A 140,654-nucleotide genomic window follows, 5' to 3' on the forward strand; every position below is an offset into this window, starting at 1 on the left:
TTGATCTCATCGACTGACGGTATCAGCAGAATATGCGGATTTATTAAGTCCGTCTTTTTCTTTAACTGTTTGGCATGGCAGAGGCCACCAGCTTTGTCTGCTACTCGTAGCAGAGCATCGCACCTTTTATCCCGTCTCTTTGCCCTGTGAGGACCATTCCACGGATCATGGATGGGCTGGGGAGGCGTGTGTACTTTTAACGGTACCTAGCTAGGCCCATGGCGAAGTGCTGGGACTATTTGTCTATTTGGCATGGTTCTGAGCTATGTTCTGGTGGCGTTTAGGCAGCCAAGCTTTCATGCCATCATGTGATGTGGGCCATTTGGTCGGTGCTCTATGTACAGGCGCTTATATCTTTGTATGGTTCCAAATGCTTTAACATTCCTGGTTTCTCGCAACAGAAATATTGTTCCAATTGCTTATTCCGTACTTATCACATTGTGTCCGAGGAGTATATACTTATTGCTTATTCCATAGTTTTTACTTTTTACATTCTTGAAATATCGTTGAATGCAGAGGAGCTTGAAGGACATTGCTGCGTTGTACAACTGTGAAGCCTCACTTGAGAAGGTGGAGGAGTTCAGACGGGCCGAAGGGTTGTCATCGATCAGTTCAAAATGCTTCCAAGCTGCCAATATATCTGCAATCCTCATGGATGATGGCATAGTATTTGACAAAATGCTTGAACTGGAGTCCCACAAGGATTTTGTTCCCACGGTTGGCAGAGTTCTGAGAATCGAATGGCTGGCTGAAACGATTATTAATGACGTGAGTATTTCTTTCGGTGGTCAATAATAAAGGTCTTTTTGCCCTGCCCTCGCATGACTAGATTCCAGTAAACATTAAATGGCATTTGGGAATCTTTTATGTACAAGATTAGCTGTCCAGGTTTTATTTTATTTCAAAAAGACCAGTTGTCAGATTATCATAATGATTGACTTACATGACATTTTTAGCCTCAAATAAAAGATTAACTATAGTTAATATCAACATTCACTGCATTTGCCTGTTAAGTATTTCCACTATATTTCTTAACTTATTTAATACTATCAAAATTTTTATTATTGACTAGTGATCAAATTGATTACTGCTTTCAGGATTCATTCAGTGGATCAACCTGGACATTGGACTCGTTCACTGAAACTTTTGTGTCCAAGCTCAAATCATATCCTCCTGAATTTCTTTGGACAGACTGGTGATTTTTCTTTTTGTTCTTTCAATGGATATCCTTAACTAGTTTCTCACAGTTGCCAACAAAATTGTTGGGTTGAAAAGCATAGCTGCATACAGAAGTGGCTTAGAGATCGATCCATGTGTTAGCAAGACAGATGCGGAGGATGGTCTTCGTAAGGAGCTGACAGGTGAACATTTTTTTTATTGGGATGGAGAAATGTCCAAATGGATGAATAAAACATGTTTCCACCAAGGATTGTATGATCAGCTGTATGCTTCTATTTCTCTGTACTTTTCAGGTCAAAGACCTCTTCGGATTACAAATAAGAGCCTGATTGACTATCTATTTACGTGTAGTCTTGAAATTGCGGTGCTGTTTCACTTACCAATGCAGATTCACACAGGGTGATGACTGAATTTTAGCTTTTACGGAAGCACCTTTTGTTTTGTTCATTTCAGTATATCTCAAGTATATACATATTCCACTCAATTTCAGCTTTGGAGATAAAGACCTAGACTTGAGAAAGTGCAACCCTCTGCATCTGCGTGCTGTTCTTGACGACGAAAGATTTGCTAAGTGCCAACTAGTTCTTTTACATGCTTCTTATCCATTTTCGAAGGAAGCCTCCTATCTTGCATCTGTTTACTCCCAGGTTGGAGCCTCATCTTTGTACAATTATTTATTTATTCTTTTGATTTATTTTAAGCATCATAAACAAATCACTACCAGGTCTATCTTGATTTTGGCTTGGCAATTCCAAAACTTAGCGTTCAAGGAATGACATCATCACTTAAAGAGCTTCTGGAGCTAGCTCCCATAAAGAAGGTAAAATATCTTTCTTCTGAATAATTGTTTCTGGAAAAGTTGAAGGCTTAGTAATTATTAGGAACACACATGTTGCTTAATGTTCCGTGGGGCTGAAAAAGGGGACTACTAATTAATATCATGTACATATTTTCGGCGATACCCCCTCTGGTGACAAAAAGATTGTCATTGTGGGCATTTTTGCCGTCTTCATAACTCAACTTTGACTGCTGCCATATATTTATAGAACTTAGTAAGTTATAATAAAGTGAAAATACTTCTAGATGAATCTACTCCTATTGTTTTTGTATGTTCATTTGAGATTCTCAGTACTCATATAGAGATAATGATACTTCGATAGCTAGTTTAGAAAGTTTGTCTGCACACATAATGATACTTTGTTCTATTGGAGGGAGACTAATAATCGTAGAGATAACTACGGTAGACATGTATGGTCCCATTCCAGGTCCCAGTAGCATTTATTGCTTAGTAGGCTACTGTCGACCTTTGGAATTAGAGGTTTGAGAATCTCTCTTTCCTGTCTTGCTCATACAATATGCATTTATTCTGGTCTTGTCTGTAATATAATATAATAATATCCACTCTTAAGTTGCCTTTGTAAGAAAACCCCATTTGATTCACTCCGCAAATATCTTGGTGCATGTCTTGTTGTCACTTATGTCTGTTCAATCTAATTTTTTTTGCCACTTCTCGAGATACCATGTTAAGATACCCCATCTAGCCATCTATCCCAAAAGACCAATCTGATAGGAAGAGGAGACATGATACACTTAACAACTATGTCCATGGTAATTTTATATTTTTTAACCATTTGCAGGTCATGTTCAGTACAGATGGATATGCTTTTCCGGAGACATATTATCTAGGTATAATCAGCAGTCCCTTTAGTTTTTCTTTTTTGACGGGCACCCTTTAGTTATTTCATAAGGTGATCAAAGATCATTATGTGTCCAGTATAAGTGTTAGATATCTTATCAGAAACTAAGATGTCTGAATAGTATCTTCTCATGGTAGGGAGAAAACTTTTTGACCGCTACAAATGGAAAAGCAAATAAAATTTTGGTGCCAGACCTTATATGTATACACTAAACTTGTAGTGAAAACATGGAAAGTTATGCCGAAGCACACAAGAGTGTTCATGTAGTTCTTGTGTTCATGTGTTAATTTATAGTTTGTGCTGATTTACAGGTGCGAGAAGGGCACGCGATGTTGTTTACCATGTCCTATCAGCAGCATGTGAAGATGGTGATCTTAGCATTCAGGAAGCTATTGAAGCAGTTGATGACATCTTTAGAAGAAATGCATTGGATCTTTACAAGATGAATGTTGCCAATGGAACAATCCATCAGAAAACTACCATATCTAACAGTAGGATATCATCATCTTCCGTTGAGAAAGATGTGCTCTTCGTTCGAATTGTCTGGAATGATGCTTCAGGTCAACATAGATGCCGTGTAAGAACATCTTTCCAAGCAAATTCTACATGGTTAACACCATGCAATGTTGTTTTGCCGTCGATCATTTCTTGTTGTTTTATGGACTAAAAGTTATCTGTTATGAAATTGTCCTGGCTACACACATAGACAATGGTTAGCATGAACTTTTTTTTTTGGATGAAGTTTAGCATGAACTTTGTTTGAAGATCACCTACAAGCTGTTCTGTTCCAATAGACAGTCCGTAGATTTCTTAAACTACTTAATACTGCATACTGTTCTGTGTGCGTGTGTGTCGACGGTCTGGTTACCCCCTGAGCATGGAATTATTTCTTAGATTAGAATTTCTAATACTCACAAAAAGACTTGAGAAAATAAAACTTCACTTTCAGGTCGTGCCAGCAGGAAGATTTTACGAGATTGCAAGGAACAAGGGTGTTGGTCTGACTTTTGCATCAATGGGAATGACTTCCTTTTGTGATGGCCCAGCTGATGGGACGAACCTGACTGGTGTAGGCGAGATCAGGCTTGTGCCAGATATGTCAACACTTTTGAGGCTCCCATGGTAAATTTGCAATGCTTTGCCGGTACTTCTTTCAACTGCATCATCCATTATGACTTTAGTTTTCTTTTCTTCACTACTCATTGGTCTTGGAGTCTTTGTTCCCCTCGCACCATTCACTACCAGGTCATATGTCAAATAACTTTATTTTTTATATACTGACTAAAAAAAATACTACGGTGTGCTGCAACTAGTACTCATCATTAAATTGAAACCTAATTTCTGGCAACCTCAAAAGTTATAGAACAATTTGAATAGCTTCTTGTTTGGTGACAACAGTTGGGTGACAAGAGGTCAATTCTGCAAACTTAGTACTCCCTCCGATCCATAAAAAGTGTCTCCCATTTTGTACTAAGTTAGTACAAATTTTGTACGAAGTGGGCGACACCTTTTATGGATCAGAGGGAGTAAATCATTATTTATGGAAAAGCATGAACCTGTGGTTAAATAAATGGTAGTTTACTCCTGTTTGAAGGTCAAGACGCGAGCAAATGGTGATGGCTGACATGCAAATAAGGCCTGGAGAACCCTGGGAATATTGTCCTAGAAATGTCTTGAGAAAAGTCACGAAAGTTCTGCTAGATGAATTCAATGTGGTAAGAATAACCCACAATTTTGCCAACATAACTTTTGAAGGCCATTTTTTTCTCTTGAGTTCAATAGGTGCACTTCTTTTGGTATTTATGCTCAGTTATTTGTTCTTTGTAGACAATGAAGGCAGGTTTTGAGAATGAGTTTTATCTCCGCAAAAAATTAGTAAGGTAGCTTTGCCTAACTCAGTATAAATAAAATATATTGACAGATGCGTATTCTTTATGTGATCGAAATAAAAAAATTCTGCAGTGAGGGACACGAGCAATGGGTTCCATATGATAATAGCAGTTACTGCTCAACTTCATCATTTGATGGTGCCTCTTCTATACTACAAGAAGTATATTCTTCTCTTAAGGCGGCAGACATTGTGGTTGAGCAGGTAAGAAGTGAATATACCCCAAAAGGTCAACAAAAAATATTATAGGCACACAAAGTTTGAGATCAATTGTTAACCTTGTGAGTATATGTAACGTAATGATTTAGCGATTGAGTTTTTTCTGTGTTCACATATACTTGTTTCTTCTGAAAAGCTGCATGCTGAAGCTGGGAAAGGGCAGTTTGAGGTAGCCTTGAAGTATGTGCTGTGCACTCTTGCTGCTGACAATCTGATATATGCTCGTGAGATTATTAAATCAGTTGCTCGAAAGCACGGATTGATAGCAACGTTTCTTCCAAAGTAAGTTCGCAGATCAACATAGCATATTCATATACCATCTGGTTTCGACTTTCTATTTTCCGCACATACACAAGTCATCTTCTTGGAGACTGGAGACCAACAAGTTTCACAATTTTGTAATCGTAAGTGAAATAACTGTGAAGGGGGCGCAAGGTATCTGTCTATATTGGTTGTAAAGGAATCCAGTTGTTTTTAATAGAGGAAGAGAACTGAAAAGAGCTACTCCCTCTGATCCAAATTTGTCGCAGCTTTGTCTAGATACGCATGACGCGTCTAGATACATGCGTATCTAGACAAAGCTGCGACAATTAATTTGGATCGGAGGGGGTACTTTTTATCAAATAATGCTTTCGTGTATCGAAACTATAAATAGCATCAATCATCTGTCACTTGCCTTTCTTGTCTCTGATGCTTTATTCTACTTGACAATTTTCAGACCTGACATGAATGATATCGGATCTGGTTCTCATGTGCATCTTAGTTTATGGAAGAATGATCAAAATGTTTTTATGGGATCAAATGAATACAATTTCTATGGAATGTCTAATGTTGGAGAACAATTCCTTGCTGGAGTATATCATCATCTTTCATCAATCTTGGCGTTTACCGCTCCTCACCCTAACAGGTAATTTCTTCCTGCAAAGGTTGTAAGAATCCACCTTAACTCGATAATGATTTCGATGACGCAATTTACTACTCCCTCCGTCCCATATTAAGTGACTCAAATTTGTCCAGATTTGGATGTATCTATGCCCAAAAAGTGTCTAGATATATGGGACGGAGGGAGTATTTGTTTTTGCATAAGCTTAGTGATACATTAAAGATGGCAAAGCATATATTTCTCTAGAATATGGATAGAGCAGTTTGCTACTTGTTGAAAAAAATATCTGAATCTGGAAACAGCCATTTCGATAATATGGTCATTGGCTTCTCTGTATGTAGCTACGATCGAATCCAGCCAAATACATGGAGTGGAGCTTATCTATGCTGGGGGAAAGAAAACCGGGAGGCTCCACTGAGAACCGCATGCCCACCTGGTGTGCCTCTCGATTTGGTCAGCAATTTCGAAATTAAATCATTTGATGGGTGCGCAAATCCACACTTGGGTCTTGCTGCTATTGTTGCTGCTGGGATTGATGGGCTCAGGAGAGGCCTTAAGTTGCCTGAACCAATTGGTATGGACATTTTAGTTACCTTGCTACCATTTGCGGAAAAATGCCCCTACAAATATTTTCAGCCTGTGATGTGATCCTTGCAGGAACTTGTACATATATCTCTCGAATTATATATTTATTTATGTCCGGAATTAGTTTTCTTTTATATCTGATGTGTCTTGTGTCTCTTGCAGAATCAAATCCTGCAGATTATGCTTCGAAGCTCAAAAGGCTGCCACAGGACCTGCTGGAATCTGTAGAATCACTTGCTACAGACAAAACTTTACATGAACTTATTGGTGATAAACTTATTACGGCTGTTATAGCTGTGCGAAAGGTTAGTTCTCCAAGTTTTATTTCCTTCACTTCTTGTTTGTTTTTTGGCGCTTCTGCCATGTTTTTAATTATAATTCTATAATTATCAAAAATAAATGACACTTATATTGGCTTGCTTTCTTTTCGTGGAATAATTTGGGTGCATGCCTCACTATTTTGACTTCTTCGATATATTTTTTCCAGGCTGAGATTGATCACTACTCGAAGAACCCAGGGGCATTCAGCGATCTCATTCACCGCTACTAAGCTGAGTTAACTTTGTTTCAAGATCACTTTTGGTGTCGCTGAAGGGTTACGTCAACAAACAATGTTGTTGCCCTTCAAATTGCTTATTCTCATGACTGAACTTGTAGTTCTCAGTATTTTGCAGTTCATAATAAAGGGATTTTAAAATTAAATATCTGTTTTTTCTAGAATACGCCTAGACAGGCGTATCATAAATATAAGAAGAATTACTGCGACGCGGTTACATGCCCGGAGGCCTTAGCATTAGGGATTACTCGTTTACATTCCATGACTCACGCACCCTTACAAAGGTGTTAGGGTCTTATCCTTAAACAAGCCCGCACTCTCCCAAGCGGCGCCTTCTTGCTCAATAGAGTGAGCCACCATCGACACGCACGAACGAACCCCCTCGAAAACAATCGCATTCCGGTGTCGCCAAAGGCACCTGAGGATGATTCTCGCAGCGAAGTCCTTGCGAGTTCTTCGGTTGCCAAAATGCAGACCGGACCACCACTGCATCAAGCCAATCTGACCATCCGGCACCAGATCCAGTCGCCTCCATCTCCTGAGGAAGATGTCCCAAATCTGTCTGGCGAAGAAACACCCGACCATAAGGTGGGAAATGGTCTTAGGTTCCTGGTCGCAGAAGGGACAATGTGCCGGGTGCGGCATACCACGACGACTCAAACGGTCAGCCGTCCAACAACGGCCTCTAAGAGCAAGCCAAATGAATACCTTGCAACGGCTCGGTGTCCTAAAACTCCAAAGATCGTCGGCACATGGGGCAGCCTCTCTCCCGGAGAAGAAAGCGCCATAGGCCGAGGACGCCGTGTATAAACCGGATCGGTCCAAGTTCCACCTGAAGACGTCTTCATCCGGTGACAGTTCCACCGCCCGAACCAGCTCCCAAACTGCAAAGAACTTGCCAAATTCCTGGTCAGCAAGAGAGGCACCCACGCCATGCACCCAAGCATTGTTGGTCAAGGCATGAGCAACCGAGATCTTCCTTGCGCTAGGAGTCAAACGGGCAGACAAGGTTGGAACAATCAGATCGAGGCTCACACCATCCAACCAACGGTCGATCCAGAACAGTGTGCGCTGCCCATTGCCACCGAGAGACTGTGACAGCCGCATGAAACAGGTCAAGCGACTGATCCGAGACTTGCAGATTAAGGTCAGCCCACGGTCTCGCACTGTCCGTCCTTTGGAGCCAGCACCATCTAGCTCTCAACGCCACATTTAGTAGCCGTAGGTTTTGAAGACCTAGGCCACCCATCAATTTCGAAGAGCAGACCGAGTCGCACGCAACCAAGCAATGTCCACCATGAACGTCGCGACGACCCTTCCAAAGGAAACCACGGCAAATCTTTTGAATGTTCTCAATGAGTTTCATCGGAAGGTCCAGGGATACATTGGCATAGACCGGCATGGCTATGTCTCCATTTTTCGAGGGAAACTTAAACATCCTTTGGCTATGTCTCCTGTAAGCATATATTACAATATAATAAACCAAAAAAAGGTCAGTGTTAAACTTAATCGGCTTAAAACAGAAGTACTGGTTTTACTGAATCCTTCATTTTCAAATAATCAGATAAATGTGCCAGCTCTTTTAAAAGATCCAAGAGATACCTATTCCCTCCGATCCATATAAATGTCTCAAATTTATAATGAGACAATAAGTGTCTCAGAACAACTTTGTACTAAATTATGGATTAGAAGGAGTACTCAAAGAAACTGTCCGTATATGCCGAGAAATTTACAGGACTCACGAAAGAAAATCCTGATGTTAATTTGCTTCCTCTGAACGTCTGCGGTGTGACTGACGAACCAATTAAAACCTTGTTGACGAGCTTTCCCATCCCTCACGGAAGAAAAAAACCAAATAATTCTTCCATTTTCATTGCCAACTGAACTCATTACAAGTGTGACCATGAAACCTCTACAGAGAGAGAGAGAGAGAGAGATAGTGGACATGACGTTCCCTCTGTCCTTTGTACAAACCAATTTTAATCACTCTCCAAAACCCCAACGACTGCTTCTTTCCCCACCCTTTTTACTCACAGACTGTCTAGATATACAACTCATGTACAATGAGCACGCAACAGTAGCTACAGTTGCCTGCGATGGAAGAGATAGCGAGCTCTGTCATGCGGCACGGATCTATTGACAGCATCTACCACCATACTTTGCATGACTTTCCTGCTGCTGTTTCAGGATGTTCCTCTTGACGACCGACGAACAGCCTTCCTCCAAGAGACTTGGAACCTCGAGAATCTGCATGATGGCAAAACCGATAGTTTTATGATGCATATGAGCTGGCTTACTAGAAGAAAAAACAACCAGCAAACTGAAAATGCAGCCAAATTCTTCAGCTGTGTTCCCATGTTCCACATCTGCTTAATTGTATAAAAAAAAAAATAACTCCACCTGCAAAGGGGTAAGCCAACCCCCAGGCATTTGCATTAAGAAGAAGAACTTCTCACGCATAAAAAATTTTAACCCCAGGCTGAAATTCACTCCCACAAGGAGTGGGACTCTGGACCTGAGGAGTGCTACTAGAGTTGTTCCTTAACCATTACGCCAAGGGCTCATTGGCATTAATTAATTGTATACCAGATTTAAGAATTTAACAAGTTTATGGATCATAATATCTCTGGAGTCCTTACCTTCAGTGTGAGTTGTTCAAAGCAGTTCTCGACATTTTCTCGTGTTTTTGCACTGCTTTCAAGAAACAGACATCCAGATTCTTCTGCAAAGGCAAGACCTTCTTCTCTTGTGACTGTTCTTTCATCGTCCTGCAAGATGGAACCATCAAAACTAAAAGTAAAAAAATAAATAAGAAAGAATGAGATCGCAACATATTCAGAAAAATAATAGTTCATGTTTTGGGAAAAAATGATACCTTGTCAACTTTGTTTCCAACAAGCATTTTTATGCAGTCTTTGTTTGATGAGTTCGAGTCTATTTCCTTAGTCCATACATCAGCCAAATTTGTGAAGCTCTCTCTCTTCGCGACATCATATACTAGGAGTGAAACACAAGAACGATTTTAGATCTTAACCGGCTTTTGAGCATGAAAAGAAAAATACAAGGGGCAAGATAAAAGAGAAATTCAAGTTAATTTACCACCAAAAAGTTATTATGGATCGGAGGCCTCCATTTCAAAATATAAGAAGTCAAAACTTTGTCCTAAGTCAAACTTCTTCAAGCTTGACCAAGTTTATAGAAAAAACTACTAAGATCTACAATATCAAATGAGTATACTATGAAAATATATATAATGACATATTATTTAATAAAACTAAACTGGAGTTCAAGATGTTGGTAGATTTTTTTATAAACTTGGTCAAATTTGAAGAAGTTTGACTTAGGACAAAGATAAGACTTCTTATATTTAGGAACAGAGGTAGAAGTTGTCAACCTAGGCTCATGTTTTCATACTCACCATGACCTGATTAGTAGGTACTCCCACCGATCCATATAAGTGTCGGGGATTTAGTACAAACTTGTACTAACTTTGTACTAAATCCCCGACATTTATTATGGATCACAGGTAGTAGTTTGTGCTCATTAACTTCTGATAATTTCAGGCATTTCAAGTAACACAGTTGATTTAGGTCATCGAAAGAGAAATCATCAATACAAATAAAAATACAAGAGAATGTTAGTACTACAGGAAATAACCATCTACATATTTCAGCACTGAGTATCAGACAATAGATCAACCCACATAATTTTATGGCATATTTAAAATTGACATCAGGTTAGCACAGTAATATTTGTACGAAGTCAAGAACAACTAAGAATTATTATTACCTAGAATAATGCCTTGAGCACCTCTGTAGTAGGAACCAGTGATTGTCCTAAACCTCTCTTGGCCAGCTGCAAAGCAACAGAAAATGACTTTCCAGGAGATTTAAAATATCATAGATGCCATGACATAATTCATGTTCTCTGCAGATAACTAAGACACCTTCTAGTAGCACTGCAATCCTAAGAGGTGGGTAATATGGTGAAGCAAAGAATTGTTTAGGACAGAGAACTGGAGTGGGGTTACACACTTGAAAAGTTGAAATATTGGAACCTCTGATGTCAATAAGGCAAGGGGTAACATGGACGATACCAAAAAATTTAAGCATAAAGCACAAAGTGGGATCACAAATCTGTGAATTTGAGCATCCAGCAGCAATGATGATGTTAGGGTAGGGTAGGGGCAACATGGTGGAAAAACTCCCAGACAAATTATGTGCAAAGAAAACTATGCAAATGCTGGTGGCAATGATGGCAGAGAAGGATGTGAGGTCAAAATGACTACAAAGCAAAGTCTAGGTGATTTCCTTTCTTGGTTCATCTTAATCTGCACTTGTAGTTTCGCATGTTCAAACATTGTTGCACCACTATGAGGAAATTCAAACAACTTGTTCTTGTGCCAGGTAAGTTTTGCATACATAACCATTTTCTCGGAGACTGGAGTTATGCATGCTAGTGCCAGCTGCCAAAGACCATAATTGAACCATTGAACAACGAGAGGCAATTGTGAACTCACCAGTATCCCATATAGTCAGCTTCAGTTTCTTTCCACCAACAGTAAGGAACTTAATTTTAAAATCAACTCCTAGCAATCAGTGTGAAACAAAAGTTAGAACACAAGTGAAGTATACATTTAAAACAAAAACTGCATGCACAAACCACGCAACATACTCATACTTCAACACTTCTCATAACCTCTAGGCTGCTTCAGGCCTAAGAGCCTAAGAGGTAGACTAGAGTGGGCAACAATATACTATTTTTTTACAGTTGTGCAAGCCAGGTCTTGAATTGCTCAGGATATTTTGTCTCCGCAAAATCTTGAGTTGCATAAAGTTCACCCATAAGACTAATCTGGGAGGAAAGGTGGATAACATACTCATTGTAGCGGGAAGGAAATACATAAGATCATGTTTGGAGTTGGGACCATTCCCGAAGATAACAGACAAGTTAAAATAACGGTAGCTTGAGATAGGAAACAAGGTAGTACTAGTACTTTTTGTTTAGTGGGTAATCAGGTTTTCTTGCACAAGCGTAAATCACTTTGCTATCGTCCCAAATAGTTTCACAATCTCAGTATTTCTTATAAACGGGTCGATGGGGACCAACTTATTAGCTGCAAATAAGACCAACTGTAAAGTCCATAAGGGTAGCATCATTGGAAAATAAATTCCAGCCCAGGCCAACCAACAACAAGAAAGTCGGGACAATTCAGCACAATCTAAAGCAGCGAACAGCTCGGACATTAAAAAGGGAAAAAAGGTTTGTTCACCAAAATGGGCGGAGAATCGCCCATGTCTACCAACTACGCTGTACTCGTCGTCCGCGGGAAGCAGACAACGGAAGGATCGCCCCATGGATACCGGTCGTGGTATTAATTGGGCAGACTTTGAAGCAGAGACAAGCTGAAGCGATACGCGAGCGTACAACAGAACGAGCCCTCTGGCGGGTTAGTACTTCTGCCAAATACAGCGAGACAGCGATCGGCTTCCATGTTCCATGACCTTCGGAACTTGGCGTGGCGTGGCGTAGGGAAACGTGCGGAAGGGACGTACCGATGGTGGGCGTGATGTCGTCGTCGAGGGTGGCGGCGGCGACGAAGCTGACGAGGAGGCTGCTCTTGCCGACGCCCGAGTCCCCGATGAGCAGGATCTTGAAGGAGCACTCGTAGGCGCTGCTTCCCCCCGCCGTACCCGGCGACAGCCCCATCCCTCCCCAGATTCGGCTCCCGCTCGGCCCGAGACTGAGTCGGCGAGGGCGGAAGCAGCGACGAATGCGAGGCCGGCGAGTTAAAGGGGCGGAGGGCAGGAAGAGAGGCCCGCGGCGGCAGAGGAGACAGGCAGCCAGACTGGCTTTGACTGGGCGAGGGAGGTGGGGTTGCGAAACGGCGACGGCTTGTTTTGTTTGCTGTGTACTTGTTGTGGGGGGTGAGTCCAAGTGGCGCGGCAGCAAGGCGCGCACGCGGACGCGGCCCGCGGTCGAGGTGGGGTTCGCCGGCCGCGCGCGCAGGCGTCTGGTTTGGGGCGGAGGAAATGATGCGAGCAGCGTGCGACACAGGACCGTGCGGTGCGCGGAGGAACGTGCTGGGTTCCGGAACTTGGGATCGTCGTCGCGTCGCGGTGCCTGCAGCGGTTTCAGGCGCTTCGGGAGGTCGCGGCAGGCCCCCGTGCGTGTGCACAGTGCGCCCGTCCGCCGCAAGGGTTAGGCAAAAGGTTTCAAAGGAAAAACATAAAAAAAAATGGAAGTTTTATTTAGAAGGATATTTTTCATGCGTAGCTTTTTTTTCCGAAATGTGTGGAAACCCCGGCTTCTGCATCAATCGACACACACATTTTGATTGCAAAGTTATAACGGTAGGTCATACAATTCATCGACAAGCAACCATGGATACAGGACTAAATCAGCTAAGAACATCAATAATAACGCAATTGAAAGCGTCTAGTACACCGCCAACCAGCTCGGTTGAAAACATCCTGAGGTATTGTCTCCAGCCGGTTGAATCCAATATCCATAAGCTCTCGAAGGTGCGTAGGAAGCAAGGACTAGGGTTTAAAACAAACCATACGATTTTTTTCCTATGGGTCATTTTTCATGCAATTTCAACAGAAAAAAATCCATGAGGCCTAGTCTCCCCCAAACAATTTTTTGTTTCTTTGATACTCCGATTTTGACTAGTAAGTTCTTGCATTTTTCTTGTGCTTTACCTTTAATCAGACATCTTCTGCGACATAACTATGAATCAAAATGATATGACATTGTGTTTCTACATTTTTCCTCCTTTTGAAATCCTGAATCAGATTGGCCATAAGCTTTTAAGAATGAGTTTTTCAAGGTCCACGCTCTGAATTTTTGTCCATTCGTAGTTTTTTTTTAAGAAACAGGAGAAACATGAAACATAATTTTGCAGTACGGGAACAAAAAAATTCCTAGAAAACATATAAATTAAATGGTGTTCTTTCGTAGAACACTTGCGGATGTAGAATTTTGCTTGCTAATACGTGCAATATTTTCATCATCTCACTACATCCTCCGCTTGAGTTTATAAGGTTCCTATTGAAGTTCATGCCATGCTTTGACAAATAATTATTCAATTATATTTAGTGTATATATATATAAGTTATACCATTACAAAGAGTTTTTTCAATAAGAATCCGACAATATATCTTTTGTGCCGCAATAACATCATATTGTCGATGTATTTTTTGATCAAAGTTTGACATAAAATTCCGCGCGTGTCTTATACACCCAAACGGAGGGAGTATTTTCTATGTAGCAAAGTCTGCTTTGATTGAATCCAAGTCCATAATCAAACCGACACGGTAAACATAAATACTAATCACTTTATTCCAAAATACACCTCATATAGAGTTTTGCACTTGAATCAAGGCAGTTCTTGTTTTTAGTGACTAACCACTCATATTGGGTTAATAATAAATAGATGCGACTACTTATTGGCCGGGTGCGGATAACAAGAGAAAAATGAGGTGTATTATGGAGCAAATAAAAAAAAGTTATACACGTTGTATCGTGGAATGGAGAGAGTACCTAGTACCTCGTCAGCCCTTTCTATGACATCTCGCGATCCCACCTCATCCGTTCCTCTACGAGTATGTTCATATTGTATTTGTTTTCGACAGTATTTGTGCATGTTCGAATTTTGTGTATGTGTTTTTGCTTCCACTAGAATACGAAGCAGTTCCATCAATGTGCGTCCTGCTTTCGGCCATTTCATATTATTTTTCTCTCACAGTCTCGTGCCGGCGTTGTGCGTTTGCTCTGGACCTCAGACCACGAGGTCACGGTATTTTCGGTGTGTCGCGGTCTACACGAGGTGTTCGTTTGGTGACTTCTTTTCGCCGCGATAACGGGGTGAAGGATGGCCGGGCGAAGCAGATAACGGATTTTTTTTTTCTAGAAATAGAGGGCCTCCCCTCTGTTCCATTTATCATAGACAAGTGAAACAAACTCAGATAACGGATTTGGACTCGGAGGTTCCTTCATGCTCTTGACTCCGAAACCGGTATTATATGGCAACCAAGAACCAACGTACGGTACGTAGAGTGCGTGGCACCTGTTGATGAGTTGATCGATGTTAATGGGAATACGGCCGGATACTTAGATACTGCAAACACATCGCAATCAAAAGAGACTAGAGAGTACACCTTGGTGACGCGTGCGTCAGTCCGCCCGGTACGTAGTTCAGTTGCGTGTGTGACTACGACGTTGACGTGTCCGGCCAAGGGTTCCTCAGGTTCAGGTGTACGTATTACTATATACTTATCGCTTGTTATCTGGACAGCGTAGCTTTCACAACCGCGTGTACGCAACGCCAGTGACGTGCGGGGCTTGTTTTTTCTCGCCAAACCACACACAGTGCCACTCCTTTTGCAACACACACGTTCCCTCTTTCATTTAATATTTTTTTTAATTATGTCTTCTCTAACTAACTAAGAAAAAGAAGCGAGAGAGAAAACCATGGCTACGAAGGGAGTGCAAATACTTAGGTGACTGCCACCCGCGTTATTTTTTCTCTCGTGGCTTTGTGTACGATCGCCAGCTGAGCATGTAACGGTTAAATTATCATGGCCAGCCCCAGGTCTTAAAGGAGATCTATGATAAATGGCGGGCGGCCAGGCCCCGTATGGCTCGGTCGTGGCGATGTGCCAAAGCGGCGCTAACTGCTAGGAAGATGCGATCTACTGTTTGCTTATATCAGCGGAGGACTGCAACTGGCATCGGGTCCGTCAGACGCGAATTGAAGTTCTCGTCCAAGTACTTCGTCCGTTTGCGTGTACCGTCGCCGGGAATGCGGTCGACCAAGCGTTTGGCTACTCATGTGTCCGAGAAAACGTAGCTGCCTTAGATTCAGTTCGTTGCATGATGCATCTGGATTGTCGATACGGACGAGGACATGTCCCGGCCTCTTGACCCGGCCATGGCAAGGACCGTCTAATTTAAGCCACTGATTTTATTTGGTTGACATGTAGACCAAATTGTCGTGCATGCATATATCAATCATCCCAAAACTAGGCGATTTGCCACACAACAAGACAGAGCAAAACATTGGAAAGATATTCACCCTGACCTCTACTATCTTCTAGAAAACCTATCTATGGTTCCACCTTCGTTGTCACCCCTCTTCTATGGGTAGATCGTGAGCCTTCTCCTCCTCTACCGGGAGAGGGGTATGTAATAAGGCCGTGATCTACCGGTGGAAGTTGTAATTTTTCTCGTATGAAAGTTTGTTAGTAGGTTTTTGTTTGTCAAGAATTGTCGGCGGCGAAACGATGAAGGCTGTCAGCTTGGAATAAGATCTCCCCGTCTCGACCTCGTTCCGGTGGTGCTTCGTAATGTCGGGAGGCGTATGGAAATGTAGTGGTTCTCATGGAGGCGACGCTCGGCGGATGTCAGCGCTTCTTCATCGAGACGGTATTCCTAGTTTCTAGTCCCTCGGGTTCGACCAAGCTTGGCAACACGAAATAATGTTCAGGCTTTAGCAAAAGAACAACAATTAAATTGAAAAGGAAACATCGCCACTCCTATCTCCGGATGGCAACGGGTACGAAGCCCGCCGGGTAGTGCCCGCCCCGCCCCATCACCGCAACCCTGATCGCAGCCCCGTCCCCGCTAACGGGTTTCATTTTTTCCCGTCCCTGTCGAGAACCCGAACCCATGAGCATACACAACACATCCAGGAAAAAAAGCAGCACAACGACACAAAAACATTCTCTTTTAACAGCACAATGATGGTAAAACAATATAATGATGACGTGGAGCGGAGGGAGTGGGCGCGCCGCGCCATGGAGAAAGCGACTGAGCGAGAGCGCGTAGGAACGGAGGGAGTGGGCGGCTCGGGAAGTTGATAGAATGGGGACTAGGGAGGGCCGAGTAGTGAATTAGGGTTAGAAACATGTTATATACCTAAGGTTTTCGCAAGAATGGGCTGAACTGGGCCATGTATATGAGCTATATCATATTTTTCATGACCCATCGGGTATCGGAAAGTGCCGGACTGGGTTTGAACCCGTTCACTTTTGACTCACGAACAAACCCGCGGGATTTAGATTTGACTCAAACCCGTTTCGTAATGGGGTAAAACCCTGCGGGGTTACGTGTTTCGGGGCCCCATTGCCATCTTGACTCGTATCCCTACAAGAATTTGACTACCACCAAATGTTTTAAAAAACCCAGTTCAGCCCATCTAAAGAGATGGGAAGTCATGAACGCTGAACGTACTTGGGCTGATGATATCCTAAAGATGGGAAGCCATGGAGCATTGAACGTATATATTTGGGCCAGTATGATCCCCTAAAAGTGCAGACTGTCAAACCACATGATCTTCACCATAACGTTAGAGAAGGACTCCAAAGCCACAAAAAATTAGACCAATAAAAGCACCCTGAGGCCCCGTTTGGAACAAAGGATGTTCATAGGAATTTCACAGGAAATGTTTCTATGATGCCATTTGGATTGTAGGATTGGCATTGAGAATTCAAATAGGAATGTTTCCTTTCCTTTGAGAACTCCAATGCAACATGTGTCTTTATCTCTCTTCTTTTCTCTCTTTTGAAACACCGTTTTCTGTGAAATTCCCGTTGAGGCGTTGTCGAGGTACACCTCGGACGATGGCGGTGACGTCCTCGGACGTCTCTCCCCTTCCATGAGGCGTTTTCGAGGTACTACACCACCACCGCTCTAGGTTCTCGAGTGAAAACCTAAAGTCCTCGGATTGGGCGGCAGCGGCGCTCGCAGCGTCACGCTCTCCCTTGGGGGTGCCGTTGGGGGAATGCTAGATCTGCTGACGAGGGATCTTGGTCGGCGGCTCGGTGTTTTTAATTAGGGTTGAATCTTGCTGTTTATGTTTAGTTAGGGTTTAAATATTGTTGTTTATGTTTAGTTCTATAGTTAATTAGGGTTGAATCTTGCTGTTTATATTTAATTAGGGTTTAAATATTGGTGTTTATGTTTAGTTCTAGCTATTTAGGATTTATATTGCTGTTTATGGTTAAGTATTAATGTTATTGTTGTTTATGGTTAAATGATACATGCATGTGATCCTGACCATCGTGTCGGTTGATATGAGCAATGTGGGCCCGACCATCGTGCCAGGTCGTTGAGAAGGGTCCGGCCATTGTGCCGATGGGGTATATGTAGGTGGGAATTTTTTTATGCAGGTATAAAATTCGGGTAGACTCATTTGTTGTTTTACAGCAATGGTCATGCCGAAATTTTCTGTTTTTTTTAAATTACTTTTATAAGTGTTCGATAGGAACCTCAGACTCGTGTTGAAGAGGTGCATGAGCAGCCACCGGTTGTGGAGGGAGAAATCCGAGAAGAAGCGGGGGCATTTACCTCGGGGGCATCTTCCTCGGGTTCGGAAATTGCCATGAGCGATGGCTTTGAGCACGGCGAAGGAGCCGAGGAGCAACTATTCCTTGAAGGAGCCGAGGAGTAGCTGCTCCTTGAAGGAGCAGCTAACGAGAAAGAAGCCCAGGGTGCGACGTCACAGGCTACGGCGTCGACTACTCAGTCGGAGTCCAAGCGGGGGGCGAACAAGGTGCCGTCGGAGTCGTGGGTCGTCATCTAGCTCAATAAAGAAAGCTACCCGGAGGAACCGGTGGAGGCTGCAAAAAAATTCGCCAACACATGCAACGCCATCGTACGGGGACGTGCTCGGATCTATCAAAGATGGAGCGACGTTCCTGAAGCTGTGAAGCAAGACTGTTACGAGGCGGCATGGAAGCGGTTCGTGCCTGCCAATGATGAGATCCGCTCACAGTTGGAGTGGCGGATGCACCAAGTCATGAGGAAGGGCCAGAGCACGTGGCAATATAACTACAGGAAGCTCATCGGCAAAGACTGGAAGATAGTGGTTAACAAGCACTGGAAGGGGATCTCGAAGGACTGGGAGAGGTTCAAGGTGTGGGTCAGGTCCCCTGAATTCAAGGCCAGCCAAAAATGGTACAAGGAGCTTCGTGAGAAAAGGCCCTTCGCCCACCGCCTCGGCAGTCGTGGACGCCTCGAAAAGGAGAAGGTGTGGGGGAAGGAGGACGCCCAATTGGACAAAGCCGGGATACAGCCGAGGGTCCCAACTTTGCTTCGCAGTGAGTACTCCAGCAAATGGCTGCGGTTGTCCATGACCGCAAATCAGTGGGCGGGTCTGGAGCATAAGTCAGAGAAGCAAGATGCTGCACTCGTAAGGCATCGTCCTGTCATCTTCTTTTATCGGTTGGGCTTCTTATACTCACATATAAGATTAACACCAGGCATGTTGTTTTTTGTATACATGGTGCAATTGCAGAGTGAGGGTCGGATGGCTCCCACTCGTTTTATCAACCAACAGTGGGATGATGCCATCAGCTACGCTCTGCAATGAAATAAGCACGGGGGCCATATGCGAGGTGTCGGTTCCGGGCCCTTTCGCAGGCAGATGGCGAAAGAGCAAGGTTCCCGGAAACGCAGAAGGGCGGCCAGCAAAGAACAAAACTCAGAGGAATTGGATGAGAAGATCCGGGTGTTGGCGAGGGAGGCACTCAGGAAGCATGCAAGGAACCAGCGTGACGTCGACAACTTCATTCGATCACGGTGTTTTCCTGTCGGCGCCCAACCAACCAACTCCACCCACACCGGATCCTTCCCCGATGGGGAATAAGAGCACCTCATGCTCCGGCACCGAGTGACAGTTTGACCCGCTTGGGCCACTCGACGAGAACCTCACAGTAAGCGTCTTCACGTGGTACGAAAAATAGTGAAATACCACTATCATGCTCCAATCTATTAATGATGTTGCCATGTTTGTCATGCGCAGAAGGGCGTCAAATGCCGGCTACACATGCCGATGGTGGGGAATCCTCTGGGCGCGTGCGGGTTGCTGATGCCGCGTACGGCTGTGGTGCACCACGTGACCCTGCGAGACGACATGGTCAGGGTGCAGGTGGACTCCGTGCTCAAGGGCTGCGAGGACGAACCGGTCCCTTATCCTCCACACGAAGAGCGACGACCCTAAGGGATTGCATCAACTCCTTCGTCATTTGGCCTAGGAGGTTGGCGGTCCTCGCTACGGAGCCTTCTCCGTATCCATCTCCGTCGCCCCGCCTCGGTCCGTCTGCACCCGCCGGGCGCCTGACGTCTCCGTCGCCGCTTGGCGCCTCACCCAGTCCTTTGGACTACGAGCCCGTAGAACGAGACTTCTCACCTGCGGCGGAATGCAGCGACGACAATGTAGGCCAAAATCCTCCGTCGCCGCCCAAACCCGAAGCCATCAATACCAAGACCCGTCCCTCGGAGAGCCACAGCAGCATCGGCCCTGTTGGAGCCCCGTCCAAGTGCCCCATCTAGGATGCACGTCCCCCATAAACCAGACAATTCCGATTTCCTGAGACGCAGGAAAAACAAGAGGGGGACAGGCGGCAAGGCAAGCAAGGGCTCCTCCAAGGATGGGAAAGCGTCGTCTTCTACGGGAAGACAACCAAAGACCGCGTCGCAGATAAAAGGGATTTGGGAAGAGTGACCAGACATTCTAAAGATGCCCACCCACCCCCGTGTTGGAGATAGATTGCTTGATGGATCTTATTTCGTGGATAGGCGATTCTCCCAATTGTTGTTCCACCCAGGACAACCGATGGTGTCCCCGGATGACCTGTATCGCCTGCCACGAGAGATGCAGCCATAAAAAATACATGAATGTGGCATCATCAAGCGCAGACCTAACAAATCTGAAAATTAGGGTTCGAGTGCCAAAACATTATGGCTTCTTCGACTCCAATACGGGGGAAATCCAGAGGGAAAACGACGTTACCTTTGGCATTGACCTCCTCAACTTGTTTCACCTCTTCAACCGCAAGTGTCTCAACAACGCCATATTAAGACTTTGGTGTGTACACTACACGAGGGAGGCCTATAGGGTGAAGCAATATGGCATGGCCGTTGCCGACCCCTTTCTCTTCAACACCACTTTGCTTGGTCCAGACCCATTGTTGGCCGAAAGTAGAAAGTTGACGATTGAATACCTCACTCAATTCATGTTGAAGCACCAAGACCGCTGTTTTATATTGATATTGTACCATCTATAGTAAGTTGTTTTCAATTCGCGTGAATACATACATCTTTTTCCGTCGGAAGACTTGCTTGTTATATTATTTGGCTAATACAATGTGCCTCCTTTTGTGAAACAGCGGCCATTGGGTGATAATCGCCATCTGCCTCGATCTTGGAGGGGTTACATATTTTGATGCACTACGACGCAAGGAGTATGAACCACAACGTGACTGGGACCCGATAAAAAATGTCATCGACTCAGCCTATCGCGACGCGGTGAAATGCTACGCGATGCCTGACTTTAGCCGCAATCCTGACGCTCCCCTCAGGCACACTTTCAGGTTCCCCTGCGAGCAACAGTCTGAAGGATCTGTCTATTGTGGTTACTACTGCGCGCACACTATTCAGCAGTTCATCAACGACTTCCAACCGAAGGAGAAGAAGACCTTCGAAGAAGTGAGGAATTTCTTTCTAGCCAACGGCGAGTTAGGGCACAACTCAGAAATTCTCGTGTATGAGATCCAGAAGGACATCGGCGAAATCCTCAACAAGAAGGTCCTCAAAACGAGCTGGGATTACTACGGCGGCGGGATTGTCGCCAAAAGTGGTTAATTTTGTGGGGAACACTTTTATATGTGGCTCATTCTTTCAAACACTTTGTATACATGCATGTGACTTGAATGTTTAACTCGTGTGGAACTTTGTAATATATTTGCTGCTATTCCGTTTCTGCTATTTTCTGCTATTTTGTAATATATTTCCTGCTATTTTCCGTGCTATGTTGTATTCCTGCTATTTCTGTGCTACAGGAATATTTATTTTTATACATAATTCACTTATTTACTTTCGGGAAAAATAGTACCAGTGACGGTTATAAACCACCGCCACTGAACATATAGCAATGGCGGTTAGGCACCACCGCCACTGGAAACGGTTCGAGTGGCGGTGGCCATAGACCGCCAGTGGAAATGTCCAGTGTCGGGTACTGCGCCCGCCACTGCTGTACTCCACGCACTTTTCGGGTGGTGCCGGAGGGATTTATAGTGGCGGTTTGTAGGTTTTCGGTGGCGGGTATTTTACCCGCCATTGGTGATCTCGGTGCGACAGTGACGGGTATTTTACCCACCACCGATGCTAAAATCTCCAGTGACCCAGAGTTGGTGGCCCGCCACCAACCCCATTTTTTGACCGTCACTGGAGGGGTTTTCTGGAGTAGTGGGTCAGGGGCATACGGCCCTGATATTGGCTACTCCCTTCGCCAGGCTAGTACGTATAATTTGGTGGCTCTAAGTTGTTCGACCGATGCATTCATTTTGCCATGCTTGTTAAATAAATCAATAAAAATGGTTCTGTGCATCATTTTGATTGAGGGAAACGGGGTTTGAGCCTCCTTTTCGAAAAAATATACCATGTCATCTCAACTCTACGTGGCTCGAGGCCCCCCCACCCACCACCCCCACCCCGCGCGTGTCCATCCGTCCGTCCATTGGTTGGCTCTTGGCTCTTCAGCATTGCTCTAAATCCCAGGATACGCATTATCTTCGGTTGGATTGCAAGTAATACCACACCAATATCCCCCTTTTAAGTCAATTTCTAAATGTTAAATGTTAGTTTAACTGAGCCAAAATTTTAAACTAACAAAATCTTAAATGAACTAAAAATGGGGCATGACTGCATAAGTATGATCCCACCCGTATCCCTTGTCCTGTGATCCATCTGGAAGGAACGCGCCGCTTCGACCGACCAGCTGCTTTTGTCGGTGCTCCACGCTTGGAAGTTAATTTGCTGGTTTCAAGGGTGCAAATCTTCTGACATGAGTGTCAGCACACAGGCTGCGCCCCCCTGAAGGAATTCTCTCTTTGCTTACCCTCTGCTCCTGCTCTTGGTCCTTTCTAATTAGTAACTTTTCTCTTCGGCTTGCTTGATCTCAGACGGCATTTTTCTTTTTCAGTTTTGTAAAGACATTAGTTTCCCTTTCGTGATCAATTAATGAATGCATCACTGCTGTGATTTGTCAAAAAGAATTGTTTTACAACTCAAATCATCTAACCAGTTTACGATCCGCTTTTACCATCTCGATGAGTAGAACGAAAATAGGTCTCAATTTTCGACAGGTTTTTTTTCCAACATGTTAGTTGCCACCCCCATAGTTCTCGAGTTATCATAGTGTTGAGACATATTACCGTCGTGTATCTTTTTATTGGTAGATCGGTAACCCCACAAATGTTTTCATATTTCGTAGTTACCACCACATGGTTCTCGTGCTGTTGTAGTGTTCAGATATAGTCATCGACTGATGACGTTTTACTTTTTTAGGTAGGTTGGTAACCCACCTTTTACTATTATTAGGTGGTGACTATTGTAAAAAAAAAGGTTCATCAAAACGTATACAAGAATTTTAATTCTGAATCTCTCCTCATGAAAAACTCAATGGGTGAAAGAAAGCGGATAATAATTTCGGTTAATACTTGAAGTATGAATCATTTTGAATTGTGAAATAGAAGGAAGAGAATTCCTGCATGCAAGAACATTTCGTCGTTCTATTTAGTGGCCGCATCAGAAGCTAAATGACACACTCACACCCAGTAAACTCCTAAAATTTAATACTCCCTCCGTCCCATATTAAGTGCCGAAATATTATATGTATCTAGATATATTTTAATATATAGATACATCAATAACAAATTTGAGCCGTTTAATATGTGACAGAGGGAGTATGTTTCTACCATTCATAGTTCTCTCAATTATTTCTATTAATATTTTCTCAATATACACGGCGCTTTTATGCTGTCTGGTGGTTGCAGACACGTGATTAAACTGAAGCAATGGGAAGGACTCCCCCCAAGGTGTAGTTGTACCGCATGAGAGAACAACAAGTTTCCAGCGGCAGCATCACCCGTATCGCACACTCCATTTGTATTTGTTTTGCCATTTTTCATAACCTATGTAATGCAATTAAACGGAAAATCAATCCTCTCGGTTGACGCACGAGTGGCAAGCGTCGTAGTTGTTCTCTGAATCGAAGCCAGCGACCGCGACGACGGCACAGTGACGGCAATTCCCGGCCGGTTCAGAGAGGAGGCGCCCTCCCCTTGCTTCCTACTGCAGAATCAAGTACTAGCAAGCAGCTTCAACCTACAAGCTTGAATGCTCCATCATCTGTGTAGCTCCTGGACAGCGTCGATCCCAGCTCACCAGCTGCGAGTAGTCCGTGTCTTCTCCTCGTGCTCAGAGTTCAGACCCTGGAGCACGCTGCCGCCGCCGCCACAGCAGGGCCTCCCCTTGTTTCCCGGGTGTTATAGGACCTGCAACCCGGGCATTTCTGCGCCAGAACGTGGAAGCGCACGCTCGATGTCGCCCCGCAGTCGTTGCAGAGGATCCATACCTGGAGGAGGAGGAGAAGAAGAACACGGTTCAGCTTGCAGCAGCCAGGTACACCGGAGGGTCATTGGCAAGATGCATGGTCACAACGCGTGGTCGTCAGGTCAGTTTGTTGCTTACCATCTTCTTCTGGTAGAACTCCGGCATCGGCGTGGCGGCGACCTCCTCGTCGAGCTTCTGCCACGCGTCGGACATGTCGCAGGCGGAGCGCGAGCAGACCGGGCATGAGTAGCTGGGGAAAACCAAACCAAACCAAACAGCTTGGTCAGATCACCTCGCTCATTTCGTGTGAGCAAAGATTCGCGTGGAGAATGCTTACTGGTGATGAACCCTCATCTCGTTCAGGCATTCCAGATGGATCGTGTGCCCGCAGTGCAGTACACTGATGTCCATTGTCGAGTCAAACAGATACTGTGATTGAAAAACATCAAATGTTTTGAAGATTAGGAATGGTTGAAAGATCAAGAATTTCAAAATTAGGAGTGATGTTTACTTATACTAGCTTAAGGCTTTGGGGATAAATGAAGGCCTAACCTCGAAGCAGACAGGGCAGTTGTGATGCATTGCTCTTTCCACGCAGTGATGAGAGTCCTTCAAGACATTGCCGTAGCAACACCCTGTCAGTGAACAAGGCCGCACGGGTAGCGTTAGAGAAATTTTTAACGGTGACATGTAACCAATATAGCTAACAACCTAAATTTGCGCGGAACTTACCACATTTTTCGCAGTGAAAGAAGTTGTCCATGCCACCAGTTCTGAACAAAGAGAACAAAATATCCAAAAATTGATCATTCTGAATAAAAAACTAAACGTGTCCAAAACACAGGATAGCTGTAAACTTGGCACTTGCCTGCAGATGCCGCATCCATCGCAATGATACTGGTTCTTTGAGATCTGAAACAAAAATAAGACGACGGTCAGACCGAGAAAATAAGCAATTAGAGCAATTGTTCATTCATTCAACAATCCGAATGTGCCTACATCATCGTCGAAGAAGTTGCATTTCGCACAGAAGTATTTTCCCATGCATGCCCCACAGTCAGAGCAATTCTGTTGCACCTGTTGATCCAAAACGAGCATTAGTACATCAGCCCAAAGCCCAAAAGGTGAACACATACTCGAGAAATACTATTGTGCTTTTCAGTAGACACGTACATCCTGTTCTTTGCTGCAGAGCGAGCAGATAACCTGTGATACATCACAAAGCAGAATAACTCCAGTAAGTACACAATCAGGGGTAGGTAAGTTCATACAATTCCTACTGACTACTGTTTTTACTGGAGAGAAAAAATAAGAGGAAGGCCAAAAAATTCTCAGCTATGTGACTGGATAGGCATTATTTTAATTCAGGACACATCAAATGGACCTACATGATTGGCGAAGTATCCGGTGAAAACCCTTATTCGGTGCAAACCTTGCAAACTCCATAAAAACCACGTTTAGAAGTTTCAAAAAAATTCTAAAAAAATACCATATGTTGGGACTGTGATGTTCTACAAACTTGCAAAATTTCAAGTTCAAAATCAAAAACATTTGGGAGAAATTAAAAGGAGAAATTTACAATGAATAGTGTGAAACACTGAAAAAACACTATTCATGCAGAATTTGTCTTTTTCGCTGCTGCCAAACGAAATTGAGTTTGGACTTAAATTTTACACATATATATAAACCATCACTTTTCTAACATATGTGATTTTTTTTAGAATTTTGTGAACTTTTTTCAATGGAGTTTTCACGGTTTGCACCGTAGAGGGAGTTTTCACCGGATACTTCGCCTACATGATTAACAATGCAATCATGTCCTCAATTATGCACCAATAAACCAGCCGAGTGATGTTAAAATTGAATTATTCCTGATGGATAGAGAAATATCTTTTGTCCTTTCCCTTTCCTCCGCTGCCTTTCCCCCTTTCTGCAAGCCGTCTTCCTTCCGGTGACATTGACAGATCGTCGCATGGACCTAACAATCATGTGGAGTCGATGACCACACATGCCGGCAAGTTGCACCGGAGCTCGTCGATTTTGATAGCGGGAAGCGGAATACAATTTTTTTTTATCAGGATGCAAGTTGTTCCCCGGAGCACAGGATAAGCTTATCTATCTGGAGAAAGGGGGCAAAAAGGTCTTGGCTTTGGCAAGGGCATTCTTGGCCACTGCATGGCGGGTGGTGGTCCATGTTTCCACTTCTACGCGTGCATCACCACCGGATAGGGAAAGGCCGAAAGGGGTGATTTCGAATTTTGAAAATTAGTGATGAAATTAAATCATTGATTTCTCAAGTGAGAAATTGGGATGAATTCAACCGCCGACGCTGAGTAGAGGAAGAAGAAGATCGATGGTATGCAATAAAACACGGAAGCAGAAATGACGAAAAAGGTAAACGGATGCTGAAAACAGGAATAAAGTTGCACACCTTTTTTATTTCGTGGCGAGGGATCTCGTGCCGGTGGCGGGGCTCGACCTGGAGCGAATTCTGCAACACACAAGCAAGCCCGATGATTCAGCGATTTCCCTTTATTCGCTCCAAATCCAAATCCAGAGCGACCGAGGCAGAGCTCGATTGGATTATTGCACAAGCGCAATTCGATCGAAAACAAACATCGCCCAAAAGGGTTAAGCAAAAAACAGCGTACCTTGGCTTCGTTGTGGCAATGCCGGCAGCCGAAGACCTCGCCGCAGCACGGCGCCCGAATCCTGCAACCCCTCGCGTAATGCGCGCAGCTTCACCCAGAAAACCCGTCGAATCAACACACACAATAGCGGCGATGATATCAGAATCAGGAGATGACGGGGTCTCATGGCTGATTTGCTTACGTACCCGTGCTGCTCTGCCCTTGAATCCATGTCTCCGTTCCTTCCGATTCGCAGCTCGGAGAGAGAGGAGAGGCAATGCGGAGCCCCGTGTCGGAGTACGTGCTCCGGCTGGAGGAAGGAGCAGCGGGGGATGTGCGGGAGAGGCTCGCGGCCGTCCGTCCGCCCGGCGGGAGGGAACGAGGACGGGGATGACGAGGGGAGGCTTCTGCGCGTGCGCGAGGAGAACCGCTGGGCGTTGGACGGCTATATAGAAACAAGAAAAACAAGGGGGGAGGAACCGAAGGAATCTATCCGTGTTCTTCCTCTTTTTTTTTCCTCTCTAAATGGAAGGAACCTGAGCTGGAAAAAGCTTTTAAACGCGGGATCGCCCCCACCAATCAGTGGGTCAATCATCGATCTCGAGAAAAATAAAGAAGGTGAGCTGCAGCGAACTGGCAGCAGCTACGCCTACGCGCCCACGGGACGGCGGGAATGGTTTCTGGGAGTCGGCGGGTGGGGCAGGATGGTGGGTGGGACCAGTTGAGAGAGACGGCGGCAACCGTTGCGGGAAACGGATGAGGACCACGGCGGCCCGCGTCAGGTGCATGCAGGAGGCTGGGATAGATAGGGCCGCGCGTGGGTGTGAAAACGTGGATATTCATGGATATTCAGTCCGGTATCGTGAATCTACGTAAACGGATACTTGCTAACTCGTAGAACATGTACGGATATCATATTTGACTATTTGACTAGTCCAATGTCCGTGCATTGTTACGGAATACAACAGTTTAAAAATAATTGCAATCATGCCATGCAAAACAGTGTCATCTCCCACTCCCTGCAACGCCAACCAAGGCAGATTCAAGATTTCATTACCGTGACATATATTTTCCACCGCCATTTCATAGAAGAGATAGAGTTTTCTAGTCTTTTCAACCTCTAAGCCGGGCTCTTGGGTCCATTAAAAAAGTTGTCAGTCCGTTAAACCTAGGTGCCAATTCACACAACAACTGATGAGCCATTTCTACATTTATTTATGCAACAACAAACATTGATCTCCTATATATACATTTATGCAACAACATTAGGCACATGGTTGCTTCCCAACTTGCAAAGTTCCATGGAATTTGTATGACTATACATGGATCATATGATTTAGCCTCCTTCACCCAAATCAGGCCCTGTTCTGTTCGGTTGCGTGCGAATCCCCATGGATTGACGAGGTCGTTGGGAGGATTGAGGGAAAAATGAATTAAGATCTCTCTCAATCCTTGCTATTTCCCCTGAATTGAACGGGTTGGGGTAGAAACCAACTGACCCTTGAGGGACTATGCATGCTTTTGATTTCTTTCAAGTGTAGTACGCATTCCCAGCTTAATTCTAGTTCTTGTGTTTGTCTGTATCGAGATTTCTCATGTTTGAAAACTTCTTTTGCTGAGCTGTATGGATAACTTAATTGGCAGGAGCAGGTGTGTGTGTGAGATATATTTGTCCAGCAATCTATCGGAAAATATTGCTTCTTCTTTTCTCTTAATGACGACGTTTAGAGCATCTCTAGCAGATACCGTATATCCTGACCCTTAAAAACGTGTATACGGTAAACCGAAAAACACTTTTTAGGTACCGATTTGGTTTGGGCGGAACATATACACCATAAAGTCATATCACAAATCTTTTACGGAGCGGGTTCATCTTTTATGGACTCGGTTTATGGATCTGTTCCGTCCAACGTTGTACAAAACCACAAAATATAGTCTTTTTTAGAAAGGGATTTCAACAACAATAATCTAAATTCGCACACACACAGAGACCAATTTCAACCAAATTCCAAATCAACAACCTCCCCCGCCTAATGCGCACACAGCAACAAAGATAGGAATCATTCGCACACAGCCACAAAGATGGGAATCTCCTCCGCCTAATTTGCACACGACCTCATCTGCGGCTAGAGGAGACCTCCTCTGCGGCCAGAGGAGGGGCCGCGAGCGGCGACGTTGGCCAGAGGAGGGGTCACACGACGGCCACAGGAGGGGTTGCGCGGGGATGAACGGCGTCGTTCGTGGCGAGGCGGGGCGGCGGCACTGGAGGCATGACTGGAGGTGTTGGGCGGCGGCGCTGGAGCTGCGGGGTGTTAGCCGCAGGAGGGGCTTGCGTGCCATATCTTTCCAGCGAGGTCGCTCGTCCCCTTTCCATGACCCCGCACCGCTGCTGACTCGCCGGCTCCTTCGGGACCGCGAGCTGGGGACGCAAACCTTTATCCGCCAAGGCAGATAACGAGGATCGAGGAGCGAGAAGGTCGGGATATAGGTCTTTTTTAACCATATTAATTGTACTAGCTTCACAAAACACCCTATTTTTTGCATTTGGAAAATGAAAAATCATTTTTCATAACCAAACATTTGTAAACCTCTTTGGCAATATTGTTTGTCATGACAAGATACAACTTTGGGCGAAAAATGGATACATTATCATGAACTATGACGTAGAATTGGACAAACTTTGGTCATTTGGCTTAAAAAATAAACTTCAACTATGGGAAATAACAAGTTTGTACTACATAGGTCATCTTTGAAATGTTAACATCTGATATTATTGTTCCATTATGTTAAGCAAGAATAAATTAGACTCTAGCAAAAAGAATCACATTTTCTGATTTTTTTTATGATTTAGTTACGATTTTTTCAATCTTCAAATGTCTTCAGGGGTCATCAGTGGTGGGCCTAGATTTAAAGCCCGCCACTGATGTGTGTTTTTGTGAATTTTGTTATTTTTCACGTAAAACCATTAGTGACGGGCCTCCTGCTCCCGTTACTAATGAGTGGTCATCAGTGACGGGTCCTGCATGCCCGTGAGTGATGAGGCGTCATCAGTGGCGGGCGTACCATGCCCGTTACGGATGAGGGGTCATCAGTGCGAGCACGCGACCGTCACTGATGCCACTCATCGGTGACGGGCGTGGTATGCCCGTCACTAATGACTCGTCACATATACACTGTTTTGTAGTAGTGTATCCGCGATGTACCCAAACTGCCCATGTCTTCCTCAACTCGAACGACAATATCTGCTTCTTCTCGAACAGAACCACCGCTGCCACCGCCTAAGCCTACCTCTCGCCTCCCCCGCAGCGACCCCCAACCTACCCTGTTGCCTCCACCATCGGCTGGATACCAGGCGCTGCAGTCGCGGTCCGGCCAGATACAAGCGCCGCTATTGCCACCCAAGCCTCCCTCGCCGTGGCTGAGGTGCTGGCCTCGACGATGGACGAGGAAAACGGGCAGACCCGCCGCATTTCTGGTGACCGACAATGACGCCGTGCTCCTCCTCGTTCCCTTCCTCCCCTGGCATGGCACGATCAGGGTGGGGACCCAAAGGGTTGGCCACGGTGGTGCTCCCTTTCTGGCCCGCCCACAGGAAGGAGCACGGGGAGGTGTGGAGCTTCTTCGCGGCCTAGCCTGCTGGCGGGATGTGCAGGTGTAGGTTGTGGTGTCGAGAATTCGGTGTTGGTTGCCACATACGTGGGTGGGGATCGGAGTAGAAGAAGAAAAGCTTTAGGGTTGGTTTAGCGCTGGAGTTAAAAGTAGGGGCAAATTCGTTGAGAAATTAGGAGGGCCCACCATTCTTGGTCTTAGCGCTAGAAGTTGTGCGGCTTGAAAAACTGAATGGAGGGAGTAAGTTCCAAGTTCCTCTCCAGACAACTTGAAAAACACAAATGTTTGCTTTGTGCCCCAACAAGCACCAGAATCAATTCCAAAGTCCAGTGCCAACTATGGTCGGTCCGTGACCCCTGGACGCCTTCGGTGTCCTCTCCACTACTAGTTTACTCCATCTAACACACACATCCCCCCTCCCCCCACATGTTTGAGAAACTCATATGATCAATACAAGTAAACAAGAACATGCAGACATATGCATCTATCAATACATCAAACACAATCTGACCATTGCAATATCATAACTCATCTCATAACAAAAAGATCCACCAATAAATATTCAACTATGATCATAATCATGTTCTGCAGCCCAATATGAGAGAGAGAGAGAGAGATTACCAAGCTACTTTCACAAACCCATGGTCCAGAGGGTACTACTCCCTCATCATCATCGCGATGATGGAGAATATGTGTTGGAGGAGAAGGAGAGGCGGCCAGCGGTGACTCCGGCGAAGTTTCCCCCTCTGCTGCAATTTCTTTGTTTTTCGGGAACACGAGGACAATATATCTATATGTGGTTTTAGGTCAATTGACGAGTAGAAGTCTCCTTGTAAGGGCTGAAGTCATCAACACAACATACATATTTGAACAACCTTGAGAGAAACCATCCCCGAGTTGTTTGAGCACCTCCAAGAACTGTTGAATACAAGCAGCCACCAACAAGCCTTTACCTAAGGTTTTTCTGCTTTTACCTAGAGTATTTGGCCTTAGGGAAAATTGTGAATTCCAAATTCCAGTAGTGAGGAGTAGGGTGTTACCTCACATTGAGGGTCTAAGTATAAATCTGCATTTTAGGTGCTACGGTTGGTGATCCTTAGGCGTGCGCTCCTCTAAATCATATTCTGGCAATGTATAACAACGGTTAGGCCGTGTGTCGAGTAACCCTTTTTGGTTTCAGCTCCTCCACCTATATAAACATCCAGAGATGGCTCAACCCCTAAGTCCCATTAGGACTCTATGCCCAAATTTGAGTTCCTTTCCCTTACGCGTGCGACTTTTTTAGGTTCACGATCACCTCATCACCCCCCCCCCTCTTCGAGTACAATTTTCACTCCGAGTTCCTAGACTTAGCTTGATAGTCAGTAGCGACTCTTTGAAGAACGTGCCAACTCCAACGTGTACATAAAGTCATATTGACAAACCACACAATGGGTCATATGCTACATTTTTTTTTTGCGTATGTTGTCGAGTTCAAGATGAGTGCTTGTCATCCTTGGACCTATGATAACCTAAGTGGCATGGCCATCTCTTCAAATCGAAGGGGCAAATCTCATCGAGAAGATATCTAGTGCTCCCAAGGCTTTAGGTGCTCCCAAACAGTGCCACGCTACAAAGCAACCTGGAGCCTCCAATCTGAATCCAAGGGACGAAACTAGAGCATTTGACAGTTTTACATTTGACCCCTTAAGTTTTATATGAATCAACCATCAGTACACTCCTATCTCTACTCATTTTTCTATTTTACACCCTTTGGTTTTGCATTGATTGGTGCTAACAAATTTTTTATTGTCATACCATCGAAATAATTGATGGTAACGAATTTTTAAACAACTTGCAATGAAATTTCAATCATGTATCACCGAAATAATTGCACGTTTGGATTTTCAAAGGTGCGTCTATTAAATTTCAATGAGATTTTAATTGCACGTTTGGATTTTCAATGGTCAATGGTGCATCTGTGAAATTTCAATGAGATTTTAACTACACGTTTGAGTTTTCAATGATGCATCTGTGAAATTTCAGTTTTCAATGATGCATCTGTGAAATTTCAGTGAGATTTCGATGAGACTTGTTTGAAATTTGATCGATATGAAACAAAATCATGGATTTCAATATTGTACAAAATTTCAATGAGATTTGTTTGAAATCAAAATCTTGTAATCCAAAATAGCAATCCACGGTACACCAAAACTTTCAATCCAAAATTGCAATCCAAAAACGTGATATTTCATTTATAACAATCGAATCTGGCCAAGGTGGCGGGGGCGAGAGGGAGGCGGTCGGCGGGCGCGCGGATCCGGTCGGCAGCGGAGCAGATGGCGGCAGCCGGCCGACGCGGCCGCACGGGAGGAGGGGCGGCGGCGACGGAGGCGGCGGCGCATCCGGGCACAGGCGCGCGCGGGATCCCGCGGACGGAGGCCGCGGCGGATCCGACGGCCGACGCGCTGGATCCCGCAAACGGAGGCGGGGAGCGGCGGCCACGCAGCGGATCAGGGCGGCCGCTCAGCGGATCCGGGCTGGAGCGGACGGAGGCGAGAGGCCGCGATGGTGGGGAGTGGCGAGGTCGGGGAGGCGAGTGCGCAGGGGGAGAGAGATGAAAGACGATGGACCCGAGTAATAATACGAGAAACGTCGCGGCCTGCATGCAGATTTCCAAGGTGGGGACGAAGAATCCTCCGTGGGACACAGAAGATTCTTCGTCCCACAGAGTATTATTCGTCCCCACCTCGGCAAGGCCATGTTGTTTCTCGTATCATTATTTTTGGTATTTGACATCTCTATTCAACACCGTAGGACCGATGCCAAAGCTAAAAAATTTGGCACCGGAGCAAGCGGAGAAGGAAGAGAGGAAAGCAATGTTGTTGCTGGGCTATTTTATTCCTGAATGGATCTTAGCAAATTTCGCATCGCCAACATTGTGGAGAAAATTGGCATTTGATCCCGATGTTAAATTACAGTGACATGCAAATTTGGCACATTGGTGATGCCCCTACGGAGTAGCATTTGAAAAGTAAGTCGGTTCGTGTGAAGACTCAAGTCTGGAATGTCGGTTCATACTATCGGGTTAGCATCCCTTTTTTGACACTCGACCTGCAGCTGAGGCCCAAGGTGGTTAATTGCCGTTATCACAAAAAGCCTCAGGTGTGTTTCCACTTTCGTTCACTAGAGTAACTGTTTTGGGCAATACCATCGAGCATGAGCGCGCACGTGCAGGACAAGTGAAACAGCATTTCCACACAAAATAGCAGTGACAAATACTGACTTATCAGTAGTGAGTTGCAGGATAATGTGGTATATTTTGCACAAAAATATTTTCGTTCACGATGTGTTTAATAAGTGTAAAACAAGCTACAGAAAATGTGGTATGTTTTGTACAAAAATCAGACTTTGAATCACGATTTGTTCCATGAGAACAATATCGGTTTACAATTCCAGGTTCCGTGGTTTGATGCACATGCGAATCACACATTCCTTCTCACAAAAATTTGATAAGCTGACGTCCCCAAAGATTCACTCATTCGCGCTCTGCATCAGCTCAAACCACTGCACAGCAGAAAACAGCTGAGATCAATACAGCATCCATTTAACAGTAAAGGAATGAACGGAGCTAGAATGTGTGTTGGTGATACTCCATACCTGTCTGAGCAAATCAGCCAATGTTCGAGGAAGCGCTTCGATGTTCTTCAGCATAACATAGTAAGGGAACGGAAATGAGTCCATGTATTTTCCCAAGGTTAGCTTGTCACCTTCGTAACACGCTTCCTACAAAGAAAAACGCGTCAGAATTTCAACTCTGCTAAGAAGATGGCTGTATAAAAGATGTCACCGAAAGCTTTAAATCACTCTGCTAAAAAGATGGCCGTACAAAACGTGTCAATGAAAGCTTTAAAGCACGCACCAGTGAGTTCATAATTGATTCCTCGTGACTATCAAGGAGTACATATGCAACCATTCTTTTTCTGTTTAGAACATTCCTGATACAACGCCGCAAATTTTCCTGCTCCCACAAAGTGAACTTCAGCACCAAAACTATGCTCATTATTTAATCTCAAAGTAAACCTGCTTGACAGAAAGATTTATACCTTTTCATGGAACTTCCCGTCGGATATTACAAGTATGAGTTGCTGAAGTGGATTTTGCCCTGATGGCGTACGAGACCTCGCCACAGCAGTGTCAAGCATTGTATTCAGATGCATCAAGAGATCAGCAACTGGCTGATCCTCAATTTTGTTGTCTTGCTCGAAGGACAAACTAGAGATCATCTGCAACCAGAGAGAGAGAGAGGTAAGTATTATGTTATTGTTATTAGTTTAGTCACAAAATATGCATATGACCTACCTTGACTCCAGCTTCTCCATTGAAGATCTGATCAAAATCATGCAACACTTGAACATTCCCTCTTTTTCCGAAACTTGCAACCGCAAACTGTCCAACCTCAAGTTGCGACATGGCCCGGCAAACTGTAACTAATGCTTCAATGGCAACTTTTCCGCACTTGCCCTCAGACATACTCCGTGAGTCATCGACAGCAATAACCACCTGGTAATTTCGTTTATTGGGTTTAGTTCGTCGCAACCATATCTTGTCCCTGCGGAAATGGCTTGCAATATACGGAATAACCTGACCAAAGAAAAGGATTACGACAATATCATGTTAGTATGCAAGTGGACGTTTCTTTAGAGGAGCATCAGAAAAAAGGGGAATATCATGTTAGCATGCAAGGGATTAAAATAGCAGAAGTACCTTCTTCATGTTTATTCTCTTTCCAGTTCTGTAATCTCCTTGAAGCTTACTTGCAAGAGTCGGTTCCATGACAAGGCGTAATTGTTCAGCCAGTTCTTGGGACAATTTCATGGTTGCGAGTTCAAGACTTCTCCAGTCCACGATAGTCCTTTTCATTTCTTCATTACTGATGTCAAGATCCATCTGAGTACACATCTCCCAATCACTGGTTAGGTTATCCAGTTGAACTATCCTGTCATCTGCCAGAGGTCGCTTGAATGAAACAACATCTCCAAAAATGCCGTTTGTTTCATCTTGAACTAAATCCTGAATGGATGTATCAGTCTGAACATCTCTTCCCTCCAATACATTAGCATTTTCGGACTTGGCACGTGATTGTGAAGTTTGAGGATTGGGCACTACAGGCTTATCATCTCCAGGTATCCTCTCATCAGGTTGTTCCACTTTCTGGGCACGGGTTTCATCTTCCAACGAAGATTGCTTTACCTGCAGCTTATCATCGATTTGATCAGCTGTTGCGTCACCCAATGCTTGAGTGGTGCTCTGCTCACCGTCAGGCACATAACGGAATTCAGTTGCACTCTCATCATCAACATGATGTTCAGTTTCTGGTTGATGATCCTGGGTATCAGCTGAGACTCTTGCCCGCTCTTTCCAGTCCTCCATTGCGTCTCCAATGCTCCTGAAAGGATTTGTTTGCTTGATGTTTGATCGTGGAGCATCAGTCTGTATCTCTGGCTTGGAATTGGACAATAATCTTGAACCTTCACCAGAGTTGGGCATAGACATTTCCAGACTAGGAACTTCATTGCTTGAAAAATCAACAGAAGGAGCAACCGCACTGCTCATGTCCATGCTGTTGGCTAAGTTTGCTTCAGATTCTCTGTTAGAGTCTGTTTCCCCACAGTCGAGTTGTATACCTTGTGAAGGATGTGCCAGTGACTCAATTTTGTCCAATTGATGTTTCTCCATGTTATTTGGCTCAAACTTTCCGTCTTCAATACTTTCCCCTTCATCATCTACCACATCATCACCATCTCGTGAGGCATCACCAACGTCCATGTCGTCTGAGAGAACTGAGCTCTCATCTGCTTGCTTGTCCTCTTCCGAGCTGATTTCTTCATCAGGGTTGTCAGCGTCCATGTCATCAGGTTGTTCTGCTCCGTCCATGTTGATATCCTCAGGATCATTGTCTGGTTCAGAGAGTTCAGGTCCTGTTCGATCATCATATGCATCAGCTTTGTTCATAATATCATCAGTATTCTCATCAATATCATCACAAGTAGTAGGCTCTGCCTCCAAATTACTGTCCTTGCCTTGCTCGTTATTATCTATCTCCATGGGATCTGTCTCCATGGGACATTCGTCCTTAGCCCGCAGTTCTGTATCGTTCTGATCTGCCCCATTGGCAGATGAACCCGACTCATACTTCTCTGTGGATGTCTTAGGATCATCATCTTCATCCTTGTCCCAAGATTTCTTGCCAACCATTTCACCTGCATCACCAGTGTCACCCATCTGATTATCCAAGTTGTCTTCATCATCACTGCCCGAGTCATTGCCTTCAGGATCCTCAGAAACATTAGATTCTTCAGCATCAAAATCTCTTTCCATTTCAATTGCATCATCATCATTCTTAGGAGTTTGATCCGGCTTACATTGAGCACCCTGCACAGTATCACTAAGATGGTTAGCTTCACTGAAGCATACAAAGATTGCTAAGATGAAAAGTATTGTTCAAGCACACCAACCGTTTCATTGGTACCCTCAAGTTGTGATAAATCATCTATTTTAGAGCTTGCACTCTCTTGACCTTCCCCCTCACCCATGCCAGTTCCAGTGCCTGTTGCATCCTTCTGTCCATCTGAAGCATCTTCAGTCATATCTTCTGCGCAACCAAACCCCTCCACAAATAGATAAATAAATAGGTCCCCAAGTGCATGAGTCATTTCAGATGTCTGAAACCATAGAGAAAAAGAAGCCATTGAGAAGGGAAAAACTAAAAAATCATTATAACAAAAACAGGGAAAGAAGGACAAGTAGAAACTTTATCAAAACAAGACAAACTTACTGTTCTATGAGCTTCCAAAAGTTCAGAAAGTATGCCTTCAGCTGATGACAGGATCAGACCCAGCAAAACATGCAGTTGCATTAACTGCGCCTCTATTATAGAACGCATCTCAGGTTTATAGTCAATTAGCCTCCTCTGTTGGGTAACAATAAAAATCAGATGATGGAACAAAAATCATCCACAGGTGACTGACACTAACGTCGCAAAGGTAAAGAAACATACCACTAAAACAGAAAGGTTTTTGCCAGCAACACAAACATGATCCATTTGAAGATTCATGACATATGAATCCAAAATATCTTTCCACGAAGTAATATTTCCCTCTAATGATGATTCTTTAGTTCCATTAGTGGATATCCGAAGATCAGTGAGCTGTCCTACAACACCGATAGCTAGTGTGAAAATTTCCTTTAAAGCCTTTGTGTATGAGCCTTCAAGCTTTTGTTCATCGGAGAATAGGCCATGCTTGTCTTGATCAACTTCTCTAGAGAAACTCTCTGTCGCTATCTTTCCCTACAACATTAATGCAAGCTTAAGTACCATGCATCCGTACGATACAAAAGAATTGCTCGGTTACATCATACAGTAGCATGCATTTGCTTCAGAAATTTCTCGAGCATGATGTGGAAATGAAGGGCAAGATGACATCATCAAGTAGTATATCCAACTATGGCGAGGACAGAACCGGACATAAATTTTCCATGGTCTACGATCCTATAGTAAGAAAATAGTTGGATGGCTTGGTAAAAAAAGTGCATAAAACAGATAGACATCTACCGATCATCCGACAGAACAGGGCAACTGAAAAAGTAGCATAACTCTTACTAAAGTTTCTGTGGGGCCCATACCTCCTTAGCATCTAAGTAGCACAGCCAAGTGAACAACCAGAGAAAAATATGGATAATTATACAATGTACTCGGTATAGCTATCGAAATATCAAGCATTCATGCATTAGTCAGGATTGCAGATCAACACAAACCTTGTCAAGTAACTCTTCAAAACGAGAGAGCAGAACTTTCTTAACAGATCTCTTCGAAACATCCTGGCAGCATAAAACCTGCATATCCTCTCTAAATGTGCCAATAAGCTGGGTGTTCGCAGCAACAAGTTGCTCCATTTCTATTGTAGCAAGAGGCATCCTTTTATGGGCACCAGCAAGGATATTGTTGGACCCAAGTAAAAATTTGTCTAATAAGTCCTGTAAAAACAGAACAGAGTTACTGCAATGTTGACGAGTTTCGCATAGGAATAGCACTCTTGAGTCACGACATGTTTGGCTAAAAGTTACTGGATCAGGATCAAAAGGTACGGCATCAAATCTTTTGAAGCTTGTATTGGAAACATGGGGCTTAAGATTCTCAGTTGACTCCCAAAAGGAAGCGCCCTGTGTAAGCTATAAGCTCGTACACTGAAGTATCAAAAGAAACAAAACAAGCTTACCTTAGATTCAGAAAATCTTGTGATGAACTTTTCAAAAAGAGTTGACATCGCAGCAACTTCTACTTCGATGTTTTCACAAGAGGCATGATGACAACCTTTGAAGGTTCTGAGCAGTAAATTGGTGTCCGTGGTCATTGCTAGTAAATTGTCAAAAATTTGCTACACAAAAGGGGCAAAATCATGTTATTTGTTAATCTACATACAACTTCAAAGGTTAAGTAGTGTCAATCGTACCTTTTGCTGCCACATGGAAATAAGCAGTACATTTTGGCATGGCGACAGAGATTCACCCTTCCCTACAGAAGGATAACGCCTAAGATTTGTGTAGTAAATTTAAAACAGGAAAAGAGAAGGCACAAATCGAGAAGTACCTCCTGAACCTAACAAGAACATCAGACGCCGAAACTGATTCAGCTGCTCGAATAGATTGTAAGCAAGATGTCTTTGTTCAGACAACATAGTCAAGAGATGGTTCATAAAAGATGTAGCCCTATTAACCTGAAAATTTCTCAAGCAGTCAAGCCATAAATCCAAATTTGATTGTATGCATCCTCTATGGTGTCAAGACACCAAACGAAGAACAGCAAGTTGTAAAGAGCTGACCTCTTCCAAACCTATATCTTTATTAAATTTCAAGGAAATTTGTCGGAGTCTTTGCATCATTGCCAAACATCTGAAGTACTGCTGATTTGCAAGCTTCCAGTTATTTGTTCCCAATAGGGTAGAATGAATAATGCTGGAATCCTCACACGTTTGTATGGTCACTTGCTGGAGCAAATGTGTTGCATTATACGACTGCTCCAAAAATAATGGCCTTGGTGCATCCAACTCATCTCCCCACTGGAGGTGAAATCAAGTTGTATGAATCAGTTATTAATATAATGTTGTTTTCAATTTCACAGTACAGCATTCTACGGCCAAACCAAACAGAGGGGGAGTGGAAAATTGGCCTTTTGCCATTATCAGTACCTCATGACTCAATGGCCTGTGCTTTGATAGTCCACATCCCTCGAGTGTCTTGAACAAACTGGATAAAGCAGTTTTCTTCTGGTTCTTTTTACCATGCTTCAGTATAGAACCAAAATCAGCGGCATTGCAAATTCTCTCAAGTGCATACCAAAAGATTTTCAACATGTCGTCGAGTTCAGTTTCTTCTTGATGGTGGTTCATATTGTGTACAACAGCATACACAGATTCTGCCAGCAAAAGAAAAGGAGAAAACTCGCAACCACATACACTAAAGGACAAAAGAAGATAAACATAGGTGAGGAAATAACAATTTGCCAGAGAGGCAGATTGTTCAATGTCAAACCTTGCACATTAGGAACTGCAATAGCCTTATTGTTTGTATGCAGTAAAGATTGCAATGACAGAGAAGCCTGACCTTTCCACTTGCGGTACCACAAAAACCTGGAAGAAAGAAGAAACCTAAGAAGATGCAAATGTTGCAGGTTAAGAAAACATGGATGGTCCTTTGGGACAACCTTTCATCGAGTTTCTCAGTGTCAACTGGAAACTGTGATTCGGGTCTCTCCGGATCAAGCCAACATGGAATTTTTCTACTGGTAGCCTCTTCATTCAGTAGGGCAATGACAGGTTTTTGTAAAATGTCCTATAAAAACAGTGACAAATCCGCATTAGACATGTTTCCAAAATTAATAATGAAAGGAAAGCACAAAAGATACTAGATCGCTAAACAGTAGCACAGTTTAAAACCATCCTGTATTAGCTTGCTTGTAACGCAAAAGGATTAGAAAAGTGCGAATGACTTGCAGTAAAAGGTTGCACTTTTGCTTCCATCTAGAAATGTGATTTAAGTAGTTCAAGGACAGTGTTATTTTGATAGCCACTATTCGTTGGAAGCTAACTGCATTTAGCATATACCAATATTAGCATCCCTAGTAAATTCAATCTTTGAAACAAAAATGACAGCAGGCAATTAGTACATACATTGAACCGCTGGAGAAGCTTAAATATTTTTTGCCTGGTTCTCTTGAAATTTTCAATTGAAGCAGGACTGTACGGATCTTGCGCCCAACGATAAAGCTTCAGCTGATCTTTTAACTCATTTTCAATAGATTGTTTACCAGCTTCAATTTGCCCATGAACACTGAGTAGCCAAAAGATTCTATCATAACCAAGCATTAAGAAACAAGCTACAAATGACTTCATGTTACAAGAACTTACAGTGACAAGAACTGCATATAGTAACCAAACATGTTGTACAGAATATTCTGGATTTTCTTCACTGGAGTACTGTCATGAGAAAGGAAATATTAAATAATAATGTACAGTTTCAGAATAGAAGGCACAGTCCTCATCATGGTCACTGAGAACTTGTATAAAGAAAGATGAAGTCAACAATTGTATTTGTAGTGTAGATTAGTGAAACGGAGACGCTTCCATCAATATTCAGATAATATGCGGCAAACTCTTGATCTCACCTTAAGTAAACACCAAAACTACTACCATCACAAAATTCACCATGGAAGGCAAGGAGGAGATGCAAGCGTCTCTTGAATTCGCCAACATTTGATGTCTGAACAAACTCCTCTATGCTGCATTTGGTACAAAAATAACATTAGCAAATAGATACAGGCAAGAAGGGACGCAACTGCAGATGCGTACCTCTTGATTATGGATAAATCTTCGTCCTTTGGAATGTCATAATACTGAGAAAGCAGTGCTCGCAATGGAAACCATAACTGCCAGTTCAAAAAGATATTATATCAGCCAAAATTCAAAGTAACAAAAAAATATAATGACATGCAAATTAGTTATAAACTCACATTTGCAGCATCAGTCTCATACTTTCCCTGGATCTCTTCAAGCAGTATAGGCCAACATTCTAACTCAAGCCTTTGCCATGAAGATACAAGCATGAATATTGGTGGAAGATGATCTGCGGTGGGAATGAAATTAGAGAAATTGAACAGCAAAGTTTTATGATTTCCCACGGGTTTGGGATACTGGCAAAATGTCACCCCCATAAATAAATAAAAACAATTACGCCAGAAAGGATTGGAAATTTGGAAATTGGAGCAGTTGAACAGCACAGTTTTATGATTTGCTAGAGGCTTTAGATACTGACAATGTCACAGCCATAAATAGAAAACCAATTATGCCAGAACAGATTGTAAATTTGAAATAAGGTCAACAAGAGTAAATAAGCAGCAGATGAGTCTCCTTTTGTATATTGTTGCCGAAGTGCGGAAATAAATATAGGAAATTCTCTACAATTCACAGTATATAATCTTACTACCTGAACACAAACATGCAAAATAGATGCTAAAAATATCAGACATTCCTCTTGCTACCATACAAGCTAATGAAGATTCAGCCTTTACCTTTTAGAAAGAACTTGGAGTCATTTTCCTGCAATGTTTGAGCTTTCCCAGCCAACAGTTGCAATCCAAGTAAGGCCTTCCAAGAACAAGGTGAAAGTAAAATAGGACAACTTAGTATTTATTAGCAAATTAATTATGAAAAATCAAATTTATAGGATACCAGACCTTTGAAAGTGGAGTGCTCAGAGGCATTGCCAACAGGGAAGCAATTATCTCCAGTATTTTCACTAGACCTGGATGATCAGGCCACTCATCTAAAAAGTACCTAACTTTCTCTTGAAGTACAGTTAGGGGCTCAACCATTTTGAACAAGGTAGAAGGGTTTGGGTCCTGAAATTAAGCCAAGTAAATTAAATATGTAAGAAGGAACAACGCGGTAACAGGGTACAACTTGCAAGATCTGATACCTTGTATGTGTTATAACTACTGCTGTCTAAAGAGGCTGCACAAGTTTGCCGGTATTCCAAACAAACACGAAGTAAATGCTCAGGCATGAGCTTTTCATCAAAAGTTGAATACGTCAATTCGGGCAGGCCTGGAAAATAATGTCAAATATCAGCCAAGTTCACCTTTGAACACTGTTTGAAATAATAGTCCATGTGCAAACCTTTAAGTACTCTTGCACCAAACTCGTATGAGTCTACAAAAGACTGAATTTTCTGCTCATCGCTAATTTGACATTTACCCGGCTGAAATAAATCCACCAAGAAAATTCTTAATTAGCTACGTAAAAAAAATATACAATCTAAGGCCTTGTTTGGCACTAGAGTTTTTTTGGGTGTTTTCTAGGGTATTATCCACTCCAAATTGAAAAATACTAGAAACCCCAAAATGGTTGTTTGGTAGGAAGGGATTAGAGGGGATTATCCCTAGTTTTCCCCCACAAAAGACTCCATTTTTATACCAAATTAAAACACTTCACAAAAAAAAAACAATAGTGTTTTGGTATTTGAGGGGTTTGGGTTTGGTATTTGAGGGGTTTGGGTGAACTTCGGGTGTTCACCCAAACCCCTCAAAAACCCAAAACACTAGTGAATAAAAAAAACACTGACACCAAACAAGGCCTAAAGGAAATTGGGGGGGAAAACACAATAAAGAAGGTCGAGAAAATTATTCTAAATTCCCATGAACAACTAAATACATATAGATCGATATATGATAACCAGCTACTTCCAACTCATGAATTTAACAGAAGATGCGCCATCTTTCCCATATTACTATTTACCTTCTGAAAAAGGTCAGGGGATCCAAACAATTGGTTATGTATCATTATAATACATTTGAGAGCAGACTCTGGAACAAGATCCCAATTGTCTTCAACATGACCAGCATCCCCATTTGTTCTCTCCTGAAGAAAATGAGATGGTTAACAAATATGCAAATTGCAATGTCAGCATTCATAGGTATACAGAACATATGGTAATACCGTAATTTTAAAAAATTCAAGCTCTAATTTTTCTTCATTATCTGGAGCAGTATTGCCTTCGGAGTCCATATCTGCAAGTGAAGGCACATCTCCTTTAAAAATGTCCTGTAGATCGATGATGCGTGACCTGAACTTGTAATACTGAGAATCATCATTTTCCCTGGCCTTCACACTAGATTTCATCTTGACCCACATGTCTTTAAAATAATCAAAGATCTCCTTCAAGGTCTGGAAATACAAACTGGTAAGAGACCACACATCCTTTCAATTGAGGTGTTTTAACCATGACCCAAAGTACATACCAGATAAGAAGTTTTATCCATGACATGGGAATGACAGACACGGTATGTTGTTCGTACTAAAGATATATGATGAAATGATACTAACATCTGAGAGTGAGATCTCTGCAATGAGCACACAAAACATTACTAAAAGCTCGACTTTCCAAATCCTGTAAGCAATAGAAGCACAAATATTGAATAGAAACATAGTTCGATACACTGACCGCTTTGTCTGCAACTTCGCCAACATTTAACTGACTTGACACAAGAGCTAGTTTCTTCAAAACATCTACATCCCCAAACTCACAGTACTGAGTTTCCAGTTGATCACCAATTGAATATTTTGTCGAATCTGGCACACCAACTAAGGCCATTCCAGTAACATATCCATTGGGAAACTGCATAAAACCAAAAATTGCACCCTGCAGCACAGAAAATAATTGCAGGAGCGCCATCAGCATCTTATATTGCAGCGTTCTCGCTTTATCATTAGCCGAGGACATTATATTGTTTCATAACATCTTCAAAGATGCAAGATTTAAATCATGGTTCGTGTGGTTTTGTGGCGAGATCCTAGCGACAGCTATCTATCTCAGAAGCTATTTAGAAAATAGTATTTTTCATATAAAAGTAAAATATTAAATACACACACAACAGAAGTCACATTCAAATAAGTTAGATAACCATAGTAATTTAGTCTGCTAATGCATGTCCATAAAACGTAATTAAAGTCACCATAAAACGTAATTAAAGTCAGGAACCAGCCAAAGTCCAAAGCGAAGGGCATCAGATAGGGTAAAGGTTTTAAATCGTGGTTCGCGCGGTAAGGTCGATGAAATCTATTGAACTATCGTCAGCTACAATGGAAGCAATAGTCATAGCAATTTAACATCATAACATGAAAAAATATGCATAAGAGATACGTCTAACAAGCCAATTATAGCGTAAGAAAATATGAATATATGTTGAAATAAATAATCATTACATAGAATTTTCTTTATCACATGAAGTACTTAATGACTAAGAACTATGGATATGGCAGGAAGAAAGATGAAGTCTCTTGATATGTTTTCTCAAAGTTTGTTGATATATATTTTTTGACTTGTGATAAATTGTATTTTAAAATTATCATACTATTTTGAGATAAATGTACTTGTATGAAATAGCGGGAGCTAGCTACAAGCTATTCCAAATAGTGGAGCTATTTAAAGCTATAGCGCTAGTCTCTACTATAGCAGAACATTGATCCATCGCTCAGCTTTTGCGTACAAAAAAGCACGGAGCAAACTTATAGAACATTTGACATGGTCTTCCTTTTGGTGACATTACAAATTGGACTATAAAGTGCACTAAAAGATTATTGATAAAAATCCATGGAAGAACCCTGCATATTTCAACTATTAGCTGCAAACTTATACATACCAGAACCCTTTCCATATCATCTTCTTCCACCTTCTTCAAATATTCTCTTTCAAGAGAACCAGATAGAGCAATGGCCAAGCCAAGTTTCATTTCATATACGGCAACTTGAACTGGTTGAATCAAATCAACATACTCTCCATACTCTTCTGTCAGCCTCTTTATGAAATTTCTTGACATTATCTGACAGAGAAGAATTTTAAGGCCAATTGATTTAACTGCAGTCATCGAGTGGTGAAAAGAGAATAACAGAATACACCCAAGGCCAATAGGCTCTGGCTAGAAGACATCAAAATCAGTCCCAACAAATCTCACCTGCCAATTGCAGATTCTGTCTACCTCCAATTGCCCAGCTCCTATGCAGTTTAAACGACTTAATAGATCATTGCAGTCAGACAACCGTTCCTCGAACTCACAGCATGCTGCAAGCAGACTCTTGTGCTTAGACTGTTTAGGGCGAAATACAACCTGCAAATAGGGTAGGAGGACAAGTATAATTATTCCCTATTCCAATTCATGCATGGATAGATTATATCAATATAATAAGTGATGTGCAATGCAAGATTGCATGTGCTATCCAGCACAATAGGAATCGATCTTACATTTCAAGATAAATTTATAACCAGCTTCTTCAGAGGAGACCACAGAAGAATACAGAGAGAAAACAGCATACATTATGCTTGTTACTTTCGGAGACAGGACATTCATCCCACAACATTCATGCATGTTTGCAATAGTGCATCCAGTTCCCAACCAGCTAAGAATTAAAAGTGTTTGCAAATTACAATAGCATTTCCTTCCAGTTTAAATTTTCATTCCGTACTAACTTTCTGTACGGTCTTCGAAATTTGGTACTCTCTCCATCCCAAAATAAGTGACGTGGATTTGTATAGATTCTCATACAAATTCACGTCACTTATTTCGGGACAGAGGGAGTATAATATATGTCTTCTATGAATAAATAATAATAATAATAATAATTGAAAAGTCTGTATGACATGCTTTTTACGAATACAGAAATTATATCTTGCCAGCTTGGTAGAAGGCATACCTTAAAAGACATACATTTACCAGATTTTTTATTCATAAAAGGCATATCTTACTATTATAATATCGTCAAATTTCGAAGATCGTGCAGAATTAAGAAAATAGAAAAATGTATGAAACTATGCATTTAGTTTGGGACCTTTGCCCGGAAGTTCTTCTCTTTAGTTTTCAGCTCTTGTACTAAATTTTGACCATGACCATCTTCTGATGAGCTAGAGCCAACCAATTCTTCACATTCATGACGGACCTGTTACAAAAAACATGTCATAAATTTACCACACTTTGTTATAACAATCAAAATACTGTTTCACGAAATACAGTACTATAGCAAGGATCTCTAGGAATAACAGAAGTAACATATAAAAGTGAACTGTAGGAGCTCAAAAATCATTGCTATGGAATATTTTTATATTGCACCTTAGCACAAAACAGATTATTCAGGGCACATTTCATGCTATGCGCAAAAGCAACAATAGATTATATTTTTACCTGTCCCTGAAGATTCAGGAGTGAAATCTTTTCCAGAATCTGAGAATGCAAATAAGCATATTTGAATGCAGGGTCTGGATTATATGAGCTCAACAATAACTTGAAGCGCAACTGGCCAATATACACCCAGGCAGCTCCAAGATGCAATAGAGAATCTGCAAGCAGAAAAGATAATTATAGATATCATGTTCACAGTGAGCTGAAATGGATAAAACATCAGAAACAACAAAGAGATCACAAGTCAAAATCTTGTAGTAATAAGCCATTCACAGTGCAACTGCCTGTTAAGGAATAACAAGTATGAAGGATCAGTAAACTGTAATAGCTAATGCTATGCCTAGCTGTTAGTCATCCTGTATATTTCATGATAAACAGGCTATTATCTAAACTAATGTATCAATAAATGACATTGGACATCCAGTAAACAGATCAGAAAGCAGCACGCAATTGAGCTATACAATCTATACAGCATACATACGAGTTTACATACTGATTGAGGCCCAATTAGTAACCTTACAGAAATGACTAATCATTCATTGCAGAGTAGAGATCCAAAAAGAACATACCACATGAGTACAACTCCAGAAGCAAAGACCCTATGAGTTTATCTGACCCTGAGAGTGAAGCCAGTACCCCATGACTTGAAGAAGATAACAGTGCACAAGCAGTATGAAGGCCTTCTTTCTGCAACAGAGCAAGGCATGTCATGAAAGTACAAACCACAAGAGAAAGGCTTGCAAGGAAAACAAAAACTTGGTATATAAGAAGTCCCATCTACAAATATGTACTGCAGTTGACTGATAAACTGACACTGAAGACGCCGCAAAAGAAGAACAGAGAAAAAGATATCGTGAGTTCATCCATTACCCTGAGCTGGTAGGTTAGGTATTTAGGTTTACATGACTAGACATTGAGGATGAGATTTGATTGTACACTAGCCTAAGAATTTAACCTGCAAGTAAACACAAGTACAAAGCTACCCTTTATACTTTGGACTGGCCTGTCTCACACCTGCACAAGACTTGCTAACTTGGAACACTAAGGCATATGTGTGATAGAATTTGTTGTTTGTCAACACAGTAGATTTTAGCAGCATGCACACAGGAGAAAGTGTCAAATTTTCACTTGGTTTGCAACCGCCCATATAAACAACACCACTACCGATCAGCACTTAGTAGGGACATTTGATATACAACTAGGGTGTTGATGAGCTGAGCTCAAGCTAATACAGCCCAGCTCGGTTCGAGCACGATTGAAATCTCCAGCCAAAGCTTAGGCTCGAGCTCTGCTCGTCTAAGGCTCACAAGCTCAAGGCTCACAATTTTTATAATTTTATTTTCATATTGCTTAGCAAACAAGAAAAGAAGCAGACGTTGTACAGTGTACACTGGTTTGATTACACCCAACGATATCTTTTACAGCTAGTGCTCACTCTCATTCTTCTACCCTGGACGAGGTGGTACTATGAAATCTTGATGTGCTGCCAAGGCTAGCACTACAGATAGAGATGGGCCGCACCAGATGCAACCTAGCAATCGAGACAGGGCCTGTGCTCTGCTGGGCTAGTTACAGCTTTTATTTTGTTTTAACAGGATGAGCTCGGGTGTTGGGAGTATGTGGGCTCTTGGCTGGCACAATGAGAGAGAGAAAGGTGCATGCAAGGATACCTTGAAATTTCTTGACAACCTATGTACAACCGAGGCTTTAAAAATAAATAGACAATTATTTACAGCAATAACAAAACTTGCAGATATGGCATCTATTTGTCAATGTATCCGCAAGACCTTTCTTGTAGACACAATCAGCATTTCAGGTTTCCAAGTCATGAAAGCTGGAAATCACACAAAAAGCGACAATAGACATGTGTACCCACAAATTTTCCACAAAAATGTCCAAGAATATAATGGTAGTTTCTCTGGCACAGAAAATGTTGTGTTGCGTGTCAACTAAAATGGTGGCTCGATTCAAAAGATATTTAAGGACATGTAACTTGCACCAAATGTGATAAGTGAGACTTGTATGCAACATCACGAGGATAACCCAAACGAACCTCTAGATAATGTTCCGACTGTTGGAAGAGGACATCATCTATCTGCCTGTACTCTTCTTGCTTGAAATGCTTCTTATGGACAAAAATGATCTGCACAGATTATCAGAATAAAGGAGTCAAGAGGGTAGTTCAACACAAAACAGGGCAGATAGAGCATTACCTGCTTAAAGAGAGAATGCGCAGAGGAATGGAGACTGCCAACTAAGTTTCCCCCATAAGAGACACCTTCCCAAATGTTTCTAGATGAAATTCTATGCATTGAGCAGTTCTTCTGATAATCCATGACACATAAATCCCCTTGGCTGCAGAACCAGAAGACACTCAGAACATTGTCATCCCTTGAGACCCAAAAATCATAATTACTTAAAGCAGTAGACCATAAACAAGAAACAGATCACAAGAGCTATGCCCTCAACTAGTTGCACAATGAGAAAGAAACACATAATGAAGGAATGGAAATAACATCGTACATAATAGTATTGATGGCATCCATTTTTGTCAGGTGTGCTAGATCATATGGTTCATTATGTGTAATAGTGAACAGAACCTGAAAATGAATCAAACAATGAGGAGAGAAACGTGATTATACTAAATTAATTACGGAATGTAAAGTCTAGGAGAAAAACCTTGGGGCTTCCAGAGCAATAAGTCCATAGAGATGTATGATAATTGTACCACATTTCAAGAAGAGCACTAGCAAACCTTGCACAGACTGCAAATTATTTAAATGGCAACTCCAAATTATAACAAAAAATAACCACAATTGAGATGAGTTCTGTCCAAGGTGATACTGATTTTTACCATTGTCGACTGTGACCCAAGCATGATGAATCCACCACATGATCTGATGTTGAGTAAAGTCCAAAGGAGATCTTGATGATAACTCCAACGAGTAGTCCATGGCATACTTAAGCAGGGCTTTTGAGTTTGCAAGAATCTGTATATTGCAAAAAAAAATGCATGATATGACAAACATTTCTGCTTGCAAGTGTTCTCACGAAATTAGAAATTACCACAGAAAAATATGCACAAGCATTATTAGAATCAAGCATATCAAGGAACAGATCATCCAAAAATGATGTGTGCTCTGACTTCAGAGTTCCAGTTATCCATATAATGAAAGATAAATATAAAATTAAGAGTGTTTGAGCTTCCTAATGGTGCACCTCACAAATTTTTCAGATGTCACAGGAAATTATGGAAATTATAAATGAGATTCAGAAACCAATAAATAGTAGTCTAATATGTTGATGGATGGGGCCTAATAAGAAAAGCTTTCATGTGTCATCAGAGAGAGAGAGAGAGAGAGAGAGAGAGACCTGATGAACTTCAGAAGAATCTGTTTGTGTGCACTTGGATAGACATTGAAGTAAAGCAGTATCCAAGTTAAGGCTCTTCAAGTTAAGCAAAGGAAGACTTGCTAACCAACCATTGAAACCGGAAGTGTTACATAAAATATCAGATGAGACTGAACAGCAGACTTTCACTTCAGAGGTTGAAGTCTTCAACAATAATTCAAGATTGCTCCTCTCACTATTAACCTTTCCAACAAGCATCTACATAAAGAAAATGCAGTAAGATAAACAATTTTGGGCAAATCCAACTTAGGAAAAATTTCAAAGAACCAAAAACCTTATGAACTTCATCCAATTTGGCCATTCTCGAATCATCTTCCTCAGAATTAGTTGCAGCATGAGAAGCCAAATTGATACCTTTACAAAAATGACAACAGAATCATAAAGAGAACATTAATATCAAAATGCGAAGAGCTGGCAATGGTCTACCAAGCAAATTAAGTGAAAAAAGATATTAAGAATGCAAATTATACACTTCAAATAAAATTGCGCATCTAAAGAGCAAAACAGAACCAACATAACATAAAGAACATCTAGGATAAAAAATGAATTGCCTCTAAACACGAACATATAAAGTAGGCAACGCCTTCTCTATAAAAAAGAGCATGTAGCCTCCTAGGCATCTTCATTTTTTATTCAACTAAAAAGTATCAGCCTCAAGGAGATCTCTTGGAATAATATAGTAGTACCTTCCAATGCAAGGTCTCTAAGTTCCTGATTTGCTGACAGCATCGCATCCATTATTTGCTCTTTATCTGCAAGCAACAAAGGTAATTAAATCAGGATGAGTACTCCCTCCGTCCACAAATAAGTGTACTTCTAGGTTTTGTCCTAAGTAAAAAATTAGATTTGCCCAACCTTGTTGAAAAGAGTAGCAACATATATGATATCGAATCGGTATATTATGAAACTATATTTCAAAGCGGATCTAATGGTACTAATTTTAGTGTCATAAATATTGCTACAATTTCCAATAAAATCAGTCAAGCTTTGATATTCTTTACTTACGACAAAACCTAGAAGTACACTTATTTGTGGACGGAGGGAGTAGTTACGCATAGGATGATTTATTTTTAACTGCCCAACAACATATTACCGTCAAGAGGTTTCATCGAAAGATTCTTCCTTGGCCAAACAACAGCAGAGTATGCTACAATTTCTTGCATTTTGTAGAAGACCCTGTCAGATGATGGCACAAGAGGATGGCCGCCAAGAACCCACAAAGTTGGTTTGCTATATTGTAAAGCAAAATCTTGGAGATTGTTTAAATTGACGCTTTCCATCTGCATGATCGTGATGTGAGTTTGCAATCAGTAGTATCACAAGGAAAACAACATGATAACTTACCAAAAAGACACCAACTTCAACTGGAAATTTTGGCTGCAGCTTAAGTACTTCTTTCCTCAAAAGATTCCAAACAACTGGTAAGCCCTCAAATTGAGATGAAACAATTATCTTCCATATTGATCTATGATAATCAAGTAGACGAGTGTATATCTGCGATAGTTTCCAAGCATTCACAATCATCTTGAGTACCTCATCCTCCAAGCATCTGAGGGACTTCAATGCCGGTAACAAAGTAGCTTCCAGACCACCATAATCAGGAAAATTTGTCTCAGAATGCCATTGCTGTAATGTAAGCCGCAACAAGCTCAAGCCATTACGAGCATTGTGAAGCCGAGTTTGGCAAGATTTTAGGTTGTCACAACTTGCCATATCCAGCAATTTCATTGACAGCAATGGAATAGGGTGAGCAACAACATCAACCTTGTGATAAGCAATTATTTCCTTGTAAGATTCGAGGATGCTATGCCAAATAGGATGCTCACATTCTCGCTGAAGAATATTGTCATAGCTTTCAAAGAAGCTGCAGTATGGCTGGAGCATGGCATTATACCATTTAAACCATACGCCATACAATTTGAGATCACTTTCCGTAGCTTGCTCCATTACCCAGTTTGCAGCAATGAATAGCATATGATCAGCTAACTCTGAATTGAATGCCCCAGTTGTATGAGTCTTGACAAAATGCTGCCCGGACAAAGTTGGGAATTGCAGTACAAATAAGCTTGAGGCAGGAAGAACAGATGGGTGGATGTTACCAACAGTAATAGGTCCCAAGGAGGACGAACTACCTTTCAACTTGCTTATTCCATAAGCAGCATACTGGGCACCCAATGACTGTAGATACATACAATTTCTCTGGACACAAGATTCTTTTGAGTACCAAATGAAGTCCCTTAGTTTCAGTTCAGATGGCCAACCACCAGGCAAGGACAAAGAAAATTCACAATGCAAACCAGCTGAACAACCATCAAAATCAGTCAAGAACTTTAATTTTCCCTCCTCGACAGCATCAGATCCATTAACTTGACCCAACGATGGTAGATAAGTGTGTTCCCAACTTAGATGGAGGCTCCAAAGCAGCTGATTTCCTTTAATAAGAAGTTCTTGGAACAGTTGAACCCATCGTGTGATCTCAAGGAGGGTAATATTTATACCAAGACGTAATCCAGCAGCTTTTGCATACAAATGTGCTTCGGTCATTGATGAAATCAATTCCATTCTAGGTATACCACAAGAAATTAAAAACCTTGTCACGTCCTTCCTCTCACTGTCCTTCGACACACAGGCAGATCTTTCCAAACACCAACTTTGATCCATCAGAAAGATCTCCACTCCTCGGTTTCGCATGGCTCTTGAAACTTCACCATACTTTGCATTAACTGTTAAAAATATTCGGAATTTGGGATGGGCCTTGAGATTTACATGATTCCCATCGACAAGACCACATTCATTGAGTGAAATGGATCTTTCATCCTCAACCAAAGAATTTATCCTATCAAGTACCTGACAGATCAAAGGAAATAAAATAGAAAAAATTAGCAAAATAAGGTGGAACGCTAAATGGCAAAGTACAAGAGCCAAGTAAACCTACAGTAGGAGTACACAAATTTGCATTGTCCAGAACAACCCATTCGCCGCATTCAATGGCCCTGATCAAATCTCCAGCAACCCATTCAAATTTAACTGGTTGATGTACAGCTTCTTTCTGCTGCAAGCTGTGGATGGACTTCAGTGTTTTACTCAAATCATCTTTAGTAAATGACATAGGCAAGCCAAGCATTTCCAAATCACACTTCATCTGCTCAACGATGTCAATAACCAAGCTCAATGTTGGCAAAGACGCATTCCTGCTCATCTCAATAAATGTGGAAGTATGAATTGACGAATACTTCTTGGCAACCACAAAGTCAAACCATTTCACGAACAGAGCCTTCCTGTTCATAATCAATTCCTTCCAATGTATATCCATACTCAGGCTAAAATATTCATGAACATAACGTTCAACTTCTGATATGACTGCCTTATAGTGTCTAAAAAAGTTATACTGCTCAAAGCACCCCAGCAATTCTGACACATCAGTTGCAGATGACAAATTCAACTCATTCAACGTGTTGCCAGACAGCTGAGCAAGCAAGCGGATTAATGAGGTTTTCCCGGATGAGTGTTGTCCAACAAGAATACACAACCAACCTTGATGGATACAGTGGATAGCAGCTTCAAGGCTATGAAGAATACCAGGAAGTATATTGAGTTGGTTACTCTGAACTTCATATGAGCGGAAGTTATTTCTTGCAATAGATGCACTTCCAACAACTAAGCAATGCGGATGGACATGAAGCATTTTCGGCTTATCAATGCTGGGCTTTATCTGAAAGACTTCTTCAAAAAGCTTGAGAACTTCATCACGATCAACTGCAGTTCGCATTCTTTGAAGGTAGACAGTATTTAAAAAGCAGTCATTATTTGAAGTATCTGGCGAACCTGCTATCATCATCTTACAAGACCTAATAATATCACGTAGATTAAATTCCCAAGGAGAACCTTCTTGGCCATACTTCCTGTGTACCATGGTATCCATGAAGAGCCTATTGTTAAAGCAAATCAGATTTCTGAGAAAATCTTCACTGAGTAATGGATATAGGGATTTACAAATGGAAAAATAATCTTCTTCTTTCAATTCATCAACATAAACCTTCGTGAAGCGGTTCAGGAAGGACTTGGGAAGGCCTTTTCGCCCACCGCCCTGCGACGAAGGATTCTGGCATGCAAAGACACGAAAGGATGGTGGACACTTGTAAGTTTGACCAAGCTCAGGTATATAGACCTCTGCACGGTGGTCCAGAATGGCATTCAGACCCTCTAGGACAGACTGGGGAGCCAGATTGAGTTCATCTAACAGAACCCAACTTCCATTCTTTAAAGCCTTGAGAAGAATACCATCAGACCAGGCAAATTCTATTCCATTTTCTCCTTCGGCTGGCAAATCCGACCCTAAAAGATCCATCATATCTGTCTGCTCAGATAGGTTTATTCGCACAACATCGTGACAAGAAAATCCACCTAATGCCTTAATTAAGCTTGTTTTTCCAACTCCAGGACTACCTTCTAGCAGAACAGGCTTTGGGAGTTGCATGCCACGCAATACTCGCAAAACATTCTTACTGATAGTTGGTGCCATGAACTCAAATCCCTTCCGCTTACTAGCAAAATGACCTTTAGTAATATAAAATGGTGTGATGCCAAAATGATCTGGAAGATTACAATCACTATCAGTTTTTGCCATATCCTCACCCCAGCCATAAATCTTTAGATCATTCAAATCTGAGTTCAATGGTTTCCCCTCGACCTTCTGCAGCTCTTCTAGAAGAAAGGACAGGCAAACCCTTCTCAACTTGGTAGCCTCTGATATAGGAAGATTCATTCCTAATGTGAGCCCATCAAGTAATATAAGGAACAGACCATGTGTTAAAGCTTGTTGTGGTCCAAGATCTTTCTCTGTCACATTGATAAAAGAAATCCAGGATAACAGATCACGTATCGTGAGCAGTCTTCCAGTGTCCAATTGGTTGAACCAATTCCAGAAATTGACAATGCAATCTCCAAAGCAAGAGAGGTCCGGATTAATAAACCTCCCTATAGCTATGCTCTTAAGTTCATCAACATCCGTAACAGCAGGAACCCACAATTCTGTGAATCGATTCCTTAGTGCTGGAGAAAGCTCCTTTTTTCCATAGTCACCACCTGGATTCATTGTTGCAAGGATAAAGAAGTTTGGATGGGCTACAATCTCCTCTAGCACAGAACCACCTTTCTCAGCCAGTGACTACAAAAAAGAAGCCACAAATAGACATAAAAACTCTGAAGCTCGAAAAGAAAATAGTAGATATTCAACACAACTTATGAATCAAATAAATCAATTGCATACCGGATAAGCAAGTGAAAGCACGATGAGATTTTTAAAAAGCAATCTATTTATAGAAAAATGCAAGTCAATAATGACCCTCCCAGTCGCTGTAGCATAGGCTAGCAGTAGCTTCTCTTTACATTCTAACCTTTTTCCTTTGGTCTCTTGGTTAGATTTTAGGCTTAGCTAGCTTAGTTTCTGGGTTTTTTCGGTTTTGTTTGCTTTGGCTCTGTACTTTGTTCTGCCTTCTTGGTGTTCTCCCTCTAATACAAACAACACTCGTTTAGACATGTGTTCGAGAGGAAAAACTGATAACCATTGCAAGCATCTTCAATCAGCGACATCTATGAGCCCAAATGTACAAGTAATCTAATTGGTGAGAACTAGCAACAAAGCAAAATTGCATATAGTGTTTAACAGCCAATCTCCAGATGCAGCAGCAACAGCCTAGGAAAGAGTATGTGCTAGTTTGAGTTTCGCTAGCCAAGTAGATATAAAAATTAATGGATTGCTAGAGACAGTTTCAGTTCAAATGGATTGCTAGAAAAGGAGTGCCTTAAGGGACAAGTCAAGTCAGCCTTACGAAAGGAATTTCAATTTATGGAAACAAGCAAGAAGAAATATCCATGCACTCTATCTGCTATCTCTCAACCAAAACTATGTTTATATCCCCCATCTAAAACCACAATCATGTTCAAGTCATACAACCGAACCATCCTCTGTGCGGTAGTTATCACGTCATGTTAGACTTCACAGTAAGATGTAAGATCCTCCTTTGCATCATGTGAAGAGAGATCCAAATTTAAATGAAGATATGTGCCTAAGTTAACCGAGCTCAAACTCCTCCCCATCAGGAAACCATGCCTTCACGATATCATCGGTGCACGTGCACAAATTCCATTTAGAGCAAATTGTATGGTAGGTCCCTAAAATTTGTGTTACTTAGGCCCTTAAGTTTATGACATTTTAGGTGTCAAATTTGCAAGTTGTGTCACTTTGGTCCATAACCTTGCGAATTAATCCATTAGGAGCCTAAACATGCAATGCTGCTCTGTTTTCTTCAACCCCACTATCCATGTATTGTAACTTTAGTAAGAAGAAACATGAGGTTCCTGCAAAAAGAGCATACCAGTTTTCTTTCGGGTTCCAGAATACTGTTCAACCGTTCAAGTACACTGTCATCAGCCAAAGATATTTCGTCAATAAGGAAAAGATCTCCACTATTCATCGCTTGCACAAGTGGCCCATCCTGCCAATCAAAAAATTTCCGCCATTTTTGGTGAAGATGCGACAATTTATGCATAATTTGCTCCGTGTCCTCAAGATCTTGAGGTGGCACCTCTTTAAACATTTCCTTTCCACTTTTGTGTCTATCAAGTATTCTATTCATATGATCCATGAAGCTACAAGCTCCGGATATATCAGAGGGAAATGTCTGTATACAATAGAAAAACAGTTAACTTATTTCGAGAGTGTCTATAATTAATAGTTGCAGTCAACACATGCTGAAACCAAAGAATGTACCACATCTTCAGCAACATGAATGAAAAGTTTCATCTCCTTCATCGTCGAAATAAGATGTTTGAACTCCAGGGCTATTTTCGACCTATCACGTATAGGAAAAAATCCCTACAAGTAACAATCATGTCATTATGGTACCGAACCAATTCTTTGAAGCACAAACAACGATAAATACAAAATTCATGGTAAAAATTTAGAGATAACGAAACCCACCCCAACGAAGTCAGATGTCTCGGTATACTGATGGCAGTTCAAAATGTGTAACTTCACTCCAAGAACAGCACTTAGGACCTGGCAAACTGTTGTTTTCCCACCACCAGTTTCACCAACAAGGAGGACAGGTTCCCGTGACCTGTAACAACGCTCAATAAGGAAGTATAGCCTCCACATACTTTTCGTCCAAGTGATACTGCAGGAGCTCAAAAAGATATTGCATCAGATCAGGAGAAGGCACAACACAACACAAAATGTAGTCTAAAGAAAACAAAAACTCACTTCCCAAAGCTTTCTTGTACTCTCTGTCTTATAGCATGAGGAGATAAGTTATCACCATCGATCCATTCCTGCAAAGACAAAAAAAATCAATCAATTAGACGATAGACTCAATAGCCATGCAGCAATTATCAAACAAGATTCACAAAAGCACTATAAATATGTCATGCAAGAAACTCTACTTGGAAGATATTTTCCCCCGTTAAATAACAGGTATTGGTTACTGCAGATGCAGACATTTGCCAAGGAATAAAGGAAATATTTCGTAGAACAGGAGTTAAGTCAAATAGCATATGTACAACACAATCACTCTACTTCCAGTATTATGTCAGCAAACAGCAGCCAACGCACTGCAAATTTCATACTCCCTCCAGCCGGAATTACTTGTCAAAATATTACATGTATCTAGACGCTTTTTAAACATAGATACATCCATATTTGGACAAATTTGAGACAAGTAATATGGGTCGGAGGGAGTACATGAAAATTGACAGCACCAACCATAAATCCAAGGCCTTCTAGTACATCGCATTTAAAATAAATATAACCAGTTGAATGTGTGTCCACATCTTTTACATTGAGTACTGAGTTGCATGAAGAAACTGTGGTTATAGATGACCCTAATCATATTATTTGAGCGCCACAAAAATATAATGTCAGTGTAACATTATGATTTATGAATAAGTGTTCTTTAAATGTTACTTCTTTGAAATATGAACTTTTATCTTCCATGACAGAAACTAAGAAACTTAGGGAAACGAATTGTTAGCCATATGCCATAGAAAAACTAAACATACCGAGTTATATAAATCAGGGATGTTGAGTTTAACACGCAGGTTACGTTCCAATGCTTCTTGAACAACAGCTTTCTCACTGTCATCCCTTAATCTCTCCGCAAGAAGTAAATAGCCATCCTTAGCCAGATCCTCATATGACTTCCCCTCAAATGTTCGGTACCGATTGGCCCAACGGAATAAATCTCGTGGTGTAATGAAACCATGTCTGCCAGCAAACACTCTACTATTTTGTCTATGCATTTGCAAGTCTTTCATAACTTGAACCATTTTTGTGGCATAACTGCGAGCAACTGCACACCGCTGCTCCAAAATTGTAATTAGCTCATCTTCTGGGATTTCATCAACATGCACTTCAATGAAACGGTTGCGAAATGCTCTGGACAGCATTTTACGTCCCCCATAAAGCACCGGTGGATTTTGCGTTGCAAAAAGCATAAAGTTAGGATGAGCACTAATAGTCTCTTGAAGCTCTGGAACAAACAGCTCCCTGTTATCATCTAACAGCCGATTTAAAGCTTCCAAGACATCAGACGGTGCAAGATTCAGCTCATCCAACACAATCCAATGCCCCTCACGTACAGCCTTCACCAAAGCACCCTCCTGAAAGTGAAGCTTCCCATGACTGTCAGGGATATATGTACCAAGATATTCCTGAAGATCAGTATGCTCATGATTGTTGATGCGGACAAATTCATGTCCAGTTTTTGCAGCAAGATACCTCACTAAGCTAGTTTTGCCACTTGATGTGGGACCTTGCAGGAGAACAGGATATCTTTTAATGTAAACAGCACGGGCAAGGTTAACAATGTGCTCAGTAACACTGCTAGTTAACACATAGCTGCACAAAAATTCATCTGATTCAGAACCATTTAGTTGCTTAGGCTTTTCAACAAAGTAGTCAGCAAAAGAAATGCTTGATGGCACTTTTCCCTTTAACAAAACAGATACTATTAAGTTCTTAACGATTTTTGCACTAGGGACATCCAGCATTGTAAGGAAGAACATACAGAAGCCATCATAAAGAGCTTTTGCAAAGCCAAAAGATTTCTCTGCAGTTTTTACATAACCTAATGCACGAGAAAGAGATCTCAGAGTAAACTGGGGCTTCTGATTAGCTCCATCCTGCAGCTTCTCCTCAGATTCCTTTTTCGCTGCCTTATAAAAACAAACAATGCTATCTATAACTCCTTTAGCAGCATGCAGGCCATCCAGATATTTACTGACAAAAAGACAGAGATCGTCGTCATCCATAAGATCATCAACAAAGAACTCTGTAAATCGGCTCCTAAAAGCATATGGCAACTCTCTTTTCCCAGCATCAGTGGCTGGATTCATGCAGGCAAACATACGGAAATGAGGATGGCGTTCAATATAATCCACATCACCCCTTTCAGCCAGGCACAGTGTGCCCTTCTCTCCATCTAGTACAGCACCAATTCTCTGAAGAGTCTCTGGAGGTGCAAGATTGACCTCATCAAGCAATATCCAATGGCCATTTCTTAAAGCTGAAACAAAAGCACCCTCCACAAATCGAAATGACATGCCATTTGATGAACTAAGTTGGCTATAGGCAGAATCTAGCCAGGAAGAAAAGGAGTCCCAATCAGGCAAAGACCTTTTTCTCTTCGAACCACTAAGCTTCTGAGCTTGCGTACACAATCTTGATAAACAATCCAATAATTTTAGCCATTTCTTCTCCATTACATACACATCACAACGATGTAGAATAGCTTCATTTGCCTGAACAAACAAACAATTCAATCCATCAATTTTAGCTTATGAGCCTAAAGAATCTTGGTCAATAATTCAACCTATCGTCAACTTCACTAAATCTTAAGACACTGTTCCAATAAATCATAAGGCTAGGACTTATAATCAGAACAACATGAACATTTTTAGCTTGCATGTTGAACTGTTGATCTATTAGAATGTTTGAAACAATAACCAAGCTCTAAAACTAAATGTAACCTAGATTGTACAAGTTTTAACATGGGACAACACCATGGGAACCAAGCGATGGCCTCACCTTTTTGGAAAAAGTTCGACAAAAAATATCCCTGAACTCCGTATAAAGAGGTAAGCATATTGAGTGAGCATCTGTAGGCTTAAATCCACCAAGTAGATCAGAGATATCACTTTGCTGGCTTAAGTTCTGAAAATAACAAGACAAAAGATATTATCACACAGTAAATCTAGAAGATTGCATGATCATGATAGAAGAGTGAATTGCATTTTTTTTTCCAACTGCACATTTGGACTATCTATGACACTGGAAAAATCAAAAATGCAGTTTGTATGCGACTCAATGACCTTCTGCCCTTCCAAATATTTGCAAACAGTAATACCAAGATGTGCTCCATTGAGGCATTATATCAAAAACATGCTGTGCTGAAAACCAAGTGGCACTGGCAAGGAAAAGATAGCCAGGGCAGCACTACTAGATGATTTAGGGTACTTTTGGAGATTGTGGATTTATGTTGTTTTAATTCTTTTTCAATCGCATAGCAGGTGTGTGCAATTTTAGGGTAACAAATTTGACGATCACCAGTTTTCCAATCGTAAACAAAAATTCTTCCAACATAAGATACTTGTGTTGTTGTGTTAGTTTTTGTCGTACCACCACAGTCAACGGTCGTTTAAGCCAGGAAGCAAGATTTTGCACGAGAGTAGTCTTCCCTGTGCCAGTTTCGCCAACAAGAAGAACAGGCTCATTAAACTTTATTGAACATGCAACCCTCTCAAGAACTTCTAATGCACGGCGAATATCAGCAAAAGGCCCCTTCAGAATCAAGGTCTGCATATTTGAAACCCACAATTAGTAAACAAACGGAAGTTTAAGAAAATGTATCAAGCAATGCAATGCTAATTACTGGTTTGTCGATGCACTGCAGAGTAACTCTGCCAACTTGCAAGTCAGTGTGTCGAGCCTGTGTATTGGAAATTATTAGTTTTGTAACAAAATAAAGAAAACAGGCGTCAGTCTGTCAAGCCTGCGTGGTAGGAATCACTAATTTTGTCAATACTAAATAGTAAATAAGCAAACAGGTGTTATAGATGAGAAATCAATACACATGCCTGAATAATGGGCTTGTCAGTGGGATGCATGGTTTCCGCTTGCTCAGGTACACCCAATACTCTAGCAATTTCTCTTGATATGTATAGCCTTTTATCCGGAGATGATAAGGAAGCAGTAAAAATATCAGCAGCCTGTAGTAAACAAGACAAACGTCTCTGAGAGCCTGGAAAACTCATGTCCATACTTCTTGTTGTTTTTTTTTTTGGACTGAAGGATGTCCATACTAGTTACTGTACAGGAGAGTTGTTTCGCATGAACCATTTGTTCCCAGTAGGACAATGGTATGGAAATTGTGAATGCATGTCACTTTTTTGCATGGCCTCTACTGTGATCTTTACAAAGGTGCCTTACACAGGCAACAGTACTGTTTAAGATTGTACAACATAACCATTCTGTAACTGTAAATCTATTAAAGTAATTTTGAGTAAAAATACTGTAAACAGAGTTTGGCCCCCAAGAATTGGCGCTGTATTATGGAATTGGAATTCAATTCCAAGGATTTTAGTATTGTTTCATTGTGCTGGAAACGACCATTAAATTTGGATTTGGAAATGAAGAGCTACAGTGATGGTTCACTTCTCAAAGTGCTATATTCCTTAAAGGAGAATAATCCATTGAAAACTCTTTTTACTATCAGTCATGTCCAAGATATAACTTGAAACAGCTAGTTTTCATAACAGTATACCAATAAATTCTAGTTACATATTATGGGAGTGCAGATTATGACAAATCAAAACATATCTTACCAGAATGACTCATCTAGATAACCTCGTCAAAATATGAAACTTATCTGGATAACACAAATTCGAACTATTTGATTGCACACTTCGCATGATGACAAGCTCTAGTCATCATAGGTAGGATAACAAACTATTTTAGAATGAAGAGAAAGCAGAGAACCTCAGTACCTCATAATAGATTAATTTGCAATCACTATATGCAAATCCCAGACCCTCAAAATTGAGATCAACACCCGCTATTCTCTTGCACCATTTGAGCAGGTCCCTAGAAATGAATATTATGAAGTTTGCTTTTATGGATGGAAAAATAAGCAATATGCTGTGTATGCACCTTAATGAGAATCTGTGCAGAATCCCATCAGATAAACCTCCAGCTGAGTTGAGCCCACCAAACTGGTAAGATACCAGAGAGTTGACGTTTTCAAAGGTATCTACATGACAGATCATCTGCTGATTAAGTAATTCACTACAAAACAAAACAAAAAAATGACAAGATGATTTTATCTACCTATGAGCTTAGATGAGATGGGATCCAAGCTTGGGTAGCATCCATTGACTATATTAGCCATGTCTTCCCGGTTAGGCTCTCCCAGCATCACTTTTCTCCACAGAGCACTATAGGTTAATCGTCCTAATGGAAAAGATTCAAACATGAATGACTCCTCAACTAGCACAGGTCACTCATTTGCTCGTTAATGATGAGAAGTCATGGGGTCGTAGAAATGTACAGCTATCACTGAGGGGTTGAATAAATAATATCATGACTCTGGCTTATGTAATTTTCAAGTACACAGTTATGAGCACACAGATTGCTAATATTTTGTGGTGCATACTGCATAGTAATGCAAGATGTTACATATTACGCGATATTTTAACCTACTGGACAAACCTTCCAGGGCATGTGAAAAATCATTCTTTGAGGTGGTGACAGTAGCAAATAAACGGAAACTCTCAGCAACTTCAACTGCCTGCATTAGAAAATCCATGACTGATAAGCAACTCCATGTAAGTGACATCCATCAAAATTTACACAGGTATTCTGCACTTCTAACATGCACGTACATTAAAGAATTATTACACCTCTTGCATTGTTGCATTATAATTTATAATTATGTCAAGCAATGAAAAGCAAAAGCAATTTCACCTCTGCATGCCCAATTGAAAAGGAGCTTGAACCTTCCAATAATGGTAGTAAGACTGACTGCACGTCAGTGGGTGCCTTGTCGATGTCTTCAAACACGATCCAGAACCCTTTGACAATGGCCTGCCCACCATAAGATAGTAAAGATAAATATATACGAAGAATCTCTCGGGGGGTTATATTGAGAGCGGAATGCTCCTGCACAGACCTGTGTGAGAGAACCAGGAGCCCACTTGAATTCACCTGGTTTTTCTGTGCAAATGTAACTACCTATTAAGGTCCTGCCATCCATTTGTTCGTCCATGTGAATAAAAAGTACTGCAAATATAATTAGTTAGCACTCCATAAAAATATGCACCGAGAATTAGCAGTGTTGTGAGAGATTAGCAGTACAAAGATGCACTAAAAATGTTAGTTCCAAAAGGTGTTGTGAAGATGTAGTTTCCATTGGCCAAATGAAAAGAAATAACACTCCTTCAAGTGCAAACCATTGGTTCGGGACTTCTGGGTCAAGTACTCAACGACAAAATTTGACAGGGAGTGTACCATTACATTGCTGGAACAAAACATTTCTACAAGGTTATAACCGAATAACCAATTACAAGCTGGGCACACCACAAATATGTTCAGATTTGTTCTATGACTGACTTGGGAATAATTTATCTGACCTCGTAGTAAGAGTTTAACCAAACTTTTCTTCAAGAACAATTAAAACTATTGTCATGATCCCATTATCTAATTAGCATGTCTTTCTTTTTCTGATTGCCTAGCGCAAGTGTCAACACATTAGCAATCAAATGGATAGTATTGTCTATTGTGTACAGAACTGAAAGATGTTTTCCTCAAATAGAAAGCCCACCATGCATGAAGCAAATTTCATTCAGAAACTAACAGACGACAGAATGCCTCACCGATCATGTAATAGCAAGGTACTCCCTCCGATCCTAAATTGTTGTCGAAATATTACATGTATCTAGACACTTTGTAATAATAGATACATTCATATTTGGGTAAATTTGAGTCAAGAATTTAGGATCAGAGGGAGTAAGATTATAAGAATGCAAGTGGGGCAACCCATGAAGTTCGTGTATTAGCACATCTGAAGTCAACTTACTACATTGACTTTCATATATATATACTTTATATATGTGGGCTTCATGGGTTGCCCATGCAACAGTTTACATACACATACTCCTTTTATACATGTACAAATATAGCCCTATAATTGTGGCTGTAACTGTAGGGGTTTTAGTGGTTTTTCCTTGGCTTCTTCTCCTTTTTGCTTAGCTTTTAGGTTTGCTACCTTAGGCCTTTTTGGTTCTTTTGGTTTCCAGTTTTCCCTTGTAAGCTTTTCCACATGTGTTTTGCTGTATGTTTGAGGAAAAAAAAAATAGGGCTGAACCTTCCGAGTAGTTTGTACTTGCATACAATCATTTAGAAGAGTTTCTAAAAATCAGTTTATCAGTTGCAGATTACAAATATCAAAAATTGTACCTCGATTTCTGCGATCCTGTGCCAACTTGTTAATAAGTGCAGTTTTCCCAGCTCCAACAGGACCATAAAGAAGTACAGGCCACCTCTGGCTAACTGCCATCAGAGCTACCTCATAACTCTTCCTCATAGTGGCAGTGAGCACAAACGGACTACAGAGAAAAACAATTTTAAACAGTATAAGCAAGATGGAATGCATAGCAAGAAGCATAATACAATGGGAGTACAGAGGAATGCGCATACCATATATTACAACCAATGCTATGCTCCTTTCTCGTTGCGACATCTGGACAATCCAACAAAGCATCAGCCAAAGAAGTTGTGGCAATGTCAGAATGGCCTTCAGTTTGCAGATACATAGAGGCTTTCTCCAAGGAAGTGTCTTTGCAGAACTCCTTCCATCTACAAGTTTGATGAGTGTTATCATAGTCACGTAAGTCAACATCAAGACAAACCAATGAAAGACAAGAGTGAGAAGAAACCTCAGTAAACATGTCAATGCATCATCTGCCCGAAGACCATAACTTTCAGTACCCCTATCACTTGCTTTCAGAACCACCATTACTATTTGTATTGCACACCATCTTAAATCCAATCCAACAGTATAAAGTGAATTGTCAGCTAAACTATAATCAGCTCTACTATTTACAAGGTCCCAAAAGCAAGACCAATTCCATTGTTTGCAAAATACACTGGGTTCCAATTCTAGAAACCGATATGATACTTGTGTGGCATCAAGGAAGAGGTATAGTCCCTGAAAGCAAATGGGGTCACCGCAATGATAAAGGCTGATAAAATACAAATTGCCATGTATGGATATTAGCATGCGGAGTCTGGAACATGCACCTAGAGAAAAAGGGTAACAATGCAACGAGTGAAACAAATGCAGCAGGGAACTCCCAGCTTGATTTCACAGTTTGTATAAACATTTTAGCAATACTACCTTGCCAGTTGATAAACTCACCTTAACGCACTGTGTTCAGCAAAATGCAATCCTAATCACAAATGTGTACAGAAACAATGAAATAACACAAATTACAGCAGCGAGGTATACAACCTATGAGTCATCAGGTCAATGAGAGGTTGGTACTTTACAAGTTATGTGATGAGAGAAAGGAGAGCTGCAGGGTGGATGGGTGGGGGGGGGGGGACTCTCCGCCCATAAAATCTAAGGCATGTACATTTTTCTAGATCTAACATTGACTAACGAACTTTTTTAACACGGATCCAACGATAACAATTGCATCACAAAGTTAGATCTTGAAAAGGTGTGCACCTCCTATTTTTGGATGGAGATGGAAAACGAAAGCAACCATGCATTTACAATTTGACCACATGAAAATGTAATACCTTGGTAGATGGAACACCTTCGCTAAGTCTTCGGAATGGTGGTGGAGAAAACTCGAAGTAGTTTAATACATATCTGCAACAAATAACACCTTTTAGCTAATTACATGACATAAAGCAGTTCAACATCACTTACATGTCGTGGCTGTGTGAAGAATCGTTAATGCAACTGTGGAATGATAAAAAAACATATATGCTAATCGGAGAACACTTGACATCAAATTTATCTAACCACGATACCAAATGTGTGTTCACATTCTGATCCATGATCCATTACTTGGGTACATGTGATTCTGCTGAGCAGTAACTAATTCATTGCACCCTACTTTTGAACATAATGAACTTATCACTAATCCTGATGATGGTAACACATTTACTGTTGCAGCAACATATAATATGCAGGTTCCACTGTTAGCTAAAGTACAAATGGACTTCAAGTCCTGCATCAAAATTACACTACATCCGTAAACTGGAGCACTTGAACAAAAACTCTACCAGGCAGGCTTGGATTCCATACCCTCCTTCCAAATACCTGATTGATCCTATTTAAGGACTAGTGGACTATAGCTCCAGAATTCTCACGTAACGATAGTCAATTTAGCCCACCACAGCTAGCTAGATTTTCCATGGTAATATGGAATTGCTAGAAGCAATTCCAGGTTTTAAGTGCAATATTTAATACATACCCAAAGAGAATTGTTCAGACGCACTGTTTTGCAAATAATATATTCAGAAGAAATGGGATTTTTTTAAGACCTTTTTCCAACGTCACTTCCCAAGCTAACCAAATTATCCTCAGGACAAATTCGGCAACGCAACCATGGAATCATACATAACTCTCGGTTAATAGTTGTGAATACCAAGGGTCCTTGCCAATGAATCAGGAAAATGGATGTCATCTGAGTACTTGCAATTAACCAGGACCCAGAGATATTTTCAGGACATGGGAGGTTGTTATGTGTGTTAAAACAGACCATGTGAGTCTAACTCAGACAAACTCAAAAATCGAAAGCACAATTTGATACAGAAGCTAACATGAAGTCAAAATTGAAAACAATTTGCCAGGTTTCCCACATTTTCAAAAGTCCAGACTACAGAAAAAATTAGTTTAGATCGAGTACAAAGCACTGAAACTTAAATCACATGCTTGACTCAGTCCATTAAACCAATGGAAACAGTTATATCAACAAGTAGTGTTCGGTGTTTGCCAGGTTGGTGTAGAATGTGACCTGTTGCCGTTAAATGAATTGAGTAAGTAGCAAAACGGCGGGTGAATTTGTGCACGTGCAGATAACAAAAAACGTGTGCATTGTAGCCTCGGAATTTAAATTGCACTCAAATTATGCTAACGAAAGGCGTAACAGTAGCGTGGGGAACGGCAATCACTTTACCGGAGCAAGTAGGGGGCGAGGTCGAGGGCGCGGGACAGCGCGAGGCACGCGAGCTCGTGCAGCCGCAAGCCCCTGCCCCTTGAGAGGTAGAACTCCACGACGCGGTAATCCCCTCCCCCGGCCTCCTCCTCCAGGCTGGCGGAGCTGTCCACATGGAGGGCGGGTGCATCGGTGCGGAGGAGCGCGAAGGCGCTTTCAAGGAGTGCGGGCGCGAGTGGGAGGAAGCAACCGATGATTGGGATGGTGTAACGTGGGTGGAGGAGCGGCTCGGCAAGCGCGGCGGCGACGTCTTCGCGGGAGGGCGCGGCGGGCGAGGACGCGAGAGCGAAGAGGAGCGGGTCGGCGCCAAGCGCGGGGCAGCGGGCGAGGAGGCGCGAGAGGGCAGCGGAGGTGGAGAAGCTCCGGTCCAGCGACATGGCTGGCGGCAGCGACACCGTCAGCGGCGGTTTGGGAGGAGGGGAATCGTCGTTTTGGTGTGCGGTTGTATATATGGGGGCTCTGGGTTTAGGGTTTTAGGACGGTATATGGCGGTGCGCAGCAGCCGGGTTGGGGTCGCATGGTGTCTGGTGCATCACCTGGCATGGTTTGATCAAGTCACCCGGTGCCCTCGACCCTTCCAAAAACCTGGTGCCCTGGACTCAAAAAAACAACTCGCTTCCTAATGAACGATTACCCGATCAAAAAAAAACGACTATCATACATTATCTACACCGGACTCGGATTTCGTGCAACTGCGTGCAATCGGGCCCTAAATCTGAGCCATCCGATTTATTCTGGAAATGTGACCATCAATTTTTCATTTCCAAATACGATTTTTATACTTACCATATACATTGGTGTGGGCCTCACCCACGTGGGCATGCTCCCCTGGTTTCCCACCGATTCAACTGCTCCCCCTCCTCCTCTTTCTCCCTCGATCTCCAATCTCTCGTCTGCTCGCCCCCTCTCTTTCAATCTCTCTCTTCCCACCGGCCGAACGCAAGCGTCGCGTACTCCCGCCGGCGCATGCCATCTTCGTCAAGAATGAATCTCGACGCCACGTCCGGCACGGAGTCCCGTCTTCCCCGAGTCCAAATCCCGCCGCCGCCACGCCCGGAAGGTGCCGGAGTCGGGTCATCTTCCCCGAATCCGGGATCCCGCTGCCGAGCTCGTCTTCCTCGAGTCTAGAATCCTCTCGCCGAGTTCGTCTTCCCCGAAGCCGGAATCCCGTCGAGGTCTTCTTCCCCAGGAATGTTGCTATGATAACTAAAAGGGATTTTTATTTTCGTGCCCTACGTCGGTTAGTTTTAAGCAATTTTGCCCGAGGTTCTAAATGTTGCTCGCTTGTACATTTCGTTCTTTGGCAAATGCTCGCAAATGACCTCACGGCCGATCACCTAACGGTCAATGCCCTTTGACCGTTTATGTCTGACGGGTGGGGCCGGGTTAGATCCTGACGGGCGGGGCCGACCTAACTACTGACATGTGGGCCCTTGTTAAGTCGAACAGGTCAGACGTTGGGCCCACCATCTTCTTCCTCCTCCATCGCTGCTCCTCCCGCGCACTCATGCCCTCGCTGCCTCCTCGTGCAAGCGGCCTTGCGGGCTCCTCGTGCACGCCTGCCCAGCTCCTCGAGTCAGCCTGTCTTCTTCCCCCTCCGGTCGCTGCCCCGCCTCTCGTTGCCTCCGTGCGCACGCGTGCCCAGCCCCCGCCGCTAACCAGCTGGACCAACGTGCCATGATGACCCACACGTAGGCCGACCCGGCCCTAGCCCCTCTTCTTGCTCCTCTAGTTCTTGCTTTTTTCTTTCTTTCCCGCCACCAGAGCCATGTCTTGCAGCCATCGCCTCGCTGTGGAGTCATGGCGCGATGCTGAGGTGTAGCCTGCGCCAGGACACGCGTCGAGGCTTGTATTGTGAAGAATAATGCTCCGGACCGATCTGCTAGCGTCCCCCGCCCCTGTCACGCTTGATCAGTGCCGGGAAGCACACCGGCGAGCTTCAGAGAAGGGACCGTTGTCTTGTTGCTTCGGCCCCACATGTCAAAAGTTGTGTCGGCCCCACTTGTGAGGATCTAACCCGGCCCCACCCGACAAAAACAAACTGAAATGTAGAGGCGAGCAACATTTTGAGCCTTGGGCAAAACTGAGTAGAACTAAGCAACGGAGGGCACGAAAATAAAAATCCCTAAATAAAAAGGATCTTCAGCGGAAGCCATCTTATGCTATCTACACTATTTTTGGGAAAATTGGCAGCCCTCTAATTTTGATCACAATGGTGCTACAGGAACTAGTAGAGTGTCCGTGCGTTGCTACGGAACGATAAGAAATTTATAGGCATTTTTATTATGGTTATTTTATTTCATAAATGTGGCCAATGAAAGTAGTCGAGTGAAAATCAAGTTGTGAGGACCTTGCTATCTTACTGGATTTTCTCATGCGCATGACCATTGCAAGAAGATGTAATCCTGTTATGGACACAATCAGTCGACCCTATCTCACAAATAATTGTTGAACATTGAACTTTTTGTCAGTCATTTCTTGTTATTAGTATTGAAATAAGTAGTGCAACCCTAATAATTAACTCTAGCTTACATTAACATGACAAATGTATTACATTAGTTTACTTCAGATTACACGTGAGAATCTGCATAGCTGTTCCCTCCAAAATTGTTCCAAAGATAACCTAACATCTCTATCTAGAAGAATGCTACATGACTACATCTGTTTGGCTCAGTTTGGCAATGCACAATTGTTTTGACCACCGATGGAAATCTTCCACCTGCATCGATTTAATTTTGATTATGACAATATTAGCGAGAGGAAAGTATAAAGAAAGCAGCAACAGTTCAATAGAAGCATTACACTGCTGACAGCATGGAGGTTCAGAGAATAGAAAGGTTCTCATAGTACAATAAAAAAAATAGAGATGAATCGTCAACACCACAAGCATAATATTTTCTCCATTTCTATAACTTCACAGACTACCAGAACCTTTTTTGTAGCACTATAATGGTACATCGGAAGTTTTATTTAGTGTTACTCTCCAACAATGTTATATCTCTCTCCAACAATGTTATATCTCATGTTCCACAAGTAGATTTTTGTATTCCAGGCCAAGAATTAAAAGGAGGATACCTGAACATATATCAAGTGCGATGCGAGGAATCAATTTGATACTTGCTTTTGCCCATGTATCTCTCTGATGAGATGAACTCGCATGCAACCTTTTTGAGAATCAAGCAATACATGACAGCAAATCTTCTATATCTAAGTAGGAGAGACCCACTACTTAATTTCTCTCAACATGCAAGCAATCAACATCATCACATCATTAATATGTTCACAACTCTTTCAACATACAAGCATGCCACATCATCACATCATTAATATGTTCACATATATTATGTTCATACTTATTTAGTGAGAAACTCATATTTGTTGCATATGCATGCATGATATTTTTCATCATGCTATCTCACTATGTGAAGAGTCTATCATACAATTTCATTATATGTTTTGAGTTTTGGATATTTTTCGTTGCTACTCAATTTCACTCATGTATATTAACTAAAAATTTCTGCAACAACGTGCGAGGCATCGTCTAGTAATCAAGAACTTGATAGATCCACACACAACCTGAATAACTCGTATGCTACCTGTTGATAGCCTCGAGGGTGTCCCGATCTTTCGATGAGATACCTAATTATCAATTTGGCACGAGGTGACGTTGACGATCCGACTACAACCTAAAGGGCAACGCCTTAGCGATCGATACACCAACTCCAGAAGGTTATTGATCCCGCGGGGGCACGATCAACCTGACCACGAAGGTCTTTGTTCCTGCAAACAATCGAAGAACAAGCAAGAACAAGATGAAAAACAATCTAAATTGCGAATAGGAGATATGAGGGTTCACGAATCTGAATACTTGATATAAGTTGGAGTCTTGATGACGGTAAAACAAGTGGTCTAACCGACACACGCGATTACACGAATGTAGCGAATGCTAAACTTTATCTAATCAAAACCCCAAACTTCATAGGGGGGCTCATGGGGTATAAATAGGAGGGGAACTAGGTGGTTTCGGCCAGGCCCTTGAGGGACTCCGAAACGGCCTAGGAATCCTCCTAAAAACAACGAAAACATCTAAAAATTGGTTGGACCCTATTACATGGCCTTAGGCCCAATAAAGTAAGGTTATAACTCTCATCTTTGGCCCATAGATACCAATTGGAGGGGGGATCCTCCACTTGGCCGAAATCCCATTGATGAAGAGGATGCGGCTTTCTTCTCATCTCTCGTTATGGCGGTTTCAATGTTCTAAAATCATCACTTGAGCTAATTCTCGCCACCTTGCTGCCACCTCCATAGTTTGCTGTCCAACGCTAATCCTTGAGGTCCAAGTTAGGTCCGTCCTTCTTAAAACACATAAAAGAACCCATCTTAGGCAGCAGCATATTCTCATTAATATTAAATGAAGTACCAAGAAACAAAATTACCCGATAATTTAGTTGTCATGCACGAGCTCTAGTAATTGGCCCGTGTATCTCCGGTACTTGAGGTGTAGGTGATGTAGAGACTGTGATTGTATCATTAGTTGGGATGTCCTCGTCACCTGTTTTGTGAAAAAACTAATTTTGTTCAAAAGCAAGGTGGTGTTTGTTTACCCGGAGCTCTCATTCTCAACAATATGAGGTAGTCGCAAAGTGCCACCACCTGGCCATAGCCTAACTTGCCTCTGCCTGAGATTTGTTCCTACCATAATGGATTCCCCACATAACAGAACATCACAGGGATGAGAGAATTGGTTATAGCTAGGATTATAACCTACTGACATGTATGAAAATACACTAACCTCAGATCGAGTTGTCGGTAAAGGCTCTTATAGAAATGGCACTGTCTTCAAATACTCTAATTGGTTTCAGAATTTCAGATATCTCCGGTGCCATTTGATCTGAAAATAAACTGCACAAAAATGATACTAATACATAAATAAGAAGAGTATAGGACACTAAAGCACTGAAATGCCATAACATGGTAAATTTCATGATAATGCTATGCCATCTTTTTCTTTAAATAGCTTAGCAATTAGAAAATAAAGACAGTTTTTTGAAATATGTACTACCATCCCATTTTTTAAGCAGTAAAAGTTTAAGTAAATCTTTGAGAAAAACTGTTGTAATAAGTACATGAGAACACCAACGGAGTAGGTGCGCAGCTTTCTATCTCCTCGACAGAGACGACATGATCCTCTCATTGAGCTTCGGGGTGGGGTGCCTCAGCTGCTCGGCACCGCTCATGGTATCCTCTTCACTCATCCTCCCGCCGAAATGAACACAGGTGAAACTTCTGAAGAGCAATAACCCCGTAACAAAATGGAACACCATGTTGAAGCATCCAGTGAAATAAAGACCATACGAAATAGAACTTTTTTCCTAACCAAGGCAAATAATACCAACTCCAGTATCCAAACACAAGCATGTATAGTCTTTTCATTATATCCTCCTTTTCTGTGATAAAATTGATCCTGGGCTCTCCGAATGGGAACATCTTCACATATGTAATAATAAAAGGATACACTGCATACTACTGAGAATCGCCTACTGGAAGAGAGGTAAAATATGCCAAAGACCATGTGCATGCTTTCAAGAAATTAGGATTATATGTTGAATGAAAACATCTACTGGAAGAGACGTAAATTCTGCCATCTCAAAATTTATTCCTCCAGATATTCTCAGTAGAGGAGGAGATAAGGTAGAGAAAACGTGGGTGGGGTCCACAAACCGCCCTCACCAGAAAAAAGACGCGTCAAACGCAGAAGGAGGCCGACGCAATACGTGGAATCAGTCGGTTGATAAAAATCGTTTCCCAATTCTTTTTCGCTTCCTTTTCTTCTCCAAACCACAGGAACAACCACTAGTAGGCTATACCCTAGCCGCCTTGCAGCCTCCCAAACTAGAGAATAAATAGCTATCGGTGAAGAGGAAGAAGCAGCGACTGAGATTGATGGAGAAAGAGGAGGAAGTGGAGGAGGCCGTATTGAATGGGAATGGAGGTTGGAAGGTGAAGGGGAAAGAACGATGACATGAATGGATTCCGAGAAAATGCGGCCGGGGAACGTCGATTCGGTAATTCACAATTACAGGGAGATGACCAGCGTGGATGGAACGATGAACGGACGCTCGGGAGTCGGGAGGGCAGGCGGCAGAGCGGATTGGTGCGCATTAGTTTATGGTGACTTGGGGGCATCTCTAAGGGCACTAGTCAAATGCGCCATCTGTCCATTTTTGTTCACGGACAAAAAATAGTTATTCAATGGGACTTACCAAATGCTGGCCATCGGTCCGTTTGTCCGTGGACAAGCTAAATGCTAGCCAAATTTGACTTGGGTTTGGCAAGCCGGACATTGTCTGCGGACACATGCCACATCATCAATTTGGCTTTGGAAGGTCTTGCCGGGATAAAGTGTGGCATGAAAATCTTCGAGACAAAATTTTTGTGATAATGCATCGCAAGATTTGTGATTATTTGGTTTGATGTCATTTGAGAAATTTCAAAATTGTCATTCGAGATATTTTGGACCGTACCATTTTCAATTATTTTGGATTGAATTTGAGAATTTGGGATATAATTTGATCTACTTCCTCCGTCCAACAAAGGATGTCTCAACTTTGACTAAATTTGAATGCATTTATACATTAAGTCACGTCTAGATACATCCAAAGCTTAAGACATCTTTTGTTGGATGGAGGGAGTAGTGATGATAGAATTTGTGATGGATTTTGAGAAATTAAGCGTGGACAATTTCGAATGCGGACATTTAGCTTGTGACCATTGGGTGATGTAGTAAATGAACACTTGCCAAATCGTCCGGACAATGGACAAACGGATGGATGGCATGTCTATTTAGCTAGTGACCCTTGGAGATGCCCTAACTTGCCCCTGTTGACGGAAAATGGGGCGAGAAATACGCGTCCACGTCATAGAGACAGATAGTATAAATTAAATGCATAAAAGCGTAAAATAAATAAAAGATCAAACGTTGCAGGTTCTTTATTTCTAGAACTCTTACATTTACATAAAAATTCTGTTAATTACATCTCCGAAGAAAAAAAAACTGATTAAGAATTCCAACATAACATTACAACACATGAATATTCTAAAACTATGAAAATAAAAGTCCTCCTCGCTGTCGTCGGTGTCGGTGTGCTCGAAGAAGTCTTGATTTTTTATTTATGCTAACGTATGGCTAGCATGATAATCATGGTTAAAATTCATCTATGCTGATATATGAGTAGCATAGTAACTATGATTTGTTCATGGGATGACATATTTTATTTTATATCATCGATATAACATATGCGCACGTATAGGTGCCAAGTCCATTTAGTTGATCAACCATCATATATTTTAATCATGTAAAAGTGCTCTAATCAGTTGACAATGTATATAATCTATTTAGATGGCTAATCAGCGGGCTAAAATGGCATCCCAAATATACGCGCACATGTGCCAAAGATCATACATGTATTTTCTATATACATGCATGGATGAAGATATGTATTTGATACGTGGACTATTAAATAGTTGACCCAAGTACTATATGCAGATCGAACTCAGGGTTTCGTGATCCACGTGTGCTACATGGCCTAAGCTATGATTTAATTCTTTGGATGCATGCACCTATATGAAAGTAGTGCATGGCTTGATCTATACGCAGATGCAGACAATCATATCAAGAGAGTGTATAATTTAATTTATATTTATATGACTCACGTGCATACAACTATATGAAATGCATGCATGGTTCAATTTTAATTTATATGAAACATCTTGTAGCATGTAAGACTAGTTTTCTATAGCCTTAAATGAATGTGCGACTAAAAATTAGTCAACATATTTATATGATTTTAGATTTCAGTTATATGAGGATTTTTTATATAGTCTCATTTCATTTGTATTAATACTAACGCCGTGTGACAATATGCCCACGTGTAGTATATTTCGTTTATATTAATACTAACACTGTGTGACAATATGCCCACGTGTAGTACAATTCATTTGTATTATTAATGCTAGCATCGTGTGACAATATGCCCACGTATAGCATGTTTCATTTGTATTAATACTAACACCGTGTGACAATATGCCCACGTGTAATACAATTCATTTATATTGATGCTAGCATCGTGTGACAATATGTCCACATGCGCAGCATGATCTATAGCAATTTATAGGGATGAATGCAACATGTGAAAATTATCTATTCAATTTAGAGATATGGGACTAAATTGTGCATCAAGTATATGTGTGCAATATTTTTGATGAGCTAACGTACATGGATATGAAATTATAAAATATCTATGTACCAAAATATGGCCCATAACTCTAGAATGGGCTACTTGACAATATGCCCAAATCAAAAGCATAATCCCTTATCTTACCATGAATGCTTCTTGGCTTGTGACAATATGCCCAGGCCAAGAGCCGAAATGCAACAAGATATATATGCAAAATCTAAGAATAAGCCTCTCGATTTGTGACAATATGCCCAAATCAAGAGTATAATTCTTGGTCCTATTATGAGGTGCTTCTTGACTTGTGACAATATGCCCAAGCCAAGAACCAAAGATGCAACAAGATATATATGCAAAAATCTAAGAACAAGCCACTCGATTTGTGACAATATGCCCAAACCAAGCGCTAAATCCTTGATCCTATCATGAAAAGCTTCTTGGCCTGTGACGATATGCCCAAACCAATAGCCAAATATGCAACCATATCTGAATTGCAAGAAAGGGAAGGCCTCCTAATTTGTATTATCAAACCACCATGTCTCACCTTTGTTAAAGGCTACCGACGTTGAGTCCTCCGACGCGCCTGAGCTAGCAGAAGGGAAGCAGCAAGCAGCAGCAGGAGGACAGGCGCATGCGTGTGTGGATTATAGCAGCAGCGTTTGGGGTTGCAGCAGCTGAGTTGATTGATAGAAAAAAATGTGAGCCGCCAGCGGCAGGTCTTCTCCTCTGTATTTATAGGCAGGGGAGACCGAGTTTCAGCCGGGCAACGTGCGCACGTCTGCCGGTCGTGGACGTTGGGTTCTTTTCTTTTCTTTTTCTCTGTTAATCGAGCGAAGTCGGCAGCAAGCGATCGTGGGGAGCAACGGGCCTTGACCAGTCTAATCGCTAGGAGGATTAGTTAATGCATGCAGAAGATGACAACGTTCTGATTTTTGTCCATGTGCTATTCTACGTGGGCCTAGAAGGCAGATGTATTTGTTTAATCAGCTGATTAGTTAGTTGGGCTAATGCAGCCGGCCAGCCAGGTCTGCAGCGTCATGGGCGTCTTGTTGATGGGCATGGGCTAATTAGCCTTAATTGTTAATCTCATACTAGTCCACTTTTGCATGCATGCTAATTAAGATGGGCTGGACGTTTTTGGGCTGATTAATATCAATGGTTAGCCTCATTAACCCACATGTACGTGCATGTTGATTGAGATGGGCTTTGAGCCATGTATGCACCCACCTACGTGGTCAGGCTTGATCACGATGGAATTTGGGTTATCAGCTATAATAGCTGACTTAGGGGTTACTTAATTATTGCACATGGTCCTTTTCCTTATGCCACATTGGCAACATCGGTTTTTCTTTTATGATAATTAATTTGTATTTCATAGGTTCATCCTTTATTTTGCATCAGACGCAGTTTGCCATCTAAAAATATCTTCTCATAATTACCATATTATTTAATGTGCGACGCCGAAATCGGTGTCAACAGCCCTCAGATTCTTCGGACACGGTGGGCCGGGTCGGGACTCGGGAGAACGGGAGCGTGCGAGCGGAAACTTGTGGTAAAAAAAATGTAGCGGGAACACGAGCCAAGACGTGCCGTAGAAAAATGGGTAACGTGGTGGCGTGAGGAGCCAACAAAATCAGGTAGTGGGTTGTCTCTACTTAGATATACAGGATTTACTTGTAAATTTTTTGCATAAATACATTTTTAAAGAGGAACATGCATAATACAACTGATTTTCTCCTGTACCCGTTACTCACCGCGATTAAATGGAGTATTAGCCATGGGCACTATAGTATTTTCGTGACAAAAAAACAACTGACCAGCTTTCTCTCTCTTCCCCGATCCTTCACTGATTTCTCCCGATCCCGTTCTTCTCCAGCGCCGGCTGCGCCACTCGCAGTGGCCGTCCCTCCCCCGTCCCTATGCCCGACCTTCGCAACCGAAGCCCCAGCAGCCGGCGCCGCAAGAGGCCCCCTTCCTCCTCCGTGCGTTGCTCTGCGTGGTCGCGAGCCAGAGGCGCTGTCTCCCCTTTGTCGCTCCGCATGCCGACGATGAGGACCTCCGTCGCTCGCCGTGGCTGCCAGCTTGACACCGTTCTTCGCACCACGCGCCGCCCTCCTCCCGCGAGCCACCACCGCGGTCCTCGTCGCGGCCGCCCTCCGAGCAGCACGCCGCCGTCGCGGTCCTTGCAGCGGCCGCTGCTGCCCTTCGCCTCATGCGCAAGCGCCACCCTCCTCCAGTGCGTCGCCCCGTCCCCCGTGCAGCTCGCCGCGCCGTGCACCCTCTGCGCACGCCGTCACGGTCCGCCGCCCATCCTCCGCTCAGCACGCCGTCCTCTCAGCGGCGCTCTTCCCCGCGCAGTGCGCCGCGCCGTCACCCCTGTCTCATTCGCAGCCGGCCGGCCGGCCGCCCCGTCCCAACGAGCTCTATTAACTTTTTTTAAACCGGATAGATTACGCATATAACCCTGGTTCTTGATACTCCACCTAGATACTTCGTAAGTCCAGGTTGGAGTAGTAAGGAGTAACGGCTAACCTCAACCGTTAGATTAAAAAAAAATGGATGGCTCATATTAATTTTGGGTATCGTAGAAGAGCTCTAATACAACTAAGCCCTGATCAGTACTCGTATGGGCCGGTCTATGTCAGGGTGGGCATAAAAACCGAGAAACCGAAACCGATAACCGAAAACCCGAGAACCGAAGCCGATTGAACCGAAACCGAAAAACATTTTAATCTTTGGTCAGCAAATTGAAAGAACCGAAGTTTATTCGGTTAATTTGGTCTCTGCCCTCAGTTAACCGAAAACCCCCGAAGAACCGAAGTATTAATACCGTAAGAAAAACAGTCTTCGCTCGATCTTATTGTTCCTGGTTTTCCTTTCTCTCCTGATCTCCAACCCTAGCTGGCGGCCACCGCCATTGCATCCTCTACACACCGGTGGCCGGCGGTCTTCCAGCAGCCGACCTCCTCTTCAATGCCTTCGCCCTGCCCGCTTTTCCCGCTCCGCCTCTCATCTCCAGGTTGGAGTAGTAAGGAGTAACGGCTAACCTCTCCTGCTCTGCCTCTCATCTCCAGCGATGGCGGCGCCACAACAGGCAGGCAGCGACTCAACATCGACTCCTCCGTTTCGGTTACCAATTTTTTCAAAGTAATTTCGGTCCTCAAATTTGGAGAACCGAAGTTCCTAAAAAACCGAAGAACTGAACCGAAGTTTCGGTTTAAACCGAATGCCCACCCTGACGTCTATGGACTGAATCGCGGGCATGCGCCCAACGGCCCAAGTCGCAAGTTCCAACCCAGCGTGGCCCAGTCGCTTCCCATGGTCGGTCGCCACTGACGAAGCCAAGACAAAGAAGTAACGAAGCATGGAAGGCCTCCGGAGTCTCGAATAAACCCCACCCCCGCGGCTCCGCTTCCGTAGCTCTCTCGCCGCCGCCGCCCGTCTCGCGCCGCCGGGACCCAGGCATGACGACGCGCATCGCACCGGGTGTGGGCGCGAACCTCCTCGGGCAGCACTCGGCGGAGCGCAACCAGGACGCCACCACATACGTCGGCAACCTCGACCCGCAGGTTAGGGTTCACCTGGCTCCCCTCCTATCCGCCCCTGTAGATCCCCCGCCTTTTATCTTTTCTCCGTGGGCTGTACTACGCAAGATGGTATCAAATTTCACTATGGATTTTTCCTGCGCGTTAGAAATAGCTGGTCGCTGCTACTGAACCAGAGGTGTGTCCCAAGTCCAGCATTCGAGTAGTCTTAAGTAATGTGGTACTCCCTCCGTGCCATAAAGGTTGGCACGGATTTAAACCAGCTCTAGTTCAAAACCGTGCCAATCTTCATGGAACGGAGGGAGTAGCGTGCATGCATACCGAGAACTTCACTTGTAGCGTGCCGCTTTACCCACACATTATGCATGATAGAGGCGTGCTTGGAGCAATTGGGTGTAGAAGCCGGGATCGCGGGTTGCCGCTGCGTCCCCTGACCCGGCGTCGGTCGACCCAGCTCGGGATCGGGGTCGATGGGGTCGCTTCCCCAAGTAGATCCTCCTCAGTTTTCCCCAAAGGTGATGACCCGCGTCCCGTGATCCTGTTCCTCGACCCGAATGAACCGGGTTCGTGGCAACTATTTGATAGGTATTTTGAGTGTAGTGGATCTTTTTGATTAAGAAGTGTAGTAGAATCTAAATTCTTGTCTCAAATTACCCAAATATGGATGTATCTATTCTTAAAAGTGTCTAGATACATGTAATATTTCGACAACAATTTAGGATCGGAGGGAGTAGTTCCCAATTATATGTATGAAATTGAGATGAACAAGGCCCATGTTGCTGCTTCCTTCATATTGTTATTTTGGATATAGTTACCTCTAGACATCAATCATGTTGCTATCTGATAGTTATAAGTTTGGGATTTATCTTTCCCTCCTCCAGCAGGAATTAATAAACACATGGATCTCTTTGTGTGCTTATAATGATTGTAACAACTCAGTCATGGGCCTCCTTTAAGAAATTAAAAACACTTAAAGAACTTGAGCTCGCATTGCACAACTGCTTATTTCTCCCTTTGATATATCATTACTTCCAGGCATCCATGTTGATAGTTCCCCCATATTTTGCAGGTTTCTGAGGAGTTACTGTGGGAGTTGTTTGTCCAAGCAGGGCCTGTTGGTAAGTAGTTTTTTATTCCCTTAGAAGAGGGTGCTTTTATTGTCCTACAACACTATGGTTGATTTTGTTCTAGAAGTATCTTTCAGTATCTGTTGTATCTGACTTTTTATGTTGGCTGCAGAACTGTGGATAGTCTGTTTGACCATTTCCTCTTTTTTATATCATATCGCAAAATGGAAATTCATTTCAGGATATAATCTGAATCCATTACTATGATATTGATCAATAGATGTTCCTTATTTTATTTCCAGTTAATGTCTATGTCCCGAAAGACAGAGTTACAAACTTACACCAGGGCTACGGATTTGTAGAATTCAGAAGTGAGGAAGATGCAGATTATGTAAGTCTTTGTTTGGTATACCAGAAAAATCCATTTTTATCTTCATTTATCATCTAGATGCATTCAATTGGCCATCTGTTTCTCTAAACTGCTTTCTTTTTGTAGGCTATTAAAATTCTGAACATGCTCAAGCTATATGGAAAGCCAATAAGAGTAAACAAGGTGAGCATCTCTCTCGATTGCACAGCCCCCTTTTGTGTTTGGTTCTTGTATTAGTAATTGTAGCAGGCACGGAATAGTCTACTTGAAGGGACATCAGATCACTTAGAATTTTAATTTCATGATAGTGGGTAGCTTAATCTCGGGTGCTTCAAATTAGGATGATACTTCTTCGAACTTCGAGGCTAAATACCATTGCACGGGGGAGGGGCCGGGGGTTAATATTGCTCATTTCTCCGATGTAATTAGGGTTGATCATCATCCTGTGGTAAACCTTCTAATTGACGTGCTAGCTCTAGGTTACTTAGTACGTAGGTTGGTTCCATGTGTGGGTAAACCTTCTAATTGACGTGCTAGCTCTAGGTTACTTAGTACGTAGGTTGGTTCCATGTGTGGCCTGTCACATTTTTTGATGGTGTCATGTGTTTCAAATATTCATGAATAATGTAAGACTTTCGGCTATATGCATTCTAGATGCAGAGGATGGAGGTAATAAAGCTTCCATTTTCTAAAAAAAACCTTCTAATTGACAGGGTCAACACCTTACAATGAGTTCTCATATTCATTTTACAAAACTATTGCTCTCTGCCCGCTTTAAGTTTCTTTCATTCTGTTTAGTCATTTTGAATTTGGGTAATCATGAAACTAGGATCTTAATCACATTGACTTAATATATATTATATCATCTTATTCCAGGCTTCCCAAGACAAGAAGAGTCTGGATGTAGGAGCAAATCTTTTTATTGGCAATCTTGATCCGGTAAAAGCATATTTACCTTCATTAGTTGATCATAGTCACATTAATTGTGACTAATGGTTTTGTGTTCTCTTTTTCAACAGGAAGTCGACGAGAAACTCCTCTATGACACATTCAGTGCATTTGGAGTGATTGTGACCAATCCTAAGGTGAACTCTTTACTCTTGTAAACTTTACCCTGCAAGCGACATTAGTATGTGCTTTTTTAGCACTAGTCTTTTGTTATTCTCCAGTATGAAACATGAACTGTGGCTAGGCTTAAATTTCACCTAATACCATTAAGTTTACACGTCATAGTTGAACTACTTTATAGTCTAACATGTGTTAGTAGCACTTATGTGGTGATATCTTGTTGATTGAATCTTTTTTTACGGAGTAACAGTCTTTGAGCTCCAGTTCTGTTCATGTGTACCATCATAGAGACTGAATGAATTAAAATATTCTGTTCCCATTTCCCTTTGCATATTTGACATAAATGCAAGTGCTAGTGGTCACATATAGTCTGTATTAAAAATTTCTTTGGTTTTCTCAAGATAATGCGAGACCCTGAAACTGGAAATTCCCGAGGTTTTGGCTTTGTTAGCTATGACTCCTTTGAATCGTCTGATCAAGCAATAGAGGTAATGTCATTGTCACAATACCACTTTGTGATTTGGGCCTTTTGGCTTATTGTGATTCTCGCGTATGTCAACTATTACTTTCCCTGTTGTAATTTTCCAGGCCATGAACAACCAACATTTATGTAATCGGCCAATCACTGTCTCTTATGCGTACAAGAAAGACACAAAAGGAGAGCGCCACGGCACACCAGCTGGTATTTTTTTTTTCCCAAATATCTGTTGGGTTATTTGTCTTCTTGTACAATGACACGGAACAACTCGATTATGTTGATATTCAGTTCCTGGAAAAGGATACCGGATATGGTCATTTAGTCTTCTCAAGTTGTTACACATAAGCAAGTAAAAATTCCATTCTGGATCTGGACTCTGGATCGACATACTTCTCCGAGAATACAGTCTGTGTTTTTGACATTTTAAGGTTACAAATTCTGTATGTCTTTGAGGGTCTGGTATCTTGATCTCATGGGGTTACAATTTTCACTACAGCCATTTGAACTATTATACCATTCAGTGGACATACTGGATCTTGATCTTATGGGTTACAATTTTCACTACAGCCATTTGAACTATTATATGTTAACCAATATCTATATCACATTGCAAATTGTCATTGCTCTTATCCCTATTGCAGACTACATATTCTTAGAGGTTGTCCCTGAAAATCTGATTTGCCTTTTGGTAAAAATTGTGCTCTACTTCCTCTAGTTGTTCACACAATTTTAATTATCAAATCCTTTGTTGTCTTTTGGCAGAGAGGTTGCTGGCAGCGAACAACCCAGGATCCCAGAAGCATAGGCCGCACACAATGTTTGCAACTGCTCCACCTACCCAAGGGCTTCAAAATGGTGGTGTTAGTGCTCCTGTGCCACGACCTTTTGCCAATGGGAATGTCCAGGGACAGATTCAACACGTTAGGCTACCGCCGCCACCTATTGGGCAATACCCTCCTCAAATGCAGATGCATGGGCAGCCTGCTTGGCCTGGTCCACCGAATATGCAAATGCCACCCCCCATGCAACAGCAACTTCAGTACAGGCTTCCAGGGATGCCACCGCCACAAAACGTGATGCCTCCTCCTCATCACATGGCTAGGCCACCGCCGCCGCCTCCCAATATGCAAGCTCCACCTATGTGGAGGCCACCCCCACCTCCACAACATGCTGGCGGAATGCCACCGCCCCCAATGTCAATGCCACCACCGCCACCACCACCTTCTGGTTAAAAGTATGCAGGGGTTCTTCCATTGGGTCAATTTGGCACACTGTAACTGTAGACTGAGACAATGTTAACCCCTTTTTTTTACATATTGCCATGTACTCCGTAAGTTGCAAGCTGCAAACACTAGGAGAACATCAGACATGGGAGAATTAGCGAACAGTGCTACAAATGCTCGAGATTAAAGGTTGTTTGTATTCTGTTCAAAATGCATGAATTTTGGTGATCATATGTATTCCCCATCACTCCTAGTGTGGGTTCTGCTGATTTGAGCTCTGCTTAGGAGAGTTATTTTCATCATGACATTCTTATTGTAAGAAAATTGTAATCCCTCCTACCCATATTACTTGTCGAACTATTACATGTATGTAGATGTTTTAAAGCATAGATACATCCATATTTGATTAAATTTGAGACAATTAATATGGGCTGGAGGGAGCATTTTTTAAGCCCTTGTGGGAAACAATTGCAGTTTAACTTTGGGCCTTTTGAATCATGGCAAAACAGATATTGCTATGCTTGCAAACAGATTGTATAGCTCTTTTTTCTCAACAAGTCCCCGTCAATAACCAACCACTACAAACTCGTTTTCAGAGCACATTTGCTACATTGATGTTGGCTAGGTCGCACGGCATACTGGATTTCTGGAATGCTATTAACGGCCCTCGATTTTTCTTAAGTGGCGAGCAGCAAAATCATGATTTTTAAAAGTGTAAAATACAGTTGGAGATGGTAACTCTATTTTAAAAGGTTCAAGTTAGTTTCTAAACTTTGAAAATGCATGTTTCAGTCCTAATATTTTTTGAATTTGATCATCACATGTCCTATTGTATGAGCTCGTGGTCGTTTGACAAATGTCACGTAGGCCCGGACCCACCTGTCGTTAACCCTTTGATGGGTAAACTTGCAAATACCCTATTTGTCTCTCCGTCCTCACCCGCGGTCCCTCTCTCTGTCTGCTCTCTTCCCCCCTATGAATCCTGGCCGCCGCCGACGTTTGGGGTGCACTCTTGACATCGACGGCGATGAAGAGAGAGAAAAAGACTGCAACGGTGGCTGCAGCCGGAGCAACAACTCATCTTATCCACCTCCCAACTATTTTGCTTGAGTGTCCCATGTCGTCGGCCTCCTCGTCGTCGCCGGTGATTTGGTGAAGGGGGAGGGATGGACCTCGGGTGGGAAAGGAGAAGAATGCAAGGGGTATTTTGCAAATTTAACATCGAAAGGTGTCGATTTCGACAAAATAGACCTCGTGACGAAACTAAATCACAAAATGAACTCCGCGCCAAACTATTTCATTGATCTAACCCTTTTGCTCGGCACCCAACATAGGGGTGTTATAGTCCATATCTCAGCGTCTAATCCGTGGGCGCTATCCCTCTGCCAACGTGGCAAAGCCCATCCAACGTGGCCAGTCCAAGGCCCACACGACGTATGTGTAGGCCTAATTCACGGGAGCTATGGTCGCTATGGCGTGAAATCACTGCAGGAAATCGCAGAAAAAATCAAGTTGCCGTTTCAATTGTTGAAGGAATTAACGGCCCAGCTTTTTTTTAAGGCAACGGCCCAGCTTAACTGTAGGCGTGGATGACAACTAACCGGGCAAAAAAATCGCGTCTGTTTCTGCATGTGTGACTTCGTACGAGGAGAAAAGGGGCACGCGTGGGGCGTTTCTTCTCCCGATCTAAATGCTGTGGTAGTTACGAGAAGCAAAATGATCTGGTGTACCAGGGAATCGGCAAGATCGGCCTAGGCGTACGAGACAATCGGCGAATTTCACCTACTGTTTCACCTGCCAAGAGAAACAGACGCATGCATAGCTAGGCTTGATACGTTTCACTCGTGGCTGCCAAATCAAGCAATTAATCAGGATGCAATTAACGAGGAAGGACGCGTGTACTTGGGCCATGCATGGCAGCAAATCGACTAATCAAGGAGGAAAGAACGTGTATTGATTGAAAAAGAAGTTGGAGAGGCGTAGCGCGGCCCTTTTTTGTGTGTGTGTGTGTGTGTGGGGGGGGGGGGGGAGCAGCCGGCGGTTTCCAATTAGGGAATAACTGCTATTGCCGATTTTATTGGAGGAGGCACGCGCTCACTTCGTGCGAGAGGAGAGTAGCGCCCAACGCCCGGGCGTGAACCCTGTGGACTTGGAAATTTTGGTTGCTTTCCTAGATGAAACGGTACTGGAAATTAGGCCTCAAATTATAAATATCATAGCGCCCAGCTCTCAGGCGCGAAGCCTGTGGGTATAGCGCCCGTGCGTCAGGGGTTACACAACCGCGTGTGGGGCCTGGGCTGGCCACGTTGGCAGGGGGATAGCGTCTCATGGAGTGGCGCTGAGCTATGAAGGATAAAAGGGTTAGATCTGTGGAATAGTTTGGTGCCGAGTTCATTTTATGAAATGGTTTCGCCTCGAGGTCTTTTCTGTCGAAATCGACTCGAAAGGTTATCCAATATGTGGGCCTAGGCCTACGTGGCCTTGGTCACATGACCAAGTCACCAGGTCAGACGGATGCATACACAACTAGGACCTGTGATGAACAACTAAAAAAGATTACAACGCAAACTTGCATTTTCAAAGTTTAGGGATAAACTTGACATTGGTCAAACGGCCACATCACCGGGTCAAGAACACATGCACAAATAGGACGTGTGATAAACAACTTAAAAAAGATTAAGACCCACTTTTCAAAGTTAAGGGACTAACTTGGCATCTTTAAAACAAAATTAGGACCTCGTGTATGTTACTTTTTTAAAATGACAATAACTTTGGATCAGGTTCAGCTTTCCCTTGAAAACCACAGATACCTGTAATTTCTTTTTCTTTGGCAGAGATTACAGAGATGTTAGAGTTAATAAGCATGAACGAATCAGTGAATCATTTGCAACAGCTAAAGGTGATGCTAGCCTGCAGTATACCCACCCCATCCCATGTGCTGCTGGCACATGATGGATATCTATAATATATCTACCCCTGCTGCCTATCTCCCTAGTGTCAACTCCCCCCTCATTTCCTCCTTCCCTTTTTCCTACCTTTCCCAGTTGAATCATAGTAGCAATCAAGTAACGTCCTGATTGGGTCTTACAATGGGTGCAAGCATACTAGAGCAAAGACCAGCAGAGAGGCCAATGATGGTATCAAGTGAGATCGGCAGCTGATCCAATCGCCGCCGTTGGCATAGACCATTCCGAGGACGCCATACCCGTTGCCTCTGCCTCCAGAGGCACCACCGCCGGTGCTCACTCCGGCGTAGTTGACCCCGGCGTACGCCGCCGCCTCCCCGTTGTCCCTGCAAGAGAGGAGGAACACACATTTTTAGGACGCTGTGAGCCTGTGAATCTCAGATCTACTACCACTGCTGTCTGATCACGAGGGTACGCTGGAATAAGAACTGGATTCCGAAGAACATTGCGGCGGCACGGGACGACAGAAAGGACGAATCATTTTTCTTTTCTCTTATGGAGTTAGAGTATAACGGAGACACTGCCGTTCTCTTCTCGGTTGGCTCTGTCCTATCAAGAGGTCCTTTGTAAGTAGGGCCCCGACAAAAGGACAGTATCTAGATCTAATAACGCTATAAGAATAGCATTACCTTTGTCTCCTCGGTACTACTATAACATGTAGAGTACGATTCTTCGCCTTTTCATCTGGGAGTATTTGCATTATTTTTTAGCAAAATTGGGTCCAGGATTCGTCGACAAAATCAGCCATCAGTGGCGTACATGTGGATGTGGAGCTTCAGAGCTACTCTCGCTACTCGATAACGCTACCACACATGCATTCCTGATCCTGAGCACGCGACGACCTTTTTTTTGTTTTGTTTTCAGCCGCTTTTGGCACAAGTGCGGAAAAAAGAATGATCGTTGTACCTCAAAAAAGAATGATCGTCGGAGAAGAACGCTTGACAGGACTGACAAAAAGAATACGGCATATAATTTCTACGTACAGGAACCCCTAAACCGGTTTGGCGAAGAGGTTGCATGCATGTGAAATTACAGAACGATGGCCCATAAGCCGGGTTTTTGGTGGTCCGGTGTAACCGTGTAAGAACGCTTGACTGAACGATGGCCCAGGCAAAACTGATCAGTAGATCACTGATCGCAAGGTTCAAGAAAATCGAGGAGGGGCTCAGGGGCACCCGGGCACTGGTCGCACGGTTTTCCCCGCTTGACTGGAGCACGAAGGACGGACAAAAAATTTCCTTTATCCCATCACTGGAGTACGTCTTGTTTTGTCAGTGCTGCGCTGCAGTACACCACTAGAGGGAGGGAGGACTCGTTGTTTACCATTAATCCACTAGTACGAAGAACATTTTAGTACTAACCAGTCACTTATGGAACAGGTAGCTGGCAGGTTAAGCACCAGCTCGCCGCACTTTGCCTGCACCATCCTTTGTTTCTGTAGATACCGGCCGACATGGCTCGGGCAGTGCATTGTACTCAGACTGAGGGCAAAGGTTTACAGCGGAGTACTCCTAATTAATCACGGTGGGCGCGGCGGCGGGGTTAGTTGGTCGTGCATTCCCACGCAAGATTAGCCTTCCTTTCTGAGCGCGGGGGAAAGAGGCAAAAAAGAGCCAAGGGGAATGGGCGGAGAAATCTACCGGAATCTACTCGACCTGTTTGCTGGCGGCGAGCACGGTGCCCGGCGCGCACTCCGGCGACCGATGTCCGTTGCAGAAAGGCAAAAGGGCCGTTGAGTGTTTTAAGAAGACGATCCAAAAGGCCTATAAAGGTGTTCTACGTGGAGCCCACTTATCGGCGGTACACCGATTGGATGGAGATATTTCATTCCCCGCGCCCTCACGACGCATCCACCCCACGTATATACCGCGAACGATAAAGCGTTGCCGGCGTGGAGGCGTGGAGCCGGCGTGTCAATCCTGACCGTGAGATGGAAGGAAGGAAGGAAAAAGGGACGTACCTAGGGCCGCCGAGGACGCCGGCGCCGATGGTGAGCTGGTCGACGAGCGCGGAGGACTTGGGGTCTATGCTGGAGGCCTTCTGGTAGATGTCCTCCATGCCTTCACCCGAGGGCACGAAGAAGGCGCCGTTCACCATCATGTCCCCCTCCGTCCGCCAGTTCCACCCGTTCCACTGCCCTTCCGCCGTGTCCACCCGCTTCGTCACCTGAAAAAGGTCTCACCGTTAACATTCTCCTCGGGGATTGCCAGACAGAACAGGGGAGATGCGATGCACGAGCCTCGGATGCTCGGTGCAGCACCCCTGGACCCAAGATTTGGCAAGAAGCACGAGCATGACGCGGCTTTCCTAAAAGAAATCCGAAAAGAAAATGTTTCCCGAGACCATCATTGCTAACCAAGACCCCATCCACGCCCTCAGTCTCAGATGGTGGGACCAAAAATTCAGAAAATATCTTAGAAGACGGTGAATAAATTCCTTGGCTTTTACAGCGCAATTCTGACTTTTGAGCTGAGTTGAAGAGAAAACACACACGGAAAAAAATGGACATGAAAGAACAGGACGACGTTCACTATAGTACACACTGGCATGGCAACCACCGTGCGGGGTACACACGCGGACACACCCTTCGCATCCCCACCCAAAACTGAACAAGAATCCAAACGAAGGGGGTGAAAGAAAAACAGAACTCGCCAAGCAAAGAAAAGAAGAGAACGGAGCAAACTGAAGAAGAGCAAGAAACGAAAGAACACAACACGGCACGGCAAAGGGAACGCACCTCCTTGGCGTTGGGGTTGGCGGGGGCGATGTAGCGGTTGCCCTGGGAGTTGATGGTGGGGCTGGCGCTGCCGCCGATGGCGTACATCTCCCAGGCGGTGTAGTCGTTGTTGACGATGTGGAAGTAGCCGCGGCGGCATCGGGGCATCCGCTGCACGAGCTGGACCCCGAAGTGGTTGAATGCGATGGTGACCTGCATCCCGGAGTCCGGCAGGTAGTCGTCGCTGTGGCCCAGCAACATCACCTCGTTGTGGTGCGAGAAGTAGGAGTTGGAGACGGTGATGGCCGTGGATCCCATGATGGCGTCCACCAGCCCGTCCGCGCACCGGGACAGCGCGCAGTGGTCGACCCACACGTCCCGGGCCGAGTAGAGCGAGATGCCGTCGCCGTCCGACCGGGTCCGCCACCCGCTGTGCGTCGGCGACGACCGGACGTTGGCGTTCCCCGCCGGCACGCAGTCGTGCACGTGGATGTTGTGGATGATGACGTTGGACACGTACTGCAGCGTGATGCAGGCGCCGCCCGCCCCGACGTGGACGTTGGCGCCACGACCGTCGATGGTCTTGTAGGAGTTGACCAGGAGCTCCTCGTTGAGCCGGATGGTCATGTCGGCGGCGAAGACGATCCACAGGGGCCCTTCCTGGATCACGGCGTGGCGGAGCGTGCCAGGGGACGGGTTCACGGGGTCGCGGTCCGAGGAGTCTGTCACCACGTACAAGGGCCCCCCTTTGCCGCCCAGCGCGTTGCGGCCAAACCCGATGCCGCAGTCGGCCAGCCGCTGCCGGTCCTGGCGCCAGTCCGTGCCCGCGCAACGCCAGCAGTCGTCGATTGGGTTGCCTGTCATGCACCCGCCGCCGGACTCCTGCATCCGCCGTCGCGACGTCGCCACCTTGCTGCCGTTCGCATAGCGGAAGAAACGCGTAAGAAAGGTTGCACATTTGTGGCCCGGACAACACAAACATTGGGCGTTTGCTATGTTGCGCTGAGGGAATTCGGGGGAAGAGTGTACCTGTGGAAGTCGGCGACGACGGCGGCGGGTTCCGGGAGAGAGGCGTTGAGGAGGGGATGGGAGGAGGCCGTTGCCCCGAGCAGCAGGAGGGGGAGGAGGAAGATAATGCGGGTGGATTTGGGGGCTCCGGCCATGGCTTCTTGGCTGGATTAGAGGGGTCGGAGTGGAGACGCAGTGGATTTTATAGCAATGCAGCAGACTGGCAGCGGGCGGCAGAGCGAGGTGGGCAATGGCGGTGAGAAGGGTGAAGCTTTCGACATTTGGGGCTTGGGGTTGTGACAGCAATGGGGGAAGGAAGTTCAGGAGTGGTGTGAATGTACAAGGGGAGGGAGGAACTCTGAGGAGAGGGGAGATGATTTGGAATCTCCTTGAGAAGATATCTTCCTTGCTTGTTAAAGATGTAGAGGAGAGGGGGTGAGAGGGGAGAATGTTTGTGAGAAAATAAAAGGACAAAGATGCAAAATGTAAGAGGAAGGGAAAGAGGGGTACACCGTACACCAGAGAAGAGCAATTGGACCATGGCAGCAGATCTGATGCACTGATGCACTCGTGCAGCAGCCGTCTCTGCTTTAGCCGAAGTAGCATGGAAAATGTTGGAAATTTCCGATGTAAAAGTTTGCAAGGAGGGAAGAGGAATGTTTGGATTATCAGACTTCTTCATTAGTCTTATTAGCTTGTGGAACCGTCTGTGTCTGGAAGCACTTCGTACGTTTTTCTATAATTTGGATGCGCTAGCGTTTGGAGCTGCACCTCGTACATTTTCTATAATCAGAACGCTTCGGTGTTTTGATTAGCAGTTTATCACCTTGCACATTTTTTTAAATCAGAATGCCCTGTGTTTGGATTAGCTCGTGAATACACTTTTCTGAAGCTGAGTCGGTAGATTTTGAGATTGCTCTACGTCTCGGTGTTAACAGATACTGGTGGAGCCCGTACGTTGCTACAGATTCACAAAATCATGCAGGTCAGGAATGTTACTTTCACATTCATTGTTTCATATGAAAGCGGGTCAAATAGAAATTGGTTCCTCCATGCATAGCCATACTCTTGAATGTGTGTTATATAAAATTATAGTCCACATGTTCTTTTTTTTTGCGGGTGAATAATCCACATGTTCACTTGGACAATGAACACCCAAACTGACCTCAACTTTAACCGCAACCGTCGTGGCCTGGTCAACCTCATTGCCGGCGGTAAGGTCCGTCTGAGTGCAATTTGCACACCAACAGGCAGCCAGAGTTGAATGGGGGTTGGGAACAATTAAGAGAGACGAGCACGCACCTCTCCTGACTCGCTTTGACGACCTTGCCGTCGACCTGGAGGCTGCGGGTGGCAAACTCGACCCCGATGGTGGACTTGGACTCGAGGCAGAACTTTTCACGGTGAACTGCAACAACAGGTTAGACTTGTCGATGCTGGAGTCACTGATGATCACCGCCTTGAAGAGGTAGTCGTAGTTGTCCTCCGCCCTGTACGCGCCGTTGCCGCCACGCTTCTCTGCTCCGCGCGTCGCCTGGTCTTCTTTCTCTGCATATGGAAGCAAAAAACATAACACATTATTGTTTCAGCAATTTCATTCCCCACCTTCCCAACCTTTTCTGTAATGTACAAATCGCATAATTAATCATTCCAATAAAATTCACAATTCAGTATAGCTAGGTATCTTAATTATCTCCCTCTAAGATGAAGCACAACTGGACCTGAAAAGAGAGAAGAGAGAGCATCCACCAACCTGAAAAGATACCCGTGCGTTGCAACGGGATAAAAAGAGATATGCAGAGACATATATTCAGGCAGCCGAGTACTTAGTGATAATTCATTTTCTCACCTGCAGATCATTGAAGCTTGATAATTTGACTATATAGAATAAAATCATGCCACCCCACCTGCAGAAATTGTAGCCCAGCAACCAGTGCTGCAACCTATGTCATCTTCTTCATAAAAATAGTCTTAGCAAAAACACTTGACATAAACTTGGTGGTACAGCAAGTTCCATTTTCATTTGCTCAAACAGATCATCCACTCTTTTTTGCAGCATGTACGTTTCGATGGAGTATTCTCTTCCAACCCAACACTTATGCTTACTGTGAAGTAATGTTCAAGTACCAAACAAGAAGACATATATAGGAGCCAAAACGGTGCAACACAAAGTACTGACGAAAAAGCTTGCTTCTACTCATCATGGATTCGTTCAATGCCCGCAGAATTTAGATTTGTTCTTTTTTTTAACGGGGCAGTTTAGATTTCGTAGTGTCAAATTTAAGCATTAACAACCTTAGGGGAGGCAATTGTGACCCTTTTGTTTCCAGTTCAAAGCATCTGTAGAATTAGGTGGAAGCGGGAATCAAATGGTACCCATAACATTACAAATTCAATTTTCATACAGCTGATCTGGACCTTACAAAATCAAGATAGTCCATACCATAAGCCCTTAAAAGATGCACTCCTCATTCTCCACAAAAAATATGTAGTTTTCATGTTAACAGAAGAACCATAGATGTCATGCCAGTAGCACATGACAACAACTTCTGTACGACTGGTGTGGACGTTGTGTGCCGCTAGATCATGTTCTGCAAATAGACAAGGATGAATGAATAGCAGTCAGTTTAAATACATCTGAATATACTATACACTATATATTGGAATATATGTGTGTGTGTGAGTTCAGGATGTAAGGAGACAGAGCATCATGGAAAATTTGGAATATATTGCAGCGGAATAACTTTTACTGAATGTGTCAATACATAACAAGCACAAGCTTGTAGTATTCCTCTTTTCAGACATTTTGAGTACCAGTCTTTTGAGTACCTTATGCACAACTCCACCCCTGAAAAATCAAAGCAAACAATTATGGAATCGGGTGATATTCATTATTTGGTGCTAAGTACAAATCCAGGTTTTGCACTGAATTGAGTACCAAAAGTCAAGTAGCAAGTCAATTTTTGCAAAGAAGGATAGCTGATAAAGCAGAAAACATATCGATTCTACCATTCATTCAAATCTAAATTTCAGCGGATTGTGTCAGCCTCGTACCAGCTCTGGAGATTTTAACTGCAGTCATGTGCTGCGCCTCATGCATATGCGCATGCCATCCAAAATTAGACATCAAACCAACAAAAATAAGCGGTGTGAACACCAGACTAAGCTGTGGGAAGCCAGTACTTCAGTTCTTCGTTAACAAACCAATCCAAGCATACCAAGATCGATCAAGTAGCTTTGTTGAGAACACTATTAATCGTCCAATTAGCAGCAAGAGAACACTACTTTGCGAGCACACAGGCAGTTGGGACTTGGAAATCCCTAACAGAGAGGTCAATAGTGTAAGACTCTGGGACCGGAATTATACAATTTAGCCCCAATTTGCTAACCTTTGCATAATTCAAGCCTCAGGTTCTTAACCTACGATAAACACCTCAATACATACACGCATTAAAGTGCCCATCGCAGGATTTTGCAACATGAATATCATTACCAAAACTCTACAGAAGAGAGTAGCTACAAAGCTCGTACAAGGAGCAGAATAACAAATGTTAGAAACAGATGACATGTCCCAACATTACATCATTACATTAGCGGAAGTCAAATTATGCCCGAGTACGGACAAGAATACAGCATGGCCTGAAGAGGCTGGAAGCTAGAAGGAAACCCGCCACAAGTCTCAGAACCCTGATCTAGATCTCCTGGCTAAACATCGAATCCAACGTCGTGCTCCACGAAGAAGCTAGCGGCTCATCTGCTCTGCTGGAACCTCTGAAGAAAACAACGTTGCAAAGCAACTGAGTACAAAGTACTCGCAAGACTTACGTGGAGATCTATGCTAGTATGCAACATGTCTCAAAGGAGGGTAAAGTGGGGTTATGCAGCAGCAATATCTGGAGAGACACTCTAATAACAACGTCTAATGAGAGGATGAGAAGCGGCTACCAGGTGTAAGGTGATTACCTATTTACTAAACACCAAACAACACAATCCTCATATCACCCCCTCAACACCCTGTGAGGAAGCAATCCAAAGGACACTCACACTTAAGCAGTTTTAAGCATATCCATGATTAAAGGCTAATTACTACTCAAGTTTAAGAGATTAAGGTGGTTAGTTCTCTATGATCAAGTAATGACCAACCAAGTCGTCCATAACCGCGGACACGGCTTTCCGAAAGATTTATCCCTACAGGGTGTGCCAATTTACCCGTACACGTTCGTCCAACCCTTATTGCCACTCGAGTAGGAACACACAAAAAGGTGTGTCGGCAGGATTGGGCGACACGACGTTTCCAAGCCCCACAACTAATCCAGGGAACCACCCAACTGAGTCTAATCCGAAACGAGAGCCCGGCCGAAGCGTCATACGGACTCAAGAGTTGCGGGAACAGCTGGTGGTGGTTCAGTGTCCGCAGAATGACCACTCCAGACGTGTGCCGCAGTCTTATATGTATGCAAAGTCACCAACAAGTCTCCAAACACAACACCAGTGTATATGCGATATGCCAAATGGAACACCCGAACTATGTGGCCCCTGGAAGAACTATGAAACGAGTACTAAGCCGAGGGGGAACCCATATATTCTCCCACGAGCGGTTAGCGCGAAGTTTCTTGGGTCAGCGAAAACGAGAACTCAGTCCTTAGGTCGGCGCCAATGGAACAAAACACCAATGCGTTAGAGCACGGCCTCCCATCGTTGCCTTGTTACAGTTTAATATCATATCACAGTTTAATAATTGCAATTTAAAATACAGGAAGTAGCATGTGGATGTAGCAATTGTAGAACCCAAGATAAAAGGACACCAGACTCGCAACTAAGCAAGACTTCTAATGACCAAGATGTAGGGCAACAACAAACATGTGACATGGTAATAGGACAAGTAACAAGACATAGGGCAGTAAGTAGAACTGACTAAAGCTATGCAATCCTAGAGGCATCGTGGCAAAACTGAGATCGTAACTTAATGCAAGATTGAGGGAGAAGAAATAGGTAGAATCAACATGGTCAAGGAAGGCTGCTTGCCTGGAGTACTCAATTGCCCGGAATTGAGCAAGAATCCTGAAAGAAGAACACAAGTGTAGTCGTCGTCGTAGGAATCGCAGACTAGGGAGGAAGAAGCAAATACACGACATAAAAGGAAAGTATAAGCATACACGATACATATGGTAATTGATATGAGCAATCAAAGAATGATGCGTGTCATCGGGATGATGCATGTCATAGTATGGAATCTGAAAGTAAATCCGATATACGATTACCAAATTAAATGGAGTCCGAAAATAATACACAAAGCATCTAAACAACTCCATATGCAAGGAATAGAGTTTAATTGATTAACTACACACCACAATGTGATAGTTGTATTAGCATGCATGACAATGACATGAATAGGTGCGATGCATGCTTTAAGACAAGAACAACACAAGGATCCGACTAGGTCGGGGTTGCACACACTAACGGAAACAAGGTACCTGCAACTATCGATACTATCGGTACATACACGGCATCTCATACAACACATACATATCAACAATCGCAACCTACGGGTCTACGCCGAAGAACAGTGGTCTCACGGGACGATCGCACGTTATACCTTGGACACGTGCGGCGTCACGATGTAGAGGAAGTAGTCGACGTAGTCGAGGTAGTCGTACACGTAGTCGTCGTAGGCGAAGTAGCTGTTCATGTAGGCGATGTAGTCGTCGCGGCGAAGTAGGCGTTCAATCGTCGTGGTCGTAGTCGTTCAAGGCTCCATCTTCGTGGTTCGTCGGTCTTCGCGGCACACACCAAGGTCTTGGGCAGCGGCACGGCAAAGCACACGAGGAGCGGCGGCAACAGCACCACATCAACAACACGAAGCCAAGTACGCAGCAAAGGCGCTGGCCAGCAGGGTCCACACGTCAGGTTTTTATTAATTTTAGAAAACAGAAAAGAAAAGGGGAAATGGCCACGGGCCTGGGCTTGGAGATGGGCCAGCAAGGGGCTTGGCTGGGCCTGCGGGCTGGAGGCAGAGGAGACTGGTGGGGGAGCGCTGCAGGCGGGCGGCGCGCGTGGAGGGCGGAGCAGGGAGGAGGTGCGGGGTGAGGAAGCAGGCGAGGGGGCAGGGGAGAGGCGGCACCGGCCGGGGCAGCAGGCGGCGGCGAGGAAAGCGAGGGCGTGCGCGGGGGGAGACGAGGAGGCGGCGCCGGCGAGGGGGTGGCGCGGGGAGAGACAGAGGGCGGCCACGGAAACCGGGCGGCGCGCGGGGAGGGGCGACCAGGGGGAGGCGGAGGCAGGAGGGGCGCGCGCGGCAGGGGAGAGGAGGGCGCGCAGGGCGGACGCGCGCGGAGGAGGGCGTGGGAGCGGCCGGAGGAGAGAGCGGCGCCGGGAAAGAGAGAGGCGGAGCGGGAGCTGGGCGGCGCGCGAGGAGAGGCGGCGCAGGAGGAGGCGGAGCGGCGCCGCGGAAAGAGAGAGGGGGCGCCAGGAAGAGGGAGCTCGGGGGGGCGGCGCCGGCCATGGGAGGAGCTTGCGGGAGAGAGGTTGCGGGGAGAAGAAGGTGGCGGCGGCGGAGGAAAAGGAGGTGAAAGAAAAAGAAAAAGCCAGGAGCTAGCTTTTATTGGCTAGGATTTGCTTAATGGGCTTCTTGGCCAACAAAAGCCTCAAACAAAAATACAAATTTTGCAAATTTAGTTTTCGCAATAAGGATAAGACACAAGATGGAGGTCTAATTAAATCCGGATTTATTTTGTCAAACCAAATTAGGATTTTTACAAAAAATAGTTTTAGGCTTTTGCAAACACGCGAAAAGTCAAACACATTAAAGACAGTTTCGTGCAAAATGAATAATTATTTCATGCCACATGATGCTAATTACATGGCAAGATAAAGATGATGACACGAGCATGACAACATGATGACAACAATTTAAATTACAAAACAGTCCAAAAGGGCTTAAAAGGAAAAGGGTTGGTCTCGAGCTATTACAAATAGTTACCTAAGCGCGGCCGGATGGCTGCTGGACGGCGGTGGAGCTCGGCTGGATGAGGTGACGGCCAAGGGAGAGCGGCTGAAGGAGAGGCAGGCTGGTACCCGGGAGGCGCGTGACGGTTGGGTTCCCGGGATGTGGCGGACGGGCTCGCAGCGTGGTGCTCGCAGCGCACGAGGATGGCGGCGGACGGGCTGCACGGCGAGTGGTGCTTCACGTGGGGTTGCGATGCTGACGCGGCGGCGCAGGCCGGTGGTGGCTGTGCGAAGATGAGGAGGAGGTCGCCGAGGACCACGAGGGGCCGCTGCGCGGAAGCTCTCAGTGCAGGGTGGTAGCCCTATTGCTGGGTCCCAGGGCATGGAGTTAGTCGGGGAGCATTTCGGCAGAGCCGTCCTCGACCGGGAGCACGGTTGCAGCCATGGAGATCTGGTCGGGGAGCGCGGCGGCGGCGGTGGAGATCTCGTACTTCGATGTTGCCGTGGGCGGTGGAGTCCGGCGGCGGCGCCTGTGGAGAGAAAGAGAATAGAGAAAAAGATCGAGGGTTCGGCGACTTGGCGGTGGCATCGATGTAATTTGCGTGAAGTGACTGAGGGAGAGGGACGACGTACGAGCACGAACGCAAGCAAATTGAGGAATAGTAAAGATATCAGAGTACACATCATATAACCTGCAATGAGAGTAGAGGAAAGTTTGGATAATTAGGCTTTATTGGTGTTTTGAGTAGCTTGTGAATCCCTATGTGGGCATCCTGTTAGGATGCACTAGTGTTTGGATGAGATTGTCTTGCTTCTCATTGCTCGCAATTTAATTATAATGTTCTCTCCTGTTCTTTTCATTTTTTGAATATGAGATGCTTTAACTTTGTTTTTAAATATGAAATGTTTTAACTTCGTCTTCAAGTCAAATTTTCTAATATTTCGTCAAGTTTATAAAAAAAAAAGTACCGACATCAGCAATTGAAGCTTAGTTGTATTCAACATGTCATGATATATATCTTCATATATACATATTTGATATCGTAGATATCGGTACATTTCTCTACAAACTTGGCCAAACTTTGAATATTTTTTGACTCAGAACAAAACTAAATACACTATGGAACAGAGATAGTAAGTTCTAGATAGATTCATGTAATCTCTTGGGCTCTTTCGTACTCGATTTTATTTTCCAACCTGTGTCTGCGGAAGCTAATATTTCTCCTTCGCCGTTCAATAGATTAGATGAGTACTAACATTTTCCTTTCAATTTAAACCAAAACCATGACTTAGAATTGGAAGGGAGTAAGTATAGTCCATCTTTTCTTCTAATAGAAAATTCACATAAAAGCCTGGGCAGTTTGATGCCAATTTTAACCAATGAACATCTTCCAAGACGATTTTACGCATGCTTATTTTCGGATAAGGCCAGTTCTTAGAGTAAGTTTAATAACGTACAGTCAGCTGGCTATAGTACCAGCCATGTCATCAAATTGTGAGGTGCAAAAAAGAGAACAGAGGAGAGAAGATGGAGCAGGCGATTCATGGGTCGCTGGCTGAAGCTCAAGAAACGAGGGGGCATCATTATTATATTGGTTCTTCTTCTTCATGAAGACTTTTAGATGACATGGCATGGATTATAGCTATTAGCTGGTTTTTCGTACTCCCTCCGTTTCATATTAATTGACTCGAATTTGTCTAAATATGAACGTATCTACATACTAAAATACGTCTAAATACGTGTAATATTTCGACAGTTAATATGAGACGGTGGGAGTATTTATCTAGACACGGCTTCAGTGATGTGGGCCAACTTGGTGTGGCGTCCACATGTCAGCCTCGCAAAGTCATGTGAAGTAATTTCATTGAATCCTTCTCCTAGCTTCCCGCAGCGACTCCAGCGTCCCAAGCGGAGCACAAGACGTTCGGCTCTGCTCTGAGTTCGGCTGGGCTGGGCCGAAGGCCCATTTGTTGCCGTCCTGGACTGATAAGGAATCAGATCGTGGGCTGATGCGTTGAAATCGTCCCTGCATCGCCAGGAGACGAGACCGATACGCCTGGTGTGCAGGCCGATGGAAGCTCGATGGCGGAGCAAGCTATGTTGAGGGCGAGGCGACGCATGGGGGTGGTGGCGAGCCATCGGGATCTCGCACTCGTGCGGGTCCTTGGAGGAGGGCGGAGGGCATGGAGATGGAGAAGTCGGAGGGCGCCAGGCGGGGGCGGGGCCGTGAGTGGAGAAGAGATGGAGAGCTGCGGCCTGCGGGAGTAGGCGAAGCCGTATTATGTTCGGTTTCATTTGCTTTTCTAAAAGTGTCCGTTTACATAAAAAGTAAACTTCTGACATTATGGGCAGGGTGACAACCTTAAGTGTGGTACGGAGGTTGGCTTGACATCACCGAATAGTGCAGCAATCGTAGCACTCGGTACAAGTTTAGAATATCAACAAAGAAGCGAAATGTATGGATGATAAACCGCTCAGTGGTTATGTTGAAGGTATTCGTGAACGTAGTCATAAAAGGTACAACTTTGTTGCCAAGAGTCGAAGGGAGGGTCTTAAATATTGGGAATGCTCAAGCTCATTCTGTTCCTTGGCCCAGAGAAAATGTATGATGTATGCAACTTAGCTACTCCATATATTCTGCATATACTTTCTTTACACCATGGTTTTGTGAACTATTCTTTTTTTTAACAAAAAATGCAGGTAATAAGTTCAGATAGTACACCTATGTTGTCCAAGGTATGGTCTCCTACTGTTACATTCCTATGGTTACTTTCTGTTTTATTCTAACTTGTGATATCTGGGATACACATGGCCTGTGCATCTCATTAAACTAGATGGTACCTATCGCGTTGCTGCACATGATGAGTTCAAAAAATATTTGTTTTCTATTTTCTGAAAGTGAGCTTTACGGATCAGGTAATGAAAAGTTCGCAATTATTCAGAAACATACTCCTGCACAGGATGGAACCGACTTCTGAAAACCACCACTAAGCAACTCTATAGCACCTGACCTAGCTAAACCATCTGCTGCTTTATTTGCCGTACAATATGACATAGAATTCAAGGGGCCGTTTGCTGTGCAATCACCTCATTAAAAAAGCACACTCTCATTTTGTTTCAATACCTACAATATGACATAGAATTCAAGGGGACACTTCTGACTTTTCTGAATGGCATGTCCTTTTTTTGTTTCAGTTAAAAAAGCACATCTCTTTCTCTGTACATATCAAGGAACAATTTTCAGATTATCATTTTTGAACAAGCATTATAAATCAAGCGTTTCACTATTTTGGCTTGTTGATGAACAGTATCAATACTTTCCGATCCATAGAACAGTATCAATACTTTCCGATCCATAAAACAATATGAGTAGTGCTTTTTAACCACAGTACTAAGTCGATTTGAGATTACAGTCTGAGTCAAATTAATACACAAATATGGCAGAAACTGAAGTAAAAAATGAAACTAAGCAATCTTAGTTGACAAGTTGTTTTTTCGGACAATTACGACTGTCGTGACCAACTTCCCGGCAAGTCCTGCACTTCCTTCTCTTTTCATGTCCACTTTCATTCTTTTTACTTGTGTCCCCATGTCCATTTATTCTCTTGCTTCTTCCCTTAGTACGAATATCAGTTGGTGGGAGGACACCAACTTCAGTCGAAATGGTACAACCAATAAATGCGAGCATCACATCCACATCTAGATTCTTTCATCTTACGCTTTTTCTTACTTTTATCCTTTTTTGAGGGATCGACAGTCCTCTTTCCAGTATTCAAGGGATGAGTAGTATTTTTACCTTCTGACTTATATCCTTGCCTTGGGCATAAAAAGTGCTTCCAAATAACTACATCATCTACTAGCCTCCGCTACCCATTACGGACTCCGAAACCAGTGTGATGTGCTCGTAAAAAGTTTCCAGAAAATTGCAGTTACTGCAACATCCTAGGCAGGTAGAAGCATTGAGGGGCAGAGTTCCTTAGCTGTAGTGAATAGATCCTGAGAGGAGTTGATCGCATTGACGAATTAACATAATGGCCTGAGAACATACATTTGCTGTTTTATTCCAACTCATGTTTCTGCTTGGTATACAATTTCTGTTCTAACTAGATAATCTCATCTAGATACATGGTGTGCATAATGGTTTGAGAACATACATTTGCTGTTTTATTCCAACTCATGTTTCTGCTTGGTATAAAATTTCTGTTCTAACTAGATAATCTAATCTAGATACATGGTGTCATATTTAACTGAACTTAACGAACATGTTGCACGCAGGAGCCTACTAAGTACCGAGGGAAGGTGACTACAAAAATTGCAAGTTTGCAACCTGGCATCTTGGTCGGTGGCTCACAGTCACATACTACTGTAGAGAATACAAGCAAGAGGAAGAAAAAAGTAAATGCAACCATGAGTGAAGCCACTACTTGTCTTGAAGAGAATACTTGTCTTGAAGTGAATATTAGTCCTGAAGTGAATACTTGTCTTGAAGTGAATATTAGTCCTGAAGTGAATACTTGTCTTGAACTGAATGCTTTTCTTCAATTAAATTATATGAAATTGGTACTACTAATTAGTGTAATCAAATTGTAGTACTGAATTAAAATGCATTATACCTGCTTAAAAGTGTGTGAAATATATAAGGCATTCTGAAATAGTGCTCGGAAATATTTGTCCATGCACCACTGAAAGTGCGGCAGAATGGTTGTTGAGGCCTCTTTCAAATGAGCCTCGATTTGAATTTGGAGGCAAAAAAATTATTATGCTTCAAAATTTATTTGGTGGCACTTTTTCAGTAGGGCCTCAATTTAACGTTGAGGCAGTGCTAATATATGCCTGAGAATTTATTTGGCGGCATTTTTTAAAATTGCCTCAAATTTAAACTCGTGGCGTTCTTTGAATTGCCTTAAATCTTGATTTTTGAACGCACCTTTTCCCCTCAAAAATCCTTTCCCTACACCATTAGTTCTAACACTTTTTTTCAAGCCTTAAAAAAACTTTCAAGGCACTTTTACAATTACTCAGGCAATTTTCGGTGCCTTCAAATATGTTCCGTGACGTAGTGAATCGCCAAAAGGATAGCTCCATGTTTTGTACAGCCAACTGAGCCAGCTTCGCAGATCAAGTTTTGTGAAGCTATCGTGTTCGGCGCTGCTCCACACCAGATTTTTAAGAAGTCGGAAGATACCGAACACTCCCTTAATCTTGCTCTTAGGACAAGTAACTGGATTGGAGACTCCCCACAAATAAAAATGCAGAATTTCCGTTGTTGTACGACCAGACACAGTCACAACTTTCAACACGGCCTCACAAACTGTCTTGTTGTTGGTACGAGCCTTTTCGTGTGAGACTCGTACGAAATCCACCGTATGTGTAGCATTGCTTATAAAAATGAATAATTGGATTGGAGACAGCTCATTGGATTGCCCATATGGGATCACCTGCTTTTGTCCAACAAAGCAAGAGTCAAAGTTTTTTTTGTCAAATTTGGGGCTTGCAAGTTTCCACGTTTCGAGTTTGACAAGTTTTTCTTTTTTAAACATGTGTATTTAATATTTTAATCGTGATCCAAGTTTAGATCACAATCGTGCGAGACCTGCAGAGCAACAAAGGATCTCGAAGAACACCGCACACAACACAGTACGACAGCCAAGGACGGATGTGTGTGGGAGGGCCCTTAAGATTTTTTTTTTAGTTGATACTTACTCATCGGCTCATTGAATATCACTTAAAAATAAGTAAAGACTCTAATTTCGTTCCCTCTAATCCCAACTCGTCCCCCTCGTGTCAACAGGGTCATCGAAGGGCATGAGCGAGGTGTATGACCGCTCAGGGCCTCCAAAATCGTGGGGCCACCAGATTTAGCTGTAGTTATGGTATTAATCAGAAAAAAACAACGCTAATCACTCAAGGGAGTCGCTCGACTCCTCCGACGCCTGGACCTCCCAGCCTTCACGCCACACGCCTCCACCCGAGGCGATCGCAATCGCGGAATCACCCTGCCAGGCGCTGCCCCCTGCCTCTCATCTAGTAAAGTTGTAATCTCGTTCAGGCTTGATCTTGTTGATTTGTTCCGTCAGTCCTTGGCCCGTGGCCGTCCTCCCTAGTTGGCTTGCCTGCTTCTCGCGGGACGACGCACTTCGTCCGCGACTCCGCAGTTCTTCACGTCCAGACGTCCGGCAATCGCCTCAACAGTCAACACCTAATCGGTTTTCAATGATTCAGAATAATCAAGCCTTAGAAAATTAGTTATGAAGGTATGATTGGAGATTTCATTTCAAAAAATACCAGAAGGGTGATGCTTTTCAGTAGAACATGAGGTTAGTTTATTGTTCCAATACTAGTACGCTGCTATATTTGTAGATGTTGTGTGAAATAAGACACATTGTAATTGTAATGTTATATAATTAAATGAAACTATGGTTTAGTTATATGAAGTTGTCCAAATTTTGAAATAAAATTTTCAATTTCGCTCAGGATCTTCAATTCCTGGAGACGGCCCTGCATGTCAAATTACTGCCTCCGTCCTGACGTCACCACCACCGAGCAATGTCATGAGCATTCGCTGACTGATGTAACTTGCTCACCCGGATATCAGGATCCCAGGTCAAAAACATTGGCATTGGCAGTTGCAGCACAAGCACAGACATCGGCACTGGCAACTACAGTACTACCACATTCACAGTAGTACTACAGTACTACTATGTGCTTTCCACGGGCAAGGAACTAAGAGCGGAGAAGGAAAAACGGTGCAACACACGGTTCGTGCCCTGCACTCAAAGGATGGACAACTCGATCCTTCTACCAACATGCACTTAATTAGCGTGTACAAGTAAACTACTCTCGGTAATCAAGACCTTGCTTGCCGCCGTAATCGTCCGGAGACCACTGCCAGGGTTACTGCCGCCGAAAGATATCCTCTCCAGTGCAAGGACGCGATTCCTCGTAAAGACGCTCTCCCTGCCCCGAACCACCTTGGCGTCCACAGACCGACACAAAATCAAGGTGTACGTGCCAAAAGCGATCGGCTCAGCCAGACGCCCAGACCAAGAATCGGCGGCGCGTAAGCTACAAATCCTTTGCTTCCGTAGATTCCACCCACGGAACAGGACACGTCCATTGGATTAGATAACGTGTGGTGCTTTCCTTGAATCTTACTTGTGTATCAATCCGTACCTGAACTTTCATGTCCACTTTTCATCCTTTGGGCACGTAGACCTTTCATTTTCCGTTCGAAGGGATCCTAATTTCTTTTTCTGAGCCCGTAGCCGTTCCAGATGGGAGACGGGCGTGCCGCATGACCATCGCCGTAGTAGGCCTTAGCAGCGGCAGAGATGATCGGTCACCATGGAGTTTGGGGTGAAATTTCAAAGAGAAAGGTGCATTTTTTTGCCCTCTACTGTTAGAAAAGCTTGTTTTGACCGATCGACTCTAAAATCAGATAAACTTAGACTCCAATTGTCAACGGCGTAAAGTTCTTTCTCTTACCCAAATTTAAACAATTTCATAATTCATGTGGCAAGTTTATTTTAGAGAAAGGCTTTCGCCGAGCTTTATTAAGAAAGCCAGAGTTTCACGTGGCAAGTTTGAAACGAAAATATACTACAGTGACAAAATGTTGACCATCGACCAATGCGAAATGATCTATCGGCTAACCCACGACTAAAAAACCCTTGGTTTGTAGAGGAATTGGGAATTGTTTCAGTGAAGAGAGAGATGGAGGTTAGGCATGAGCAAGTGAGAGAGAATGAGTTCCTTAAGTTTTGAACTACTTGGCAAATGACATGACATTGGTCAATGGTCCGCATCATATCATCATGGTAAGTCTTTGGTCTAAACATGAAAACTCAGCTACAAAGGGTGTTGGACGAAAACCATACGACATTGGCAATTGGGGGAGTAAAGTTTTACATTTCGAGTTGAAGGGACAAAACTAGACTTCATAATAGCATAGGGACAAGAATATATAGTTTTCTCTAAACTAAATTATTATCTAGCGGTTGACCGTCTTTGTCTTTGTGTTTCGATTTATCTCCTAAACTTTGACATGTTTAGCTGTTTGAGAGCAATTCATACTTAGACGGTCGACATCAAACTATAGTAAGTGCATGTTCGGTCTTAACTATTTTTAATATTTTTTTGATAATGCGTATCATGTAAAAAAAGTTAGAATAACGTATTGTTTATTTAAACTGCAGCCTGCAACTTATATTTTACGGGATATGAATCTTCACTATTTTGCTCTTTAAAATAGAATAACATATTTTTTCACGCAGCGATGATTTTTAGGCCAATCTACATGTTACATATTCATGGCTTTCTAAGAAAAAATCACAACTTTTTAGAGCAATAAAATGCATCTTGGACACCAACCAGCACTACTCAGTATAACCCCACTGTTGACTGAATTGACGCCAATCTGCGGTCCTGTGGTTGCCTATACATTCCATAGTTTTCTTTTTCAAAGCTACTCTGCATATGACGAATTACCTGTCCGACGGTTTCTTCTTAGACCTTGTTTAGTGTTAGTGTATTTTTTAGTCACTAGTGTTTTGGTATTTGAGGGGTTTGTATGTTCACCCAAAAGTAGGGATAATCTCCTCTGAGCTCTTCCTACCAAACAACCATTTGGTGTTTCTAGTGTTTTTCAATTTGGAGTGTATAATATCCTAGAAATACCTCAAAAACACTAACGCCAAAAGCCCTCAAGCTTTGTCTGGTACTAGAGTTTTTGGGGTGTTTTCTAGGATATTATTCACTTCCAATTGAAAAACACTCAAAACATTTTATTTTTTAATCAAATTAAAACACTTTTCATTTGGATTTTTGAGAGTTTTGAGTGAACAACCAAACAACTCAAACACAGAAACAATAGTGACTAAAAATAAAAAAACATCAAACAAGACCTTACTGTAATATTTCTCTTCCACGGGTTATCCCTTGTCACAATGTTTGACCATGGATCATACAAGCGGGGCCGCACTTTGGATGGAAGCTACGAACATAGCCTGGCCTATCTTTCAAAATCGTTGCGTTTGACTCGTTTGGCACTTTTTGTGTCGACGAATTCCTGCGGCAGAAGTATAATTTTTTGTCTGCAGCCGTAGATCTCCGCTCCGCCGCTCAATCGTTTCCGTCCGATCCCCGCTCTCGACCCTGAGAATTCGAACGTTACGCCGCTCCCCTTCGATCCAGGCATATAAACTGGCCCCAACTAGCCGTTGCGCCTTCCCTTTCTTCCATCTCCGATCCGCCGACCAAACCCTCGAAAAGCTCCCAAATCTCCTCCCGATCTCGCAGCAGCTGCTTCTCTCTCCTTGCTCCTTGGAGACCTCGCCGTCGCCGTATACTGCCATCCCATGGAGATCGCCGTTCTCGCGCCGCAGCAGGCGAACCCGGCCCAAGCGGCGGGGCCGCAAACTAGGAACGCCGGGGCGATGGCGGCCATGCGGAAGCTCGGCGCCGCCAGCGCCGCCGCGGCGAGGAGGAAGACGCTCTGTGACATCACCAATCTGAGGCGGCTGCCCTCGGCGGCGGCGGCAGAGGGGCAGCAGGATGACGGGTCGAAGTGCGCGGGCGCGGACACCGCGCACGCGCAGCTAGTCAAGGCAAGATTGCATACTCCGCCCCACCGCTCTCGATTTGTTGGTTAAAGAAGGATGTGCCTGAGCGCAGTCGCTAACGCTGCTCTACTTGTCTTGTAATTTTGTGTTTGTATTTCAGGAGAATTCGGATCTTGTGAGGCTCCTGGAGGAGAGAGAGTACGTATCTGCAATCGACCCCAGTTTCTTGCACTGATTGTCTCAGATTGAGTATCTCGTGAGAAGTGTTTTGGTTTTGACTCGATTCGGTTTGATTTGATGTGCGCAGCAAGTTCATACAGTTGACTGGAACCGAGCTGCAGAACCTGCGGCTCTCAAACTGGCAGCTTGCGCAGGCCAATTCCCAGATGTTGGCAGTAAGTTCTCCCCTCAATTTTCTTCAAGAAACTTAGTCAAAATTTTCGTTGGGCAACTTGGGATCGAAATGTTTACAACCGTGGACCTTGCTATGATCAATTGATCATCACGAGGCTAACCCCTTTCTTGTTTTTTTTCTTTGCAGGAGCTAAATCTTGGAAAAAATAGGGTAAGCTACGGTATCTTAACCCTGTAAAATCTCGAGAACCTTTTGACTGTTCATGACAAATCTGATAACCAAATGTTGTTCTTTTTCTGCAGCTGAAATCGCTACAGCACGAACTTGCATGCTCGAGAGCTGCTCTCAAAGTAAAATCCTCGGAGCTAGAGGTAATGACATCTGTCAGCATTTTCCATGACACCGTTTGATGCTTCTGTTTTTCTGTCCTAATCTGCGACGTGTGCTGCCCTCGTCTCCTATAATAACAGGAGGCAAAGAAGGCGATGAAGGGGAGCAGACACCTGCAGCAGAAGGGCCCTAGCGAAATGGCGCGGCAGTCAACTTCAGACAGAGCCGCCGCCGCTGCCGCACAGCTCAAGGAAGGAGACGCCGAGCCGGGTCCGGAGGTGTCAGGCGCCGCCAGTGCTAGGAAGCTCGCCGGGAATGCCAGCCGGAAGCGGCTGCTGAGATCTCGATGTAACAACCATGATCTCTTTACCCAGTCTTAGATATGATTCCTTGCCTGCTTTCGCATGTGTGGCTAACTGGTTACCAATTGCCCAACGGCGTCCAGCTCTTGGGCCTGCCGAGACGTCGAGGAAGCCAGTGGCGGCGTCCAAGGAACGGGAGAGCGTGCAGAGACGGTAACACCGCAAGCTCGAGACCATCAATAGTTGGTCAAAGAAACACAATTAAGCCACTGATTCTTGCTGTTTCTACAGGAAGTCCATGAGAGCGCCGCAGCCAAGCGGCCGGAGGGAAGAGTTGTTCGAGATAGAGGATGTCCAGGTCGCCATAGGCGGTGGAAATGACAGGAACGGGACGACGTCGGAGCAGGTGCCGTTGATGGCGGCGCAGTTCCCGCGCAGGTCGTCGCTGGGGAGGCCGATACGGCGGGCCACCGAGATGGTCACCTCCTACAAGGAGATGCCTGTAAACATCAAGCTCAGGCGGTCTTAAGTAGCAGTAGAAGCTGGTTGCCGTTCGCATCCAAGCTAGATTGCCATTATTCTTTGCTGTGTTCAGCCACAGCGTGTGTTTTGGTGTGAAGATGATGTACGTTGTACTAAATCTGTTCCGATTTCTAGGACGGCTGTAGCTATTGCAAAACGCCTTACAAAAAGGAATGGAGTAGTTGTTTGTATTATGATGAGTGAACAAATGGCACGGAAATCAGCCATTCTGCTGATACTGTTGTTGTGAGCTGCAAATGTAATTCTCCAAACAGATTATTTGCTTGACATATTAATGGAAAACAGATTATTCAAATATAATTTTGAAAACAGGTTATTTGATTGACCCACATAGGTGTAAGTCACAGAAGTAGAAGAAAAACAGAACCATTTGTTCCTAAATACAAAATGTTCTAGTTTTCTATAGTAGATTTACTTAAATTTGTTACCACTTCAATAAGTTTGGCTTAGGAGCTAGGGGAAAGATAGACCACCTTATATTTAAGAACGGAGGCAGTACATTTGATTTTAGAGGATGGCGCATCCGGTAAACAAAGATGGGTATTTTAGAGGACCAAATTTTGTATTGAAAGATTAAAAGCTGCCAGCATCTGATTTTTGATTACTTTGAAAAATACCAACGAGAAGCCAAAAGCCGACATGTAGCCATGTACAAACTAGATCATGCATCGTCGTTGGTACATTAGTTCTAAAAGTATTTTGATGGATAAAAAATGTTTTCTTGACGGAAATGAATAAAAAAATGTTATATACGATTTTTTTGTAAAATGTTTCTAAACAAAATGTTCATCCATGTAAATAAAATGTTAATGCTGCTTCTAAAATGTTTCTTATGAATTGTTTTACTCCCTCCGATCCATATTACTTGTCTCAAATTTATTCATAATATGGATCAGAGCGAGTAGTAATATGTTCCCTCGTCTATGAAATACTATGTTATACTTTAAGAACAGCGTAAAATACACCCGCGGTCCTAATATTATTGACGAGTTGTCAAGTTAGTACTAAAATTACTAAACTGCATATTTAGGTCCCAATTTTTTGCTAAGTGTGTCACGTCAGGTCCTATGCTCATCCAGGAGCGTTTGACCGGCCTACGTGGCACGTTGACCGAGTACACGTCAGCCAAAGAGCCCACTGGACATAACTGACGTGAGAAAAAATGCATCCGCGGTCCTAATATTATTGACGAGGTGCAAAGTTAGTCCTAAAATTATTAAACTGCATATTTAGGTCCTAATTTTTTGTTAAGTGGGTTACCAGAGGTCCTAAGCTCGTTTAGGAGCGTTTGACCGTCCTACGTGACCGAATACACGTCGGCTAAGGGGCCTGTTGGCATAATTGGCGCTATGAAATAGTGTTTTGTCTCACCCATCGCCGTGGTTCTTGCCTGCGAGTCATTGGAGTTGCGGCAAAGGAGAGTAGAGAATTGGGGGTGGCTTGCAGGGTTTTAGGGGCAGCTACTGAGTTGTTGGGGGTGCTTGGCGGCGAACCGGAGGAGGGCTGGCAATGAGCTCGTGTAGCGATGGAGGACGGTGCTAGGCGGTGGAACGCTACACAACACGAGGATGGTCGAAGGTGTACAGCGACGAGGCGAAGCTAGTAAGCAAGGAGTCACGGCTCGGGGAGGCTGTTGGCTGAGGCGGTGTACAGCGACGGCGCGCCGTGTGCTCGGGACCGCACGCAACAGCGCAAATGTCGTTCACGTTCTCGACGATATAGGGCACTAGCACAGGACTGGCTTGTGGCTCTAGCTTTGGCGAAGAAAGACGGTCAAGGCGACGCAGCTTAGAGACCGTGGGGGGCCGCGAGGTTGGTCGTAGGTGTTACAGAGAATGAGGTTAGGACCCGTCGTGACCCACTTACCAAAAAAATAGGACTTAAGTATGCAGTTTTAGTAATTTTAGGACTAAGTTGGTACCTTGTCAATAATATTAGGACCGAGGGTGCATTAATCTAATTTTATAGATTCAGTCATGTACAACGGGCCCTTTAGCTTATGTGTATTCGGTCAGCGTGCCACGTAGGCTGGTCAAATGTTCTTGGACGAGTTTAGAACCTGTCATGACACACTTCCCAAAAAATAGGACATAAATATGCAGTTTAGTAAATTTAGGACTAACTTGACACCTCATCAATAATATTAGGACCGCGAGTGTATTTTACTCTTAAGGACATATCTGTAGGTCGATGAAAATGTTACAAGTACAATATGAAAGAAAAAAGTCTCTAGCTTGTGTAGAATGTCCACGAGAAAGGATGGTTAAGTCCCTTGTGATCTCTTATTTGTGTCCGAAACCAAGCATAGCTGGCGTGGTTCCCATGCACCAACGACCAAAGACTAGTTTTGTCACTCTGCGTGTCTTAATCGACTATTGACATAGATTTTTCCTTCAGTGGTAAGCGATATATCCAGTGATTGCGAGACACCCTAATTTTATCAATCTTCGAGCTACAAGACTCATAGGCACAACGTAAGTGTGTGTACTGTGCACCTACATGTTTTATTTGATGCATCGAAAAAATTGTAACGAAACAAAAAAAAAATGCTATGTGAGCAAATTAATATACACCGTTGAATGAAACAAAAAATCATTACTAAACAATACATGAATATTTTTGATAAATGCATCGACGAAATATGTATTGAAACTAGAAGGAAAAAGGAGAAAGTAGAGTTGGGTTTAATTGTTCTCTTATATATTGTCTAGCCCAGATTCAATAAAAGTATAAATAAGATAAAACTGAAGGGGAAGACAGTCAACACAAGTCAAGCAAATTCAGGACGGTCAAATCAAAGACCAATCAACGAAGAAGGCCTAAGAGGAAACAAGCCTACGAGGCAGAGGGGCCTACGAGACAGAGGGATGAGAGGGCTTGGTCCCTAGGGTATGTTTGGTTTTAGCCCTAGCTTGCCATGCCAAATATTTTGCTAGCCAAAAAATTGGTGAAGATTTTGGTTGCCCATGAGTTTGCCGTAATTGACAACAAAAATGAACTAGACTTGGTAAGAAGTCATTAGCTTGCCAAATTATTGCCTACAATACAAAAAAAGACCATAGTTTTGGTCATGACTTGGCCAGCATCCAAACACACCTCTAGTTACTGCACACGCGAATGTGCAAACAGATTATTAAAATGTACTAGTTATTTCTATTAATGGAATTTATCCATCTATGCATTTGCATCCAGCGAAAATTGAAATTCAAATGGAACACAAAATTGCATGAGAGATCAATGAATATGAAGAGTATTGATTCTATCGACATGGTTCTCATAGCTTGCAAGATTGGATAACAACCACCCCTAAGATTGATAACACCGGGTAAATATTTTGTTCACATTCCATTGGAGAAGGCATGTTCATTGGGACTTGGGAGGTTAAAGACAGTTTCAAGCCGATTCATCACCCTGAATTGTATAGTTAGCAGAAGCGAAATGATCTTTCACCAACGCAAGAGCTTTCCCCCTGTGAGATATTTGATTCTTCTCAGGTTTGGGCATCTCAGCATACCTGTATTACACACCCCGTCAGCACATAATCATAAGGGATGCATGGAAAAATGGAAACTATCGTAACACTCACGTTTGCTCAAATCCATCTGGCTGGAATACAGGGTCCCATCCAAAATCAGCAGGGCCTCTGGCAGGTACAATTTTTCCCTGCATATGGAGAATTGGTCTCAAAACATAGTGCAGAACACAACAGCTCTTTTGTACTGAAAACATGGAGTACTTTCTGTCCTTATCTTTACTCCTATAAATTCATTGAGGTGAAAACAAATATAGAGTATATGATTTAAGATAATAGATAATTAATACTCCCTCCGATCCATATTAATTGTCGAAATATTACATGTATCCAGACGCTATTTAGGCATAGAGACATATTAATATGGATTGGAGGGAGTGGTATAAGCTTTTTTAAATGTATTTTTTTAATCCGTAGCAAAATACGGGTATTGAGCTAGTCACAATAAACACCCCATAATGCATCCAAATGCTATGATCTGGGCAGCATGAAGCATAACTACAGGCTTCTTTAAACAACGGTAATCTAACAAGACAGCAAGCAACGTAAGCTTGGTGCTTGCATGTAAAACTACCTCACTATTATAATTCGTATTATCCCTTTATGCATTTACTACAAAATAACGATTTTCAACAACGCTGGATACCTACAAAATGTAACATTTTGAACTAACTTCTATGAACAGAACATTCCACAAAATATAAGGTAGGGTCTAGATTATAGAGGGAGATGGATCTTGGAAATACATCAGATGCAATTTGCAGCACTGACAAATGCATTTATTCTCATTATACAGTGTTGGTATTCTAAATCAATGGCAGTAAAAATATTGATGATAGAATTGACTTTTCTTCAGTCCAGATGGAAATTCCAAGAAGTGAGATCTTACTGCTGTTTTGCCGACAAATGTGATCGGTTCCTCTTCTGGTCCAAGAGCAAGGGAAAATATGCACATAGCAAAGGCTGATTTGTCTTCATAAGCTTTTAACAAATTGTTCAAACCTATAATGGAAAAATATTATAGCATACTTGGCCCCGTCAAACATTAAAAAGCAAAAAAAAAAAGGAGAGGAACAAGGTAAGGATTTGTTAGTCATGCACCTTCATGCCCAATCTTCTCAAGAAACCACTTTCTGTTCATTCATGTGTCCAAGACATCAAAATAAAGAAAAAAGAGTTAGGGAGAATTCTCTCTTTGAGTTATGCTGGTGAAGGATGTTTATTATCTCAGCTGTAACTTTGCAATACGAAAATATTAGAGAAGAAAAAGACTTACATGTAGGGTCCTGCAGCATGAAACAAATTATGTCAAATTGAGCATATAGAAAATCCAAGAAGTGAAAAGAAAAAAGAATGCAAGCCAGTCACCTGGTAAACCTTTGAGTGCATTGAAACATAGGCAGGTGTCCTCAACAAGTACAGGACCATTCACCTATGTTAAAAATGCAACATAGGCCATTTAACCAGAGTCCACAGTAACTATAAATGGATTCATCTCAATAATTCTAGTATTTAGAAACATAGAGGTACCTGTGATGCAGCCATTCGTGCTTTCTCTTTGGATATGTCTTCTGGCTCACCTTGAAATTCAGGCACTGCCAAGTTGAGCAAAGAATAGTGACAAATCAGCCATTAATCATGAACTTTAAGTTTTTTAGGCTGAAAAAGCAATTTCATTCATTCAGACAGAGGATTATATTCATGCCGAACGCATGCAGTTAGAAAGCTAGGGACATAGTTCGTCCACATTGGGGGAGAAGAGCTTAATTAGTGAGAGGTAAATACTGAAAATCTCCCATTTATATAAGTCGCATGAGTTCTATCAGAACAAGCATTTTTTTCCCCTAACAAAACACCATAAATTGGGCATATCAGTGTGATCATGGCTATTCTGGATCATTTGCGAGCAGCACATTGCATGTGTAGTCCATTTCGAGCTCAATTTTTACATATAGGTCACCATCATGATCCTAATACTCAAGTGTATGGGGTCCGGATTCTAAGTCTATCAGAAGGTACATCAGTGCTTTCGTAATAACGAATTTTAACATCTGCTATTCCTCCTACCTCTTAACAAAAAGGTCCAAAACCCCAGAATGCAAATAACTATATTTACAAAAAAATAATTGAAAACCAACTATATTTACAATTTAGTCTTAACGTATGGACGTCCTATCTACTATCTCTTAACCCACAATGCAAAAGAAATACTACTGCTTCAGGCTATATGAAAGCAGGCATCAGTAAGACAGTAACTACTAACAAGTTACAAGTCCATTGACTCATGTACTGCTAACAAAGTTCCCATATAGTTTTCTCCAAACTTATTCTCAAATTGCTGCGTGATTGTGACCATAGCAAGTTATTGTGCTATCTCCATAAAACTTAAGAAAGTGGAGCAAGAAAGACATGTGTTATCAACTGTCCTAAATCTTAGGTTATCTTGTAACTTACAAGACATCCAAGGTTTTACGGTGAATATGGAACAAGCAAGCCACATAATTTCATCATCGATCAGCAATATCAAATGATTTATCTAGCATAATCTCCAGGGACGGTAAATGGAGCAAACAACTCCTAATTCACAAGTTTCAGTTACCAATCCCCAATTGCAAGTTCGTGTGCGCTAATAACTAAAATAAAATTGCTGAACATGGTAATGCCGTGAAATAGGACCTAGGGTTCCGGCACCTTGAGAAGCGACAACCACGCGCTCCCATGGATCACCTAATCTTATGCATCTTGGTCTCACACAAAACCCTCGCTGCAAGTTTGCTAATCGAAAGCCTTGTACATATTTAGGTGGGGAGGGAGGGTGAATAGGAGAAACTGGAGGAGCTTACGGTCGAGCTTGAGGGACTGGAAGGGGATGGAAGAACCGAGGATGGCGCGGACTTCCTCCAGCTTCTTAGCGTTGCCCGTCACGAAGGTCACCGCCTTCGGCAGCACCCGCGCCGCCGCCATGCCTGATATGGGGTTGTGTAGGCTTGCGCTCCGCTTCCGGCGATCCGGCGAGAGACAGGAGATTAGGAGAAGCCTGCCGATACGTTGCTACGATGGCGGCGGTCACCGGGTTTTGGGGTAACTAGGCGTGGTACCCTGTTGGGGATTTCATGATTTGTCTCACTTCATTTTAATCAAAATGCAATGGATCTTTAGTTTTAAATCCATATATCAGTTTTGTTATATCTAAATTGCCTCATTCTTAGTCAGAGATAAGTTGATTTTTCGGTCATATGATACGATTTGTGTTTTAAAATTTAAAACGGACGATGAAAAAATAAGGATAAAACAGGATCTAGATATTAATTCAACGGTTCTGATTCGTCAACTTAAATTTAAGCCTTTTGTTTATAAACCACGCACCTTTCATATGGCCACACTCTATATGTATTGATTGAGTTATAATTATAGCATTTGTGTTTTTTAAGAATAAGGACCATTCCGATTTCATCTGGGTAACCCGTCTTACATCTATGTCAGCTTACATTTTTTAACTAACATAACACGGACGCTCACAAGTACGTACGTACACACAAGCTCATATAAACACTCACGCACATCCAACAGAACGACGAAAGCTCTGTACTTGAGTGGCCACTCATTTTAACCCCGATATCTAGAATCCTGAAGATGACAGATAAAGTTGAGACGGTGACTGAGTTTAGTCCTGATTCACACTAGCAATGAAATCGAGCGAGACATGGACGCCAGTGGGTGACTAAGGCTCGCGCGTGAACCCGGGTGATGAGATGCTGAAACCAATCATGAAATTTATTCTCTATCATCTTCATAAAACCATGTTAAAACCTTAAGTCGATTTCTAAACAAATAGCATCACACGACTCAAAACACACTCAACATGTGAAACCATGCATGCACATACTATTCATGTTGGAACATCTGAAAGATTGAATCGATGGGTCTTAATGTTGACGAAGTCACCGCATGCGCCTCGCTGATATGTCTAGTTAAATCGTAAAATAAACGCAAGTAAATGCGAGTACACATACAAGCCTAGAACGTAACACAAATGAGCTGATTACATGCATCACAAGAAAACCTAACCAACTGAACATTTCAGATAGATCATGGTTGACATGAAAAATGCGGCGGCGAATAAACATCACAAGTGTGACAAAGTTGTAAGAAAACGACCCAACAACATGCACACCGTATGTCTAGGAAAATGCAAGAAACCACACGTCTCACAATAAAACAAACACATATCTAGTAATGTTATGCCATGATTCATAAGTACTCCCTCCGTTTTTAATATAGGGTGGATAAAATTATAAAACAGTTGCAGGAGGAGAAAAAAATCGGGAGCCGCCTGTGGCTTGCTGCATGCGGGAGAAAAATTGGCAGTTATGGTGCATGCAGTTGCAGTAGGGAGGAAAAAAATTAGCCGAGCAGACGGTTGCTCATGCGGTGGACTGACGGTGTTAATATTCGTGCCAGAAAATACACGCCTTGTAATGAAAAACGAAGGGAGTACAATTTTAGGCCCGCCGAACTTGCACTGCACTGGACTGCGTTTCGGAGTGGCAAGGGTGTGAATTTCCCCTGAATTACTGCGGGTGTCGGCGACCTCCAGTACGATATTGCGTTCAGGACTCCCACTCCTGGCTCCGGCGCACCATCACGTCGCCTCTACTACGCACGCCAACCCACGACCAGCAGGCTACTAGCAGCTCATGCGCTAGGGGAACCAATTTATATATTTTCTCCAAAAGAAAACAATTTATTTTCTGTCACCCCGTGCACCGCGTGGGGAAAAAGACCAAACTGTGAGAAAAAAAGAAAAAGACCCAGCCCGTGACCCCTGACCTGCCCGCCCACTCACTGCGTGCCGCAGCTTCGCGTTTTCGTCGCACGACCACGACTATACTCTAGAGTCTATAGTCCAGTCCTCCCAAAGCCTTCACCGTTCATACCTTACCTTCGACACCGTGCCTGTACACTTCGGCCAACGCAGGTCTTCCCGTCGTCCACCTCCCTCCCGCTTCGCGGCAAACGTCTCCGCAATTCCCCCGCACCTCCCTTCCTCGACCCATCTCCTTCCCCTGACAAATACCACCCGACCCGATCCGTTCGCGGCAGCCAACCAACTCGCCGGGCAATGGAGAAGGCGCTCGACAGGCAGAGGATCCTGCTGCGGCACCTGGAGCCCGCGGCCGGCCCCAACCCGGCCGCCTCCGCCATCTCCGTGAGATCCTTCTCCCTCCTTCTTTTTTTCCGCCATCCTCTCTGCCGCCGCTGTCGCGTGTGATTGGTTCCAGATCTGTGAACATCTGTTTCTGATAACAGGCGAGCGCGTGCGCCGCGGGGGGCTGCTTCGCCGACGACGTCGTCATCGTCGCGTAAGTGATGCCTGCTCCTGCCGCCCCTCTGGCTTCTCTTCTCTCTGGATCGGTGATCTGTACCTAGCCTCTGGTCTCGGTTGTGACCGGTGTGACGATTCCTGCTTCTCAGACTGGCGCATGACCAGGGAAACAATTTTGGGCAAGTGTTGTAATTTTGGTGATGGCGACAGCACTACGAAACGTGGAAATATGTAGAACGCTGTGCTAGTGGTACAACAAATTGGTTGATGCGATGGAAGCTGGTTTCTTGGCTCTTGTGTTGGCCAACCCACGTTGATCGCTGTCAGGTCAAATCTGATTAGTAAGAGTCAACCAAAGGCTAAATCTGGGCTCTGCATGTCTCTATTTCAAAGGAGAATGTTGCAAAGCACAAAGGTCTTTACTTTTAGAATTCTAAACATAGGAAGGGAATAGAAATGATCTGTGGGATGCAATAAAACTGGCAGTGGGTTTTCACTAGGTTCACAATAGTAATGATCAAATAATTTTCTTAGCCCGTTCTCGCAAACAAAGTTCAAACATGAAACTTGTATCTACCTTTCATGTCTTCAGTGCCTATAGGACAGCGATTTGCAAGTCCAAGAGAGGTGGTTTCAAGGATACGCTCCCTGAGGACCTCTTGGTACCCGTATTCAAGGTTTGTGTTTGTTGTATTCTTTCCCTTTTGCAGCCAAAAAGGCAATTTTAGTGAACTGGTTCCTGTTGTCTTCTTATCGTCCCTTGAGTCTTCTCGTTTATTTCCGCTCCCAATTATAGGCTTTGGTGGATAAAACAAAGTTGAATCCAAGTGAAATTGGTGACATTGTTGTTGGCACTGTTTTAGCTCCTGGATCCCAAAGGGCAATTGAGTGCAGGATGGCCGCATTGTATGCAGGTTTCCCTGGTAATTTCATTATCTTTTTTCATGTTTTCCCTTAGTATTGGACCATGATTGTCCAGACCTTCATTAATGTCTTTCATGTGATGTAGATACGGTTCCTCTCAGGACAGTAAACAGGCAATGCTCTTCTGGGCTTCAGGCAGTCGCAGATGTTGCTGCTGCTATTAAAGCTGGGATGTATGATATTGGTATGCTATACTGGAGGTTGATTTTGAATAATTTGTTTTCTCTCTATTGGCATGACGGTAGTTCTTCTCTCCCTTGAAGGTATTGCTGCTGGCCTGGAGTCCATGACAGTGAACAAAGTTAGTCTTGAGGGGCAAGTGAATCCCAAAGTAAGTCTACAGGGCTTCTGGGCCGGTTGATGCGTCGAGACTTTTGTCTTTAGGTGCATGCGTAAAGATGTTTAAGCTAATAAATATTGTTCTTGAATCTCCAATTATCGTAGGTTGAGCTATTTTCTCAAGCACGTGATTGCCTTCTCCCAATGGGTCTTACATCTGAAAATGTTGCAAAACGATTTGGGATAACACGCGTGGAGCAAGATCAAGCTGCTGTAAGTTGGCTGACTGTCCTTTTTGTGGCACTTGTGTGACAGTAAACGAAACTAGGAGTGAACTGCTGGTCTACCACACAACAAGGTTCTCACTCATTCTTTTTAACTGTAATGCTCAGGTTGAGTCTCATAGGAAGGCGGCGGCAGCAGCAGCAGCTGGTAAATTTAAAGAAGAAATAGTTCCGGTTCATACGAAGGTGATGTACTTGCTTAGTTTTCTCTGCCAAAAAGAACTATGCCCACTTGAATTTTAAAAAATCAGAATATAATCATTTTACCTGTTGCCCTGACAATTGTCTTTAAAGATTGTGGATCCAAAAACTGGTGAAGAAAAGGAGATCATAGTCTCGGCAGACGACGGAATCCGATCGAATACCACACTGGCAGTCCTATCAAAACTCAAACCTGCATTTTCTAAGGACGGAACAACTACTGCTGGTAATTAAAATCTAACTGAATGAATTGTATATTAGTTGTATCACTCGTAAAGATTGGTGTTGTTTGAACTCATAGGAAATGCTAGCCAAGTGAGTGATGGGGCTGGCGCTGTCCTACTAATGAGGCGGGATGTTGCTACACAGAAGGGTCTTCCAATACTTGGAATCTACAGGTATCAGTATTTTCTCTATATGTTTTGCGGCATACGTTGGATGAATTGTGTTCATATTCTGTAGAAAAAATTCCTGCAATGCCTCCGACATATCAAACTCTTCGCTTTGCTACCAACTTAATGGCTCAGCACTTTCTGTTGATCATCAAAGCAGCGAGACTGAGGATACTGCTGATCATTTCAAAATTGTTTTTAATGACTCTAATATGAGACCCGAATGTGCAAATCTAGGAGCTTTGCTGCAGTTGGAGTCGATCCAGCTGTGATGGGTGTTGGCCCTGCTGTTGCTATCCCTGCAGCAGTGAAAGCTGCGGGTCTTCAAATTAATGATGTCGACCTTTTTGAGATCAATGAGGTATACTTCCATCTAGTTCTTCCACTAGATTACTCATTGTCCGCCAGATGATATTTATTTGCTACTGTACGTAGGCTTTTGCATCTCAGTTTGTGTACTGCGCCAAAAAGTTGGAACTCGATCCAGTGAAAATCAATGTTAATGGAGGTGCGATGGCTCTTGGACATCCGCTGGGTGCCACAGGTATCTCTTCTCTGCTACTGACATGATCACGTTCCATGTTGTGCACCTTGCATTCGTCACTTGTTTGGACCCTTCCACTATCTGACACCCTCATCTCACTGCTTTTTACCCCAAACAAACAGTCTCATGTGCGGCAGCTGCTTGCATGCTGTATATACCCGTGGCGATGACATTCCCATGTTTTCATCTTGGCAGGTGCGCGATGTGTTAGCACTCTTCTCAATGAGATGAAGCGCCGGGGCAAAGACTGCCGGTTTGGAGTGATTTCTATGTGCATAGGTGCAGGATCTACTCCATTTACTTGCATGGAAAGAACACTCATGGATTGGATATTAGAACTGTAAATGACAGAAATTGTTAATGAACAGGTTCTGGGATGGGTGCTGCTGCTGTTTTCGAGCGGGGAGATGCAGTGGATGAGCTGACCAATGCCCGGGGGACTCCTTCACTTAACTTGCTCTCGAAAGACGTCATGTAAATATTTCCAAAGTTTCCTCGCTACCTACACTTTCCATCTAATTGGAGGGAGAAGGGTGGCATGAAATTTGTGTGGTTGCCATTGTAGTTCTCAGTTGTCAAACACAAGAAGAGGCAGGGAATAAATGGATTATGTACTTGTAATTCTTTCTGGTGATTTGGAATGAAGTTCTGAAGGCATTTGGAACTAAGGTAATAAGGAATGGCTTACATGAAGAAAAAAAAGGTGCCATGCCATATGATCTCATGTTTTTTTCTCTTGGTGTGTATTTCTGTTTTGAGTAAAGTCCATTTTAAACATTAAACTTGTTGGTCAAGTCTGAAATAAACTCACTTCTCAAATCCCTGAAAAAATCAGCACCTTATCCTTATTAATCCCGTTCGATTCCGACCTCTTCCGACCTTTGGGAACCAAATAATGTTTGGGAGAGTGGGGTTGCTGACAAGATAGACAAATTTCGGGATTTTTATCAAAAACCCATTATACGAGAAGAAATATTTTAGATTGCGAACATTTTATTAGAAAGATATCAGAAAAATAAACTTAGTCTTTTTTTTTTATAGGAAACTTAGATGTCTTCATTTTCTTCAACGTCACACACATGCAGACACGTCCATTTAGCTATGCGACTATGCACATACACAAGCGGCTGGGTATTTGTCGTCATCTCACGTGGCCTTTTTTGCGCTCAGCAAATCAAAAATAGAGTTAGAAGTAGAAAAGCTTACATCATTAAAGTGTCTAAGAAAAATAACCCAAATGATCAAAGACTAATATGGGAGATATGATCGATGGACAGAGCTACCTAGCCGCATGCCCCGTCTAAGCTATAACTGTTGAGGAACCGAACGACGGGGTGGGGTGGCCACCGAGTCGTGCGCCCCCCACCGACCCCCCTGTTGATTGGTTCCTCCACCTAACAGTTTGTTATGCGCTCTTATCCATTGGGCCTATATAAAGGAGAGGAGGTAACTCTTGTACGTACACTTGAGATCAGAATTAATAAAGAGCTCATGTTTCTCTCTACTTCCTGGTGTTCATCTACTTTACTGTACTCCGTGATTGTGTGTGTTCGACTACGATCTTGGTGTGCAACCTCGGGACCGGCCAGCCGGCAGGAGTTGCATAACACGTTATCAGCACGAGCCTCTACCCCGAGCCTTCATCGAGCCTCCCCCAAGCAGACTCTCAACAAAAATCACGGAGGTATTGGATCTGAAATTTTATTACAAAAATGGATTCCCCTCTGCGGCACGATTCCGTTTTTGCGATTAGTTTTTTTCCGTTGTATTTCACCTCAAGATTGGATTTTCCTTGCGGGTCGTTTGCTGACCAAGTCGCCGGCACAATTGCCGATCGATTCCGTCGCAAGAGGGACTTGTTGACCAATCTTTGGGGGAGACGGCGCCACGCCGTCGAGCGTCGCACTGCCGGCCCCCGCAACCATGAATGGCCGCCAGCCGTGCCGCCCAATTTTTTTCCCGAGTGCGAGCACCGCCACCGCCAATGCGCCGGGCCGCCGCCGCCTCAGGAGCGCGCCGAGCGCGAGCACCCCCGCCTTGGGCGCGGGCCGCTGCCGCGTGCGGGCGCGCCGCCGCTTTGGCCGCTGGCCGCCGCCTTAGGCGTTGGCTGCCTCGTGCGCAGGTCGCCCGCGCGGGATGGGCCGCCGCCCAGGGGAAACCCTAGGGGCGGGCGCGGCTGGCCCAGCTGGGCCGCGCGGGATGGGCCGCTCTTTGGGATGAAAAAAAAGGGGAAATGGGATGGCAACCCGAATGCATCTTGGGCCATGATTTTTGCGTTTTAGTCCGGGACGTTTCAGTAAATTACATGCATTTTATCCCTGTTGTGTTATTTTGCATATATGTCCCTGGAACTGTCTGTTTTATCTAAAATCGCATAATTAGGCCAAAATTGCTTCGGGGATGTACTCTTTGGGCGTATTTTTGCCCTTTGCACTTGCTTAACATGTCATTAATATTAACATGCTTTGATTTAGCTTTTTGATGCTGTAGATTAATTGTTCAAACACTTTTAATCGTATTATGAAGCATAGAATCATATGTTTTTAATATTGGAACGCCACATTAAATCACAAATGTATTTTTCATCGCAATTATGCATTGGAATCTAAATGGAATCATGCATATTTGCAGATGTCGGCAATCACCGAGCGCGAGTTTGACGAACTTGCGCAGCATGGTGGTAACTACCTTGCATGCGCAACTGATGTGGAAATCTGGCTTGAGGGTAAACAACTCTTGAGCCCGATTGGCTTGGGTGGCAAAGGTGCCCCTGCTGCCACGTCGGCTGAGAATGCCCAGGCTTTGCACTTCCTACGCCACCACCTCTGCACCACACTCAAGGTTGAGTACATGGCTGAGCGGAGTGCCTTAGCCTTATGGACCGCCCTCAAACGCCGGTTCGAAAGACTAAAGTACTCCACCCAGCCCCAGGCAGAGGCGGAATGGGCCCGGTTGAGGTTTGCGGATTTCCGGTCCGTTGGTGAGTACAACTCGGCTTTACACCGAATTGGACTTGTCTTCAGCTATGCGGTGTTACGGTCACCGATAGCCAGAAGATTGAGAAGACTCTCTCAACCTTTCATCCGGATGCCGTGCAATCCTCCTGGAGCTACCGGAGGCATTGATTAAGAGAATTAAATTCATTGCCAGACCACTCCTTCGGGGTTGTAATTTACCAACCACGTGTTGGGGGCATGCAGTGTTACACGCCGCAAATCTCATCAACTATAGACCCACGGCCTACAACATCCATTCACCTGTCCAACTAGCGCAAGGGTCGGCACCAAAAATTTCCCACCTTCGTAGGTTCGGTTGCCAGGTATATGTACCGATACCACCCCCTCAGCGATCAGCAATGGGAATGCTCCGTAAGTCGGGGATATACGTTGGTTATGAGAGTGTGTCCATAATCAGGTATCTGGACCCCATGACAGGAGACTGTCATACGGCCCGCTTTGCTGACTGCATTTTTGACGAGGATCTCTTCCCGACTTTAGGGGAGGAAATCAACCTCTTGATGAGAAAAGTCGAGAATTGACGTGGCAAGCCACGGGGATCCATGCAAATGACCCGCGCACAAGTGAGACACATAGAGAAGTCCAAAAGATAATAGATTTGCATGCTTTAGCGAATCAACTGGCTGATCACTTTAGTGACTTGAGAAGTGTGACAAAATCACATGTGCCTGCGCGCAATGTACCAGAAAGGGTAGAGATACCCAAGGATCCTGTGGGTCTACCCGCTCAAGTCCAAAGGCCTAAAAGGACGAGAAATCCGGTTCCTCAAATCCCAAGTACTCGGAGACGCCCGACGAAAAAGGACAAAGGGGATTTATCACACTTGGTTACTAAAAGCCCCGAGAGAATGAGGGGAGCCAATTGAGACCTGGCACAAGTACGGAATCTCCAGCGCAAGGAATTCCGGACTTTAACCTTCCAACAGTGGAAGCACCCAGCGGAGATGTGAGCGCACACATCGGCGCGGGAAAACTAAAGGACCTCGCTCTAGGAATGGGATATCTTGTGGAGACAGAGGATACGCATGATGCGCCCCATGACGAAATGGCCATAGATTATGTTAACACGGGAGAATCAATAAACCGAGCGACTGCTAATGTCGACATAAACTTTGCTAAGAAAATTGCCGCAATCATCGATCTTCACCCCGAGCCTAACTCGCTCATTGATTGTAAGAAGAGGTCCGATTGGAAAGATTGGCAGAAGGCAATAGCTACCGAATTATTATCTCTGCACAAAAGAGAGGTTTTTGGACCTGTGTGTCGAACCCCTCCCCACGTATGCCCTGTCGGCTATAAGTGGGTATTTGTCCGCAAGAGAAATGAAAATAATGAGGTAGTACGGTACAAAGCAAGGTTAGTTGCTCAGGGGTTTACTCAGCGACCTGGGGTTGATTATGAGGAAACCTACTCCCCGGTCATGGATGGAATTACCTTCAGATTTTTTATCTCAATGGCAGTCAATATGGACTTAAAAATGAAATTGATGGATGTTGTTACTGCTTACCTGTATGGTAACTTGGATTCAGACATTTATATGAGGATACCTGATGGTCTCCCGGTTCCGAACCAAGACAGAGCAAACAGAGGTTTTTACAGTGTTCAACTCAGGAAGTCACTGTACGGAATTAAACAGTCGGGTAGAATGTGCTATAATCGCCTGAGTGATTTTCTACATGAAAAGGGCTACATGAGCAATGAAGATTGCCCATGTGTATTTATACGACGATCTCAAGATGGATTCTGTATAATCTCGGTATACGTACATGATTTGAATATCATCGGTACACCGGAGGATATTGAGAAAACAAGTTCCTACTTGAAGTCAGAATTTGAGATGAAGGATTTGGGTAAAACCAAATTCTGTCTAGGTTTGCAACTGGAACATTCCCGTGATGGGATTCTACTGCACCAGTCTACCTACACTCAGAAGGTGTTGGAAAGATTTGGATTTGACAAGGCATATCCTTCAAAGACTCCCATGATTGGGCGGTCATTACAGCAAGAGAAGGACCCTTTCAGGCCGAACGAAGAGGGGGAGGAAGTTCTGGGTTCAGAATTTCCTTACCTGAGTGCTATTGGAGCACTCATGTACCTCGCGAATTGTACACGGCCGGACATTGCGTTCGCCGTCAATTTGCTGGCTAGGTATAGCTCTAAACCTACCAAAAGACACTGAAAAGGTGTTAAGGATGTCTTTCGGTACCTGCAAGGAACCAAAGATCTTGGCCTATTTTATAAAAGGAATCAAGACCTATCTTTGATAGGCTATGCCGATGCTGGGTATTTGTCGGACCCGCATACATCCAAGTCTCAAACTGGATATGTTTTTCTATGTGGTGGAACTGCTGTTTCATGGAAATCGTCGAAGCAAAGTCTTGTATCGACTTCGACGAACCACTCGGAAATCATAGCACTATATGAAGCATCACGTGAGTGTGTATGGCTTCGACGGATGGTTCGCCACATTCAGCAGACCTGTGGGCTGAATACCGTCCAACCCCTACCATTATCTATGAAGATAATGCAGCTTGTGTTGCACAAGTACAAACGGGTCATGTAAAGAGTAATCTCACCAAGCATATAAATCCTAAGTTTTTCTATGCACATGAGTTGCAAAAGATGAACGAGGTAAAGGTCTTGCATACTAAGTCGTGTGAAAATCTTGCTGAGTTGTTCGCCAAGTCAGTACCTGCATCCACTTTTGAAAGGTGTGTGCGTGGAATCGGTATGTTGAGACTTAGGGAGATGCAAGGTTTAGGGGGAGATACTTTACATACTCATCGTTAAATCTTGATCATGGCGATCAAGTACTCATCTTGAGATTGAGTAGGTTGTATTTTTTTCCCTCAGCGAGTTTTCCTGTGTTTCTCGCATGAGGTTTTAACAAGCCAATCTGTGCAACATAGCAATGTATCGTATGCTCTTTTTCTCCATGTGTTTTTCCCACCTTGGTTTTTTCGGAGTTTTTGAGGCATATGGCATACGGATAATCGCCCAAGGGAGAGTGTTGAGGAACCGAACGACGGGATGGGGTGGCCACGATCTTGGTGTGCAACCTCAAAACCGGCCAGCCGACAGTAGTTGCACAACAATAACAACGGCGCTTCCTCCGCATGCGGGCGTGCGGACGCTCGCGTGCCAGCCCCCACTCCCCCGCTCGTTTCCTTTTTTTTTAGCGAAAGCTAGTGCGCTCGTAGCGCAACCTAGCGCTAGCATGCCCCATGTAAGCCCACACGCTAGCGTGGCCTTGGTAAATTTGTAGCGCAATCCCACCTTCAGCCCAGCAGCGTGGCGTTAGGCTGGCCTTAGATCCACTTTACTTTAGCGATTTTTTTATAAATTACCCCTTTTTTCTACTGTCTATAAATTTTTGACCAACTACAGTACTAGAAATTCATCAACCCACACCAGGATCTCTAAAAAATCAGCGTCACTTTCACATATTATTAAAATGTCGTACTGCTATACGTCCTCATTTACCGACTTGCAAGTTTATCGAAGCCTATGATATGGACATGCTAACCTTGATACGATCTTTGGTATCCACAAGTCTATAATATTTGACAAGATTTATAATCAGGTGAATTCAAGTAGTAATTGTTTTCATTGTCATATGTATGAAGAGGCGGAGCTACTACTATCTTGTCTCCTTTTATTACGTAGGCATCTTGTCCAGCTTTTCAAGTCCAAAATCAAGATGAGATGCGATGGAGACCAACGGGAGTTCCAACAAGAATCAAGCATCCATACAGCTGAGAGAGAAAGATTTCAAGTGCACTTTGACCCTCAAATTCGGCTTCTAAGGTGGACTTTCAAAGTTTCCAAGTTTCTGCATCCGTTTTCCGGCGTCGCTGCAGCCCGGTGTTTTTCAGTTTTCTCCACCGTCCGACATCCGTTTTAAGTGATCTTTCCCTTGCTGGAAAGCTTGTGTCGATACGCTTCTAACCCATATTTTTTCATATTTTTCTGAATTTTCCTTACTACAGCCTTTGTTGTTCTTCGATAGACCGACATACAATTTTCCGGTCCTTCTTTTGCGTGAGTTTCTGGGGTTAAAAAAAAGAAAAAAAAAGAAGAAGAAAAGAATAAGAAGCAAAACAGAAAGCCACAAAAAGAAAAAAAAAGAAAAAAAACTCCCGGGGATTTACTTGTTGTGCCATCTTTTGATCTATCTATTCCTACCTTCTTCAGTATCTAAGGTTAGATTAATTCTGCTCGTTCATATCGACTCCAGCAGCTAGGACTAGCATTATTGAGCATATTTTCAACTTTGCATTGCTGATTTAATTATTTGCTATTCCTTACTACTCACAAAAGCCTCCAAACTCCAGAAATTCTACACCTAGGTTGGTTTGTTACCGAGGCATCGGTACATTTAATCTTCGGAGGGCTTGGTCACGCCGCTGGCCATCACCTTCCTATTTTGCATGGTAAGAACTCGTAAGAACTTGATTTTTAGCTTGAGAGTTTAGCGACTTGTAGCCACATCCTAGTAGTTGATAGGAACATATTACTGTGATTTGTTTCTTGTTTTCTACTAACCATGACAGGACTTACACGAAGCATGGCAACTAGATCGATGCTATCCCGTGACCGTGATGAGTGCTTTTCACCACGGTCATCCTCCACGTCTCTTGTTGACAATGCCACGGCAACGGTACGAAACAATCCTTCTAATACAATTAAATTGTGTGTACCTTTCTTTGAGGGGGGAAATGATGCTGAAACGTATATAGATTGGGAGCTAGCTTTAACTGAACAATTCACACGCTTCCATGTACTTGATAGTCGCAAGGTTCAAATTGCTAGTAGTAAATTTACTTTTGCTGCTTTATCTTGGTGGAATGAGATAGTTAGAGAAAAGAAAATTCCCCACACTTGGGCTGATATGAAAAAAATAATGAGAGAAAAATATGTTCCTTTGAATTATGCTTTTAACTTGCGTTCAAAATTACGACGTTTGACACAAGATGATAAAACTGTTGATGATTACTACAATGAGTTCCAAATTTTAACCTTGCGGGCTGGTTTAGATGAAACCGAACAAAGAAAAATGGATAGGTTTTATTGTGGGCTTAACTTTGATATTTCTTACATAATTGAATACGGAAAATACGACTCTCTATTGTGTTTGCTTAATCTTGCTCGTGAAGCGGAGAGGAAATTGAAGAGAAGGTGTACTAGAAACGTGTTGAGCCTACAAGGTAATGATAAAGATGATTGTGTTCCTGAACTAAATATGACATGTGATGAAATAAATGAGATACATGTTGAATTTTCTGCACCATGTGAAATTGTTGATTTACATGCTGATTTGAGTGCACCTATTGCTGAAATTAATTCTTCTAATGATTTGAATGCACATTTTAATTTTGATATTGATGAGAATGAATCATGTGAGGAAATAACGAATGTTTTGGGAGAAACATGTGATGTAGATAAATTTGGTTTAGGTTGTGTCAAATTTATTACACATGGAGTGGTTGAGAACGATCCACCTATTAATTCTTTGTGTTATATTACACTTGATAGTCCTATGTATTTATCACATGCAATGGATAAAGTGTATGCGTTAACAATTTCAAAATCTTTTGCTGTTCATGGATACACAATTCATTTAATTGGATAACATGATGTGAACAATAACATTTTGGTGCATGAGATTTGCATTACTTGTGATAATTTTCCTCTCTTGGGAGAAAAGAAATATTTGCACATCCTTAATCATTTTGATAGGACCTCAAATATTGGTGTTGATTATTTGCCAAATAGTTATTTACATGCTTGTTTGAATATTAGTGCTTTGACTTGCTCTAAATTTCAGCATATTGTAGTAACTAATTTGGATACTATTCATTATTATTTTCCAATGTTGGGATGGTGTAATGGTGAGCGGTGCAAACCAAATACAAGATACTGTTTCACTTATATATGCAAAACATATTGTCAATATTCTTGCTGAAATGTTATTCATGACGATTGTTTTACTAATTATCTCAAGAGATTTTCTTATCAAACATTAATTGTGCAAGAAAGGAGATGTATAAAGATGGATGACATATACATATACCATGCACACACTTTGTCTACTTTCTCAGTCTCTTTTCAGCACAAACGACGCTGAGGACGGCTTTCCTTTCAAGAAAGGGAGGATGATATGGACATGCTAACCTTGGATAGGACCTTTGGTACCCACAATGCTATAATATTTGACAAGATTTATAATCAGGTGAATTCAAGTAGTAATTGTTTTCATTGTCATATATATGAAGAGGCGGAGGTACTACTATCTTGTCTCCTTTTATTACGTAGGCATCTTGTCGAGCTTTTCAAGTCCAAGGTCAAGATGAGATACGATGGATGCCAACGGGAGTTCCAACAAGAATCAAGCATCCATAGAACTGAGAGAGAAGGATTTCAAGTGTACTTTCGAACAAATCAAACGGCACATGATTTGGAGCTTAGTAGAGAAAGATATCACGAATTAAAGTTGAATCCGATTTGGGTCCGAGCTGTCAGGAGATCCGAATTTGTTTTAATCACCTAGGCTGCATCCGGAGTCCAAATCAAGCATACAAGTACTTGTTGGAAAGGTAATTACAAGACCTTTCCAATGCATCTGGTCCCACCAGAAGATTCGACGCTTGCTGACTGTGACGGACAAAACAAACTGACGGATCTTTTTTTTCAGTTTCCTAAAGAGTTGTTGTTTTGGTAGGAAACTTAGAGATAGAGTTGTATTTCAGCCCCATGCCCAAGTTGGCCGAATATCCATCTTCCTCATCCTTTGTATACCTCATGAGCCCCCTTAAGGAATCTTGGGTTTTGTTTAGTTAAAAATTAGCCATCGCTACTACTTCGTGTAATCGCGTGTGTCGGTTAGACTACCTGCTTTACCGCTGTCGGAACCCCAATTTATCGTCTCGTTGAGACATTGGTTTGATATAGCATACTCGCAATTTCAGATTGCATCTGCCATTATCTTGTTCTTACTTGGTCTTCGATTGCTTGCAGGAACAAAGACCTTCGTGGTCAGGTTTATCGTGCCCCCGCGTGATCAATAATCCTCTGAAGTTGGTGTATCGATTGCTAAGATGCTGCCTCCTAGGCCGTAGTCGGATCGTCAACATCATCTCCTACCCAAACGAGAGTTACCAATCTCATCGAAAGATCGGGCCACCCCCTACCCACATCAGCCTACATGCCATTTTAGTTGTACCTATTTGTCGATTTATCAACACATACTTGTTAGTTTATTCACACCAATATTTATAGCCTTATCCACATCTCATTGCCAGATTAACTGTGCCTATTTGCCGGGTTAACTGTGTCTAATTGCCGGGTCAATTGTGCCTATTTTCTAGTTTAACTAAGTTCACTTCATAGGTTAACTATGCGTACTTGTGAGGTTAATTTTGTCTAATTGCCACCTAATTGCCATGTTAGATGTGTTCACTTGTCAGGTTAAGTTTGTATAATTGTCAACTTAAGTACGCCTACTTGCCAGGTTAACCGTGTTTACTTGCCAGGTTAATTGTGCTTAATTGCCATGTTAACTATGTCTACTTATCGGGTAAACTGTGTCTAATTGCCAGGTTAATTACGCCTTGCCAGGTTGATTGAGCCTACTTGCCAGGTCAGGTTAATTGTGTCTAATTGTCAGGTTGATTGAGTCTATTTGTCAGGTTAACTGTGTTCACCTGCCATGTTAAATGTGTCTAACTGACAGGTCGACTGCACCTATTTGCCAGATTAATTGTGTGTAACTGCCATATTAATTGTGTCTAATTGTCAGGTTAATTGTGTCTAATCGCCATGTTAAGTGCGCCTATTTGATAGGTTACCTATTACTATTATTGCCAGATTAATCGTGTGCACTTGGCAGGTTAATTTTTCACAACCATTTTTCAAACACCTTGCTAGCATGTTTCTAGGCCGAAGCCCATTCACGCCCTCTTCCCCCCCGGCCACACCCCTCCCTTCTGGTCAATCTCCCTGCCAACCACCCCATCCTCTTTCTCGTGTTCTTCCTTGGATACGCGTTGCTCCAGTCTACTGACGCCTGTTGATCCCTTATTCTCTTGTTACCAAGAGTTTCTCCTTTAAATTGAAGCATGGGATTGATTTCCCATCTCACGAATTGATTCTGCCATGTTCCTCCCCGTTTCGTCTTCCTAATCTTTCCAAATTTGTAACTGAAACCATGAAATTCCCCTAAACACACGAAAATTTCAGGATGTCTTTACCGATACTCCCTGATCGGGAGGGTGCCATGCTCCACCACCATAGCGCCTGCTCCACTATCAGCAAAACATGATGTTGCTCTGCCGCCGCCCTCGCGACCTGCTGCACGGTCGCCGCTCCACCACGCCTGCTTCTGCTCCGCCACCGCTGCGACTTGCTGCACGGTCCTCGCTCCACCGCGACCTGCTGATGTTCCTCCACTGCTACGCCTACTCCGCCGCCATCAGCTGCTGCCCGCGACGTCCCTAGCGTCAAGGAGAACGGCCAACAGGACCATGGCGCGGGAGCCTTGATTAATCGCCGGCCAAATTTTGATCGAGAGATGGGGCGGGTGCTTGTGGCGGCGGAAGTGGGTATGCTCCCGAAGAAGGGACATCACGGGAGAAGGGATGGAGGGAGGGAGAAAAGAGATCAGGAAGAAGGATGAGAGAAAAGGTTGTGGTGGGGAAAGATGAGAAATGAAACAAAGATCGGATGGTGCAGACACACGCAGCTGGCTAAGACCAGGCGGGCACGTGCCCCACTTAGAATGTCCGTTCAATTGTCCAAATAAGAAGAGACATATGATCAAATTTGACACGCATGTATGTGCAAAATAGTAACAATATTATATACTTAGTCTAAATATAGACGGCGAACCTGGGTAGCAATAAGCTAAACTGAATTAGTCTACAATCCCAAATTTTAACCGCTACATCAGTGTCGGAGCACGGCCTCCGGCAGCGGGGATGCCGAGCACCCCCTTTTTGGTTTGGTGGAGGGCGAGATGATCGCTCCGGCGATCGCCGGCGTGGCGATAGACACGAAGTGTAGACACAAGAGTTTTACCCAGGTTCGGGCCACTCGGAAGTGTAATACACTACGTCCTGCTTTGGAGTTGTATTTCTTAGTATGGTTGTTACAGGTTGCCGGGAAGTTCCCGGGCTTTACTACTTGTCCCTCTAAGGGCTAGGCTACTTGGGTGAATGCTGAACTGAATAGAACCGAATCCTACCAAGGTCCAACCTCTTTGACCGGTGGCGTCGGTCCTCTTTTTATAGACAAGGGGATACCACAGGTGCCTATGCATGCAGCGTGACACGTTTCCCAGACGCGTGTCACGGCCACATGGAATACACTTTCGCTCATCCACGCTGGACGCCATGCAGCGCCCGATCCACTGTATACGGTAGAAAAAATAGTTCTCAGGATAGCCACTCTAGCCTTGCTTACCTGCTGATAAGACTCCTGTCGGTGCATTAAATGCACTGCGCCGGTCGTCTTGTCTGTCTTTACTGTTCTGCGGGTCCCGCATGCATGCTCAAGTGCGGGTTGCTGGGGTGCACCTTCCCGGCTAGCGCACCAGCTAGTTGCCGGGAGGCGTTCCTTCGGCTTTTCGGGACCGGGGTTCCCGGGAGCATCTTGTACTCGGCCCTTAGCTTAGCTTCACTAGGGGTCGTCTCCTTGAAGCAGACTTCCCGGACTCGTCGCTTCCCGGGAGTCTTTCTTGATGGGGCTCACGTGTCCCGTATCAGTGGGACCCCGTGGGCCACTGGTACGACAGTCAGCAATCCCGTTCTTCCAAACGGAGTCAGATTCCGGCGGTTGCAATTGGACTGGAATAAAACTGACATGGCTCTGATTTGAGGGTTAGAAAAGTTAGGGTTCATTTTAAACTTGGTCTACTAGGTCGAGGTTTAATATGGACTTTAGTTTCGATACAAACTTTTTTTTAGGAACTATGTTCGTGTGTACTAAATGTATTCCTATGCAAAATATGGGTGACACAGAAAATGTTTTCCCCAGGCAGACACAACAGATTCAAAATTCAAATTCATTGCAAGAATCCCGGATGTGACAGGGAACGTGGGGCTGCTGAGAATTGGACTCCTCGTTGGGTAGCGTACAGAGGAAGGAGGACGAGGGCAGGGAGCTGAAAAGATGGAGACTGAGGTGGGTTTAGATTGCCGTTAAGTGACGAAACCTTCCCTCTCTTCCATCTCCCTCTCCGTTCCTTCCACCGCTTTCCCCACAAACCCCCCGCGCCCTTGTCCCCGCCTGCTCTCCTCCACTCCCGCCTCGTCGGCCGCAGAGGATCTCCTAGGGCAAACCGCAAAAACCCTAGCCGAGGGCGAGGACCCCCCCTCTCCCCCCCGCATGCGTGGTTCCTGAGGTAATCTCCGCCGCCACCTGTTCTCCTCCGCGCGCGCTTGGCTTCGCTCTGCTGTGCGCTTAGTCCATAGGAAGGAGCAATGGCGTTCCGTGATCGGAACGGAGGGGGTGGAGAGTCCTGCCTCGGTTCCTCTCTGTGTTTTGCTCCGACGAACCGGCGGCCTGTGAGCGGTTGGAATCGTGGCGGAGTGTGATCGTTAATAGGGACCGGGCCCCCTCTGGGTCGCAAGATTGTTCGTTGGTTTATGCTGTGCCTGGGTTCATGTTTTGGAGGCGCCGTCTTTCCTGGGGCTGGCGTTTTGTGTAATTCTGAAGTGCTTTAGGAATACTTTTCTTGTTTACCGACATGCATTTGAGATTTGAGATGTTCCTTAGGGTTTATAGTGAAGTGCACGCGTGTCAGCTCTTTCTTTTTGGTTGTTGTGCTCGTTGTGATTCTATGAGTTGAAATGATTTAGCTACTTGTAGGATGAGTTTGGTGCTCTGAAATGTTCCGTTTTATGTGTGCATTCTATGGATCCACACAATTTTGTGCAGTGCTGTGGCCAAATCATGGCGTGCTAAGTTCTTTAGATCTTGCCTGTGTTGTAGGTTATATTTGGTTCATAGCTAAGTTTGCCACAGCTACGCTTAGGGTATGTGTGGCTTGCCAAGAAGTTGGCACAAATTGAAGTGTGCTAAGGCACAACTGTGCTGCAAAATTACAAACCAAACATAGACCTAAAAATTCAAGGCATATCAAGGGTTAGGCATGAGAAACTGTTCCTGAGAATCAAATATGCCTAGAGATCATTACATGATATATGTTGTCCTGCAATATTATTTCTGCTTGATTGGCATTTGACAGTTGACATAGATAACAGTGCATTGAAGCGAGGCATAACTAATCAAGTTAAAATTTCTTTTTTGTTATGTGATTTCTTTTTAGTAACGTGCATTGTGTAGGCACAACCAGATCTGGTTCATTCCCTTTTTCAGTTGTGTACTCTCCTTTCTCTAGGTTGCTTTTGAATCTGGTATTGAGTGTTTGAGAGTGAACAAAAGTGGACATGCTTTCATTTAGTTTAGTAACAAGTTTGCCTTTGAGCTGATATTTTAAGAGTGAACAAAAGTGGACATGCTTTCATTTAGTTTAGTAAACAAGTTTGCCTTTGAGTGTTTGAGATGGAAACAGCCTGCTGGTATGATTAACCCTTACAATCAAGCAATGTTATTCTTGATTATGAAATGCATGTTTCATTTACTACTCATTTTGCTTGAATACATATGTAAAACTGCATTTGATTTATTTTAGATTTAATGTCTGTATTTATTGCATTTTGCAGAAAAATAATTTAGCTATGCAAAGATGGAACCTTATGTGTTTCTGTAGCGGCAACTGATAATTAAATAGCTATGGATGGGAATGGAAAATTATCAGTTGATGAGTTAAAAAATATGGAAGCTGGCCACTCAAATGGACAACCGGGAGTTGATATCATAATAATTGAACCTGAAAGGGATGAAAATAAAGTTAGGGGAGAAACTAACGTGGGAGAAGGCCCGTTTGAGGACAACAGGGAGCACAAATGTGAGGAAACGGACAATGGTGTGCATGAAGAAGCGTCCACTAGTACAGATGATGATTCAGATAGTGATTTTTATTTTCTTCGGGAATCAGAGAACGGACGAACTTCAGAGTCTGATGCTGAGGAGAACGGCATTGAGGTGTGTGCATCTAGTTATTTTTCTAAATATCTATGGCTGGCTAACTTTAGGTTTAACACATTCATATAGAAGGCCTCAAATTTTCAATCAAGGTAAAAAGTATGTTCATCATTTCCCTAAAAAGAGATAGCATCTTGACATAGAACTCCTAACAGCCTTTGTCGTTGATCATCATTTTTGTATTTTCTATTGTTCCCTGATATGCTTTCTATATCCTTGTCCACCTTAATTTTGAAACACATTTATGTTGGCCAGACTACTTGTCAATGTTAGCATATCATATATACCGCACTTCAACGCTTGTATGATTACTTCTTCCCAATGCAGCACATTTATTGTGCTTGTTTGGTTTTTCTTTTCGAGCAATTCACACCAGTTGATTGGCTGAATGGATCGAAAGATATAATGGGCAACTTATGTTGCTCGCATCTGTTCTGCATTATTACATGTTCTGCTGAGCAATCAATAACTTTGATGTGTAGACTGAAATTTAGTAGAAATTTATGGTTCAATTCAAATATGCCCTTTCATTCTTCTTTGGTGCTTTTTTATCAGTTCTCTCAGAATTATTTTCAAACAGGTGCCTCTACCTGAGGAAGAAGTTGAAGAATTGGTCGCTGAATTCCTTGACGTTGAGAGCAAAGTAATTGTTATAATCCTTGCTGTTTTTATTTATACCTTTGTTTTCGTAAACATGTTTCATTTTATTTTCCCTGTGTTCTTTTGTAACACTTAGGCAGCTAAAGCGCAAGAATCACTTGAAAAAGAGTCCCTGGAAAAAATTGAAGCTGAAGTAAGGTTGGAATTATCTGAGAGGCTCCAAGGAGATGTGGTCCGTGAATACGTTTACAAATTTATATCAACTTCTAATTTGCCAACTGCCAGCCTCTCTGTTCTCTGCACTGATATCGTTTTATTTTAAATAGTTGGAGTTAGCTGTGTCAACTGAGATGGAGCAATTCAAGAATGAATGGTCAACTGAACTTGATGATTTGGAGATTCACAGTGCTGTTCTGTTGGTATGCTTTTGCTTGAAAGAAGGGCTGATCATATTAAATTGGACGTATTTTCTCGAAATAAAATTGAGACCTATTTTTACTTTCACTTTATTTTATCAAATTAATGTAATTTTTAACTTCAGGAACAACTTGATGCTGCTGGCATTGAACTTCCCAGCCTTTATAAGTCAATAGAAAGTCAAGTCCCAAATGTTTGTGAAACTGAAGCATGGAAAAACAGGACTCATTGGGTTGGTTCTCAAGTGCCTGAAGAAGCAAATCAATCAATCAGAAAAGCTGATGAATACCTCCAGTCTTGTAGACCTGTAAGGAGGTAATGTTAGGGTCAAAAGTTGGTTACTCCTATGTTTTGTTTTTCAAGTCTGAGCTTTTACTCTATTTGCTTGGAACAGAAAGCATGGTAAGCTGCTGGAGGAAGGTGCTGGTGGCTTTCTTGCCGGAAAAGTTCCTATTGGTGATGATGGTTCTGTACAGTGTCATGAGAAAAGTTGGAGTTCATTCAATGAACTTATTAAATCAAAGGAGTGTGCCGAAAGTTCTTTTGGCAGTGATAACTGGGCATCAGTTTACCTGGCCAGTACCCCCCAGGAAGCTGCTGCCTTAGGTCTCCAATTTCCAGGGGTTGATGAGGTGCCACCTTTAACTGATCAATTGTTTTGTTGTGTGATGTTGCTATTGCACTTTAATTAGCATCATGCCCTCATTCAATAAGTTCTCGAAATATCAATCTACATTAAACTTAACTATTCCCCCATACAGAGGAAACACAAACTATTCTTGTTGACGTCTCTCCAGTGCCCCGGAGGCCGGGAATGTAAACTGTAGTTAACTCGCATTTGTATTTATGATGTGTGCCGTACTGTCATATGATTATATTGCTTTGGTGCTGGTTAGTGCATTCCCGGTCAAATGAATTGGATTAAGACAAAGACAAATAACATATACTCCCCCTGTTCATAAATAGATGATCTATTAGACATAGACATGGTCTCCAATATGTTTCTTTAACCGCTGTTTTTTTGTATGTATATGTTAGTAAAAAAAATGTAAGTTCATAGTTTTCAATTTTTCATGACATATCTAATGGTACTATTTTCACTTATCTAATTTTTTCTCATGTACTCCCTCCGATCCATCGGGGATTTAGTACAAAGTTAGTACAATTTTGAACTAAATCCCTGACACTTACTATGGATCGGAGGGAGTATTTATTTTAGTCAAAGTTTGACTGTACGCTTTCTAGGAAGTCATGTATTTATGAACAGAGCTAGACCTTGTATGCCTAAAACATATATGGTATGTAGAATGTTTAAATGACCAATCCTGTTCTCCGGGTTATTGTTCCCTTCTTTTAATAATGTATCACTATGTTATGCCCGTGTTCACATTTGTTCAAACCTGGTCACTTATTTAGTTACTTTAATGGTTTGCAAGTAGATCCTTTTTGTGGTTCAAGGCAACATTCTCATGAAATTTTTCCCGTATTTATATTTTTTGCGTTGTGGTGTTAGGGAGATGTGCATGCAATTAGTTGACAGAAGCTATGTCAAAAGAATTATTTATTAATATTTTATCTGTCCCATATTTACATTTTTTTTGGGTAGTGGTGTTGGGGAGATGGGTATGCAATTAGTTGATGCAAGTTATGTCAATTTTTTTATTTAGTAATCCTTTATCTGTGCACATGGAGTTAGAAACACCAGTACTTTAGTAATTTAGATAGGAGGGATTATAATAAAAATCTATGGTAAGCAAAAACATTTGGTCTTGCCTTCTATTGCTCCTTCAGTTTGAACATGTAAGGCCCAGTTTATTAAGCTAGTCCTGCAAGATTCCAGCAATCAAATCAGGCCCTCAAAGTTTCAAGTGAAGGGTGTATGTTTTCACCAGAGTTTGGAAACAAAACTAGGTCTAAATTGATTCACCCAGTGGTCAATGTTGTTTTGTTTATGGCTGCGAGGCATGCCGTAAACCCTGAGCTTATACATATATATCAATATATGTCTTCTATGAGCTTCTACAGTTCTGTAGTAATATTAGCGTAGCTCTGTTTTTGTTTTGCACTTTTGCTTTGTTTTGTTGACTGGCACTGTTGGTGTTGTGTACTGTTGCACCTTCTTTGGTCGTCTTGTAATACACAACGACACAATTATATGCGTGTTTGAGGAAAAACTGTAGAAACACCAGATACTATGTTAGTATTTTGTATGTCTAGTTTGGTTTGTATGGGTTTTCACTGACTAATATATATAACACGATCTGCATTTATCTAGCACCATACTGATGTTCTTCGTAAAGCTAGTCCATCATCCAAATTTCCAGCTATTTTATATTATATGTCTTCTGCCCTGAATATTTGAACTGAATAGGTGGAAGAGATAGCAGAAGTCGAAGGTGATGTTGATGTCATAAAAGGCTTTGATGAAATAGAGCTTTCTGAAGAACAGAGAAGAAAATACAAAAAGGTCAGTTGAAAGTACTTTTGCAGCACTCTAGGACTGCAACCATGCTCCTAACCATTTTGTGCTGATGTTCCTGTCTGTAAATATCCCATTTGTGTGTTCCATAGTCACTTTGGTAAAGTGATGATAGCAAACAGACTCGACTCTGTATCCCAGTGATTTTGCTGTGATGCTTTTGATCCTTGTATCTATTCACCATTCCTGATTTGTTCGTTATGGCACTGAGTACTCGGTACCTACAAATTTTCTAGAAAACCAGTAAGTACCTGTGTGGTCATGATGATTCCTTGATGCAATTGCAGTACAACCTGTTATGGCGCTCAGTAATCGGTACCTACATTTTTTCTGGAATACCAGTCAGTAACTGTGTGGTCATGATCTTTCTCTGATGCAGCTGCGATACAACCTTGTGGTCATGGCTTGTCTAATAGTCAAGGCTTGCTCATGTGTTGTTCAGCATACGTATTTTTTTAACTGTAAATACTAAATAGTACTGAAAAAAGTGATATCCTTGTGTGCAGGTAAGAGAAGAAGATGATGCAAAAACAATAAGACGCTTGCGGCGCCAAATGAAAAAAAGGACAAGAAGCTGTTGCAAGGTAACTGCTCATTAGTATTTGGCGTGAGATCAGTTTTTTTACTCTGCTTGATCGGTTATGTTTCTCTTGGGTGCTCTGCTTTATATTCAATCTAGGAGAACTTTGGTTTGGCCTCGTCATCAAATGGATTCAGTGAGTTGCCTCCGTTATCCGATAATGGTGTTTTGGGTTCCAGCAGTGGCCTTCTTTCATCTGAAAAACACAAAAGTGATAAAAATGAAGTTTCTGGTGAGCCGCTGAAGCGCGCACGCGAAGATGATTTTGAGCTTGACCACAAGAGGCCAAAAACTGTAATAGTAGAAAGTGATGATGACATGCTGATCAATAGTAAGCCAGCTTTAGGTAACCAGGTTAGTGACAGTAGTTCAGCAGAAGTTAAAAAGGTGGTTGACATTATTGATCTTGATCTCTTACCATCAGAAAGCCCTAACTTCGGTGATAAGGCTTTACCTAAGGTTTTCAAGTGTACAGTTTGCACCGAAATGTTGAATGCCCGTGATGTGCATCGCCACCCAGTACTGGATGTTACTATTTGCGGATCTTGCAGATTTCTGGTGATAGAGAAGAATCGCCTTGAGGTGAATGAATACTTTATCCTCTTTATTGATAGTTTTGAACTGTTTTTCTTAACATCTAACTCTCTTTGTTGATAGTTTTCTACTGATTTTTTAATAACATCAGTTCCTTCTTGGGATGGACTATGCTCTTGTAATATTAGTGATTCTCTTTGGTTTTAATACAGGGTCCTGTATCTGGTGGTTATTGCACCTGGTGTGTTCAATGTGAACAACTCCAAAGTTGCAGTTCCTGCAGGATGCTTTTTTGTACTAATTGCTTGTCAAAGAATTTTGGTGAAGAATGCCTGTCAAAAGCTAAAGTCGCTGGCTGGCAGTGTTGTTGCTGCCAACCCAGACAACTGGAACACTTGATTTCTGAATGTGATAAGGCCCTGAGTGGTGTTGAATCTTCTGATCTTGAGAGTGACAACACTTCTGGAAATGAAAGCGATGGTCCTGTTAGGTATGGTCTCTGCTGCACTTTTACCTTTATATTTTTTATTACACAGTATGGAGAAAGCGCTGAAGATTTCCCCAAGCTAAATTCAATATGCAAAATGTGGTCAGCAAGCACAAAAGGAAAAAGAGGATAAGAAGAATCATTGATGATACAGAACTTGGGGAGGAAACAAAGCGTAAAATTGCAATGGAGAAGGTGCGTAGTCTTTTACACTTGCACATTGATTGGAAATATCATATATGTTTTTATTTAGAGCTGTCTAGGTTGTAATCTGTTCAACTTTTATAGGCTAGGCAAGAACATTTGAAGTCCATGCATGAGCAGTCTGCCAGCAAGTTAAGCAGAAGCAACATTGTAACTTTCTCTGGAGTTCTATCAGAAGTCTCTCTACAGGATGCTGGCGATGGCCATATTGTCAATGTAGCTAGGGAGGAAGATGAGGAACCTGTTAGAATTCCTAGCAGTGTATCTTCTAAACTGAAGCCTCACCAGGTCTGTTTTTCAAACATAACCAACAATTACTGCCGTGTGTATTTTTCACCCTTACAATTAAATTGGATTTGCAAAACCCGGTGTCAAAAATAATGTGCTAATTTACAATGTGTTTGTATTTTATGGTGAAATATGCAAATGGAAATC

General features: G+C 43.2%; 10 protein-coding genes and 1 long non-coding RNA gene across 21 annotated transcripts in view; 5 read left to right on the forward strand and 6 right to left on the reverse strand.

Annotated features, from left to right (window-relative positions):
* LOC100821727 (protein fluG) overlaps positions 1-7,155 on the forward strand; it is an 8,074-nt gene extending 919 nt beyond the window's left edge. The window contains exons 2-18 of the mRNA XM_003573950.4: positions 517-768; positions 1,098-1,165; positions 1,246-1,361; positions 1,473-1,578; positions 1,670-1,826; positions 1,904-1,999; positions 2,817-2,865; positions 3,188-3,453; positions 3,826-3,998; positions 4,471-4,591; positions 4,704-4,756; positions 4,839-4,968; positions 5,120-5,265; positions 5,702-5,890; positions 6,208-6,440; positions 6,614-6,756; positions 6,939-7,155. Of these exons, the coding sequence (XP_003573998.1) occupies positions 517-768; positions 1,098-1,165; positions 1,246-1,361; positions 1,473-1,578; positions 1,670-1,826; positions 1,904-1,999; positions 2,817-2,865; positions 3,188-3,453; positions 3,826-3,998; positions 4,471-4,591; positions 4,704-4,756; positions 4,839-4,968; positions 5,120-5,265; positions 5,702-5,890; positions 6,208-6,440; positions 6,614-6,756; positions 6,939-7,001 (2,361 nt within the window). The 3' untranslated portion in view covers positions 7,002-7,155. The remainder of the gene's footprint in view (positions 1-516; positions 769-1,097; positions 1,166-1,245; positions 1,362-1,472; positions 1,579-1,669; positions 1,827-1,903; positions 2,000-2,816; positions 2,866-3,187; positions 3,454-3,825; positions 3,999-4,470; positions 4,592-4,703; positions 4,757-4,838; positions 4,969-5,119; positions 5,266-5,701; positions 5,891-6,207; positions 6,441-6,613; positions 6,757-6,938) is intronic.
* Positions 7,156-8,852: 1,697 nt separating this feature from the next.
* On the reverse strand, positions 8,853-12,933 carry LOC100822877 (ras-related protein RABC2a). Its single transcript, XM_003573954.4, has 6 exons — positions 12,563-12,933; positions 11,527-11,595; positions 10,797-10,862; positions 9,883-10,004; positions 9,647-9,775; positions 8,853-9,254 (listed from the first exon to the last, which is right to left on the reverse strand). The coding sequence occupies exons 1-6, from the start codon at positions 12,714-12,716 to the stop codon at positions 9,141-9,143; spliced, it is 654 nt and encodes a 217-aa protein (XP_003574002.1). The 5' UTR covers positions 12,717-12,933; the 3' UTR covers positions 8,853-9,140.
* Positions 12,934-23,761: 10,828 nt separating this feature from the next.
* On the reverse strand, positions 23,762-27,567 carry LOC100822563 (E3 ubiquitin-protein ligase RZFP34). Its single transcript, XM_003573953.4, has 11 exons — positions 27,244-27,567; positions 27,059-27,146; positions 26,839-26,898; positions 25,581-25,613; positions 25,407-25,484; positions 25,276-25,319; positions 25,140-25,180; positions 24,960-25,042; positions 24,745-24,836; positions 24,546-24,657; positions 23,762-24,429 (listed from the first exon to the last, which is right to left on the reverse strand). Exons 1-11 carry the CDS (start codon positions 27,267-27,269, stop codon positions 24,280-24,282), a joined length of 807 nt encoding a protein of 268 aa, XP_003574001.1. The 5' UTR covers positions 27,270-27,567; the 3' UTR covers positions 23,762-24,279.
* A 6,324-nt stretch (positions 27,568-33,891) lies between these two features.
* LOC100834623 (midasin) lies at positions 33,892-68,008 on the reverse strand. The gene is made up of 66 exons (XM_010236488.3): positions 67,566-68,008; positions 66,178-66,250; positions 65,310-65,581; positions 65,071-65,229; positions 64,831-64,979; positions 63,545-63,654; positions 63,340-63,459; positions 63,085-63,163; positions 62,704-62,826; positions 62,527-62,626; positions 62,364-62,460; positions 61,455-61,586; positions 61,250-61,306; positions 60,997-61,173; positions 60,406-60,531; positions 58,380-60,119; positions 57,586-57,653; positions 57,304-57,499; positions 57,094-57,198; positions 56,699-57,004; positions 53,257-55,488; positions 51,666-53,168; positions 51,415-51,601; positions 51,008-51,073; positions 50,596-50,675; positions 50,283-50,519; positions 49,765-49,900; positions 49,590-49,675; positions 49,434-49,510; positions 49,124-49,265; positions 48,964-49,053; positions 47,480-47,597; positions 46,914-47,068; positions 46,564-46,671; positions 45,693-45,845; positions 45,381-45,560; positions 44,183-44,380; positions 43,980-44,081; positions 43,678-43,905; positions 43,477-43,599; positions 42,859-42,940; positions 42,659-42,786; positions 42,417-42,581; positions 42,252-42,327; positions 41,694-41,806; positions 41,533-41,609; positions 41,349-41,462; positions 41,092-41,160; positions 40,855-41,014; positions 40,389-40,516; positions 40,217-40,314; positions 39,874-40,100; positions 39,508-39,744; positions 39,276-39,402; positions 39,139-39,200; positions 38,905-39,063; positions 38,444-38,662; positions 37,686-37,976; positions 37,464-37,598; positions 37,144-37,350; positions 35,393-37,060; positions 34,988-35,269; positions 34,732-34,911; positions 34,548-34,646; positions 34,286-34,411; positions 33,892-34,192 (listed from the first exon to the last, which is right to left on the reverse strand). The coding sequence occupies exons 1-66, from the start codon at positions 67,979-67,981 to the stop codon at positions 34,160-34,162; spliced, it is 16,068 nt and encodes a 5,355-aa protein (XP_010234790.2). The 5' UTR covers positions 67,982-68,008; the 3' UTR covers positions 33,892-34,159.
* Positions 68,009-72,064: 4,056 nt separating this feature from the next.
* Positions 72,065-73,327, reverse strand: LOC104583662. The gene is made up of 4 exons (XR_001406792.2): positions 72,734-73,327; positions 72,400-72,509; positions 72,212-72,299; positions 72,065-72,123 (listed from the first exon to the last, which is right to left on the reverse strand). It is a non-coding gene; the product is annotated as an uncharacterized LOC104583662 (long non-coding RNA).
* Positions 73,328-79,176: 5,849 nt separating this feature from the next.
* LOC100822253 (splicing factor 3B subunit 4) lies at positions 79,177-84,090 on the forward strand. Of its 2 annotated transcripts, XM_010236489.3 has the most exons (10): positions 79,177-79,410; positions 80,456-80,504; positions 80,756-80,844; positions 80,950-81,006; positions 81,700-81,762; positions 81,843-81,908; positions 82,293-82,379; positions 82,480-82,573; positions 83,132-83,603; positions 83,705-84,090. In XM_010236489.3, exons 1-9 carry the CDS (start codon positions 79,306-79,308, stop codon positions 83,599-83,601), a joined length of 1,080 nt encoding a protein of 359 aa, XP_010234791.1. In that variant the 5' UTR covers positions 79,177-79,305; the 3' UTR covers positions 83,602-83,603; positions 83,705-84,090. The 2 variants fall into 2 exon arrangements, with proteins under 2 accessions (XP_010234791.1, XP_003574000.1); XM_003573952.4 differs by having other exon boundaries at positions 79,178-79,410; positions 83,132-84,087.
* A 2,289-nt stretch (positions 84,091-86,379) lies between these two features.
* LOC100834927 (probable pectate lyase 5) lies at positions 86,380-93,872 on the reverse strand. 8 transcript variants are annotated; one of them, XM_024462523.1, is made up of 6 exons: positions 92,726-93,872; positions 92,036-92,131; positions 90,304-91,830; positions 89,296-90,187; positions 88,519-88,724; positions 86,380-86,884 (listed from the first exon to the last, which is right to left on the reverse strand). In XM_024462523.1, exons 3-6 carry the CDS (start codon positions 90,435-90,437, stop codon positions 86,677-86,679), a joined length of 1,440 nt encoding a protein of 479 aa, XP_024318291.1. In that variant the 5' UTR covers positions 90,438-91,830; positions 92,036-92,131; positions 92,726-93,872; the 3' UTR covers positions 86,380-86,676. The 8 variants fall into 8 exon arrangements, with proteins under 8 accessions (XP_024318291.1, XP_024318292.1, XP_003571838.1 ...); XM_024462524.1 differs by lacking the exon at positions 92,036-92,131 and adding an exon at positions 92,132-92,189; XM_003571790.4 differs by having other exon boundaries at positions 90,304-92,873; positions 93,112-93,872.
* Positions 93,873-106,370: 12,498 nt separating this feature from the next.
* Positions 106,371-108,610, forward strand: LOC100823493 (shugoshin-1). Its single transcript, XM_003573956.4, has 8 exons — positions 106,371-106,830; positions 106,946-106,983; positions 107,093-107,180; positions 107,327-107,350; positions 107,443-107,511; positions 107,611-107,818; positions 107,916-107,985; positions 108,064-108,610. Exons 1-8 carry the CDS (start codon positions 106,582-106,584, stop codon positions 108,299-108,301), a joined length of 984 nt encoding a protein of 327 aa, XP_003574004.1. The 5' UTR covers positions 106,371-106,581; the 3' UTR covers positions 108,302-108,610.
* A 2,838-nt stretch (positions 108,611-111,448) lies between these two features.
* On the reverse strand, positions 111,449-114,950 carry LOC100823793 (inosine triphosphate pyrophosphatase). The gene is made up of 8 exons (XM_003573957.4): positions 114,691-114,950; positions 113,378-113,442; positions 113,216-113,279; positions 113,124-113,133; positions 112,949-112,980; positions 112,737-112,849; positions 111,902-111,978; positions 111,449-111,829 (listed from the first exon to the last, which is right to left on the reverse strand). The coding sequence occupies exons 1-8, from the start codon at positions 114,809-114,811 to the stop codon at positions 111,709-111,711; spliced, it is 603 nt and encodes a 200-aa protein (XP_003574005.1). The 5' UTR covers positions 114,812-114,950; the 3' UTR covers positions 111,449-111,708.
* Positions 114,951-116,730: 1,780 nt separating this feature from the next.
* Positions 116,731-120,509, forward strand: LOC100824103 (3-ketoacyl-CoA thiolase 2, peroxisomal). The gene is made up of 14 exons (XM_003573958.4): positions 116,731-117,056; positions 117,158-117,210; positions 117,766-117,850; positions 117,970-118,096; positions 118,183-118,281; positions 118,361-118,428; positions 118,542-118,649; positions 118,769-118,846; positions 118,955-119,087; positions 119,163-119,259; positions 119,491-119,614; positions 119,689-119,797; positions 119,993-120,076; positions 120,166-120,509. The coding sequence occupies exons 1-14, from the start codon at positions 116,970-116,972 to the stop codon at positions 120,273-120,275; spliced, it is 1,362 nt and encodes a 453-aa protein (XP_003574006.1). The 5' UTR covers positions 116,731-116,969; the 3' UTR covers positions 120,276-120,509.
* A 12,489-nt stretch (positions 120,510-132,998) lies between these two features.
* Positions 132,999-140,654, forward strand: part of LOC100835235 (protein CHROMATIN REMODELING 20) — a 13,794-nt gene continuing 6,138 nt past the window's right edge. Inside the window, exons 1-13 of one of the 3 annotated variants that reach the window (XM_014901167.2) lie at positions 132,999-133,212; positions 134,537-134,918; positions 135,499-135,561; positions 135,655-135,750; positions 135,845-135,937; positions 136,060-136,250; positions 136,330-136,567; positions 138,307-138,402; positions 138,921-138,998; positions 139,094-139,576; positions 139,741-140,018; positions 140,123-140,210; positions 140,304-140,507. In XM_014901167.2, coding sequence (XP_014756653.1) covers positions 134,607-134,918; positions 135,499-135,561; positions 135,655-135,750; positions 135,845-135,937; positions 136,060-136,250; positions 136,330-136,567; positions 138,307-138,402; positions 138,921-138,998; positions 139,094-139,576; positions 139,741-140,018; positions 140,123-140,210; positions 140,304-140,507 — 2,220 coding nt within the window. In that variant the 5' untranslated portion in view covers positions 132,999-133,212; positions 134,537-134,606. The remainder of the gene's footprint in view (positions 133,213-134,536; positions 134,919-135,498; positions 135,562-135,654; positions 135,751-135,844; positions 135,938-136,059; positions 136,251-136,329; positions 136,568-138,306; positions 138,403-138,920; positions 138,999-139,093; positions 139,577-139,740; positions 140,019-140,122; positions 140,211-140,303; positions 140,508-140,654) is intronic. The other 2 variants (XM_014901166.2, XM_003571791.4) reach the window with 2 other exon arrangements.

The sequence above is a fragment of the Brachypodium distachyon genome, chromosome 3 (genome assembly GCF_000005505.3).
Source record: "Brachypodium distachyon strain Bd21 chromosome 3, Brachypodium_distachyon_v3.0, whole genome shotgun sequence".
In the NCBI taxonomy this organism is placed as follows: Eukaryota; Viridiplantae; Streptophyta; class Magnoliopsida; order Poales; family Poaceae; genus Brachypodium; species Brachypodium distachyon.

Coding starts and splice junctions, on each gene's coding strand:
- LOC100834927 (XM_003571790.4), bottom strand. CDS start 90,437: ATGGCCGGAGCCCCCAAATCCACCCGCATTATCTTCCTCCTCCCCCTC. Junction 90,188..90,303: donor GTCGTCGCCGACTTCCACAG/GTACACTCTTCC, acceptor TGCGAACGGCAG/CAAGGTGGCGACGTCGCGAC. Junction 88,725..89,295: donor CCAACCCCAACGCCAAGGAG/GTGCGTTCCCTT, acceptor GACCTTTTTCAG/GTGACGAAGCGGGTGGACAC.
- LOC100822253 (XM_010236489.3), top strand. CDS start 79,306: ATGACGACGCGCATCGCACCGGGTGTGGGCGCGAACCTCCTCGGGCAG. Junction 80,505..80,755: donor TGTCCAAGCAGGGCCTGTTG/GTAAGTAGTTTT, acceptor TTTTATTTCCAG/TTAATGTCTATGTCCCGAAA. Junction 82,574..83,131: donor GCGCCACGGCACACCAGCTG/GTATTTTTTTTT, acceptor GTCTTTTGGCAG/AGAGGTTGCTGGCAGCGAAC.
- LOC100822877 (XM_003573954.4), bottom strand. CDS start 12,716: ATGGGGCTGTCGCCGGGTACGGCGGGGGGAAGCAGCGCCTACGAGTGC. Junction 11,596..12,562: donor CGACATCACGCCCACCATCG/GTACGTCCCTTC, acceptor ACTGATTGCTAG/GAGTTGATTTTAAAATTAAG. Junction 10,863..11,526: donor GCTGACTATATGGGATACTG/GTGAGTTCACAA, acceptor GTTGCTTTGCAG/CTGGCCAAGAGAGGTTTAGG.
- LOC100823493 (XM_003573956.4), top strand. CDS start 106,582: ATGGAGATCGCCGTTCTCGCGCCGCAGCAGGCGAACCCGGCCCAAGCG. Junction 107,819..107,915: donor GCGGCTGCTGAGATCTCGAT/GTAACAACCATG, acceptor AACGGCGTCCAG/CTCTTGGGCCTGCCGAGACG. Junction 107,986..108,063: donor CGGGAGAGCGTGCAGAGACG/GTAACACCGCAA, acceptor CTGTTTCTACAG/GAAGTCCATGAGAGCGCCGC.
- LOC100834623 (XM_010236488.3), bottom strand. CDS start 67,981: ATGTCGCTGGACCGGAGCTTCTCCACCTCCGCTGCCCTCTCGCGCCTC. Junction 39,403..39,507: donor AAGATATAGGTTTGGAAGAG/GTCAGCTCTTTA, acceptor AGAAATTTTCAG/GTTAATAGGGCTACATCTTT. Junction 37,061..37,143: donor TTGAGGGTACCAATGAAACG/GTTGGTGTGCTT, acceptor GATACTGTGCAG/GGTGCTCAATGTAAGCCGGA.
- LOC100823793 (XM_003573957.4), bottom strand. CDS start 114,811: ATGGCGGCGGCGCGGGTGCTGCCGAAGGCGGTGACCTTCGTGACGGGC. Junction 113,443..114,690: donor CCAGTCCCTCAAGCTCGACC/GTAAGCTCCTCC, acceptor TCAACTTGGCAG/TGCCTGAATTTCAAGGTGAG. Junction 112,850..112,948: donor TGAGAAGATTGGGCATGAAG/GTGCATGACTAA, acceptor TTTCCATTATAG/GTTTGAACAATTTGTTAAAA.
- LOC100824103 (XM_003573958.4), top strand. CDS start 116,970: ATGGAGAAGGCGCTCGACAGGCAGAGGATCCTGCTGCGGCACCTGGAG. Junction 118,097..118,182: donor ATTGTATGCAGGTTTCCCTG/GTAATTTCATTA, acceptor CATGTGATGTAG/ATACGGTTCCTCTCAGGACA. Junction 118,429..118,541: donor AGGGGCAAGTGAATCCCAAA/GTAAGTCTACAG, acceptor CAATTATCGTAG/GTTGAGCTATTTTCTCAAGC.
- LOC100822563 (XM_003573953.4), bottom strand. CDS start 27,269: ATGGATTCAAGGGCAGAGCAGCACGG. Junction 27,147..27,243: donor TCAAGGGCAGAGCAGCACGG/GTACGTAAGCAA, acceptor TTCTGGGTGAAG/CTGCGCGCATTACGCGAGGG. Junction 25,043..25,139: donor CTTTCACTGCGAAAAATGTG/GTAAGTTCCGCG, acceptor GTTCACTGACAG/GGTGTTGCTACGGCAATGTC.